General features: G+C 35.5%; 2 protein-coding genes and 1 non-coding gene across 4 annotated transcripts; 1 reads left to right on the top strand and 2 right to left on the bottom strand.

Moving 5' to 3' along the window:
- Positions 1-884: 884 nt before the first annotated feature.
- ATF2 (activating transcription factor 2) lies at positions 885-74,608 on the bottom strand. Of its 2 annotated transcripts, XM_033111963.1 has the most exons (14): positions 74,455-74,608; positions 63,815-63,916; positions 56,413-56,487; positions 54,871-54,940; positions 44,149-44,245; positions 40,962-41,080; positions 40,688-40,816; positions 38,484-38,662; positions 37,731-37,845; positions 35,827-35,913; positions 22,635-22,784; positions 19,046-19,252; positions 9,451-9,556; positions 885-4,549 (listed from the first exon to the last, which is right to left on the bottom strand). In XM_033111963.1, exons 3-14 carry the CDS (start codon positions 56,442-56,444, stop codon positions 4,323-4,325), a joined length of 1,518 nt encoding a protein of 505 aa, XP_032967854.1. In that variant the 5' UTR covers positions 56,445-56,487; positions 63,815-63,916; positions 74,455-74,608; the 3' UTR covers positions 885-4,322. The 2 variants fall into 2 exon arrangements, with proteins under 2 accessions (XP_032967854.1, XP_032967855.1); XM_033111964.1 differs by lacking the exon at positions 44,149-44,245 and having other exon boundaries at positions 1,954-4,549.
- Positions 74,609-85,578: 10,970 nt separating this feature from the next.
- Positions 85,579-89,190, bottom strand: ATP5MC3 (ATP synthase membrane subunit c locus 3). The gene is made up of 5 exons (XM_033112984.1): positions 89,048-89,190; positions 88,738-88,849; positions 87,464-87,541; positions 86,730-86,923; positions 85,579-86,053 (listed from the first exon to the last, which is right to left on the bottom strand). Exons 2-5 carry the CDS (start codon positions 88,774-88,776, stop codon positions 85,939-85,941), a joined length of 426 nt encoding a protein of 141 aa, XP_032968875.1. The 5' UTR covers positions 88,777-88,849; positions 89,048-89,190; the 3' UTR covers positions 85,579-85,938.
- A 4,980-nt stretch (positions 89,191-94,170) lies between these two features.
- Positions 94,171-94,276, top strand: LOC117026400 (U6 spliceosomal RNA). Its single transcript, XR_004423753.1, has one exon. It is a non-coding gene; the product is annotated as a U6 spliceosomal RNA (small nuclear RNA).
- The last annotated feature ends 27,620 nt before the right edge of the window (positions 94,277-121,896 follow it).

Raw genomic sequence — 121,896 nt, 5'->3', positions numbered from 1 at the left:
ACTATACATATTTCCTCCTTTATTGTAGGTTCCAATGTCACATGGCCTTTATTTCAAAATTAATAGATCTTTTAACTTTGGAAACATTTTCACTGATCACTTTTTATATTGCAATGTGTAACTGATAACTCACCATTTACTTAAATGATAGGACTATTTCTTCAGAAAAATCTTTATTCTACATTTTTTTCCCTCCACATAGCATGCTAGCTCTCTAGAATCTTAAACATAATATATTTGCCTCAGTGAACACCCAAGTCTCAATCTATAGTTACAGATAGTTAAAAATAAAAGTGCAGGCCTTTCCAAACTATGTGACAGAATTACAGAAAAAAGTTATTTGTATTTATTAAAAGTTTAAAGAAATAACTTTTCACAATGACCTTAAACAAAAATTAGTGTAACTCTACTTGTTTCAAAAGTAACTATTATCTTGTGGTCAAGATAATCTTGAAATGTCAGATTAAAATTATTTCTCCTAAATTTCTTTTATAACTGCTTTTGTAACTCAGTGTTCTCTAGATGTTTGTGTGTCTGTGCATGTGTATATTTATATAAAATGAAGGCCTAGGAATAAGTAGGTTTCTTGTCTAATCACATTCTCAAAAATAAATTCATAGTGTCAAGCATAAATCTCTAGACTCAAAGATGTAAAATTAGCAAAACTATATTTAACAGTAAGTACACGCCAGATCAAGAGATTATCTTTCCTGTCCTCTGAAATAAGTCAAAGGAAACATGCGTTTGATCTTTTAATACATCAGTTGCCAAACTTTGTTACAGAAATACATTAGCTTGTCTTCATGAAATCTTTTCTCTAGTATCACATAATCGAGGTTAAGAACATTTGTTCGAATGTGTACCTTAAAATAAAAAATAGCCATGTAATTGTTTGCATCTCTTCAGACTGATTCAATCTAAGACTGAAACATCCATGTCTTTCTCTTCACTTAGCACTAACCACTTCTAACATATACAATGTACTTATTTATTAATGTGTTTCCCAATCACCCCCAACCCCCGCCCTGTAGAATGGAAGTTCCACCAGGGGATTTCTGTGTTCTGGCAATTGGTGCCTTCCACGTACCTAGAACAGTGACTGACACCTCGTCGCACTCAAACATTCACTGAATAAAACAGTAGGAGGAGGTAAGGCCAGAGATGAAGGGGATGGGGAAGAGATCATCTAGGCCTCAGAGGCCATTATAAGGACTCCAGCTCTGAGTGCAACATGGAGCCACTCCAGGATTTGGAGCAGAGGGCCGAACCTGACTTCTCTTTGAAAAGCATCACGCTAGCTGCTGTATTTGAGGATGGGCTTTAGTAAGCAGGGCAGAAACAGGGAGAGAGTTATGAGGCAGACACAGGAAATCTGGGTGAGAAATGATGAGGGCACAGGTCAGGGTGACAGGAGTATAAATGGTGAGATGTGGTGGAATTATGGTTTATCTTAAAGGTAAAGCACACAGCATTTTCTGATGGGTTGGATGTGGGATGTGAGAAAAAGAGAGGAAATCAAGAATGGCAACAAGGTTGTTCTGGCTTAAGCAACTGGAAGGATGGAGTGTCATCAGCTGCCTTACGAAGGACTGTGCGAGGAGTACATCGGAGGGGAGGGGAGTGTTGGACATGCTATGTCTAAGATGTTTTGTTAGGCACCAAGACACCAAAGGCTGGTGGATCTGTGTGGCTCAAGTTGAAGGAATGTTTCAGGCCAGGGACATAAATAAAAGGTTCGTTGTACATGAACGGAGCTAAACGTGAATGCAGAGAAGAGGAGTAAGGCCTGAGCTCCCTGAAGTTAAAAGGTCTTTGAGAAGGAATAAATTTTATCATAGAAATTGAAAGAATGTCAGGTTCTTCTCAGGTAATGAATGCCCTGAAGGAAAAAAATTATCGTTATCAGGTGATGTTAGTTTATGAAAGGTAAAAACAAGCAAATTATGAACATAATTTAAAGATAGAATTTATTCTCTGATGGTTTACTCATGCAAACTGCACATAAAAGAAAACAGTACAGTTTGTGTAACATTGCAAATATAAGGACTCAAAATGCTAGGTACAGAAGTAGTGTGACACCCTGAAAATCAAAATGAAATTTATGTTTATACAACTAATAATTTTTATTTGCTGAGTACAGACTGCTTTACAATGAAAATTTTGCTAACGTTGGTAAGCTCATTAACCGTTTACATGACTTCTTACATCTATGTGGTTTTATTTTACAGTTGCAAGAATTCCTGTTATCAAAGAACTTTAACTTGCATAAATAATAAAATGAAAGGAAAATGCACTGAAGGACTTAAGAGAGAAAAATTGAGGCTTTTCCTAACCCGTCCAAACTACAGTAAAAAATAGATAGCCTTCTTGCAGAATTCATATTTTGTGCCTTTGAGATCAACTCCTTCGCATAACTATGAGAAAATCACGATTAGAAATTACTTTAAAATTATAAATCAGTTAAACATAAAATTTTAGACGTAGAATTACCAACTAAAAATGCTCTTGTTTTCAATAAGCCAAACAATAAAATTCCTATTATCTTCTTAACTTAAAAGTCCTGAAATGTCATTTGTATAATTTGAATGTTTCCCAGTTTGGAACTTAGGCAGGTGGGATATTTCCTTGCATTATCAAGGATTTTCCATATAGGCTTTTAAATGTCAGTCTCATTAGGAGATGGCACTGAGACTTAAGCAAATAGTGTAGTATGGATACAGAACAAACTACACAACTTATTATAAATGCATTACAGATATTTACATAATGGAATCCTGCTTGAATGCCAGAAGTTGCTACTGGGTAGGACTCATAACTATTTTACAAAGTTTTCTTACACACATCTACTACTTCTTAATTTTTAACAATTTAGTCTATTTTAAAATAGTGTACTGTATTTTGAACATAAGTGCAGAATAAAAATAGATAATGGCACATTAGAAAACTCAGTATCCCACAGATGAATGGATAATGAGAAAAGTGTACCTACAATCATCTCATCAGAAACAAACTACATCATGGAATGTTAGTTATCCAAGCCTGCACAGTAATGACGTTTTAAATTGCAATCATCTATTGGCCAGCATCACACTGAAGGCATCGTTAAACATTCAAGCAAAGATTGCTGGCAGAAACTATTGAAAGACGCGCACGTGCGCACACATACACACACACGCACACGCACACACACACACTCCTCTATACACATACACACACTGTCTCGCACTCACTCTTGCTTCCCACATTATAATTACATTGTTCTAAAGACAGATACTGATTTTTTCCCACGAGAAACATTATCAAAATTTGCTACTAAAAGATGACAGTGCTTTCACAAGAATAAGTACAAGTTAGCTTGCAAGTACAAGACAATGGGGGTAGACAGTCTTAAATGTTCTAAGTAGTAATTTTTAGGCTTTTCTGGCAATCATACCATACTTGATTATGCATAACCTTCTCAGTTTGTAACCTGAAATCTGCAAAACAAAACCAAGAACAACCTAATTTCAAAAAATTATTAGATATCTGATAACCCTGTATTGTACATTGTATAAATTCATATTAGCCTCAAAACATAGGGTTTAAAATAATACTGAATTTAAGCCTTGAAAAATAGTCATTTTTGAAATGATTCCAAAATTCATGTCTACTTAAAATCTTTAAAAAGGAATTTGCACTATTAATAATCTTGATTTAGTTTCAGATTAAGAGTGCATAAAAGCACTGTATGTCTTTTACCATGTTTTCACTCACTTAAAAAGTGTTCTCTAATGTTCTTCCTTTTGCATAATGTGCAAAATAAAAGGCAAAAAGATTAAAAGCAAATTTCTATCTTTCTCTTGCTAGTGCTTTATGACTTTGTTAACCTTACAAAGTCAATAGGGACTTAAGCAGAACTTTGGTATAAATGATGTAACAATATTACCATCACAGTTGAAGATTAAGAGGTGGTCAAAAGAAATGGAAGTGGGAAGAGACTCAGCAACACCCCCATTTATTAAAATACCACCAAATTAAAAGTGAAGTAAACCACGATGAATTATAATACAATTTACACATAGAGCACAGAAAAATTAATAAATCTAACAATATTTATAAAAAAAGCAAAATCAGTCTTTTTCCAGAGACTAAAAACTGTTGTTCAGTCTGATCATCAACTGCTGCTACACGAACTTTAGAGCCAAATTTAATTTCAAGTAAAAAAAAAAAAAAAAAAAAAAATTTACAACCACAGATTTCACATACATGGAAACCGGTCTTTCCTTGATTTCCCTTTGAAGTCACTAATGAGTATCTAAAACTGCTGCACTGCAGGTTTCTAATCAACTTCCTGAGGGCTGTGACTGGGAGGAAGGAGCCAGAACAATCTGTGAAAGTGCAGGCTCTGTACTCTGGTCCGCCATCTGGGTGAGGACTGAAGTGGCGACAGCTTCTGCCTTGGAGGTTGAACTGACTCCATTGGATGTGCTGACAGAACTATGCTGTATAGCTTCAGTATGTGGACTACTCGGCACTGACAGGTCTTCTGAACTATCATCTTTATCAGCAGCTGAGTGGAAAAAAGATATTACTCGGTTTCTTAAAATATCTATAAGAATGTACCAGTAGGTTGAGTCAATACACAGAGTAAATAGAAGGTATTTTACAAAATCAGTTATTTAGATACATCAGTATGGGGGGGTGTGGGGGTACTGAGTAACTGAAAGATAGCTATAAGTCATGAAGCAGACAATTTTATCTGCAACAGGTCAAACGAAGGCACAACCATGCACATAGAAACAACAGGTGCCCGGTGCCTCAGAGAATGGAGCTGAAGAAATATTTGCTAAACAGTGTTAAGAAAATGAGGTAGGAATTTGGGAGCTAGCCTCCTATAGCTCCTATAATCAAACACTTAAACCAAACAACGCATTTAACAAAACCAGTCTGTTTGCCTAACATCCCATTCTTATTAAAAGATTTATAAAAAAATGTATAACCACATGCACAAAATAAATTCTTAAATATAAATTACATCTTCAAATTATTCCCTCTGCATTCTCCAAAACTATATTTATTCTGGCTGACTTTCCATCTATTGCAGCAATGGATGATTACAACACCTGATTCTAATGATGCATACACATGAGAATAAGCAATATTTAGAATCTAAATGCCAACCAGCTGTTACAGTTGCATGAATTGAGAGTCAAATAAAAATCTATATAAAACTCCAGATACTGCAAAGTGAAAATCAGATATCCAGGAAAGGGCATTTAAATATTTATGGAAATAAATCTATCAATTTTTAGGCTTAAATAATGAATCTCCTGTATCTTTCTTATTTGAACAGAACAGAATCCAATCATTTCACTTAGTGAAAAAATTGATATGCACAACATGCAGTTATACTTCATGTAAGTTCTGAGACACAGTAACATGAATACCTGTGAACCCAACCCCTAACCTAAGAGAGACCATTGCCAGTAACACTGATGCTTCCTTGCTGGAAGCTTCTCTCCTTACCAAAGGGACTGACCGCTCTGATATTTCGTTAACCGTCCCCTTGTTTTTTCTTTGAAGTTTTGACAAATAGGTATGTATACCTAAACAATACTATCATGAAAATAAGACCAGCTGGACAATCAACTTTAATGCGTCTTTTGGAGCAAAAATTAATACAAGACCCGGTCTTGTATTATAGTATATAAGACCCGGTTTATATTATATTATTATTATTATTATATTATATTACACCTGGTCTTATATTATATATAAGACCCAGTCTTATATTATATTACATTATATAAGACCCAGTCTTATTTTACTATAAATATTATTTAGTAAAAAAAATTTAGTAAAAATTATTTATAAATATTATATAGTAAAATCTTATTTTACTGTAAGACTGGGTCTTATATAAATTTTTACTGTAAGACTGGGTCTTATATAAATTTTTGCTCCAAAAGACTCCTTAGAGCTGATTGTCCAGCTAGGTCTTATTTTTGGGGAAACACGGTATTTAGCTTTATTACTGAACATTCTATATCATACTGGATATACTGTTTTGCACCTTGCTTCTTTCACTTGGCATTAAAATAATATGTAGTGTTCAGAAGTGACAATACACATGCTTCTATCAAACCTGAAAACGCATACTGGCCTGCTTACCGAAGGCAAAGTCCCTCTTCTGAAAGTCAATTATTAAAAGACTATGGACCCTATGAAGCAGGACTTATCCTATGATTTACATGCAGGAGGAGGAATCTAGCAAGCACAACTTTTATTCAAATAAAATTCCTTATTTTGAGGGTTTTCTGAAATATAGTAGTTCTTACAGAATTTTGACACAGTGGCCCCAAATTCATGCATTTTTGAAGAGCAGGTTTTAAAACATGTAAGTGAAATAGAATCCCCCATCTTCTCTATAATGTGCAATGAATGCAAAACCACACCCCTGGATAAAAATTTGACCTCAAGATATTAAGAAAAATCACAATCAGTAATGGTTTTAAAATTATATAAAGAAGAAAGGATACTTTCTGATCAAGCAATAATGAATGTTATAAATATTTACAATTCAGTTAAATAACCAATACAACAGTTATGCGCCTGAAGAAAACACTAGCAACGACAGCTGAACTGGAGAGAATACTTTTTAAAAAGCCCTCTGTGTTTATTTTACCACTATTCAACAGGACAACAAACCGACCTTCCCCCCGATGGTAAGTTCTAGGGATACACCAGCTTTCAAAACTAGAGGCTAATCTGTGATGAGTGGAACAAGGAAATGTAAATATACAGTAGAGACAATGACTCAAAATTAAACAGTAAATTCTAAAGGACAAGTGATTATCTCCAGTCTTTATCTCCAGATTTAGGTAAAACAAATCTTTAGTTTGTACAAAGAATCAGGTACTCACTTATAAATTCTCTAATTATAAATTTAATATATACCTTTATAATGTGATATATCTGCTTCTATGTCCACTGCTAGAAGGTGAGGGGAAAAAAATTACCAGTGTAATCACAAGCACTCGAAAGATACAAGAGATCTTAGGGCCATTTTCAGCCCCTCACTCTCTCTGAAAGTTCTCTACCTATGTTCATACATATTTTCAGTCCTGAAAACATAAGCTCTCAATTACTTTCAGGGCCCAAGAAACTTTCCTTCCCACTTATGATTATGGAAACAATTATAATACAATTTTAATTATGCCCAGAGATCTGGAGAATACGAATTAATGGCAATAAGATCGTTCTTGTGCTTTATTCTTCATGAAACCCAAACATTTGGAGTGTATTCATATTTTCATTCATGTTTTATACTATTTGACTGTTAAGGTGCCAATTGCCAAGGTTTTTCCATGACTGAGGGGTTTCCTAGGATGCAGGACTTTCAGTGTTAAAATTGAGACCCTATGACAGTGTGACTTTATACTGTCACCATGGCAAGATTTTGTAATACTCCTTAATTTCTACTAACCCTTAGTTTTCTTTCACAAATGTTTTGAAAGAGTTAACTAGTACCACAGCTCACCACACCACTATGTGCAACATGATGAATAATGTTAGGTATTTGTGATTTCCCCATATTTTCTACAAGATTTAAATATTTACTTAGCCAACCCCTATATTTACCTTGACCATTAAACAACAGAGAAGTCAGATTTTCCCCCAAAGACTTCAAATTTGAGAATAGAAATTACTTTAAAATTTCTACAAAATCTATCTCCCAAGAGCCGAAAAAGAACTAGCTGTATTCTAGAACTACATTTTAGTTAATTTTGATTATCTGGATAACTAGACAGGAAACAAAGGTAGGAATAGTTCCAAAAACCAAAAATGTCTTATTCAAAATATCCTGCATTCTTACAACCTGGTATAATATATGTTCACTAAAAACTTATTAATCTAGATTTTCAGTCAGTTTATTTAAGGATATAGTACATAAACCCATACATCTATACACTTAAAAATATCTTTATATATTATTGCTTACAATGAAAAATTGGCTTGCATTTGCTGAACATATATTGCCTGAGTAACAGAAACAAAATTGTTAGGATTATCCAATAAATTATCTAAGATTAAAAAATTGCAGATAATTTTGAATTGAATGCAATTGAAGAGTTAATTTTCTTACTAATTTTATAGAATCATTTGTATATTTCCTTTTGAACTATCCAAATTCAAGAGAGCTCTGTTGGTTAAGAAAATCATGTACGCGTAATGCTGAATTCAGTAGCTATAGGAAATTATGTTAAGTCAGATGGGAGCCATAATGGCCTCATCCCTGCAGCAATCATTGTTAATACAAACTCCAAACATATTTCTATATGGTTCCAATTTACTCTACAATGTGTTTCACCACCCTGTCAAAACGACTAGATATCAAAGGACTGATTTACTTGCTCAAAACTGACAAAAATCAATGTTCTAAATATATATGGCAATAAGAGAGTTGCTAAATCTACTGAATCTTTTAAATTAAAAAATATTGCCCATTCTGATGAAACTGCTTACAATGACTACAAGTAAAGATGGTGGCCATTAAGTTTTATCGTGAGCACCTGAGGAACTGTTTGCATCCAATACAAAATGTTTCTTTCTTTTGAATTACTGACACTGGCAAATTAAAATAAAGTGGATGCATATGGTTGAAACAATCTTCACATTTACAAATATCCTGAAATATCACTAAATCATAAAAAACGAAAGCTGTGGGTTATATATTATGAATGTTGCCTAATGCATTCCCAGCTCTGTTATTTGTTACAAATTTGTGTACGATGGACAAAATTGGCCATTTATTCAAGAGTAACAGCTGTTTCCAACATTGTGTATCTTATCAAAAAGAAGGGTATTACAAGTAGGAAAAAGCACAACTAACCTCTAAAATGCTGAAAACAGAAGAATCTCATTTTAGGGGAAACCATTTAAAAGGAAACTTACAAGCAGATATTTTAAATATTGGTCTATTTTAGCATTTTTATGACTAGCTGGAAGACTCAACATAAAGGTTCACAATAAAAAAAACTGCACAATGCTGATATCTAAGAAAGAACAATAGGGTCTGATACTATGAATGGATACTAAATTTAAGTAATTTTTAAAAAATATATCATTATGAAACAGAGGTTGGAAAAAAAGTAGTGTTTCAGTCTGTCAATCGAAGACAAAGACACTGGGAAGATAAACTAATCATCAGTACTTACAGTATATTTTAAATTATGAATTAACCCATTTTGTTGATCTATAGCAAACCCTAGAAAAAAGCTAGAATAGGAAAATTCAAAAAATCTAGATTCTAAGAGATATACCCCCATTCCACAATAACCTTGTAGAAGTTCTGATATTTAATATGAAATATTAGCACTGCAGTCTCTGGCTTTTTAATGGTAGCTCGGTTCACTCTGGCAGTGTTTCCCTGATGGAGCCTAGGGCTATAGGTAATGGAACATTACTCACTATGATAGCCAGATTTCTTCTGCATGGCGGTTACAGGGCAATCTTTATGAGCCAGAAGAAGCTGTTTCAGCTGTGCCACTTCATTTCTCAGCAGGGTGACTTCACTCTGGAGAAGAAACAACTTATGTACTTTACCAGCATCAGATTAAATATTTCTTACTGTTCAAAACAAGTGAAGATTAAGATATGAAAATCACACATCTTTAACAGAATATCAGGGAATAAGCAAAATATGCTGCTTAAATGTTTAATCAGCACACATTTTTTATATTTTAGCATTTGTACAAAAACTGCAACTTTGATAAAAATTTATAGACGTTAATACCACCACTGAACAGCATATTTCAAAGTTTTTACATTTCCAGTTGCCTTGTGACTGCTTATACTATATTGCAAGTTATCTGTTCAAGGTATCTTTATTTTACATACTTTACATGCTCTTTTGAATATCTGAAAAATTAGTAACAGCAAGGCAGTAAGGATAAATTTTCATTTACTCTATTCAGTTGAAAATGAAAAATTTATCCTGAAAACTGAATTAAGCAAGTTTCTAGTTTTCTAGACACTAGGAAAGGCTCTGTATGGGACACCAAAATAACCAAACAGTCATGGATATCTAAAATGCATTGCCAGCCACTGTGTTGGACACAAAATCAATGGAAGCAGATGTAATACGTAAATGGCTTAGTTGCCTGTGAAGTAGGCAATATGTACACATCTACATTTAAATCTGATGAATCAAGGGTGACTTGTCTTATTCCTCATTACAGAATGGGCACTTTAGCTTTTGTTTTGGATGCATTCATCTGGAAGATTCTATGTAAAAGTCCCAAATTGAGGGAGCCCAGTGAATTCCTTTGGGTCATGCCCAAATAGTAAATACACATAAATTAGTGAGAATTACCAATATTCAAGAGTTTTTCTAGTATGAACTTAATAAATTGATTTAAAAATCCTAATTTACAAATACCTCTACTTATTTGGACTTTTATTAACCTTAACTATTCAGATTTCATCTGTGAACCCCAAATTAAATAAGTATAGCAAACGGGTGTACATCAAAGTTCAGACATCTCATTTTCCACCCCTCAGTCTCCTAACCAGAAAGCTGAATATAAAATAATTTAGCAGGTTAGACACATTAGGCCTCCTGACGTGGTTAATGACAAACATAAAAATAAAAGAATAAAAGTTAAGCAATCTAAAGGCAAGTCTGTTGGATCAAATAGTTCCTCATACTCCAATAATAGTGAACTGAAACACTGTATTGAAGCCCAGAACAAAAACTGATGCTCATAATAACTTTGAACCATTAACAGAAAGGTTAAGTTATGTTTAGAATATTGTATTTGAGACAAGAATGGGTTTGTACCTATCAAAGCACAAAAGGGAAAATTTTAAAGTTTTGCTTTGAAAAATAAGCTGTTATTTAGTAAACTCATTTCTATGAAATACTGCAGTCATTAGTTCAATACTGCTAATTATAGATCTTTATTAATGACACTATTGATGAGAAACTATGTTATGAATAATCCAATATATAACATCCAAAGTTTCTCTGGCTGTCTGCTGTGTCAGCTTGATTTTGACACTCTCTTATATAAGTTTCTCTCAATTTCTGTAATATAAAATAGGCCTGGATATGTATTTTTAGTAGTCAAACGTATAGATACAATCATTTATAATCTGTTACCTGTGAACACATTTATAATCTGTTACGGTGAACACCCTTCACATTAGTTTGAACCTATGAAATAATCAATATTTAATCATTTTTACCTATAAAAATAGAAATTTCATATGGCTAAATACATACTGTTGTTTCTACCTAGAAAATCTTTCTCCTTTTTGCCTTGCTAATTATATTTCACTCACCTTTAAAAATCAACTCAGTACAGTACAAATTTGCATAGGAAAAGAAGTTAGGTCCATTTCTGTGTTCCCACAGCCATATATACGTGTGTGTGTGTGTATGTGTGTGTGTGTGTGTGTGTGTGTGTGTGTGTGTGTGTGTGTGTGTGTGTGTGTGTGTGTGTGTGTGTATTTACATAGTACTTAACACACTGGATTGTAATTTTTTGGTTTACTTGTTTGCCACCTCTGCCAGATTGGGTTTTTCTCAAGGGAAGGGATTACCTTGCTCTTTGTATTTTTAGAGCATAGCACAGCCTGGTATAGACTGAGTACATAGTTGTATTAAGAGAGGACCATGGTAATTCTATGTCTAAGGGGTAAAAATACCAAAGAGGGTGAAATGAAATGAAATAGCTTAATATAAAACTGGTCAGAGGTCCCAATTTCATTATTTATGCCAACAACCTCAACAACAGAGCTACACTGTTAATTTTCTGTCAGGAAATGAAAATTGGCATATTTTACAGCATCATTTCAATTACAGAATTTTAAATATCAAAAGTGTCTTCTTTCCTAAGTACTCTATATAGACATTCACCATAAACTGCATTATGAACCAAATGCTGTATTAGATAAAATTCCAGAAAGCAGTTATGAGTTGACTAAATTGATACAAAATAGTTGACATAAATAACTCTGAGGATAAACAATTAATATCCCCATGCACTCAACACTGAATACAGATTTAAAATGTCTCTTTAAATAGGCAGATTTGAAACTGATGAATGGACCATCAATTTCTGTATTTGAAACTTAACAGTTGGTGGTGTTATAGCTGTTCATCTAATTAGACTACCTGCTCCATTAACAAATGAACAAATATGAAGATGCCACCAGCTAACAAATATGAAGATGCCACCAGCTAATAGGTAATAAACGTAAGGACTAAGGAGTTACGGTACACGGTTCCTGTTACAACAATGCATTTTTGTCTTAACTGAATTTTAACTGGAGTCACACTTAACAGAGCAAACAACTGAAAAGACCAGGAAAAGGGGGAAGAAACTAAAAATAAAATCTTTTGAACATTTTAATATAATTTACATCTACCTAAAAGATACAATATAAAAGTATGCTGCTGTTCTTTATCCCGAATTCAAATAATTGAATTTTACTCCCTTCACTTTTGAAATGACAGAAAGGCTAAGAAAAAAACTCCAACAAATTCAAGGTATGCTCAATACAAATTCAGCCCAATCTTTTACGTCATTCTGATCTAAAATGTTTTACTATGATAAAAAGGTGTTCTAAATGATCTTGAATCTCAAAATAACTTTTGATTGAAAGATTAAATAGTTTATAGTATTATTGACATTAGGTTGTTACAAAAGTAATTGCAGTTTAAAGGTTAAAAATAATTGCAAAAACCACAACTGCTTTTGCACCAACCTAATAACTTTATCAATATTTGATATCTTTAAAAGTTGGTACCATAACAAAAATGAAAGCAGCAAATGGAACATTGAAACTAGCAAGAAATTGGGACTGAGAGAAATACTGTAAAGCAAACACAGAGGGAGTGCTGATTTGGAATAAGAAAGAGTGGGCCAACCCCTGAAGGAAGTGGATTTACTTGAGCTATAGAACCCTAAGTGTAAGCATTTGCTAGTGGTTAAGATCAAGCCAAGCAGAGGTTGAAAACAGGAGGATCATGCAGGTAAAGGTTATATAACTGAATTAGACAGGAGAGGCTTAAGCCTGGAAGTTTTTAAGTCATTTGTGATAAATGTAGTAAAATTGGATAATTAATCCAAACATTCATGAATTGTAGTCTCATACCCATAAGTATAAAGGAAAAGATTTAAACATTTAGGTATGATGATATTAACAACATTTAGATAAAGTGGGTGTATAAATCATGATGTTAATTCTGAAACTTTTCTATGAAGAAATATCAGAAGACAGGTAGAATCAGAGAGAAAGGCCTACCTACACATGAGAAAAATGCCTGAAGATTCTAGAGAGACCTTATTATTCAAAAAAAAAAAAAAAAAAGGAAAGCAATAACAGATATATATGTATATATATATATTTGCACTGATTTTATATAATCAGTGTTTATATAAATATATAAAACCAGCTTGCTTAAGCCAAAGTGACTCTCTAAATGGGTAAATGTTAGCCCATAAACAGATTTTTATTATTAAATGAAAAAAGGAGTGTTTACACTTCTACTACCTATTCTGGATTATTTTAGACGGGATTTTAATTGGATTCAGCTTGCAGAGCCCATCTTGTAGTATTATCTACTATTAATTAGTATATTTGCAAAATATGTTAATTATCTTCTGGGTCATTTTGAAGATGAAATAAGGGACATGAAAACATTTGGAAAACGTCAAAGTCTTATTCAAATGTGAGCAATTATTGATTTTCTTTTTAATTAAAGGAAAACATTTGGTATGATAAAGCAGATGCTAAAAAAATTATTATCCTGGTCTAAAATAAAATGTAAATTATTTTGGCATTGTCTTACCATTGCTCCACTCTGTTTGCTGCTACTCAAAAAATTAATTAAATATTAATGAACAAATTTTTTTTAGAGTTTACCTTCAGCAGATCAGACTGATGAAATCATGACAAGACAGCCAACTGATTAATCAAATCAGAACTTTTCATTGATATCTGGCCATAGATTTATGACCAGGTTTTTCATAAATTTATGATCTTTGACTTTCTATTTCTAGTTCAGCCACTACCACCTCCCAAATTAAAGTAATAATGTTTGATAGTTTCTTCTTTGAGGAATTTTTCATTACTGAAAGGTACAATTTTTTTTTTCATGTTTAGTCTTCAGAAAAACTGAAGTGATTTAAGTACCATGATTCCAACCACACAGTTGCAAGGGTTGTTGTCATTGATACAAAATTTTACCCTTGAGAACAAAATAATTCTTTAATTTATGTCTACCACAATAGAAATAAAGATGACAAGATTCTTAATATTTTGAAAATACTTTGTAAAATGAATGGTAATGACCCTTCTCCTATTTTCATAGTTTACTTGTTTCATGTCTGTTTCCTCTGCTAGACCACAAATTCTGTCAGTGCAAGGACAATGTCTTTTTTACTATTATATCCCATATCTAATGACATAAACCCTGTATACAATAGATGCTTAATGACAGGATAACAAGTAACTAGTATTTATTTGCGTAGTATGCTAGTTACAATATACTTTTCTAAGTCCTCTGTCAATTGATCTTTATAAGAGTATTCTATGACTTCAACTGATGGGAAATTAGTCTTAGATTTTTAGTAAAGGCTAGTGAAAAGAAGTGCTAGGTCTCAAACTCTTAATAAAATGCACGAGATAGAGGTGGCATCACTATTACCCTCCCCCCACCTCTATAAACAATTAAAAACTCATGAGGAAAAAAAGGAAGACAGTTATATCATAATATTTCTTCCCCCAGGAATTAAAACAGGCATTGTATAGCATTTTGAACGCTTGCTATTTTAAGCGATAAATACTTAAGAATTTGATCCTATTCCCTTTAAGTCAATGGACCAATAAACAAAACTTTTCCATATTAACTTATGAGTGAACACTCCTCATGTATTCAGCTATCAAAGAATGTTTCTATTAATTTATTGAGCTTCTACCCCACATACATTTTACAATACCTAAGCTTTAAAAGCAAAATCCACAATAAAATCCCGTTTTATCCACAGAGTAATTGTTTAAGGAGCTACTGTTAATAAAGAGAAGACTGATTTTTGTTCATAAAGAAAACATGCTGGAATTTTAAACTGAAAGCTAACCACCGAAAAGAATAAAACTGAAAGACAAAGCTATAAAGAGGTTAAAAACCACTTCAAGTAAAAGACAACAAAATCATACCGTGTTTCCCCGAAAACCAGACCAGGTCTTATGTTTGCTCCAAAAGACGCATTAGGGCTTATGTTCAGGGGATGTCATTCTGAAAAATTATGCTAGGGCTTATTTTCTGGTTAGGTCTTATTTTCAGGGAAACGCGGTATATTACCTTAAAAATATAATATTAATAATTTAAAGCCAGTATCCAATTCTTGGTCTAGATTACCATAATTGTCTCAATACAATTTGATGAAATTGCTTTTTTAGCAATGATTTTAGAAAGCTAAAACAATTAAATTCAGTGACTGGGGCAGTAAGATTCAATTAATAATTTATTTAAAACCTAATTTATATTTGGTAAAAATATGAACAGTCATATCTCAACATTTGTTAAATGTTTTACTGTACACAATATATAAGTAACCATGGGTCATTTCTTCCCACTACACTGGTCAGCTAAGCCTGTATGTCACGTGAAGGATTATTAAAAAAAGGTAGAATTGATGAATGTTTTCACATAAAGTAGAGTTTAATTATTTCTTTGACATTCAATTTTCTTTATAAGTCATTCTGTTCTTCACAGTTAGCGGTTTTGCTGCTGGAAGACTGAAATTTTTACTCCCTGAATCTACTCTAAGCAGTTTAACTCTTCACACTCTGAAAGCTATAACCTGACACTTAACTATTTTAAAACTTTTTATTTTATTTGACAAATAACTAGAGAACAATAAAAAATAAAAATCATACATCCATTTGAAACAACAGAGAAAGTTATGTGTCATTCCTAAAATCTTGGTATGTGTCATTCCTAAAATTTTACCTGTATGAGAGATTCATTTCTATACCGATTTCTGTACCTGTATTTATCCATCCAACTTAAATATAAATGTTTCATTAATGAAAAACATTTATGGTATACATTTTAGTATGCAACTAAGTTTTCATTAAGTAATGTCCTGAAGGGAAATTCACATCATAGAGAATTAACCATTGTAAAGTGAACAATTCAGTGGCGTTTAGTACAAATACAATGCCATGCAACCAACCACCTCCCTCTACTTATAAACACTTCTGTCACTCCAAAACTAAACCCCTTACCCAGTAACTGGTTTCTCCCCCTTTCTTCTTCCCCCAGTCCCCGGCAATGACCAATTTGCATTTTGCCTCTATGGATTTATCTGTTCTAGATATTTCGTATAAATGGAGTCATGTAATATGTGACTTTGTGTCTGGCTTCTTTCATTTAAGCATGTTCTGAGGTTTATCTACATTGTAGTTTGGACATTCCATTCCTTTTATGGCTAAGTAATATTCCATTGTATGTATGTACCACAATTTATTTATCCATTCATCCATTGATGGACATTTGGGCTATTTCCAGCAACTTTCTTTTTGCCCACAACAAAATATTACATACATTTTCCCAGGTTAATACATACAGATAGACCTTATTCTTTTTCATTTTTTGCAGAAGTATTTTAAATAAAATCCCTGACAATACATAATTTCACCTATCTTCATATTTTGGTATGCACCTCTAAAATTGAGAATACTTTATCTAACTATCATGCCATTATCACTGTTTTTAATGATTAAAAATACTGATTTTACTTGTTCTGTTTGTAATTTGAGGTATTAACCTCTACAGTTAAATATAACTTTAGTTAGTTTAGTGATTTCTTAAATTTGACTTCTACTTAAGTTTTATGCTTTGAAAATGATGTGTTGGCTAACTTTTACCTAGATAATAAATCTTGCCCTTATTCTTCCAATCAAGAAATTTTTGCCTCACTTAGGAAATATAAAAATGTGACACATTTTACGATGACATTTCAATCATAGTTTGTATGGTGAAAAAAACCTGAGATTAATGAAGATCACATTTATTTTGAATACTGAATTTTCCAAGGTTCTCTCAAATAATAAAGCACCACTGCTATTAATAATGATGACCAGCTCTGCAGAACTAAGGAAATAGTAATATCTCATTAAAAGCTGTTAATACTGCTGTAACTTTGGTCAAATAGAAAAACTGGCCCAACCTAAAGTCCAAGTATACCCTGTAACTTGAGACTATGTATTTACATACCATTTATAGTTTTCGAATATTTTTACTTATTAAAAAGGCACAATAAGCCAAACTACAAAAGAAAATACTGATAAATTTATCTGACTACAATTAAATGTATGTATGTAAAATACTTGCATTCATTCCAATTCAACTGATTTATGCAAAAGCCCTGAGAAGTAGACTAGCAGGTACTATGTCTATTCTATGGGTAAGACAACGGAGGCTCACAAAAAAATGATGTTTAATGTCACAGAACTATAAAATAACTAAGTCATTCAGAAGAATATTTTAAGAACAGAAAAGAAAAAGATAGATAAACCTAAGTCACTTTGTTAATATATGAATACTATTTGAAAGTTTAATAGTTAAAATAGTTTTTAAAAAGTTAGCATTTTAACAGAGAGACCTGGTAAAGAATAGCCATTATTATAGTATATAAATAAATTGGTACCTATAATCTGTTTCATTTTATTTAAGAGGAAAAAATTCATGTTTTCTTCTAAAAATTTATAAAAATAGTTCTTAAATAAGAATTCATTTATCAGATGATAATATAATAATTTCTTAACATACTCTAGTATATAAGTATATATTTGAAGTTTTGTGATGTGGTAAATCATGTTTACAGTCTCTCAAAATGGTTAAAATAAATGGTTCAAGATATGTTTTGTAAGATAATGTGTCCCAAAGGTAACATGTCAATATTCAAAGCACAACAGTTTTAAAAAATGTCTGCCTCACATATGAAAAAATTTAAGTTATAAAATTTACATTTGGCTGATACTAAAAACTTTTTCCTAAGCTTTCATTTAAACACAGATGTCACATCTATATTGTGACAATATAGATGTCACATCTATATTGGTGACATCTTTAAAGAAAGATTTAAGAAAGGAGCAGGTCTCATCATCAATTATGATTTATATAGAAAGATTTGTTTTTAACTGGGAATGAATTAACTCAGAAGGCTGACCAATAACAACTACAATTCATTAACATCAATTTTCTCGTTGATGCTCATCAATTGCTGGTTTATAAGATTTTACTGGAGAAGATTCACAACAGTTGGGGGAAAAAAAAGGAAAGAAGAAAAACACAGAAGGAAGGAAATAAGACTTGGTACTGCCCCATATTATTATTGGAAATCTTACCAAAGACTGAACGGGAAGGAGCCTTAAAACCTTTATACCCCATAAGGTTCCTAAGAAATGTTATCTGAGGCACACTGGCAGGGCAGTATGAAATGATTCCTACTGCCACTGGCCATATTGTACCTGTTCTGTGGATAATTAGAGTCCTTCAGTTTCCAAAGCTGTCAATCTGGCACCTCTCTTGAGCACTATATTCACTTTGAATAAAACAAACAAAACAAAATTTATAATTCAAAGAACAAAAGAACTTAAAAACAAAACTGTACTGAAGCAACTTTATAGCTGTGATATAAACCAAAAAGATGAACATAAAAAGTGAAACACCAGGGATATTTTTAATTTTAACATTTTGTTTGATTTTATATCACAACTTGATAAAGTTTAAGCCAGATAGTTTAAGTACTTTTGTACTACACAATTAAACACTTAAATTTAAAATTCTTCATTGTATCAGTATTGAAAGCTTTATATTACTTCATCTCAGTATTCAAATAGGTTTATAAAACTATGCTTTACTGTAAGGTCCATACACACTCAATGCTATGTCCTAAAATGTTTAGATGGCTAACTAGAAAAAACAGGCAAGAACTATGTTCATGATTATTAAAAATAAAATAAAATTTACATATATGCACCATACCTGCAGTTGACCATTTAATGAACTCAAGTCTTCTGCTTTCTTCTCTAAAGACTGAACCCAGACTTTCCTTTTTTGTCGGCATCTTGAAGCTGCTGCTCTATTTCGCTCCAGAAACTTCCTCCTTTTTTCATCAGGATCTTCGTTAGCTGCTCTTCTTCGACGACCACTTGTATTTTGGGTCTGTGGAGTTGTGTGAGCTGGAGAAGCCTATAGTAAATACACATGGAAGCTTTTCATATTTGTATCTAATGTGTGAATTAACACAGGCAGTAAAGAGTGGCAGAAGGGGAGAGCTGCTAATTTTCTTTTCCAAGTCTCATTGTACATGTCAATATTTTGGGGTAATGTGAAAATCACCCTGTGGTTTAATAAATTCCTTGAAATAACTGAGCATTGCTAAGACAAGAGTCTCACTAAGTCACTATTGTATTAAATATATTTTTTAAAGTTTCTATAATATTTTCATTTAATATAGAAATAATATGATGCTGTCGAAAATGCTACACAAATGACCATGTATATATAGATCTTATATTTTCCCAAGTGCACTCTTAAAAGTATATTATGGTTTTGTTCAATACATTATGGTATTATTCAACCCTTTTAAAACTAATAAGGTACTAAAGCAAAACGCTTAATAACTTATTTAAATTAACTATGGGAAGCCATGTTTCCTATGCTATTTTTGAAGTAAAAAAGTGTTAAATCTGTAAATTTTCTATAAAAATTGGTTTCTCTAAAATTCAGGAGAGAAGTACGCGTATATACATACTTTGGTATACCGTCAGGGGCCACTTAACAATGGGGATACATTCTGAGGAACGCATTGTTAGGTGATTTTGTCATTGTGACACCATCATATTTGTACTTACACAAACCTAGAGGGTGGAGCCTGCTACACACCTAGGCTGTATGATACAACCTGTTGCTCCCAGGCTTGCTACACAAGCCTGTATAGCATGTTACTATACTGAATACTGTAGGAAACTGTAACACAATGGTAAGTATGCGTGTATCTAAACATATCTAAACAGAGAAAAGGTACATTAAAATTACAGTATAAAAGATAAAAAGTTGTGCACCTGTACAGGGCACTTACCATGAATGGAAGTTGCTCTGGGTGAGTGAGTGGCGAGTGAACGTGAAGACCTAGGACATTGCTGTACACTGTAGACTTTATAACATTGTACACTTAGGCTACACTAACTTTATAAAAAAATTTTCTTCAACAATAAATTAACTTCAGCTTACTGTAACTTTACTTCATAAAACTTTTAAAGAACTTTTTGACTCTTTATAACACTTAGCTTAAAACTTAAAACACAATGTACAGCTGTACAAAAATTTTTTCTTTGTATTTCTTATTCTATAAACTTTTTTCTATGTAAAAAATTTTTATAGTTTTACTTTTGAAACTTTTTTATTAAAAACTAAGGTGCACACACACACACACAGTAGCACAGGCCTATACAGGGCCAGGATCATCAATATCTCTGCCATCCACCTCCACATCTTGCCCACAGAAAGGTCTTCAGGGACTATAACACGAATGGAGCTGTCATGTCCTCTAAGAATGCTTTCTTCTATAATACTTCCTGAAGGACCTGCCTGAGGCTTTTCTTCAGGTGTCATTCTTTCCAGAAATATGTCCATGGTGGCTTGCTTGGTTTGCTTCTTTTTTTTTTTGTCACAGATTTGCTTGTAAGTAGAGACTGATCTCATAGAACCACCATTGCATATGTAGTCTGTCCTTGACGGACACTCATTATGTGGCGCATGACTCGATTCAGCTTGTCTTCAGTTTTTCAAACTTAGGGTCAGTCTTTTTCTAAGGATCAGGTTCATGGAATTATCAACGCTCATTTTCCTGGTGGGTAGAATCCCACAGGAGTCCAGATTTTCATTTTAATTTGTCCCCCATCATTCAGTGAATCGGCCTAGTTATCTAAGCTCAGCCAGAAACAGAATCTTCACTCACTAGTGATATTGTCTAGCGCCTAGGAATACAAAACAATAAATATCTCCAAGGCTCTCACAAATCCCCAAATTGTGCCACAGGACATCTGAATGTGGGAGTCAGGAAATGAACCCTTGGAAATAGTGCAAAGGAAACAGAATTTTGCAGCCACAGGCACATGATCCAAAGAAGAAACCTGAAAACAATCTTTTACCTATAAAATTACACTTTAAAATGGTATGAACAAACAAAACTTCTATCTTCTCCTAATCTATATATTAATCTTTTCAAAAAACATATTTCTGACTTCAAGAATGGCATCCTTGAAATATTTTCTTCAACCTCTGAACTTACTGATAACAGCAGGTTTTTTCTTTTACTCATTTGGCTGAATAGGAGAAAACAGTTGTTTTTTTTAATTGAGAGCTCAGGTATTACAGAAAGGCTAATCATACTACTATAAGTGAAAACTGTTATAGAGTGACATTTGTATATTTTTACACCTAACAAGGATTTGAGGTTAATTAGAAGCATATGTACCTCCTTCTCTCCCTCCTTCCATTGATTCATTCATTCTACTTTGTTAAAAAAAAGAAAAGAAACAAATAGGAACTATTCTAGAAACTAGAGATATAGCAGTGGCGCTTTCATCTAATACAATAAAATGTAAAGATATAAATAAAAATTGGATCCAGGGAAACTATAGTTAGTATAAGGAAATACACTATATTTCTTTCTTTTCTATGAACTTGTAAAGATGTAAAAACCATACTTAACTTGCAGACCATACAAAAAAACAGCACTGGGCTTCATCTAGCCCATGGGCCAGTTTGCTAATCCCTGACTTATGACATTGAAACACACTCGCTTACTTACTTTTCCTCTCTCAGACCCTTAGTGAAGTTGTTTAGTGGATTACAATCACTATATTTCACTTTATGCCAAGTTTTGTAAAGATAAAATATAATTATCTAAATGCCTATGCTTAGGAGGCATTCTAAAACTTGCTGTTTACCTGTGTTTCTTTAAATGGAAAGTTCTGCTTATTAATGTCAATGCTAACATTCTTTAAACATTCTTTAAATAGAGAAGATAAAAGATCTAGAGTTCTGAAACATTTAACAGAAATATAGTAATGCTTTACTGCGAAATACACCGTAGACATATAGAAATAACAATCATCTAACAGGCAGTCACAAACTAGAGATAAGTGAAAAGAGCCTCTAGTACACATGGCTGCCATAAGACGTATCTTTTCCTTCGGTGATGTTTCGCAAATTTAATTAAAGAATCACTTATGTTAGTAACATAATACACATACACATTACTTGTTGAATACAATCAACAGAAAAAAATGTTTCCTTTATAAAGTACTGATGGCCATGTTAGACCAACATACATACAGGGTGTCGTACACAGTAATAATTGCTCAACGGCTTGATGCACTAGACTGACTATATTTAATACCAATACTTTTACATTGAACTACCTTTTCCTAAGGCTTCTGACACATTTTCGGAATATGACCAAAAATATTTTTTTTCGAAGTATACAAAGTTGTCATTTAAGTTTCATTGTATTTGCTCTTTTAAAGATGGTAAGAGTGCTGAATGATAAAAACCACACACATACCGGAGTTTCTGTAGTGGAAGTGGCTGGCTGTTGTAACGACTGTGGTCGAGATTCCTCCGACTGAGTCCTAACCAACCCGCTACCATGACCTTTGACAGTATCACCATTGGTAACAGGAGGATGTTGCTGGGTCAAAGCAGCTTTTAATCTCTGAAATGCAAACACCAATTTAAAACAAAATTCTCTGCTTTCCACCCAAATCCAACTCCTACATACTCTTTGGCTAACCAAAAAAGGTATTTGTTAAGAAAGCTATAATTCACTCAGCTTTAAAATTAGTTTTGATTTGTCATAATTCACTGCATTCCTAAGACCATTATAAATACTCTTATAGATAAGGTAAACAAAAGGACCTTTGGAAAGCTTCCCTGAGTGTTTTCATCTAGTACTACTAGAGGATTCTATACTTTTCTGTTCCTAATCAGTTTTGAAAAAAGAGTGAAAAAACACCACTGACCAAAAATAACTAGCTTTGTCCCACTCAAACAAGCAACACAGGTTAATTATTTACACTTTCGCCTATTTTTTCCCACCCCATTCCTGTATCCTATAGCCCAATATTCTCAGACTCTTAGATTCTTCGAACTAAATCTTTTTTCCAGGTTTGGGCCCATCTGATCTCTGTTTACAGGTCTGATGTCAGTATTTACTTCGACAATGACCTGATGCTGCATTTTTTTAGGCCACTGCACTGTCTGTCACATTAAACCTCCTCTGAGAACCTACAGCTGCTTTTGCTTCCCTTAGGTCAGGGGTGTCCAAACTTTTTTCAACGTTTTTCACCAAGGGCCATATGCGGTAAAATACACAAACAGCCGGGCCACTCACTCGAGGTGAAGGACGTATTGCCTCACCTGGTTTATTTAAGTAAACTAAATATATTTTTGGAATTTGCTGCAGGCCAATTAACAATGAATCTCGGGCCGCCGGCGGGCCGCAGTTTGGACACCCGTCTTAGGTCTTCACTGTCTCCAGTAAGCAGATCTAATTCTAAGTCTATCCCTTCCACTATGTTCCATTTTGCCAATTAACTGAATTGTACCTGACCCAATCTCTGAGTGTAACAGATCTAGTGTTAGAAGGAGGCCCTAGATATTCATGGTTACCTCTTTATAAAGACACAATTTGAATAAAGCTTATTTTTCTATTAGTAAAAACAAGTCATATATGAATATATTATCTCCCTAACCAGACAATAAGCTTTTTAAGAACAGTGATTGCCATGTATTTCTTTGCTCCCTTTTAGCAACTAGGTACACTGATTTGCTACATAAGTGAACAACTAATATATTTGCTAATAAACAGAAATTGGTTTCTTTGGTGAAAATGTCACGTGTGATTTTTGGGGTGGTTTTATTGTTATGATCTGTAAACTTGAAATAATTAGCACAAGATAATCAATCATACTATAGTATTTTAGCTACGAAAGAGACCTTGGAGACCTGAGAAACCTGGAACTATTATTGCTGATATTGTTTCTTAATAAATGAGATGTAGTCCTTGAGCCCAAAATAAATTTTTCTGACAAAATTTGATGCAGAAATATATCCATTACATTTTCCTAAGATCCACACACAGGAGCATATTTGGGGGAGAGAGGCTACAAACATTAGTCTGAGAACTGTGCTGTAGTCTATCCAGTGCTTCCCAAACTTTCTAGAAATAAATAATTGTCAGAATGTTGCATGTTAAAAACAGATTCTTGGCAACCTTTTCTTTCTCCCTTTCCTAGATACAGCAGAAAGGGGTGGGTAAGAGAGAAGAGCTTTTGAAAAACACCCACAAAAGATTCTAATACAATTGCTTTCATTCACACCAACTAAGAACAATTTAGAAAATTTTACAACTATGTAAAAATTTGTAGTTTCTTTATTTCTATCTATGGATATCCTCTTACCTTCTATAAGTGATCCAGATCCCTTAAAAACTGAAGCATATATGAAAAGATCACCAAGATTTCCACTGAGGCAATAATTATACCTGGACAATTGTTAGTGGACATTTTCTCCTTACTGCTAATCATTGTAGATTCTGGATATGATTTTAAAAACAAAGTCAGTAGTTTAAAAAAAGTTTTATTGAAGTGTAAGTTACAAACAGTAAAATGAACTCGTTTTAGTGTACAGTTCTATACGCTTTAACAAGCACATACAGTCATGGAACCACCCCTACAACCAGGGTACAGTACAATTCTATTACCCCCCCCCCCACCCCATGCTCCTTTCCAGTCATTCTCTCTTCACACAACCAGCCCCTGGAAACCACAAATCTGTTTTCTGATCCCAAAAGTTTTGCCTTTTCTAGAATGCCATATAAATGGAATCATACAGTATAAAGCCTTTTGAATCTGGCTTCTTTCCTTTAGCACAATGTACTTGAAATCCATTTGTATTGTGTTACCAATGAATTTCTAATAGGACACTATCCCTATTTTACAGATTAGGAAACCAGAGATCATTTGCCCATGGTCAAACAACCATTAAGCTAGTTCAAATTTTGGGTTTGTTCAAAAAACACAAAGAAAGATCAAGAAATATAATCTGAGGCTGGGTGGCTTAATGATTCAAAAGACACCCACAAAGGATTAGGAATGCCAAATCTGATACTGCAACTGCTAAAGCGACACCATCCCAGGATCAGGTATGTTTTTTCCTTCTTTTCTTACAGAGTACTACTTCATGAATTGCAAAGAGCACCATATTATGTCCTAGAATCTTCACTGGCTGGTATACATAATGTGTGCTATATACATATTTGTGTACAGAATATATACAGCTGAGAAGACACTTTATGTTCAGAATTTAACTCTGCCTCAAATTATCTGTGTGACTGAACAAATCATTTAACATTTTAGTCTCAGTTTCCTTATCTGTAAAACTGGAAATACAACAAATTCCTTGCAGGGTTAAGGTAAAGATTAAATATAACATGCAAAACTACCTGACTCATAAAAAGGATTCTCAAATGTCAGCTTCCTTATTTCTTCAAAAATAGCGATCGAGGCCTCTATTTTCTTAGCATGGGTGTGGGGGTGGAGATGCCAAAGAATCAGGAGAGTTCCTACACTTTTGTATTTTCAAAATGTACTAAGGAAAATAAATGTACTTGGGGAGTCATCTTAAGCACTGGATTAGCCTCAGACATTTTTATTATGTAAAATATATTCTCAAGACCACATCATACACTACATCTTTCAGAATTCAGATAAAACAAGATTCCTGGTTCCTTCCTCATTTTTCTTTCTTTCTTTCTTTTTTTTTTTAAACAAGCAGAAATAACCACATTAGTGGCCAAGACTCAGGAAACTGGGATACTCGTAACTAACTGATGGGATAATGTGTTAAGTAGATTTTTTTTTTTTTAAATTAGGTAAGTGACCAAAGTGGTAGTTGGCTATAATCAGGTAGGGATCCTTAGATTAAATGGTCAAAGAACAATTAAAAATTTGAAAGATAGGAGTTTGAAAGTGTGGGTCATATAAACAGAACAAAGGAGGAGAATCTGGGGAGGTGGTCACTCTGCGTAATTATATCTTTATAAAACAGAATGTTAGACATCAAAATATAATGAATGGTACCCAGCCTCTACTGTTAGATTTGAGTTTTTATTTCTGTATATAAAAATGTGCATAAATATAAGTAGCGGTTGAGATGCGAAGCTTGGCAAATTGTGTTGGTAAAACATTTTTAAGTCCTTTGCTGGAAAACATCATAGAAGTGAAGAACATTTAAAGTTTTATAGTGAAGAGCTTTACTCTTAGAATTAATGAAATACAGTAACTGCACATAGGGGAGTCTGAAGTACATAAACATCACTCTCTTGAATAATCTTTAGTAGGGCAAGTTACTACCTTATAGAGCACTTAAAAGCAACATCAGTATTCATTCATTATCCTCTCTTGACTGCCCTAGGGTATACAGTACTCATCCAGTGAGGAAACGCTAATGTTTGTTTCATGCTGTTACATTAATTACAATGGGTCTGACTTGGAAAGTGTGCCACTGGGTACAAAATTTAAGAAAAAGATTCTCAAGGGTTAATTAACTGCTCTGAAATGCAAATTTTTTTAAAAAAAGGAATAAATATACAAGTATGCTAAAAAAAACTTAAATAGATTAGGTGAAAAAGTTATCACTAAATATTATTCATATAAATTTTACAATTAATATAAGGATATCTACAATCCACCTGTATATATTTGCTAGACACATTTTAAAGAAGGAAAAATACTTTGGTTCACAAAAAAATTAATGAAAACACATAAGTACAATGGGAATTTATTTTACAATATAATTTTTGAGCTAGCGGAGATACTGGAAATCAATAGTCCAATCACCATCTTACGAATAAACTAAGGCCCAAAGAGTAAGTTACGTTCCAGAATCACAGAGTGAGTGAGAAGCAGAGTTAGGACAAGAAATCCTGTCTGTTGACTCCAAGTTCATTGAACATGTTTTAAACAAAAGTTTTGCCAAACTAGAGCTTTTGTCTAATATTAAGTATTCTAAGTATATTAGTAATTGATAGGGGTATTAGACATTGGTCAATACATTACTAAGATCAAAATTTCTCTCAACAGAGAAATTTAATAAGTAAAAGAAGATTTGAGTACTTAACAGAATTAAGATTTAAAAGGTCTATATTCTCCAACATGTACATAAAACGTAGGCATAATTTTAAACTAAAATAGGAACATTGCCTGAAAGAAAACTAAATTATTGTATTTCTAAGCAGACTAGTGTTTTTTTAATGTTTAGAATTTTTAGCGATGTAACATTGAACTATCCTATTGAAAACGTTTTTCTTAGAGTGATATGGACTGAAATAATTAAAGGGTGAATAGTTTGTTGTGATCAATTTGACCTATTCATTTAAGAGCTGATGTGCTAAAAATAATTTGCTATTCAAATTCTATGTTGTATCTATGTTGATAAAACAAATTTTACCACATCTGTCAGAACTTAGTAGGAACAAACTATTCCATCAGAGTTCAAAGAAAAAATATAATGTTCTCTAGAAACAATTTATGAAAAAGTCAGATCCATATTTCATATGTGCCACAAAAGCTCATCAGAGTAATAACCCTCCTTCTCCTGGGTGTTATCCTACCATCTGCTGCTCTATTACTTATCTTTATTTTGCAACTAATTAACAGCATAATCTTCTAAATTCAGCAAGTTAATTATCATTATTGTGGTCTTTGCAGCATCATCAGTCCTTATGAAGTCTTGTCTCTCCACCCCTAGAGAACATATGAAAATGAAGGAGGTTGGGAGAGAGTCTGTTTCTTTGGAGTGGGCTCATTAGGTGTTTGCTGATTAGCTTGGCATGCAGAGGCAGGTCAAAAGAATTCTGCTGAACATGAGGTTCCATGCAGGGCCCAACTAAGTTAATGTAGGTTTCTGAACATTTGCCAAGATGCCCTCTGTCAGCTCTCAGTAGAAACCCCCTGCAGAAAACCTACTGGCTACCCACTGTGTGCAAAGATATTTCTCAGTTTGTCACACAAGTCTTAAAGGAATGATTCTGGAGAATGCTACTAAGTACTTTACTAAATCTTCTTAAACAAAACTCCTAGATGATTAACATTCAGAAGATTTACTTTTTGATTACAAATATTACATAACAAAATTGTTTTCTTAGAAGAATAACACTGACAGTAAATACCCATGGTTTATGTGCTTAATGACAAACAAAACCTCTAAACTTAAATTTGGTGAGATCCAGTGCAATTTTGTAGAAAATAGTGCCTACGAATTTTTCTGTAGTATTAAAAAGTACTGGATAATTATATAAAGGTCTAACCACTATTCTGTACTCCTGAAATTAATACAAAATAATATTGAATATCACCATAATTGAAACATTTAAAAGGGGGTGAAGGGGAATAAGAGGTTCAAAATTCCAGGTATGGGGGCCAGCCCGGTGGCTCAGGCGGTTAGAGCTCCGTGCTCCTAACTCCGAAGGCTGCCGGTTCGATTCCCACATGGGCCAGTGGGCTCTCAACCACAAGGCTGCCAGTTCGATTCCTCGAATCCCTCAATGGATGATGGGCAGTGCTCCCTGCAACTAAGATTGAACACGGAACCTTGAGCTGAGCTGCCGCTGAGCTCCCAGATAGCTCAGTTGGTTGGAGCGCGTCCTCTCAACCACAAGGTTGCCGGTTCGATTACCACAAGGGATGGTGGGCTGCGCCCCTGCAACTAGCAATGGCAAGTGGACCTGGAGCTGAGCTGCACCCTCCACAACTAAGATTGAAAGGGCAACAACTTGACTTGGGAAAAAAAAAAAGTCCTGGAAGTACACACTGTTCCCCAATAAAGTCCTGTTCCCCTTCCCCATAAAATCTTTAAAAAAAAAAAAAAATTTCCAGTTATGAAACAAACAAGTCATGCGGATATAATGTACAGCATAGAGAATATAGTCAATAATATTGTGATTGTATAGTATGGTGTCAGATGGTTGCTGGATTTATCATTGTGATCACTTCTTTAGGTATAAAAATATTGAATAACTATGGTGTACACCTGAAACTAATAAATACTGTATATTAGCTATATTTTAATAAAAATCTTAAAAACAAATAAGAGTTTTCTCTGAAAAAAAAAAAACTAGATAATCTTCTAAAAACTTTTTGGCACACTTTTACTTTTCCAAAGACTTATTTTAAAGTTCTTAAAATTAAAAAAAAAAAAAAAAAAGAAGAAAAAGAAAAAGAAGAACCTTGCTTTGAAGACATTTCTTCAGCGGAAAAGGAGGATATTATTTCTGTATTTATAGGAGACATGAACACAATGTATATATATCATATTTTCCTGTAAGCTAGAAGCATCTGAAGATCAGTTTCTCTTCAATTGCAGTTTGCGACTCATTTTATGTGTTGCAAGTGCTGCCATTTCTCTCACATTATTTTTTAACCACAGGTCATTTTAGCAGAACGACCACTGCTACACTATTTAGCATGTCATTAATAGACTGACCACAAAGATCAAATAAATCCTTAAAAGAGATGCAAAACCAAACAGGGAGGATGTTTTAAATATTTTCAGAGAGCCGAAAACAACAACAAAGCAAAATCCAATGGGAACACTGAAAGAAGAAATTATAAGTTTCATTGAAGGGCTGCACACTGATGAACAGTCAGAAAAATTATTTAAAGTTTAATGTGAATCTAGATATGAGCTGGGAACTACTCATTTGAAGAGCATGGATGTGGAGTTCTATCACTGATGGAGAAGAGAATAAAGTCCTGTGATCACTTGTCTGGTCACTAAGAAACTTCTGTATATTGGGATATGAACTTTCTTCACTTGGGATGATACAATTATTTCTTCATTTGTAAGTCTTTTTAAGTTTAGCCACCTTGAAGCTTAAAAAAGTAAATCAATGACAATAACATTTTAATTCAAATTTAGACGTAATCTGTACCTATTTGGTACTTTATGTTCTAAAAGCACCATGTTTCCCCCAAAATAAGACCTAGCCGGACAGTCAGCTCTAATGCGTCTTCTGGAGCAAAAATTAATATAAGACCCGGTATTATATTATATATAAAACCCAGTCTTATAGTAAAAAAAGACAGGGTCTTATATTAATTTTTGCTCTAAAAGACGCATTAGAGCTGACTGTCCGGCTAGGTCTTATTTTTGGGGAAACATGGTACCTAAAATAACTTGCCACATAGAATAATAGTAGATTACCCTTGGATTTCAATTTAAAATATTTAAGAGACTGATTTATTCCTGTGATTTTCATTGAAGAGCTAAGATAACCTTACTTAGCCTCTAAATCATACAGGAATGTTAAAGAAAACCAAGCCTCATTATATCTACAATTTAATTAAATTCAAGTGTTATTAAAGTACTTGGGAAATTTTCTTAGATAACTGAGGTACCATAGAGAAAACAGGATATATTACATTTAAAATGAAGTTTAAGATGTTTAATATTAATTATATTTTAAGTCCTTTAAAAGTGTTAATTATGGTGCCAGCCAGGTGGCTCAGACGGTTAGAGCTCCATGCTCCTAACTCCGAAGGCTGCCGGTTCGATTCCCACATGGGCCAGTGGGCTCTCAACCACAAGGTTGCCAGTTCAATTCCTCGAGTCCAGCAAGGGATGGTGGGCTCCACCCCCTGCAACTAAGATTGAACCGGGCACCTTGAGCTGAGCTGCCTCCCGGATGGCTCAGTTGGTTGGAGTACATCCTCTCAACCACAAGGTTGCCAGTTCGACTCCTGCAAGAGATGGTGGGCTGCGCCCCCTGCAACTAGCAACGGCAACTGGACCTGGAGCTGAGCTGCGCTCTCCACAACTAAGACTGAAAGGACAACAACTTGAAAGCTGAATGGCACCCTCCACAACTAAGATTGAAAGGAAACAACTTGACTTGGAAAAAAGTCCTGGAAGTACACACTGTTCCCCAATAAAGTCCTGTTCCCCATCCCCAATAAAATCTTTATAAAAAAAAAAGTGTTAATTATGTAGTTAGATTTGTAAATTGACCTTGAGAACTAGGGAAGAATGAACTTTTTAAATCTGTAACTTAAAAAAAAGGCTAGTATTATTTTTAAAAAGTAGTCCCTCAATAATAGTTTTGTACATAAATCACCATATCAAAGATACCAAAAAACCGAAAACAAAAATCAAACACTTCATTAATATTGTTGGTATATGTTGGAAAATAATCAATAATGGCCTTCTTAAAGGTAAGACTTTTTTTACTCTTTTGATGATCACTGGAACACATGCCAAAAATGAATAAATCTCAGAATTTAATATCACATGTGCCAAATTTCTTGGTATCCAAGATATGTTTGTTAAATAACAATCAATAGAAATAATTGTTAAATGAGACTGAGGCAAAACATATAAACATGAATTAAACTACAAAAACCAAACTCTTTCTGGTTATTCCCTAAGGTTGATAATTTGTTTTGAACTTCTAACAATGTATCAGTATAGTTGATGCTGATGAGAATGACATGCAAGCACTGAAAATTCTTGAATCAAACAAATACTAAAATAAGGTTCATTCTACACAACTTACTAAGACAGTGAAAACAGACTAATAATACTTGATGAAAATATAAAACCAATAGTGAAGTGTGAAATAAAATAATTTCTGTACAACAAAAAATATCCCAATTAATCAGAATTCCCTCAGCGTACCATGCAATTGGTATTTTGTTACCAGTTCATGTTACCTGAATAGCATGGCACCATCTATTGTTTTCACAAATGAGCCAAACAGCTATGATATATTAGAAAAAGGAAACACAGGACAATCAAATATATCAAAGATGGTATGTTACCAAACCACAATGTAATTAAAATAGAAATCAGTAAGAAAAAGTCTTAAAATATTTGGAAATTATACACTTTTAAATATCCCATAGTTCAAAGAAATCATGAGCAATATTAGAAAATGAATGATAATGAAAATATAGCATATTAAAATTTGTGCAGAAAGAAAAATACAGTTTTAAATCCCTATATTAGGAAGGTAAAAAGATTTAAATCAATAATCTAAGCTTCCACTTTAATAAGCTAAAAAAAAGATAAGCAAATTAAATGCAATTAGGTGGGAGACAGGAAATATTAAATTTAACAGTAGCAATCAATGATAGTACAAATATACCTTTAACAAAAATCAACGAAAGTTACAGACTAAGAAAAAATATTTGTAATATATATGTAACAAAAAATTTGTATCTAGCATATATGGAAAAAAAATCATATAACACCATAGTAAAAGACAAGTAACTGAAATTACAAATGCGCAAAAGATATCACAAAACTGTCGGGCCAAATTGGAAATGCAAATTAAAACCACAAGATACTGCTACACACTCCTAAAATGTCTACAAGGAAAACGATAAAACCAAATGCTGACAAAAATGTGGGTACAACTGGACTTCCCATGCACTACTTGTGGGAATGTAAACCTTTGGAAAAAGCTCTTGCCGTTTCTTATAAAGTTAAATGTATGCCTGCACTCTAAGAAAGTCTACTCGTTGGTAGATGGACCAAATGAAAATATATGTCCACAAAAAGTTATATAAAAATGTGCATAGTAGCGTTAGTCACAATAGCTAAACACTAAATAAAAGCCACTAACTGTAAATCAACAGGAGAATGGATGAAGAAATTATGGTATATTCTATTCACACAATGGAATACTACTCAGCAATAAAAAGAAGCAAACTATGATACCCTCAACAACTGGAATAAATCTCACAGACATATGCTTAGCTGGACACAAGAGCATACATATAGAACCCAGTTATATGAAGTTCTAGAACTAACTGCTGGTGACAAATATCAGAACAGTTGGGGGAAGTGAACTGATTGGGAAGGAAAATACAGACACTTTCTGGGTAGATGTTAATGTTCTACACCATAATAGGGGTGGTGAGTGCATAAGTGTACTTATTTATCAAAACTGTACAGTTACAGTCAGTCCATTTCAATGTATGTAAATTTTACAATAAAGAAAAAGAGCCTATTACAAAATAATTGAGTGGGAGTAGGGAGTGAGGTGAGATATAGATAAAATAAGAATGGCAGTTATATTGCTAATATTTGGAGCTGGGTGATGGGTACATGGGGATTCACTGTAGTATACTGTTTACTTTGTATATGTTTGAAATTTTCCATAATGAAATGTTAAAAAAAGGAAATAGACTAATTTCCAACTCTTTTATCTAATTAAAAATAGGACAATCTTATTTACTATCCCAATAAAAATAGGCATTCATCTAAATATAGCTATTTCACATTAGCAAAATTCTAATAAGAAATTTATTTGGAGTATTAAATTTAAGTGGGGCAATCTGTGACTCCCCATGCTATTTTGAGGCCTTCAACCAACGATTGCTTTCCATATATAAATTTGTGCAAGTTATAGCTTTGACATTTTTTAATATACAAGCACACAAAACACTTTTATTCTTATTAATTTCCTGGTGACTTAGAAAATGTTATTTAGTGAAGTGCTCTCTCTCTATATATAATAATTCCTACTAATATGGCGTACTCTTGTAAGGCAAAAGTATTTCTTTAAATCTGATTTGTTCATTTTGAATTAATTTGTGAGGAAAAAAGTCCACTGAATTTGTAAAAATATTTTTAGATGCAGTGTACAACAATACGATCTCTTTACCTCCTATTTCTACTCAATTCTCACTACTTGAAGTTTTCATTAATACAATATGTTTAAAGTTAAAAGTGTAAAAAACATTCCCAGCGAAGCTCTTTGGCTATCAAATGAAGAAGGTTCATCTTAGTATATCCAAAATTTTGACCTAAACATGACGTTATGTGAAAAATTTCCCTCTCAGGTTTCCAAGATCTCCCACAACCAATAACCAGCTAATTTGTATACTCCTTCAGCAACTACTGTTTATTCAGATATGTAAGTTTTATTGTTAGAAAGTTATCACATGCCAATTTCAGACTGATTATTTGCACTAATGGACAATATTAATTAGAATACTAATAGAAATTTTAAAGACTTGCAATATATAATGATATTTATGTGTACAAATTTATATTGCTAGTCTAGTACCTAGCATAGAACTGACGCACGTAATAGGTACCTAATGACTATCTGTTGATTTCCTCAGGAGACATTCATTAGTTGCTGTTAAGAATTTGCCCTGGAGTATGTTAGACTAGAAGAATTACACTGATTGAAAAAAGATGATGATGCACAGAAGAGGCATCATATTGTGGACAGCTTTGTGGAAAACCAGTCCAGCTGCTGGCTGCCCTGCAAGTTGGTTGTGGAGGGAAAGATCCTGCATTCCCATTCTGTAATTCCACAGAGGCCCATGGCATCATGTAAGGGACCTCTGCTGGCATTCATTCTGGGATATTCTGTTCCCTTCTTTTTGGCATATGGGCCCTCTGAGGTCTCTTCCCAAAGCTGTGATAGATACTCACACCCACTGTGTGCAAGCTCAGCATAAAAAAACGGCTGTCCTCACCCTCACCCCACAAACCACAGAGAGCTTCTCCAAGGGAGTTTACCATAGTCCTGAGGCCTGGGGGCAAGGAGTGGGGAGGCTAACAAAATAAACCATGCACTGAGTTAGCTCAGTGATGTCCTTGAGCACACATAACAACTGCAGAATGATCCCAACAAATATTCGTGGGGACTCCATCTGAAAGAGCATCATGAATTAACATGCATTAAAGGCTTTCTCAGGTCCTACCATCCTTTGCTTCAAAGGTTCACAACTCAAGTAAGAAGACTAAACAGTGCTTTCCGTCTAAAGTCACGATTCAAAATTGTGGTTTTGTTATCCTTCAGGATGGGATTAATTATCACAAGGCCTCTTAGGGGTTCATTTATAAATGGTAATGGAGTTTACTGTCATTTTAAATAAAGACACTAGATGAAATTTAAGACATATGAAGGGTAGAGAGAATGCTTTTCAAAAAAGCAGCAGCTTCAGGTCTTCTGCTAAGAAAATTAGCAAATTTACAGGATTTGGGGCTAAGAGAAACCCAAAATCTAAATTTAATCCCTTTATTTTACAGATGAGGAAACTGAGTCTCAGAAAAGTTAAAGTGGCTTAGTTAAGGGTGGTGAATAGCAGAGTTAGGATTAAAATTAAAATACATGTCTCCTGACTCTTAATCTATAACTCATCCCTTGGTGTTATCAGCTGAGCTCACTGGCCACCCCCTAGAGTTCACCCCTTACCATCAATTTCTTAGTGTTCTAAAGAAAATAAAAATTGTATTTATATATTAGGTGCAATGTTTATTAACTTGTAAACTATTTCAGCATTCTTGTCAATACTGTTCTACAAATTTATATCACTGTTTAAAACCGTTACTCATGTCAGCACTACCTTCAGATTCCAGCTAGTTTCAGCTGTAATATTCCCAGCCTCCACCAGGAGGAGAGTTTGTTTAAAAAGCCACAGCCAAAAACCAGACAAGCCAATGACAAGAATTAGAAATTTACTCCCAATGCGATCATTTATTTTAAAGCATCACCAACTAGTCACCAAGCTACTGGAAGCTTTCCTTTTCCAAATTTTCTGGTTCTTCTAATAGTGTAATGCAGTCCATAATTTTACAAAATGGGGTCTAAACTATGTCTTTGAAGTGGTCTTTAATGGAAAATACTAATGCAAAACAGGCTCAAGAAATATACAGAACGAATAAATCTTGTTTACCATCTTTGCTTCTGACTGTACTGGTTGAGGAGATGAAGGACCTGGAATTCCTGGAACACTAGGCACCATGGTGACTGGTCGGACAAGCTATGCAAAAGGTAGTAAAAACAATTGCTAGACAATATATTCAAAATGAGATTTGTACTTTATTTGCAAAATGGCTACTATAATAATTTGAGACTTCAGAATCAGAAAACTGTATCTATACTCTAAACCCATATGGATCTTACATTCTGATTTATCCTTCAAAATTGTCAATTTCTCTGAGACATTTGCTTCCCTAAACTTTAATTTCAGTTTCTTTTTTTCAAATGTTTTCTCCTTATAGAAACTCAATATTCAAAGTGATTGATGCAAAACTTCTCACAGATCTGTCACACTTCCATTTCGAATGTGAAAGGAATGAATGTCAAAACTTGTGACAGCCAGGAATAAAAAATAATTTCAACAATGAACAGTGCTAAAATATATATAAACTTTTTGTCTTGCTTTTTTCTTTTAAACCTAGTATCAACACTATGTGATTAGCTACTGTATAAAATATACCTCTTTTTTAATATCAGTTTCTTTCATCAAAGTTACATTTAACAGGATAACCATATAATCTCAAGTACAGGGCAAGAATGCTTCTCCCTCAAAAATATCCTCAGAAAAGAGAAAGCTTTCAACTTATATTTGAGTCCTTATAATGTCTCTCAAATAATGTATTTTGAACAGCGAAGTTGTTTCAAGATCATATAATCCTGAACTTATTTCAATCAATGCTAATTCTGGATACTTAGAAAGGTCACTTGGAAGAATTCATTAATAAAAAAATATTTAACATTAATTTTAGTAATTCCTCAGGGTATAATCTCACCAAAAGTGTTGGATGTTACTGTAAGTAGGCTTTTAAAAGTAATTTTTAAAAGCTATAAATGATTACATTATCCTGATCAGAAATCTCTATCTACAAGGTTAAAGAAGAAATTATCTTTTTATTATATAAATGAGTTTTAGGGCTTGGAGTAAAATTTCAAGGAAGACAATAATAATAGATTCAAAAAGTGTTATATTTAAATTACTAAGGTAAAAATGAAAACAGTGCATTTTGGAAAACTGTGCCAGACGTCTTAAAAAGTGGTTCTAATGATGAAAACTTTAATGTCGAAGACACATTCGAATAAAATTGTTTTATAAAATAAAATTATTTCTATCTTACATTATTCCAAAGAATGTGCTTTTAAATATTTATTAAATTATTAAATATCGTAAGTAGACATTAAACTACTGCCAATGTCTTTCAAAATTCATGTAACTTAACATGCCCCTCAAAACACTTTTCTTTTGGATTTTCTCATTAGGAAAGTGGGGGACTAATTATTGTTTTATACTGTTTAGATTTTCACATTCTTGGACCAGCAAAAAAATTACATAAACCGAACTTGATCATAAAAATTCACGGGAAGTGTTTTTATAAACAATTTCTACACTGTTTATATACAATGTTTTTATAAACAATTTCTACACATGGTATTTCTACATCGAATTACCATGGAATTACCTGACAAGTGTTCTAGTATAAATATCTTCTTAAACAAATAGAAATCTGTGTTAATATTTGAATTCTACAAATCTAGTCAAGTTGAAATGAGATGAATAGGAATAAAGTTCTTAATGTTGAAAATACAAGAAAAACAAGATTTTTAGAGGACGAAAAAATATTTTCCATCCAATTATGTTTGCCTTGAACGGTATATATTATCATTATAATTATCAATGAGTAAAAAATACTACTTGCCACTTATACTTTGTTGAATTCAGTTTCATAAACCAATCAAAAGCACCCCCATGTGTACTTTCTGATTACAAAGATCAGTTTTGCTCTAAAGAAAAGATTTAAATAGTCTAAATTTCAAACTTACTGGGACTGCAGCTGGAACATGCACATTAGAACTTGTAATTGATGCAGGAATTGCAACAGGCATGGTTTGTCCATTGGGAAGGTGTAACAGAAGAGGAAATGGGCCTGGTACAGGACTAAGAAAAACAAAAGAAGGGAAATTAAAGAGAAGAAATCTGTATCAATTGTCTCAAAAAAATACAAGAGTATAATATTTTTATTCCTATTACTGTATCATTAAAAACAAATTTTCTAACCAATGCAAATTACAAAATTTAATTATTTTAAATTATATCTAAAATGCGTAACGTATGTATCAGCATGGGAAAAAATGGAAAAAGTTACAGATTTACTTTGGACAATCTCCAATATGTTAGGTGAGAAAAATTGTTACCAGCAAGCTTTTGAGACCTACTTGTCTGAAAGAAATGTCATCTGGTGACAGAGTAATTTTGTGTTTTGTGTGAAACACATGAAAATAAGAGACCATCTTAAAATCACATTCTATGTTGTTTTGTTTTTAAAATGAAGTTTTAAATATTTATTTTCTAATCTATTAGATTATATTTATATTTAACAAAGACCACCCAAGTACTTTATCCAAAAATCAAAGCATGAAGAATACGATTCACAGACACACACACACACACACACACACACACACACACAAAACTAAGGTCACAATTTTTGAATAATCAACTGTCTTAGAAAAATATCATGACAACAAAAATGTAACAAGTCATAAATAGTTCAATGTTTGGCCCAAATCACTTACACGATTGGCCTGTTGGAGGACGGTGCCTGGGTGATTACAGTACTTGAGGTTGGTGAAGGTACTGCTTGCTGAATAATTACACTTGAGTCAGAACTTGTAAGCAGCACATTGGGAACCTGTAATGATGCCGGACGAACAATAGCTGATGTGGGCTGTGCAGTTTGTGCCAATGGTACTTCCTATTTAATAATGAGATAAAGAATGGAATTTAAAAATGCAAGTCAATTCATGTACCTTAATGAACAGAATATATAACATACTTCCAAAAGCATCCACAAGACAATACTTAATACCCCCCAAAGTAAAATAATAGCTAAAGGTAATTAAAAAAAATTTTAGAAGCAGCTTAAGGTTTCAAATGCAATGTTCATATTTTAATTTTAAAACATCTGAACGGTTTTTCTCAGTACAATTTATTTTCTTATTAATCCAGAAATAAGCTATGCTGAGCAATGTGGTTGATTCCATGAGAATTTTCGTAAAAAAATAAAAAGCAATCCATTCTCATGGAATCAAAAAACTTAAAATCCAGAAGGGGTTGCCTAATCACTCCATCATTATACTGTAAAAACAGAAAAGAGGTCAAGGAGACTGTGTTATGGCTGATACAAGTCCAGTAATAGAAACGTTTAATAAATTTTTTAAAGCAGTACAAATGTTTGCTTTTGGTAGCTACCTCTCCATTACCAGTAATTTCTCAGTATCAAAAGGCCAAGTAATATTGGTATCTCGAATATAAAATAAATAATTATTGCACTGAGATCTTTCCAAATTAAAGAAAAAACAGAATTTTTGAGTTAGCCAGGACCTTACAAATGGTCTTTTCCCCAGTTTTACAGGTTATGTAACAAAGAGATTAAGGGTACCCACAACTCCTTAAGTAGTTAGTACAAAAATTGGGTCTACTGTGCACTCTGAATTATGCTGCCACTTATTATCAAAATCTTATTAAGCTACACAGGAATAAAGATAAACTAGTACTACTGAACTTCATCTATTCAACACGTTTGAGAATTTAACATTCCCTCAAGGCCTAGTGGACAGAGAGAGACAACAAACAAGTAAAACAAATTAAGAAAATTGCAGATTGAAATGTGTTACAAAGTAACAGTACAACATAATAAATCATGAAAGATTAATGGAGAGAAGGTTGGAGTTGGCTATTTAGCACAGTGAAGTAAGGTAAGCTTATTTGAAAAATGGCATTTGAACTGATACTGAAAGGATAAGGAGAACATTCTACAGAGAAGGAAGCAACACCAAGAGTAATGTAATGTCTTTGAGGCAGGAAAAAGCTTGAAATATTTGATGCACACACCAGAGAGGCTGGGTAGGTAGACAAACCCAAATCAATCAGGGTTTATGGAAGGAGTATAAGTTACTCTAAGTGAAATGGTAAACCACAGAAGGGTTTTAAGCAGGTTAGTAACAATGGATTATGATGGCTAAAGTGACACTGAAGACAAAAGAGGATAAATTAAGGATATACTCCAGAAGTAGGTCTGGTAAGATTTGCTGTTGGTTTCAGTATGAAGAAAAAGAAGGAATTAAGGATTCTTGGTTTGAGAAACTAGATGGATGGGGAAAAAATTTACTAGATAGGGAAAATTGTGGAAAGAATCAAAGGCTCTGATTTAGACATATTAAGGTGAGAGCCCAGGTGGTCCCAAGTTACGAGGCTATTCAAGCAAGATCCAGGAATGAGGCCCTAAACCATACACCTACAAAAGGCCTGTACTAAGACATCATCTTAGTTGCTGCTACCAAAGATCCACTGCTGAGAATAAGTAACTATGTCCTTACCCCTTTAAAAGCCTAAATAACCTTTGTTCACAGAATTTTTAGTTGTAAAGATTCTTAATTAAGCTGTCACTATAAAAGCAGTGAAAAATAAACTAGCAAAACCCTGAAAAATTAAATTTATATATCCTTTTAAAAATAGGTTTTATCTAAAATGACTGCTGTTTTCTCCCCTATCATTTTCCTGTGTAACAAAAAGCTAATTGTCTATAAAGGCAGATTCTTCTTCCCTGATTATTTCTGTGAGTATTCACAGGCTTTCACATATAAGACTGTTACAACCTGACACTGAATTATGCACAATTTATTATCTTAACATTTTATATAGATCAAATATCAAACTTTACGCAGGGTGCTGATTTTTTCCACTTGATGTGTTTCTACCATAAATATAAATTTCTAACCTTTTCATCACTGGTAGTAGACTCTGGGTGAGGTAAAGGACTATCCTGGTGAGTTGTTTCTACAACAGAAGGCTCCTCAATTTTGCTTCTTATGATGGGTGTTGCAAGAGGGGATAAATCTAGAGGCATCTAAGATAAATGCAAACATCAAAGAAAATGTTAGGAGTTAAAAAATAGCCAATCAGTATATCTAAAATAAGAAAGCAGGAAATGTAAACTATAATTATCGTTCTGTCAGAAGTACTCTTTTTTAATTTCATGGTTAAAAACATACTTTTTTAATGTCGTCTTCTGAGGCTTTCTTGAATTCATTCTCAAATGGACTTGCCAACTCATTAAACAAACCCACTTCTTCACAGTTTTTCAAGAATCTTGTTGGTGTTGGGGTCTGATCTGAAATAAATGTCAAGATGCAATCACACAGATTTTAAATATCATACAGGACCCTAAAATATAGCTAGTAAATTAACAAATTAAATTAGCAGGACTGGTTCAGTCAGCTGTTAATTCTCTCTTTGGAAAGACCTTTTCCTTTAAAGCAAACAAAATTTGGTTAAGTTTTTGTTGCAGTTCAAGATATTTCCTCCCAGTTTATGAACCACAAAAGTATGAAAGAAGTCCTTCTTGCTCCTTAGTCCACAACTTCTCCCTGAGTAGAGTGACATAAGCATCCTCTACTCATAGATCAACTATTATCATTATTTAACACAATAAAAATTTTTAAAAATTTACATTAAAAATTGTATTTAAAATATATGCAATTTGGGGAAAACGAGGACAAGAGCATGTATATTCACTCTAAGTGGGCCCTCCACTAATGTTCGTGCTCTATTATGAAAGCAAGCTTAAGATAAAACAGAATCTTTAGTAAGTAAATCAAAAGACTACAAGGACGAAAAAGGTTAAAACAAGAGCCCTAAAACAAAAGCAAAACAAAATCCTCCTTACTACCATCTACTGAAGCTAATTTCCCATTTTAATGCATTTTTCAAGAATGTACAAGTTTCATATCTATGGAATGTTCTATAATAGCTTAACTGCTAGCCATCAGAGGAATAGTCAGCTCTACATTCTCACAACTTGAAATATTTTAACTATACTTGAATATATACTCATGCTATGTGCATTAACACATGTACTGAATGTGTATTTTGTACATGTGTTGGTTACAGAACAAGTAACATCCATACTGAATGAAAAATAGTAAATTTATGAATTTTGCCTGTTAAGTCTTATTATTTTCAAGACTATTTATTCTTACTGACCAGAGTTGGTAGCACATTCAAATTCTAGTCACATTTTATAGATTTGAGGGCATCAATTTTACAGGTTATATCAGGGATCTAGCCTAAGCTAAATAAAAGTATAAGGATGACTCCTAGTTTAAGATAAAATACTCATAAAATCTGTGAATTTAAAATTCACATATTTGTTAACTACTGTGTCCCGAAAATGGGCATTACTAACTCTTTTATCTTCACCCCACATGTATACTAATGATATTATATTGGAGTACTAGCATATTTACTACATGTAAACACGATAATGCCACTTGTCAACACGTATTAGACATAATGTAGGCCTATCTCAGACACCATAGCATTATCAGAATTACTGAAAGGGCTCTACTGTGTCATCATTTTACCTATTAGATAGTCTGCAACTTATATACCCTCTACCCCACAAAAGACTTCCAAAATCGTATTATGGTAAGGGACCAAGGTGCATGCATCAGCTTAGGTCCAGCATGACTGAATTAGTAAACTGAACATAAATTTGACTCTTCTGCTGTTCACTCTTAAAGGGTTTATCTATCTGAGCTCAACAGAAAGCTCCTAATTTGTGTTAAAGAGACACAAAAGTCTTAAAAATAAAATGCATATGTATAAATCACTTTTATCAGATTACTGGAATGATCAGGCTTGAGAAAAGTCAACACAGGCACAGTGAACCATGCAAATGGCTTATGGCTGTTGATCATCAAATAGATATCACACACATCATGTACTATATTTATACAGTAACGCTAAACTATTCACCTCAACATGTTAGTAAAAAAATGGTCAACTGCTGTGTCTGAATGTGTTCTATTTTTCTATTGTATTAAATGTAAACAGAAAAGTAATTTCTAGAAAGCAATCACAAAATTTGAGTTAAAAAGTTAGAGAGTGATATTGCTCTAAGGCAATCAGTTTCAGAGAAGCAAAAAACTTCGTGCCTAGGAAACTGAATCTTCTAGGCTGTTAGGTTACTTGTTTGACTTTTTTTGGTTCTAGCTTTTAATATCTGACGTACAATATTCTAAAGAAATACACACCTCACCCTTTTCTGCCCCTTTCACGTATGGAACTGAAGATATGTTGGACATTCCCCTACATTTTTCATAAGTAAATAATTTTTGATAAATTACCAATTTTTTGTTACCTCCAATTTTTTCATTACAAAAATTCTAATGCTGAAAGAACAGGCAGAACCATTTAATATTTCCCTCCTTATCTCTCCAAAGATTACATATGACAATTTGATCTCTGGGTAATAATTTAAAAGTATTAATAACATTCAGTATTCCAGTATAATTACAGACTTACAAATAGTATAACCTAAGCTTCATAAGATAAGAGAATTTATGGTTAATGTGAATATTTATGATATGTGAATCTGTGATTATGACACGAAAAAGTCTGAAATTTATATATTAAAATTATATAAACTTTTTATAATACTTACAAAATATATAAAATGCAGTGAAATTATACATATATGTATAATTACATATACATATATGTAATGTACATATACATAGATGTGTGCTAATATATATTCAAATACCAAAAAAGGGGCAACTAATTAATACAGCATGGAGGACAATAAACCAATACATGAATTAGGTTTCTCTTTTCACGTATTATGAAAGATAATCATCTGCTCAGGTGATACTGTGTATTCATAGAATCATACAAAAAAAAGCTCTGACTGAATTTAGGAGAGTATTAAGAGTATTTTACTAACACAGTTGTTTAGCCCAAAAAAGAAATATAAACAAAATCTTAATGAACAACTCGCTAAGTGCTCTTTCTCAACAGGAGGAGCTTGATCACTTTCTATCTTCGCACATCATTATAGACCAGATGTAAACAGCTAAAAAAAAAAATAACTAAACATCACATTAGTTCAATTGTCAGTTAAATGTAAACTTTGGAGATGATATGAATGTTCCTAGTGTTCTAATTAATTTCCACAAAATTGACATTAAAATCTACATTTGAAAACCATACAAAAAAGTGAAATGAATGATCAGAAGGAAACATGGAGATGTAATGGGTAAAATACATGTTGCCAACATTTATTTAAATGAAGTTATTGGAATATCACCAGACTATATTATTTACAGAGAATACACAAAATTGTGCACATTCCAGGTGAAATATGTATATAAGCTATTAATAAAAGCATATACTAACCAGCCACAATGACACTGTCATTACGTGCTGGACCAAATTTCAGTGTCATCTCATGTTTATGTTTATGGACAGCCAAATGATCCTCGTTGGTAAAACGCTGTGGCAAAAAGTTTTAAAATATAGTTAAGATTTTCAATTTGATCAAATAAGTAAAATAAGGAAATTCATTTCCACAACATGTAAAACCACCATTAACAATGAAATAGCAGTTTGTTAATTATAAAGGAATCTATTATTAGTATAAACATACTAGATTTCAATCATAGTGAAACCCATTACCAAGAATAAGCAACACTGATATATTACTAGGTCACATAACTCATTTGAGAGCATATAATAACAAAACCTGAGGCAAAGAAACTTTATATAAATTTCATTTGGACACTAAGAACAGACCGCTTTTAATTTTTTGCCATTATCACAGTAGAAATATATGCTTCATGGTGTACTAACTTTTGAAAGAAGTACTGTATTCACCTAGACTTCAGGTTACTTACCACTTTTAAAATGAGAATTTTCTTATAAAAATATTATTCCTGGATGAATTAATAAATAAACTAGGTTCTTTATGCTACCACACCAAAAAGGAAAAAGAATACCTCTGTCATAATTCAGTGAATAAACAGCAACCAATACAATAATAAAACAATTACAATTAAAATTTTAACTTAATAAAGTGATTTTTTTCATCACTTTGTTTCGTCAGTTCTTATATTTTTAAAAATGAAGCAAAATTATTTTTAAAACTACACTTAACTTGGATAGGTCTTGCATTAAAGGTAACATTTATGATTACAACATAATAAATTCATTATTTAAGTATCTCCTGTGTTCGGATTCAACCTTTATGAAGATGCTTTTTATTGAACAACATTTATAACTGAAAATAGGGAACACTCACTTTTTATTTCACAGCAGAATTGTAAAATGCCAAAGAGATCTAAACTCACTCTCTAGACTATACCCTTATAACTGGGGATGTTAAAATTATATATATTTGAACTTGGTTGCCCTAAACCATCAAAATGGATTCCTTCTCTTGTGGTCCATCCCCCCCGTCCTGCTATGGAATTCACTACATCCTTTCATGCGACTAATAATAGTAGCTTTAGGGTTACTATTAAGTAGTAACATTAAAATAGTTATTATTAAATAGTTAACATTAAAATAATGTAAAAGAATGAAACAGGTCTTTTCATTACGCTTTTTATTCTAAAAGTTTAAATTATTCTAAAAGTACGACACTGAGCATATCATCCTTAGCCCAGCCCACCAGATCTTCAACCTGTAGAAGTTAATCCCTCTCATTTATGCCCCATTATGCTCTGCACAGTGCCTTGGTTATAGCACCTATCAAGATTATATTGATATTTTTTATGTCTGTCCTTTTAAGCAGGCTGAGCTCCTACTGTTTGAGATTCCCCCAAAGTTAGCATATAGTAAGTATTCAATAAATGTTAATAGAAAGAATCAACTCCCTAAAATCAGTTGAATCTTCAAGCCCAGTCGAAAAGAAAAACAAAAAACCCACCCAAACCATAGACTATTCAGTAAGGTGAATTAAGCTTTCATATAATTTGGCTATATTTTGCTATCATAGTAAGAATGGTTTACCACTAAGTCCTTAGGTTACTGTACACACCAATGGAAAACTATCTATTATTATGACCCCTCTTCAGAACCTGCTTCTAGTTTCATTGAAGGTGAGTGTTCAGATGCAACAGTACCTCTATTCCTTGACTTATTTACCCATTCACTCTTCAAAGATTTATTGAGCACCAACTATAGGCACTGGGACCATATCCAGCTCTTCCCCACTCAAGTGCTATTTTCCTATTGCTTTATCATTATAAGAATCCCTCCCAATTTTGGAGGAATAAAGAGTAGTCATCCTTTGATAGATTGTTGAATATGAAAATGAACATATCTGTAGAGTTTACCGGCATTATTTTATTGCTTTTTACTTTGCATTATCGTTTTAAATGTACATCTTAATTCCACACTAAATGTATCTTAAAGCAAAATTCACTTCATGTTCCAAATAACCTAACAATGTGGATTCTTCACAGAAGACAAAAATTTTAAAATGGCAAAGTTAGCAAAATGAACAGACAAAAACAACTTGGAAAGTTATCTCCTAGGAATTTTATTCTACCAGCATCCTCTGCTTGGACTGGCTTGACCACAAATTTCCAAATCAAAGAGCAACCACATACAGAATAAATAACATTGTTTTGTGCAAAACGTGAAAATGTCACCAAGATGGTACAAAGTAAAAAGGAGCAGCTAAAAAGGACCCTAAAAAACATTTAGGGTTATTTTAATATTAAAAGGGCGAATGCAGGAAATATGAATTTACAAACGCTCATGTAAGAGCTACACATCAAATTCACCTAAATGCTATTTATAAAGGGACTGTTGATCATATAATGATATTTATATACATGGATAAAATACACTGAAATTTGCATTTGATACAGGTGAGTTTAACCTTGGCTGTCATGTAAGAAACTTCATTTACCTCTAACAAGAAACTTAAAGACCATGTCAAAAGACAATCTTATCGAAAGAGTAAGAGATAGACACACACACACACACACACACACACACACAGCCAAAAAAATGTATACACATCTTAAGAAAGGAAAACTGTATTAAAATTGTAATAGTATATACCTGTAACAAAAGATGAATACAAGTCACGTTTGACTTCTGCAATTACAGGAGGTGCTCAAAGCAGTTACCATCAGTGTCCAGACACTTCTGATTACAGCGAACTACTACTTGAGCAATGTTGACCGGAAGTGTTCACTTGTATACTTTTTGGCACCCCCGGGATATATGAATGAAAAGCATTTTTTCAACAAACACAAGTAGCTAAGATATGCTAAGATAAAATTTTTGCAGAATCTATTTGAATTGCTTTCCCAGCCAAATTAAAAAATTTATTTTAACACTAACTTTTGTAGAAATTTATGATACTGCTAGTAACAACAACATTGAATTCATGTAATTTTTCGTTTCGGCAACTGAGCAGAAATGCAAAATATTGTAGATATGCACAGTATTTTGTTAAAAAAGACTGAGCATATAGCTGAACAAACAATGGGAAAGGCAGTCACGAAAGGTAGAACAGGACAACCATCTCTCTTAAAAGGTTGAGAAAGACGGGTAACCTGACAAACTGATATAAGCTCTGATATCTGTGAAATCTGTGTTTCCAGCGCTTGAACATACTCACAAGAATTAGCTTCCTAAGAAATCAGTCATTCTGCATTTAACACATGCATTCATATACATGATACACAGTATTATTCCTTTTTAACAGATAAATAGGTACAACTAAGTTATAAAGCCATCAGGACAAGACTAGTTGAAGGATTCTGTTCAACATCAGGAAGTTACTGATTAACACAATTTCTCTCTTTCTCTCTCTCTCCCCCCCCCCTTCTCCCTCCCTCCTTCTCTCTCGCGCACACACACTTCCACTGAAACTAAACTAAATAAAATGAATCTTAACCTCCTTTGTAAAACAACTTATGTACATATTCTATCAAAAAGCAATTTTCAACGAGTGTCACAAAAAGCAAAGATATTATCAATAAAATAGAAAAGTTCCAATGTTAAATGAATCTTTCACTAAATTATCTCTTTGTCTCTTTCACTGAATTCAATGGAACACCCCTTTAAAACAAATGAAATTAAATTGAACTCTTTTTGTGAAATACCCAACAGTGAATGAGCATATAAAAAAAGATTTAATAGCAAGTCAACCGTTAAAATTCTTTGCATTGACTTCTATGCAAAGAATTTCTATCTCTCTGTAATGATATTATCAAAATCTATTTAAAAATTTAAAAATCTATTTAAAAATTTAAGTTTAATGAAGTCTATTAAGTGTGTTAAAGATAAAATTCAAATTTGGAATAAAGTCATCATTAGTTGTGACAAAAAATAATTTGCACTACTACAACTGAATTGATGCTTCTATAATCAATTATTAGAACTTTTGATTTTCTAGGGAATACTGCTTCAATCTAAAGAGAGACTATATGATTACTGTTACAGAAATATATAATAAGTGGATGATGCTGACATTAGCCAGGTTACTATTTTGTCAGTAATAGTTACAAGATAGTACAACAGAGATTAGAGATAAATAAAATAGAGATTATTTTAAGTCCCTTAGGGAATATAGGCCAAAAAGTAGTAATAATACCCCAAATTGGAGTGCTCATGATGAAAACAGTGCTTAAACTATTAGAATAAAAACTTGGTTTCAGCTTTTAAAAAAAATGACAAAATGTATGCAGAACCTCAAATATGTGTATACATTTTGACCAATTCTATTTCTAAAAATGTATTTTAAGGGATTAATTAGATACATAAAAAGGATTATGTAGAAGGATATTCATCACAACATTGCTTATAATACTGGAATTGTAGAATTATATGATTATAAAATAGTATAAGTTATATTATACATTTTTATATAATTTATGATATAATGGTATAATAAAATTAAATATCATAAAAATTTTATAAATTTTTATAAAAGCCCATAATAGATGAATAGATAAATTATGGGACATGCTCTGGCAATAAAATACTACATAGCAACTTAAACTCATGTTTTCAATTAACACACAAAATGCATGAAATGTTAACAGAAGTCCTCTCTGGATTGTATTTTGTCCTTTTAAACCTGTCAACATTTTCTATCATACTTTCATAATTAAGAGGAAATAAAACTTTTTAATGTCAACTGAAAAGGTAACATATACAAACCCTGTATTTAAATATCCCTTAAAGTGTGAACGTTCTATGGAGGGATGTTTCACTATACCAGGGGTGCCAAAAAAATGTATACAAGTGGACACATTGGTCAACGCTGCCCAAGCAGTAGTTCGCAGTAATCAGAAGTGTCTGGACGCTGATGGTAACCACTCTGAGCACCTCTTTCAATTGCAGAAGCCAAACATGACGTGTATTCATCTTTTGTTGTCAGTATATACTGAGGATTACAATTTTAATACAGTTTTCCTTTCTTAAAATGTGTATACATTTTTTTGGCACCCTCTGCATGTGTAATGCAAGAGTAGGCTTGGGTACAAACTTAGGTAACTGTGTGTGTGTGTGTGTGTGTGTGTGTGTGTGTGTGTGTGTGTGAGTTTCTGGGGTAGAGTTTTTGTTATTGTCTTAAATAAACTACTTTGTTTTGGAAAACTTTTAAGTTTACAAAACACTTGCAAGGATAGTACAAGAGTTCCTATACAGGCCTTATCCAGTTTCAGTTCCCGTTAATGTCCTTATCTTACCTCACTGTGGTACATTTATCAAAACCAAGAAATCGACACTGATAAAGTACTGATAACTAAACTCCAAGCTTCAGTAACTTAGCTTTAAACTTTAAAAGTATCACAGCAGGTCCTTAAATAACATGTTTTGTTGTCTCGTTACAACGCTGATAAAATGCTGTAGGAACTTAACTCTTATTTATACCAATTAGCCTACAGTACAACTGCTTTTGTTATCCATCATTAGGCCTGAAATCAGACACCCTATTGACAACATTGATGACTTGCTGATGTTTTATGTCCATAAATTCAAAATCATCTCTGAAAACTATGGCAAGGACTGCCAACTGTTCAAGATCCATTACTTTTTTTTCTTCAATAAAGAACTTCTGAATTTTAGTTGAGTACTTCGCTGTCCAGAACAAAAACTACATTTTCTAGTTTTTGTTTTATTTTCCAATTGGGTGGCCATGTGACTGAGTTCTCGCCAAAAGGAATAAGTGAAAATTACTGGCATTCCTTCCAGTTAATGCCCTAAAAGGGCTGGTGTGTGTGTGTGCTCTGCTTCCCCTTCTCTGTCCTTTATCGCTGGGATGTGGACTTGATGGCAGGAGCTGCAACAGTCATCTTGGATATAAAAATGAAAGTCACATGGTGAAGACAGCAGAGAGCGAGCCAGCCCTGGAACTCCTACTTCTGGGTTGTTATATAAAAAAACAAACTGTTCAAGCTATTGTTATGTTGAGTCTTCATCTTAACCTGCAGCCTAGTAATACAAGGGGATAAAAATGTGCCATCCCTAAGACAATTTAAAATAACGTGCCATAGCCTCCATTTCTTTTGTGCTATGGAATAAAAGAAATGTAGTTTTTTTTTGTATGGTGATTATATGGAAGGAAATTATGTCTATATGCTTTCTTTTTCCTATTCAAACCTTCCACACCTCATCTCCCCTTTATTTTATGCTCTCAGTTACTATGGATTAATTGTCTGCAGTACTACCTAAGGCCAGTCCCTCTACTTGAGCACTGGACCCCATCGTCTTACCTACATAAGAAACCCCAACCTGCAATAGTCCCCTCTCTCTGCAGTGTCAGATATGCTGTGATAGTCCCCCTTTAAAATGCAAAACAAACAAAAAAGCTCCATCTTTAATCCTCCTCCAGCTATATTTTACTGTTCCCTTTAAGCCAACTGCCAAGAAATAGCGGTCTTATGTCTCCACTTCTGGTTCTCCCCATTTTCTCTTCAACCTACTCCAATCACATTGTTGTCATTGCCACTTCACTGAAACTACTCTTATCAAGGAATCTAATAACCGCCATATTTCTAAGTCCAATAATAAATAGTGAATTCTCACTTAATCCTATCAACTATGACTACATTGTTCACTCCCCACCTTGAAACACTTTTTCTACTTGACTTCCAGGACACAATTTTCTTCACTATCTGTGGCTTCTCAGCCTCCTGCTACATCCATCCCCTCTTTCTGATTTCTAAACACTGGAGTGCCTTAAGGCTTACTTCTCCCCCTTCTTCTCTATCTATACTATTTAAATACAGAAGCAAACTAAGAAAATAAGGGAATTATAGGTTATCAGACAAAATATAAACCTTGACAATGTAAAAATAGAATAATTATCAGACATCAAGAAATGGGAAAGGAGAGGTAGGAGGAAGTGTGAATGTTAACTCCTTTCATAATACGGAGTCTAAAAACAATTCTAACTTAATGTGTTCCTTTTTTTAATATTAGAAAGCTCTTTTAAGAAACAATCTCTTATGACACATGTATACAACATATTTTTATATTCAGCAATGTTTCTTTTTGTTAAATTTAAGTTAATTTAAATGTAATGCTTTTTATTTAAAAATGGCATGTGTATTGGTAAAAAGTCAATCACATGATAACAAACAGTTCTTACTATTTTAAGAAAACAGAAGAAGGAATTAGGGGCTTGTTTGAGACTGACTTTCTATGAATAGTTCCTAAAACAACATAACAAAACTGGTCGTTATCCAAAGACTGGCTCTAAAAACATATTATATTCGCTGTAATCCTTTGTTTACAGAATCATGTTTTGTCTATTCAAGTCACTCCAGTAAAAGGAATGACTTGGGTAATACCACCTCTCTCTCCATTCAACTAGTACCAAATCCAAGGCGTTAAATGCGATTTACCAGAATGAATAAAACTGGTTGGTGGAAGCTCAAATTATAGCCAGAATTCTACTTGCAAAGCATTCTGGCAACTGTAGTTTTTAGCTTTCCTGACTTTTTAGAAAAATGGATGTCAACTATATCTCCAAAATGTAAGTCAAATCAGTATATTCCTCCCTAAGCCCACCTAGTCAAAGCCAGTGTTATTTCTCATGTGACTGCTGCCCGTCTATATTCTACCTGCTTCCACTCTTAGCTCAGCAATGGCTTTTCATAGCTCCGTGAATAAAATCCAACACCTTATCACAGAGTACAAAGCCCTACAGGGCATGGACCTTTTTCGTCCTACCTTTCCGACCTCATTTTTACCCTTGTCCTCCTTGATCACTATATGCTCCAGCCACAACAGTCATCTTTCTGTTCTTCAACACACCAAGCCCATTCCCTCCTCAGGGCCTTTATTTGCGTTCCTTCAGCCTGGAAAACTCTAAGTATGTGTGAGATTTGCTCCCACATTTTTATGTCTTTATTCTCATGTCACTTTATCAGAGAGGCATTCCCTGATCAACCAATCTAAAACAGCACCAACCGCAGTAACTACTATCTTTCCCCTGATCAACATCATTAGACACCATGTACATTACAACCAAAACAAGATACCACTACACTCTCACCAGAATGACTAAAATTAAAAGACTATCCAAGACAATCTTGAAAAAGGAAAACTAAATTGAAGAACCTACCCTACCTCCCTGGGAGAATTACTGTAAAGCTAAAGTAATCAGGACAGAGTGTACTGGCAAAAAAACTTGACAGACTGATGAAAGGAACAGAATGGAAAGCTCAGAAACAGACCCACATTTATAGTCTTCTGATTTTCAATAAAGGAGCTGAAGCAATTTAATGAAGAAAAAAATCTTTTTAGTAAATAATGCTGGAATACATGAAAAACCGCATAGAAAAAAAGTAAGCTTCAACTCCTACCTCACACCATATGCAAAAATTAATTTAAGATGGAACAAAGACCTAAATAAAAAACCAAGCTTTCAGAGGAAAACAAAGAATATCTCTGTGACTTAAGGTAGGCAAAGGTTTCTTAGACAAGTTGCAAAAAGCAACACAGAAGAGAAAAATTAATACTTAGACTTCATTAAAATTAGAAATAACTGTTCATCAAAAAATATTATTATGAAAATTAAGATGTAAACCAGACTTGGAGATACTATTTGACAGTGAACTGGTATTCAGGATATATAAAGAACTCATATAACTCAGTAACAAAATGACAGACAACTGAATTTTTAAAAAACAGGCAAAAGATTTCAAAAGATATTACCCAAAATACATGGTATACAAATGGCCAATAGCATATGAAAAAGTGCTCCTCTTTTCATTAGTCATCAAATAAATGCAAATTAAAACCACATGATATATCAGTATACACACAGTGAAAAACATTAAAAGACTGACAACACCAAATTTGGCAAAGATATGGAACAAGATCTCTTATACACTGTTGATGGGAATGTAAAGTGGTATATCTGTTTTGGAAAGCAGTCTGGCAATTTCCTAAAAAAATATACGTACATCTATCATTTGATCTCACACTTATACTCCTAGGTATTTACTCAAAAGAAAAGAAAGCATGTGTCCAAAGACAAATACTCACACAAGCTTTATTTGAAATGCCTAAAAACTAGAAATAGCCTTAATATCCACAAACATTTGGATAAACTAATCAGTAGTTATGAAACACTACTCCTCAATGACAAGAAATTAACTACCGTGTTATAGTAAAATAAGTCCGGATCTTATATTAATTTTTGCTCCAAAAGACACATTAGAGCTGATTGTCCGGCTAGGTCTTATTTTCGGGGAAACAGGGTCTGATACATAATATGGAGAAATTATAAATTAATTAGTCAGAATGAAAGAAGCCAGACAAAAGTACCTACTGTGTGATTCCATTTATAAAAAATTCTAGAAAATGCAAAACTAATCTATAGTGACAGAGGTAGGGTCAGTGTTTGACAGGTGGAAGTGATAATAAATGGGCATGAAGAAACTTTGGGGGTAATAAATATGTTCACTACATTAATTGTGGTTTTGTTTTTATGGGTGTATATACATGTTAAAATGTATCAAATTGGGCTGGCCCAGTGGCTCAGGTGGTTGGAGCTCCGTACTCCTAACGCTGAGGTTGCCAGTTTGATTCCCACATGGGCCAGTGAGCTGTGCCCTTTACAACTAAGATTGTGAATGGCTCTCCCTGAAGCTGGGCTGCCGTGAGCAGCTGGAGGTTGATGTGAGTGGCCAGCAGCCATCATGAGAGGATGGCTGCCAGCGAGAACTGCCATGAGCGGCCAACCAAATACAACCAACTGCTTCAGCCGGGGGAGCGCAAAGCTCATAATACCAGCATGGGCCAGGGAGCTGTGTCCTACACAACTAGACTGAGAAACAATGGCTTGACCCGGAGTGGGGGGCGGGGGGGAGGCGGAAAAAGGGGGGGAAAATGTATCAAATTGTACTGTAAGCATGTGAAGTTTTCAATTATACCTCAATTTAGAATATAAACTAAAGGAAACAAGAGCCAGTAAGACACTTTAATGCTTATTTAATGATTTACAGTTTTTGTTACTCTGTAACTTCACTACACATAAATTTATTCTTTCATTCCTTAGCGTCTAGTTATTTTAAGATTAGAATAATTATAATAGCAATATATTAATAATTGAATAGCCTGTTAAAAATACACTGAAATGTTCTTTTCTTAAACAACTCTGAATACTATTATCTAAAAATGTTTCCACACATGCTCTGTATTAAAGATGTTAGACTTAAGAACATTAATATATTAGTAATACTCTCAAGTAAATATTAATTTCATAAGAGTTTAGCCAGTGAAATAATTTTTATATAAGATAATGTACATCTGATTTCCAATTAGGCAGGTTACAATGATTTTTCGACCAATAATGGTCAAATGAAAATATTTTTAAACCCTGGATTTTGTCCAGGTTTTTCACCTTTCCATTATAAGACTTAACTTTTCTTCCCTATTGCACTGAACTTTTTAAAACTTAAGATAATGCTACTGAGGAAAAAGAAGAATGTCTTCCCTAAATTTTTCTGGGTTATTTTCATTTAGCTCCAAAATTGTACAAAACATTGTACGAGAATCCTTTTAATGACAACATATACTGTCATCAGTGTTTTAACAAATGTGAATATACATAATGATTTAAAGTAATTTATATATTACCTGGCCACATCCAGGGGCAGTGCATAGAAAGGGTTTGTCATCACTCATATTCCACAGGTCCTTGTATTGCCTATAATAAAACATTGAGATGGCTAAATGTTTTACAGTATAGATTTTTAAATAAAGAATAATTTAAAATGTAATATTATTTGATTTTCCACTAAGTTTATTGCTTTTTCTATTTGAATGTGAAATAAAACACTTTTACTGACATTTTAACCCTGTCTTCCATCTTCTTATTATGAGTTAACAAATACGCATATATGTAACACGCACATTTTATACTGTAGAAAAAAAGGTTAAGGATCCTGGTTTACCAGGCTAAATCTTTCCGGTTCAACAGAAAGAATGAAATACTGTAGTTACAAAGTCACCACTTTAACCTCCAATGAAATAATGGATCTAGCCAACTATCATCAACGTCTGACAAAATCATTAGGAGAAAAGGTAATGGGAACATTATAATGGCTGGATGGAGCTGACAGCACCTGACCTCAAAGGACAGTCTTAAATTAACATCACTTAAAAGTGGGACAAATAGACATTACATACCTCTTGATATGATGCAATAGAAAGCACATGAAGTATTCTTGGGGGCAAAAAGTCAAACCTGAATCTAATCAAGGTTCTCTAGATTCAACTACAGAAAATACAGGAGACAGGAAAACATGTCAAACAACACTACCAGGTTGCAACCAACTAAATTAGGATAGGACAGCTAATATAGGATAAAAGACCTGGTCTCTCCAATACATAAATATCATGGGGGAACAAAAGAAGAGAGGAGGTGGGGGATCCAGTTTTAGATTAAAAGAGATTTAATAAACATACTAACCAAATGCAATATGGCGACCTTTTTGGATCCTGATTTGAAAAAAACAACTACAAAAAGACATTTTTGAGTCAAGATTATTTTCCTTCTTTTCTATTTAGACTTCAAGTTCTCAATTACTCCTTCTACCAACTTGTAGATTTTTATTTTGTTTTGGCTTTCTTTCTAGAAATTCTATACAACTGTATTTGACTCAACTGAAAATTCTGCAACACTTACTTTTCAACACTATCTTGTTAACTCTTCAGAGCAGTGTTTCCCAAAACATTTTAAATAGGGATGACAATAGCAACTACAGAAAAAAGGTATGTGGCCAAACAAATTCGGAAAATGCTGGAATACTTTGTTTTTGGGTAGGACTTTTCAGAGCCATTAACATGTTCAAATGAAATGTCTAGAGGAGCAACTAGAATATGGCATTTCTGCCACATCCATTTGCTATTTGAACCCTTTTTCTTTTTCACAGAACATCTCATGGGACTATTATTACCTGGACTTCATTTTAGGAGATACTAAAACCCTAAAACGTGTTTGTCATAGTTAAGGGTATTTTGTTGCTCTATTTGATAATTTAAAAACACAGTATCAGCTAAACTACATACTAGATAAGTGTTATCTTAGTAACGAAAAAAACCCAAATATTTACGTAGAAAATAAAAATTGTTATAATTTAAAATATTAGCTAAAAATACCAAATATTGCATACATACCTGGCAGAATTCACACGTAACTTGAATTTCATAAGTTGAACAACTTATCACGTCCTTTTTTTCATGGCAATGATACTGCAAAACAAAGTGGTTTCCCACTGTTAATAATAGTTTTGAAACATTTCTTGAAACACTGTAGAAAGTAAAAACACTCAAATTATTACACTCCCTATAACGTGACTGTCATCCAAAAACCCAGTCACTATTAAAAGTCTTTGTAATACTGTAGTGCTTCTGAAATATGAACACCCATGTAAAATGCCTTAAACCCAGGTTTATATTAATATATCCAACTCCATTATTAAGAGGGTGAAATATTTAATTTAGCCTTTACAGCTGTAGTTGAAGAGTAACCAATAAAAGGGTGAAAAGCCTGACTTCTGAAGTCAGATGAGAAGGAAGAGATCTAGTATTTCAAAATATCTATTTAAAATGCTTTTAATTTTTTGAAATGTAGTTGGTGGTAGTCAGGTTTTCAGCCTAATTCATCAAAATCTATTATATTTGTCCTATAATGTAGTTGATCTATATAAGCAGCTATTGCTTCCATAACTTTATAACTTACTCATGAGGTACCAGTTTAAAGACAAGTACAATATACTAAAACTATCCAGGTCAGTAGCCCTCCCATTTTTAAAACTCGGCTAACACTACTTCATCTTACATTCACCGAAATCCCATCTAGTGGTGAACACAGTAATTATATATGCATATTCAAATAAGCTAAGATAAAAATTTTATTTTGTATATTTTTGCTTATAAATGTAATGTCAAGGATGTCTTGCTTAGAAAAAGTGTCTAAATTATGTAGGGAAGTGTGTAAATAAACAGCCACAGTTCCGAGTCCTGGAGTTAAAAGAGTGATATGGTATAGCAGATAGGAAGAAGAAAGTTTTTCCCCTGGAGCCAGGCAAAATTTGTATCTAGTGGGATTCCATTTCTTCATTCACATCCAACTTGACCATGCTGTCTGTGAGAAGAGGGAACAAAACACTAGAATAATCCAAAGGAAACCTATAAAGGTTATGTTTCTATCACTGCCAGTAGAATGTGGGCTTCTCTTTGATAAGGAACTTATCCTTGGGGTAACTACCTAAAACAGTGCCTCCTGGCTTATAGCATTTACCTATTAAATATTAAGGAATGATAAATAACTGTACGACATGAACAAGTCAAATAAGTTTAGTTCACTTTAACTCAAAAAACTCTTCTAAAACTAATAAGGAAATGCAGATAAAATTGCTCTGAAAAACCAAAGCAATATTTAAACTTAACTAGTTAAGTTTCAGAAATATTTAAACACTAAATATACACCAAGAGATCCAAGCATCCAGCTCACAACCTCTTTCCAGTTTTCTAAGACAATTTCACATCTAAACACATGTGTTCTTTTATATTTTCTCTATTTCATTGCTTAAGGCATTTTATTTTAGAATCCCAAACGTGGTTAAAGGTATACTTTAAATTTTGTTTGTTACTGCATACCCAGAGCAATTTCCACTAGTATTAAGTATCCCACATAATCAATCTTACATAAGTATAAAAAAACCTTTAAAGATTAAGTTTTAAATAGGGTTCAGAACTAAATTACACCTTTAACTAAGATGTTGTAAGGAACTTTAAATTTTGCTCCCACAAAAATATAGAACAAAAATAAATAAAAGCCACCCCAAAAAGACCACAATTCAGATATAACTACTGTGTGACATTCCAGTCTCATCAATGTATACAGATACATAACTTTAAAAACTGTAAAAACAGTATAACTTCCTTTAAAACGTAATTATCTACATTCTGCCACATGATTAAATAGTGGTATCATTAAATATTAGATGTCATTTTTAATAGCTACATAGTCTTCCATCATACAGACAAGACATTTATAACTAATTCTCTATTAGTGGATTTTTATCCTCAATGAATATTTTTGTGGATAAATTTTTGCGCAATACCTTTAATTTCTACAGAATGAATTTCTGGACGTGAAATTACTATGTCAAAGTGAAGGCATATTTTTAAGGCTTTTGATTTACATTGCTGAACTGCCCGCAAATATAGTGTTGACTTCTACTTTACAAATAGAGTCTAGTAGGAACTCATTTCTCAATACCCACACAAATACGTGATATTATTTTTTAACATTTTAGTCAGATTAGTGAAAAAACTAATTTTAAAGTTGCGTATCTTGACACACTAATAAGGTTGAACTTTTTCATATATATAAAATGGTCCTTTACAGTTATCTGTGTAATGCTCCCTTTGCTGATTCTTAAAAAATCGAATGTTAGTCCAGCATTCTCTCAAATATAGATCACTGGCTCTTTCTTATGATACGGATTTGTGATCATGTACCTCACTGTGTTCCTGGTCTGGTCCTAACTACTCCACCTACAAATGCGGTTCCAGAGAACGAAATGACTTATTCAAAGTAAAAAAACAAAAAACAAAACAACCCATGGGACAAGAACCTTTCTACTGCTACACTACGCTTGCCAAATGGTATGCCTTGCTCTACTAAACATATTACACTTTGCTATTCTGTGCCTACCAACTATGCAGTTCTTATGTAAATCGCCTTTAAAAAAAATAGTACAGAAAGTGTCTTTTGGGACTTGTAGAGTTAATCCACTGACCCATTATCAAAGAAAAATCACACATAATATAAAATGCCAATAAGAAAATAGTAGAGAAGAACACTTTAATGAAAGATGAATAGAAGAAAATGGGAGAACCTGGCAAACCATTTCGTGTAACTTAAAATTAATATAAAAGCCAAGCCTCCAGAAAAAAACATATATAAGGGTGTCTTCATCGGAGGCAGCTGAGGGAGGGCATTGGGAGACAGCGCAGTGCAGAATGTCAGAACCCGGACAGGGTGAGAAAGGAGTCCATGGGGGGTGCGGAGAAGATGGAGGGGAGTCTGAATTGGGCGAGGAAATATGTGGAAGGGTACAGAGCCTGATGTAGGGTATCAATGCCCAAGCAGGTTAAGAAGGTATCCACGACGTAGGGAATAGGGTTGGCACCAGTCCAGCAAAGGATATCAGGGCCAAGCAGGAGGACATCTACTTGATCAAAAGCAGAGGACATGGGGACAGCAGGTAATTCATTACACACACACACAGTGACTGACTGAACAAGTAAATATAAATACATCAAGCCTGTGGTGGATAAAGGCAAATTCACACTATGAGTGGAGGTAATTATACAGAATGAGCCTTTGTATTAGATGAGATTTGGCCATTGGTGTAAACTCATGAGTTTCAATATAGATATAATACACAGAAATACAGATGATAGTGTGTACATACATACGTGCATATATATTCATATAGTTCCCTAGCTGTGTCCACTGAGAGGGCCTGGGAACACTGATACCCCAGTAGGAATAAGACCACTCAGCACGCAGATCTTGCTGTCGAAATATCATTCTCCACCAAAAGGAACTTGGGCTCCTTGAAGATTTGGCTGATTCCAGGACTGGAGCAGGGAAAGCACAGGATGAGCCTTAAATATCTTGTGCCAGAAAGTAAAGACTTACATACATGTATATTTGGCTGGAAAGTGGCCAAATCCAGGACAATTTGAGAATCAAAATAAAAAATGATAGTAATGGATCATACGGTGAATAAAAACAGGATTCCATTAATCCATACTGATATAAAAGAATAAACTGAAAGTTTGATAAGACAGGATATTTACATACTCTCAAAGTATCTCCCTATAAAATACATTTTAACTACTAAAGGCGAAAGAGTAATTTATAGCACAAAAGCCTGGCAAGTATCATCTTAGTCAGCTGATCCACGTTAACAACACTAGATATACGGGAAATCACTGTCACATGCCCCCAACAGGATGTAAGGCGGACGTATCATCACTTCCACTATAGCCATGCAAAAGATAACATTACCTGAATTTAATCATGAAGAAGTATTATACAACCCCAATTGAAGCAAAATAAATGACCTATAATCTCCAAGTGTTTAAGTCATCACAGTCAAGGAAAGACTGAGGAACTGTTTCAGCTTTAAAAAGACCAACGACACAACAACTAACTGCAATGTAAGATTCTAGACTGAATCTTTTTGCTATAAATATAAAAGACATTATTGGAATAATTGACAAAACTTAAATGTGATGTGCAAGTTAGATGGTAGTAATATATTAATGTTAATTTCTTGAGTTTCATGGTTGTATGGTGGTTTTGAAGAACGTCTTATTGTAGAAAACAGTATCTAGGGATAATAGGACATCATGCTGGCAACTTAGTCTTAAAAGATTCTGAACATAAAAAAAATTTTTTAAGGAATTTAAAGATTTTTTAAAGTTAAATTTAAAAAACATACAAGAGTTTAAGTTTTATATAAATAGTATGCACTGTAATCCACTATATAACCATTATATAATTAGTATGTAGTTTGTAACAGTAGTTGTATGAGAAAAATGCTACAAAACATACAGATTCTCTAATAATTCTCGATTTGTTTCTGGTTTATAGCTTTCATGTTATGAGATGTCAAAGAGCAGAAAAACTATGTTCTGTACTGCAAGGTTAAGAGCAAACAGAATCATATTATACTAGAACAATTTCCAGACCTGAATAGAGAATTGAAGAGTGATAGTGATACCAGACAATTATTTGTCCAACTAGATAGTTTCCTTTTTTAAAAAATATGAAATGTGGGTCAAATTTGTTAAGCGAGATAAGATGATCCTGTGGACTGTAGTATCAATATGCCCATGCCATTTTGAATTCTATCATTCAAATGATTCAGTGGATAGAAGTATTTGCTTGACTTACATTTCTATCAAAAATAAATAAGAGGTAACTCACTTCATAGAAAATAGCACGGGTAAACGAATCTTAACAAATGGGAGATAATAAATTTCTGATGACTAGCTTCATAAATTTCTAAAATGTGAATTTGACTGATCTAGTTAATTGGTTACAGACCTATAAATGTTGTAACCTCTTACCTTTAAAGCATATTTCAAAACAGATTTTAAATCAGGGTAATACTAAGTGTTTACTACAATGTACAGCATTCCCAAACATTTCTAATACAATTTATTTTATGAAATTGATTTGGAAAACATCTGACTGCCTATTGTACCCAATACCATATTAAGAAATATGGTCCATGTCCTCCAAGTCAGCTTAGTAAGGAGGAGAAACAAATAAAACTACTACTACTAATTCTGTGATGTACGTACAATACCAAAGACATTCCCAGACTCTATGGGAACCTGGGAGATAAGGAGCATACCGGAGCAGTCACCTCTCCTCAGCATCCATACTCCTGTCATAGAGTCTGAGTACCAACAAAGGGCAATCCCATATATCCAGTACCCTGACATACCTGGTTCAAGTGAACCAGGGGACACATCTGACCAAGTTAAGCCAATGAGATTACTACTGTAGCAAATTTGTAAAAAGGAAAAAAAAAATCAGCCAAACCGAGGTGAGCACCAGAGATCCAAAAATCATACTTAGGACTGATGGGTATTTTCTGTCATGTTCATACTATTAAGAAATTAATGAAAGCCAGACTGGAGTAGGCACAGGAAAACAGCCAAGATGACAGAACGTAGTTTGTGATGCCTGACTATGCTTCTATGACTGGGTGACGTGAGAGTCCTCTGTACCCTGAGTGTGGGGCGGGGGGAGTGGAGAGAGGGAAGAAGAATAAATAACAGAGACCATATGTGGCCCCCATGAAGCCTAAAATATTTACTGTTTGGCCCTTTAAAGAAAATGTTTTCCTAACCCTACTAGAAAACATGGAAAGATTTTAAGTACGTGAACTAGATAATCACAGGGGCGTGTTGGTAAGAACACTAATTGGAGTGAGGAGGATGGATTAGATAGGGCAACACTATGCATAAGAAAACCAGTACAAATTACTGCTGAATTCAGGAAAGACAATGACGGTCTGAACTCAAGTAGTACCAGTTGAAATGAGAGGAAAGGACCAGCTTATGAAAAAAATGCTCTTAGGATAAGGCCTCATATCCTTAACATTGTTTCCGGACCCTTGCATGGATTGACTCCTGCCTCCCACTCCAGTCTTATGCTACCTTTTCATCTCTTGGCTCTAGTTATACAGCCTTTTAATCAGCTCCCTCTCTCAGCTCTTACTTCCCACTCATCTACCCCTTTCTTAGATAACACCACTCACCTCTGCTATCCCTCCATCCACTATCCCCCTCTACCCTGAAATTCAGATCTCTCACTCAGTCCCTCAGTCAATAAATACTTACTGAGTATGTGCAAGATGGTAGGAACTGTGCTAGACTCCAGACAGACACAGTCCCTGCCTTCATGGAATTTACATTTTATGGAAACTACTTCTAACCAAATCAGTAGACTTGAACATTTAAGTCGGACAAGTAGCTCAAAATTATTTAATGTAGGTATCAGTGGGAATAATGCAGGAAAAAAATTATCAAGTGTTGCCACCTTTTCTTCCTTATACCAGCTTAAAATTTTTTACTTTTTCAAAAATATATATGTACATTCACATTATTTTCCAAATTTTTGTCAAAATTAAAGTAACTGTATTTACACATACAGGTAGTTTCTTTTGTTCTAAACCTCCAGATTCAGATACAACAGCATAGGCCAATTTGCTTGTGTATCAATACATCTGACAAAGTCTATCACCAGACCACCCTGTTTTGAAAGATTTTTTATGCCAGGCCACATTTATTAAATCAATATTTTCCTTCCATCTTTAGAAGCTACATCTCCAAGCTATAAATGGCTTGAGACCAGAAACCATTGCACTTTATAACTTTTAACATCAGCACATCGTAGCAGCCACATACTAGATGTTTAATAAAGGTATGTATTAAGCACTATATAACTTCCTATTAATGTTTCTGATCAGCATGAAATAATCATGGTACTAAACTTAGCTGATATAATTCAATCCAAAAGCAAACAACTCTGACATTTTAGTTAGCTTGTACAGCCTTAGAGTGGGTAATACTTTTTGTCCAAAATATTTTTGAAATACAGAAAATACCTCCTGGAATCACTCCTGTTATCATCTTTATAAAATCCTAGGAGAATTGAGACTTTCATATTGCGACCCTTTGCTATAGAGAAGGCTCCCTAGTCAGGTAAGTTTAGGAGCCTCTAGGTTAAACTAAATCAAACACTTAATATTAAGTCTTCAGTGTACTATTATGTGCTGCTATACACAGTAGCTCCAAAAGGACATTTTCAAATTTACTGAACCTCAAAATTTCTTTTTTTTATTAAACACTATCAGTATGGTAGGACACTAGCATTCCGAGGACTACTGTCTGAAAATATCTGTTGAATTCAGTAACATTTGAGACAATCATAAAATAAAATACCATTTTTTTGCATTAAAAGCTTAAAATCTCTTACCTTTCTAGCTGGTGGGCCATGAGCTTTATTCACTTTGCTGCCAGGAATTCCCTCGGCTCTAATCAAGCAAGCAGTGTTTCTCAGGTTTCCTTCTAAGTATCCCTACAGCAGAAAAAAGTGAACTCATTACTCTGCACGATCTAAAGAAATAGCCTCATGCTGTCCAACTCCACTATAGCATTTTAAAAATGTTGATTTTATACTTAAAATGCATGTGAATTCTGCCTTCCATTCTATTATTTTTTAAATAAAAATTAAGATTCCCTCCAAAGTCTTCAGTGCTCCAGGAAGATGCTTATCCTGTGGCCTCCCATAACTTCTAGCACATTGCCACCTATCAGAGGTATGCTTTGAGGATGGACTACAACAATGGAAATTGGTGAAAGGAGAAAACTGAAGCTTTTTATTATCACAGCATCGGCAGTGCTGGCTTTGAGCATCACACTGTTTACTGTGGAGATTAGTAGTGTTTCTTATGTCAGTGCTGCACCGCAACACCCATGGGACCCACTATGTGCTTCTTACTAGGAAACAGCTTGACTTTTTTATACCTGAATCAGTTAGGATTATGTTCATGTGAGTGACAGAAAACTCAAAATAACAATGGCTGAAATCAGAAGTTTATTTCTGTCATATAAACACAGGCAGTCCAGAACCATAATCATTAGGAGCCGAGGCTCTTTCTACTTTGTTGTTTAGCCATCCTTAACATGTGGCATCCTCTTCATGGTTTAAAATAACCGCTCAAGGTCTAGCCATTACATCTGCTGATCAGACAGCAAGAAGAGGGGAATGGGGGGGATAAGTAATAGCCTCTCTGGGGAAACTTTTCAAAAATCTCACAGGGAACTTCTATTGACATTGCATAGGCCAGAACTTAGGTCACATGGCCAGAGCTAGCAAGAAAGCTGGAAAAAAATTCTTTATTTTGCCACATGCTCAGTTACAAATTGAAGCCACTTACAATAAAGAAAAATAGGAGAATGAATATTGGTGGACATTTTAGTAGTTTCTACCATCATACTCATCTCATTCTAAAATGTAAGATGGTTGATACCTTGTAGAGATGCCTTGGCAGTCTACTGAAGAAAGCTTTCAAAAGCAGAAAGTCCTGCCAAGTGGCCAAGGAGCAAGACCAATGTTCATAAGGACTTGTCTACATAAGCAAGGCCAAGGTGTAGGTGAAGAAGGTAAAGAATCTGAAGACCAGAATAACAATGCAAGAGTAAAGAAACAAGCTAAATGATTGTATTCGTATAAGCAGTCCATGGAACACAGAAATCATTACATGGGACTGTTATGTGGTAATGGGAGTGACCAAGGTGAGAGTGGGTAAGAACTTGGAAGAAAGTTCAGTTAGCAAATGCATTAGGAAAAGGCAGTGAACAGAGAAGCAAGATGTAAAAGGGAAAGTAGACTTTCCTACACATTATTTGAGGCCTCAGCTCCCATAATTAGGCTATGTATGAACTTTGGAGATTTCCCTGTTGTACAGACTGTTGCAAAGAAGGTTGCACTTTATCTTGAATAAGGTTGGCTGAAACAGCCTTAATATGTTTAAAAATTTAATGTGAATACCGGAAGCTAAAAAGACTATTTCAAAGCTGGCAACAAAATTCTGCTCTATATACAGACTATTCCTTAAAGGGAAAGGAACCCAAACAGGATATACCACTATACAAATGTAAAATGGGGACTATAAATGAAGCAACAATTCAAAGGACAAATGGCGCTGTGGGATGGTGTTGTAGGTAAATTACTGCCATGCTACCCTACCTACTGTACATGTATTTCTTATGTTTGGATATAATTAACCTGTGGGTAAAGGGTCGGATCTCTGCTGAAGGGGCAAACACTGCTAATAGAAGTATTCTAAAAAGCAGCAGTTACTGTGACAGGAAACAGGACCCAAGGTAGACATCAACCTGAGAAAGAAATGAACTCTCTTGGACGTGGAGTCAGAAGACTCTAACACACTCAAGGGCAATGCTGGGTAGGAAAGAGAAGTTGGCTTCTGGCCTTGTGGGAAGACAAGAGCTAGCAAAAGAGAGACGGGCCTTTCAAGGCAGCAGTGTTCAAACAGGTTTATGTATTACTGAAGGCTAACTAAGACTTTCCAAAGGACATCTGAACAGGATTTAGTTTTAACGAAATCAATTTCCATCTCTTCAACTTCCCTATATTTGCCTTCCTAAAAATGATCTGCCTACTTTCTTTAAATCATCATTCTTCCACATTTGAAAACTCATCTCTCTCACCCAGACCAAATCTTATTATAATCCATTACTCCAGGTTGTAAAAACCTCCATAGAACAAAACAAGGGGATAATTTTATAGCATCTTAAAGCTTCCAGTAATCAAGGCACCATTAAACCTCAGACTTGTGTCTTTCCCTGGTTTGTAAATATTTCTGTTACAGCAAAGCATGGCTTGAAGAATAGTGTTTTGCCCTGTGTTTAGGAATGCTCTGAATTCAGATATATTGTACAGTGTGATGACAGGAACAATAAAAACTTTCATTTAATGATTCGCTCTTCCATCCTCAAAATATTGTCCATAAATGCACTGTCCTGACAGAGAGCTCCATGAAAATAAAGCAAAGAGGAAATAATAAGAAACTTTGAAAAGTTTAATTCATATTTGTTGCAGAGATAAGGTGATTAATACTGTAAAACATTAAAATATACTGGATCCAAATAAAATGTTAGAGACATGGAGATTAAATAAAACTTCAATAATAAACAGGAACAATGAAAGTTTCCAACTGTTAAAGATGAATTAATTCAAGTTTGTTTTTTAAAACCAATGATAACATCACATCACCACGGAAATTAGGTACTTACAAAATGGTGTCAATATCTACAAAAGCCAGAAATGTTATTTTTTTCCAACTACTTAAATTTATGATGAAAACTTTAGGAATCAATTTAGAAATGTGCAAGGGTACAGTTTATCAAAGTTTGTTTCAGGCTCATGTGAGTGGAGTAGGCAGAATAGCCTTCCAATGATGTCCTGGAACCTGTGAATAGGTTATGTTACATGGAAAAATGGACTTCACAGATGTAGAAAGATTACAGAGCCTAAAACAGGAAGATTATCCTGGGTTACCCAGGTGGCCCAATCTAATTACATGAGCAGAGAACGTTCTCCCTTTGGAGTCAGAGAGAGCCAGCTGCAGCAGCAGTCACAGAGGTTAGAAGCATGGGAGAGACTTGACCTGCCATTACTGGAAGAAAGCAGCATTGAAAGCATTTCAGCTTCTAGAAACAGTCAGAAGAGGGACCTCGGTCCTACAACTGCAGTCAGCCTACAGTCTCTGCATGAACCTAGAAGTGGATTCTGCCCCACACCCTCCAAAAAAGAAATGCAGCTCTGCCAACATACTGATTTTGGCTTTATAAGACCAGAAGCAGAGGGCCCAGACTTCTGACCTACAAAAACTGTGAGACAAATTTGTGTTGTTTTAAGATGTAGAGTATGTGGTAATCTGTGATGCAGAATTAGATAATAGAATGAGCAAAAACGTTGAAGGACCCAGGAGGACAGGCTGCGTCCCAGTCTTCAAGGGCAGCAACACCTCAGACACAGAGTTTTGTCTGTGCTATAAATTCCTTCTTATATCTTGGTCAAGTGCCACGAAATGCAAGGACTGATCCTAAGGCTCAACGTGGGAATAGCAAACTGGGCCTAATAACAAACTTAAATCTCAGAGTTTGAAAACCTGTAGCTATGAGCTGGTAAGGTAACAGCTGAGTGTTTATACTAGAAAAATTTTAAATGGTATGATTTCACTAAGATTCGCTCTGGTAAGAAATAGTATACCAGTTACAGGGTTGTCAAAAAGAATAAATGAAAATAATATATGAAAAATACATATTATAGTAAATGGTATTCACACAGTATCTATTAAGTTTATTAGCAGTTTTACTGTATTTTATTTTGACTTTAAAATGTATTCTCCTAATGCTTAATTAATCCTAATCTTACTACCTTCTTTATTTCTAAACCAGTAACTGAGAAAGACATGTTTAATTCTTAGAAGATTTTTACATTAGTCTTTAACCCATGAATTTGATGTCATCCCATAAGGCTATTTGGTACATAACGCTTAGTTCATCAATGTAAGAAAATCAAACTCCTCAAATGTGAGAAAAATATAAGCCCAGCTTTAATGAGGAAAGCAGCAGTTTTTAATTCTGCCCCACTCAGAGCAGGCATGACAGTCCTTCACACATATCCGACTCCCACGAGTATACTACGGTTTTGATGAAACTCCTCAAAGTCCATGGAATACATAAAGAACTTCACAGACTTTTCTCAAATATCGTATTCATAAAAGTATATTATTAGTAATGTGAATAGTGATATCAGCCTAACATCTCAAAATATACTTTAATAAAAATATCAGTAGCCCAATTTTTAAGTTAAACTTCCTTTTTTAAGTGAGTCTTGATTACTCCCAGACCTTTATTCTGTAAGTGATATAAGATAAGCAAATTCTTGTTTTAAAGTTTAAAATTACAACAGAACACTAAAGATATATAAATACAAAGAACTTACAGATTAATGGTTATGAATATGAACAGTGCCAATGCAAGCTTTTATTAGTAACATCACTTCAGATTTGGTAATCATCTCTGTTATATAAATAATGTCTAGGCAGTGTGGAAGTTCCTCAAAAAATTACGAATAGAATTACCATATGACCCAGCAATCCCTCTCCTGGGTATCTACCCAAATAATCTGAAAACATCTACACATAAAGACACGTGTGCTCCAATGTTCATTGCAGCTTTGTTTACGGTGGCCAAGACATGGAAACAACCAAAATGTCCTTCGATAGATGAATGGATAAAGAAGTTGTGGTATATATACACAATGGAATATTATTTGGCGGTAAGAAAAGATGATATAGGAACATTTGTGACAACATGGATGGATCTTGAGAGTATAATGCTAAGCGAAATAAGTCAGAAAAAGCAGAGAACCATATGATTTCACTGATATGTGGTATATAAACCAAAAACAACAAAAGAACAAGACAAACAAATGAGAAACAAGAACTCATAGACACAGACAATAGTTCAGTGGTTACCAGAGGGTAAGGGGGTGGGGGGTGGGAGATGAGGGTAAGGGGGATCAAATATATGGTGATGGAAGGAGAACTGACTCTGGGTGGTGAACACACAATGGGATTTATAGATGATGTATTACAGAATTGTAAACCTGAAATCTATGTAATTTTACTAACAATTGTCACCCCAATAAATTAAAAAATAATAATAATAATAATGTCCACAACATTATTTTTGCTCAAGGTAGATATATAAAATGTATTTATCAATGCTTTTGTCTTACTAAAAACTTATCTTTTGTAAAAGTAAAAATAGAAATTCCTACCTACCCAAATATATTACAATAATTCACAATCTTAATCACTATTAAGAGTACATGAATAGTAAATTCTCATTATTAAGAGAACACAGTAAGATAGGGTCTGGGTTAAGTACAATTCCCATCACAACACTGGTAAGCTCCCCTCTCCTCTCCTCAAAGTATGTCAACATTCAAGTAAGTGAGAGAGATGTACAGGAAACCCTCAATTCATCATCTATATTTCAACAATTATTAAAAACCTTCCTTACAAATGATAAAAGACACCAGTGACTCTCGACATTGGTTGAGAACCAATGATGCAGTTATGTCAGTTGAATAATTAGTAACAAATTCAAAAGAACAAGGATTAGAAATGTGGTACACATTTTAATTTAATCATCTCTTCCACAATGGAGAGGAAGAATGAAAGTTCTCAATGAAATGTTTATAAAGTGGGATTGGTGGAAAAGAAAATAATAATTGGGTTTTATGGAAATCATAATATCACAATTTATCATCTCAAAATACGGATATGCTATACTGCATGAGCTTTATACAGAAAAAGTCTAACTCAGGGAGAAGGCGGGTATGTGAACAAAAAATATAAGATATTCTCTCACATGGATTTACGAAAATTCTAGGAAAACCGACCTATATTGCCAAAGCTACCAAACAGATGGTTGATATACTACCTTCAAGCCACATCACACACATGCCTGGAGGAGCTGTGATAAATTATTGTTCTGAATGAACTTTAACAATAATAATTACCACATCATATACTCCGTACTCATTAAGTTCCTAATGCTGTTTTAAGCATTGTATATACATTATTTGAATTATCACAAGCTAGGAGTTAAATATTATTCTCAAAGATAAGGAAACTGAGGCACAGAGAAGTTATATTATTTGCTCAAGGTGACACAGATAAGTGGTAGAACCATGACAATCTGGCTCCTAATAATTACCCTAAAACATTGATTATATACTTACTATGTACCAGAAAATGATATTGAGGAAACGACAACTCCAGTTAGCTATAACATGCACATTCTTTATTTCAAGGTTTACCTATATGGAAATGTTATTGTGAATTTTTATAACTCATAGATCTATAGTTCAAAAAGTAACTCATATTAAAAGAAACTGGCATAAGACCCAACATGTAAACTATGTAAAACTGCATAAAATTTATGTACTATTAGATTGTCAAAAAATGTCAGTAATCTTTTAAGAGAAACAAAGTGAAATGTCAGAAAATATGCAATATACAGTATCTGTTCCAGCACATAGATAGATCACTGGTAGACAATACAGATTGGTATGGTCAACTAAATAATACTGCTAAAGAAATGCAACTTATTCCCATTAATAATTCCTCATTAAGTAATCGTACTTTATTAATAAACACAACTCCAAAGGTGGTAAAATTACGACAAAGATGGTGCATTCATATTCTGATTATGGTGTAAACTTGATCAACTGTTTGGGAGGCAAAAATGTGGCAACCGTAAAAACATTTATATCATTTGACCTAGTAATCTCATTTGAAATTAGTACCCTATGGAAACAATTCAAAATAAGAAAAAAGATATGTACAGAGATGTTCAATTCAGTGTTAAAACAGGCAGAAACTGAAGATAATTATTTTCCTGTTGTTCATTTAAAATTAAGGAAATTTTAAGTCATTTGGTAAATATCATGTTTACTATTAAATATTACAAAGGTATTACAAAAATGCTAATGCTATAAAAAGTGAAATAAAACTATATAATATTATAATTCTGTAAAAACTATAATGTATATGCACAAATTAGAAAGCAACAAAAATAATGAAAACAATTATCTGTTAGTAGGGCAAAATTGGAGTTGATTTCTGGTAACACTATTCTAACAAGTGTTCAATAAATAAAAGGAAACACACAAGCCCAAACAGTGGAATTAGAAAAACAAAGCTATAAAATTGGGATAACAAAGGTTTAGGATGAATTAGGCAAACTAAAGAGCATTTAAGAGACATATTTATAAACTTAATTATAGATGGTGGTAACCATATACTACCAAAATAAGCAAAATACACTTGGTATTTTGCCAAAATGGCTTTTGCTAATTACAATCATTCCCACTCTGTCTTTCCCCACTAATCTTGTTGAGAATCGCTGTGGTAATAAGCTATTACTACTGTAGGGAGTGCTTTCTATTCCTTGGGTATTAAGACAGAGAAAATGGTTGAGAACCTCTCTATCTTTAAGATACAGAATACAGACATGGGTGAATGGGACTTGCCCCAAAAGTATTGTTTATTTACATCCCTTCTTACTGCAAAAAAGAAAAGTTTTTAATCACTTTACTACCACTGTCCAAAATGTCAAGGAAAAAAAGCATCACTAAATGTACTTAAAAATGTAAACGAATATACCAGTTTCAAGGTTAACAGAATAAATGAAAATAGTATATATAATATACAGAGGATGCCAAAAAAATGTATACAGAAAGGAAAAAACTGTACTAAAATTACACTGACGGTAACCACTTTGAGCACCTCTTGTAACTGCGGAAGTCAAATGTGACTTGTATTCATCTTTTGTTATCGGTATATATTGAGTATTACAATTTTAATACAGTATTTTTCTTTCTTAAAATGTGTATAATTTTTGGAACCCTCTGTATATGTATTTATAATTATTAATTATAACATATGACATATTTATAATAATATATGTAAAATAATTCCAATTATTGTTGGCCTTAAAGATCCACAAACTTTCTTAAATGCCCATGAAACTATACCTTATACTAACTTTTTAACCGTTAGCTCAAGAAAGAGAACAAAAGAAATAACATGTTTTGTGGTGTTTTTCCCTAGAAATAGGTAAATACTATCACTATTACCTCACCAATAAAAACTACATTAAGAGAACATGTAGCATCTTAGGTAAATTAGTTAGCCTCAAGGAATAGGTGTGAGTATAGGATAAACACAGAAATACTAAGTTAAACTACTGAGTATAGCAATGCAAATTTATAGCTTCTTTTTTTAAAGTACATTTTAATTACAGAGAATAGATAACAAGTACTACATGCATTGATTTCTATAAGGATGAACTGAATTTCCAATTGTTGTTATTGGGTTTTAAACGAGGTTTGATTATTTGCCTAAGCTGATACAGATAATAAGATCCAGAGTTGATCTAACATGATCTAACAATTTTAATACCAGCAGAGAACATATAAATCATTAAAACCCAACTTTTCCAAATTACAAAAATTTAGGTAGAAAAAATGTAATGATTTCTTGAGACGTAATACTAGTTACAAGTAGCAGACATTCGATGCATAGCATATAATTTTTTGATATTCATAGCTTCAAAATAGTGAATATCAAAAACAATCATCCCTGCATGTTATTTGTTAAAAGAGCTGACATAATAACCATTTCTACTTTTACCTTAGTTGAAAAATATGAAACAAAAACTCCAACTAAAAAAAGTAAATACAGGGATTTCTGGAATACATATTTAATAGAACAGAACATAGTGCCCCAAATATGAAATATTCTAATAAGGTATTTATAAAAGAACTTTCAGGAAATGCAATCAGATCTACAGAAGGCATTATGTACCTTAAAAACACACAAAAAAGTCCCTGAAAGCTCCTTTCTTACTGACAATTCAAACACAAACAACCAAATTCTAAATTACCACATTATATTTCAAATAATTTAAAACGTAATGGCAGTAGCATCTTCTCAAAGATTAAACATGTTTCAGGAAAGCAGCATACACACCACTGTAAATTTGCAAGATTCCTATAAATTACAAAGACTAGGATTGTTAATTGTTAATGATTGATGGCCTTAAAGATCTATGAACTTCCTTTATTCTGTTACTTGATCTTCAGAAAGACATCTTTTTTTATAATACATACTTTATATCAATATTCCTGCAATTTTGAAAAGTGTACAGTGGATTCCTCAAGTCAGTGTAGCAAATTGAATTAGGAGACATAACTGCTACTATATGTGTCATTAGGGCACTTAATCCTGTAGGGTTGACTTTTTAACAAGCTACTCACCTTCATAGCTTTGTTACAATGGACTAAGAATACATGGTTATTTAAAGATTATGCCTAGAAAGGCTATTACTGACAATGCCAGTGGTTATGAATTTCTTCACATAGGACAAAAAGTGTGCTCAGAGAACAGTTTTGTTCTGATTTCAAATACATACATTAAATTTATGCATTGTTACCGGTTCCATAATTTAAAATTCCTAAGAAATTGTAGCTTTCACATTATAATTTAGGGATTACTCAATAGGCCTAAGGTCCATCAGGAGTTATCACTTTTATGCCATCGTATTCACTGTAGTTTTGTTCTTGGCCTCACCAGTTTTAAGACTCCCCATTAAGCAAAGACAGTTTTATACTACCTAAGGGCACAAAAGTAGTCCCAGGTCTTTCACCCTCACCCGCCTTCCAGCGTCGGTTCAATGAGCGAACACAGAACTCTCTCTCTCTGGCCCTTCGGGCATTGATAAAAAGCACAGGTTATTTCCCACCAGCAGCTCTGCAGTGCACCCAAGGAGGTAAAATATGGGGGAAAACACAAGAATCAATCTGCACCCACACTCAGCCCCGCCCCAGCGGGAAAAAGTGGGGGGTGGCGGGGGCAGCAGGGACAGGAAAGGCCGAGACTTCCAAGTCCCAGGTTCTCCATACCATTTGTTCTATCGTTTCACCGCAGCCAGAGAGACCCTGACCCTATTTTCAGCCGCGCCTCCCTACCCACCTGCCCGCCACCATCACAAACACAGTCCCCAACCACTGAGTCCTGGGTGGGGAGACCAGAGCCAGCCCTCTTCCAGGGTAGAAGCGGTCTCCCCGAGCCCTGGGCGCATCCGACGTGTGGCCCAGGGCCCTCTAAACTGACCAGAGAAGATAAACCGGGGGGAGGGGTCTCAGAGCCGTTATTCCTTTTTCCTCTTCGTTAGGAAAGCGTGCGAGCGGGGAGGGGCCGGAACAACGAACACCGGTTACCTAACGGTCCGGCCCGGCCGGTCGGGCTCGGGCAGCAGACGCCGCGCGGCGGCCGAGGCGGCAGCACAGCCACAGTGGCCGGGAGGCTAGGAACCGAGGCAGGAGCGCCCGAGGTGATGGGGAGCGGGGGGTGGAGACTATGGTGAGCAACGTCGCCATGTTAGTGCCTTCTTTCTCCGTATCCCTACAGTGTCTAGTCCTGTGGCCCTCTCCCCATCATTACTCACCTTTCCAGGTCACTCATTCATGCTTCTTTCGGTCGCCAGCGAGGCCTGAGCTCAACCGTGTTTACAAACTACCCCTGGAGGAAAGGGCTGAACGGCACTTTAAAGGCCACGGGCTCCCACAGGCTTCCGTCCTCTCTCGCGAGATCGGATTGACAAGCCTTCTCCCCGCCCCACTCCCGGCATTCCCCCCCTTTCTTCTCGTGCCCCTCCCCTCCACGCTCACGCCCCTTCTTCTCTTCTTTCAGACCGAGCGCCTCGGGGTCAGGTGATGCCGTCAGACCTGAGGGGAAGGAGGCGGGACTTCAGGAAGGCGGGGATGGAGGAGGCGGAACCAAAGACACTCAGTAGCTGATGATTGGACAAAGCGCCCGGAGGGCGGGCAGCAGTTCTGGAGGGGGCGAGACCACAGAGCCAATGGAGGTGTCTCGGTAGCCCGGCCCTGCGGAAGCCTGTGATTGGCAGCCGGCTGGGTGTGGGACATTGGGGCAGGTGGAGGGTGAGGTCACGGGAAGAGTTTGACGGTGTGCAGAGAGGCAAGGTGAACTCTGGAAAGGCTGTGAGTGGCAGAGAGAGCGCGGGCTGAGTCCCCCGAGCCCAGCCCCGGGAGCCCGGTATTTCCGTTGCTGTCACTTCCTGGCCCTGGGTGGGAAGAAGGTAAAGCATAGGGAGGCGCGCGCCTAAACCCGTCTTCCGGTACCCTGAAGCCTGAGAGGGGGAGTCAGGATTACGCTGAGGTTTGGGAGGGGCGGAGTTTGCCGGGAAAAAACCCGCAAACCAGCTACAAGCTTGAAGCGGGAAAGCAAGTATGTCAGTTCTAGAAAGAAAAGAAAAAAACCTTTACTCTGAATGGCGTTCGAATTTCCCTAAGCTATAACTCTAGAAGTGATTCTTTCAGCTCCTAAGCACCTACAGCCTTTCCCTGAAAATAAGACCTAGCTGGACATTCAGCTCTAATGCGTCTTTTGGAGCAAAAATTAATATAAGACCGGGGTCTTATGTTAGATAGGACAGGGTCTTATGTTAGATAAGACTGGGTCACATAGTAAAATAAGACCGGGTTTTATATTAATTTTTGCTCCAAAAGACGCATTTAGAGCTGATTGTCCGGCTAGGTCTTATTTTCGGGGAAATGTGGTAGTAGTGTAGTGTATGTATGATGTTAGCATATAATTATGTTCGAAGTAATTTACCAAAAGGAAATAGAATGCCTTTTACTGTACCACTAATTTAAAACAGTGCAAGAACTTGTTTATAAGAAAAGTCTCCCATATTACGGTGTATCCCATTTTATTAATTTCCTTTACTTAGCAGATATAGATAAAATTTATCAATTTAGTAGAGATAATTTCAGATCTTTAAAACATCAACAACTCTATTTTAGAGAGACCCAAAGGACACCAAATTAGAATATGGCATAGAGATGGCACTCTTTCCACAATACTATCCCACTGCTTAATAGGTGGCTGCAATGCCAAAGAAATGTCTGTCAAGCTTTGAAAGTAGCTGTTTAAGAAGAGGAGAGGGGCAGATCACTTGATTAATTTAACGTGAGAGACAAAAGAGACCATATTTACTTCTCTGCCATCACTGTCACAGATAAACTCCTAAAAACACAGAAGTACAATGCTGAAAATATTTCTTAATGTTCTATGATTCTCTATACAACTTAAATATTTAAATGTTAACTTTAGGGATATTGATTGTTCAATAAATGCATACTGGCACAAATTGAAAAATATGACCAGGGCCCCTGTGAAATTTCCATTAACTACTTTTTAAAAAAGCAAGTTATTTTCACTTTCTTGTTTTCCATTGGTAGGTGCTGATTTCTAGTCTTCAAAAAAATTATGAGTAAATTTTAAGTATTAACATAAAATGCACTCACAAACATCTCTAAACCAAAGTGAAACCGAAATTGTTGGAAGATTGTGGGAGATAGTATTTGAGAGTTAATGAACCTGCAGTTCCGTAATGGTATTTGGCATAAAAGTGAAATTGTAACGGCACTGGGTCTTTAACAGGTTTCTGGCCTGTATACATGTACAAGAGCCAACTCACTTTTAAAACTAATTTCATTAAAAGAGACCAGAAAGAAGCCAGGTTATTAACACTGTTTACTTCTCAAATTAAATGAAAGTACCCTCCCTATATAGTAGCAATAACATTGTAGTAGAGTTAGTGTGTAGTGTAATACTGATGATGAACATCTAATGGACAAAATGTGCAACTAACAAATCACAACTTCTTACGTCTAGAATACATTATTACCTAATGTGTTGCTACTTCTCTCCATCTCCCAAATTGTCTAATGTGAGAAGAAAAAAACTATAAATGCTACGGCATTTTTTTTTTATGCTATGGCATTTTAAAAGAAGTTTGCATCGATTAGAGTAGTTTTTTAAACTATTATTTTTCATTCACATATCAAAAATTTGAAATTCTTTTCTCCAATTTTGATTTGTTTTCAGTTGACAGGTTCGGTTTTAAATTTTTCTTTGTCCCTATTTCTCCAGTCTAAGTAATTATCTACATAATGCACTAGAGCAGGGGTGTCCAAACTGTGGCCCGCAGGCCAACTGCAGCCCACGATCCATTTTTTATTGTCCCGCAGCAAATTCCAAAAATATGTTTAGTTTACTTAAATAAACCAGGTGAGGCAACACGTACTTCACCTCGAGTGAGTGGCCCGGCTGTTTGTGTATTTTACCGCATATGGCCCTGGGTGAAAAACGTTTAAAAAAGGTTGGATACCCCTGTACTAGAGGTACATGTTATTTTAAAGAAAGTCTTTCAGGAGTCCTCTTAGACAAGAGAAGAATCATTTAGTAATACAAATAGTACTCTTATTTGCTGTGAGAATGCCATTTTAAGCTAATTTTCTAAAGAGAAGGTATAAAGTGAGATAAAATTAAAGGAGATCAGGGAGAAAACGGGTGGGAAGGATGCAAATCTGTTCTGTATGCATGTTGACAGCCTGGCGGTTAGCAAAGGCTCTCACTTTACCAGCTCCACAGCAGTTCATTTACTATAGCTTTTCTATAAGTGGAGAACATTGGTGTAGACAAAATGAATATAATTATTTTTGGTTCTGGTCCTGTGAATGTGTAAGTCTCATATTTATCCATATCCTTATAAAATACTTTCTTTATATTTCAGTTTTTTTCACACTTCCTCATTCCTCAGTATTCCCCAAAAGCCCTAATGGTCTTTCCAATCTTTTCTTTACGAATGCAGGAAGCTTCTTCTGGACCCATTTTTTGCCTGCCTTATTATTCCATGCATGCGTCTACCCAGCTTACTCCTAGGAAAATTAGTAAGGATCTGGTAAACCTCCTTTAAGAACTCAGGATAAAACTGGCATCCTTTATTACAAGAACAGGTTATGAGAAGAAAACTTGTTTCTATTGCAAAATACCCATTACTAAATACCACACAAATAAAATAGTGGCCTCTAAATGCTCTCAAAACTTTCCAAGTGCTACATATGTGTATTTCCACCTCGTTTAGAAGTATTATGTGGTTGTTAAGCCATTTTATAGTATTGCTTATAAGAATTCTACTAAAACCTTGCTCAAATTAGATAGATAAGGAGGGAAGATTTAATTTATAAAACATAGCTTCTGTTTGTCTATAGCTAAACAAAACATAACATACTCCAGGATATCCCTTATATCTGCCTTGGACTCAGGGAAAGAGCCTCTGCATTTTCCCAGGTATCCACAAGACGCTGCCCAGGACAGTGCATTAGCTGGGATTTTGCCAGTGAACTCACTAGGGTGTGTGGTGTGTGATGTGTGTGTGTGTGTGTGTGTGTGTTACAAAAGGCGTGGAAGAAGCAGAGCATGATTATCCACCTACCTGATACCAGAGAGAGGAGGACAGCATGGCCTTAGACATTTTAGTTGATTTTTAGGGTAGCTTCTATCTCATGGCAGGTCTTCTTTCCCCATCTCTGACAGCCCAGGGTGCACGTTGCCGCAATGACCTGTTATAGTTACCTGCCAGGGCCTATCCTCACTATGGAAATGTCGATTCAGAACATTTCACTGCAGGGAGGACCATGTCCACCTCCCACCTCCAATCTTTGGTTTCTCAAAATAATGTATTTATTGTGTGTGGCATTGTGGGGAAATAAATGAGAGGGCTGTGTTTATCTTCAAATCATACCAATTAGTTTATACCAGCTTCAGTGAGACCAGCCCAAGGACAGAGAATGCAATTTAAGGGCCTTATTTTCATCTTTCATACCAATACCTTCAACCAATCTTTCATCCCACTCACTAGAAAGAAGGCTTTTCATTATATTCTGCTTTCCAATAAAAGTAGATAGAATCTCTCCTAGGGTAAATAATTTTGTCTGGCATTCCAGTATCTACCCTTCACGGCTAATCTGTTTGTCAACCTGAGGCCCACATAATACAAAAGCCATGAATTCCTAATGCCAGAAACCAAGGAGGATCTCGGCACGTGGACCCTTCTGGGCCTTTAGACTAATACCTTGCTCTTTCCAGTTACCTTCTTACCTTGGACACAGGCTTCTTGGGTTAACTGTCAACCGAATGCTCTATCTCTATAGTTCATTACTCATAAAGCTGAGATTTATTGAGCATGAAAATGTCAGGCACTGTTTCTGGCTCTGAGGCTACAACTATAAGCAAGACAAAGTCCCTAAAGGAGAATCTCATTGGAGAGAGGAGACACAATACATGTATAGACAGTGAGATAATTTAAAAAATGGCAAGTGCTATTCAGAAAATACAGCAAGGGTATGAAAACATGCAGTATTGTAAGCTTACTTCTTTTATATGACTTTAGAGGACTTGAGAGCTACAGACATTTTAGATACCTCGAGAGATGGATAAATGCTTTGAGCTCTCCTTTAGATACAAGTCTTGAGGGAACAATACTGAGCTGTCCAGGGACTGAAAGACTCAGCCAACCTATGTAGCTATTTGAGGAGGCAAACCTTGGGACTCTCCTATAAGAGGAGCAGATTCTGGAGTCTCCGTGGCTGGGAAGTGCTGACTAAAAGCTGTTGTTTAATGGCAGCCACTGCCAAGAACCAGGATCCTCTTAGGAGTCTGCCAAGAATATTGTAGTACGTTAGCTCCCGCTAATAGGTGAAACAATCCGAAGCCCTTGGATTTACGAGTCCCTGTTGATCTCCGGTCAATTCCTCTCTTCAATATTTAAGCTCTCTTGAGAATGGAGCTCTAAGGTACTAAATTTCTAAGAGGAGATTATTGCATCATTCAAGAGAAATAAATACAGATTCTGACTAGGAACCTGGGCCAATTTTTAGAGATTATAAACAGATGGATAACTGAAAGGATGTGATCTAGGGAGATAGAAGATACAGGCATACCTCAGAGATACTGTGGGTTCAATTCCAGACCATCATAATAAAGCGAGTATTGCAATAAAGTCAGTCATAATCTTTTTTTGCTGGTGGAGGGTCTTGCCTTCACTTTATTAAAAAATGCATCACCTGTGAACTGCAATAAAGTGAAGTTCAATAAAAGGAGGTATGCCTATGGTTGTATTATTGTGTCTGCTTCTGCATTTGATCTGTTGCAATGTGTTGTTTTGGTTGAAGTATATGATGAAAATCTAGCCCCACACAGCTATGTAAATGGAAAAGGGAGGACCTCATGAAGCCCTGAAAGGGTCTTGGGGCCCTCAGAAGTCCTCAGACCACACTTTGATAATCACTGGATCAGCAGTACATTCCAATGCGGGGGGGGGGGGGGGGGGGGGGGGGGGAGGGGGGAGGGTAATCTCCCAATGAATGAAAAGCAGTCTGAATCAATGAAAGATAAGCAGTCTGAATCATGGTGTGCTGGAAATTGCAGTGTTCTAGTACAGTGCTTCTCAAAGTTTAATGTATATACGAATCACCTGGAATCCTTGCTAAAATTCAGGTTCTGATTCAGAAGTTCTGGGGTGAGGCTCTAGAACAGGGGTGTCCAAACTGCGGCCCATGGGCCAACTGCGGCCCGCAATCCATTTTTAATTGGCCCGCAGCAAATTCCAAAAATATATTTAGTTTACTTAAATAACCCAGGTGAGGCAATACGTACTTCACCTCGAGTGAGTGGCCCGGCTGTTTGTGTATTTTACCGCATATGGCCCTTGGTGAAAACCGTTGAAAAAAGTTTGGACACCCCTGCTCTAGAACCTGTATTTCTGACAAGCTCCCAGGTGAAGCCAATGCTGCTGACCATTGAGTAGCAATGCTCTGGTATGTTATGTTACACGCATCACCAGGAAGCCTATAAGAGCATGCGCAAGTGAGCTCAAGTGTTGGGGGTGGTGGGGTACGGGGGAGGGTAAGGTAGGGATGGGCAGAGGGAAGAGAGGAGTATAAATAAGCTCGTGGTCTTTTTTTTTTTAAATATAAAAATATATTTTCTTATAAATCCTACACTATGACAAGAAATGTAGAAAAAAAGAGATTCTATTATAAATCCTACACTGCTACTTTGTAACTATCTCTACATCAAAGCAAGCTAAGGCACAAAGTTGCTATTGACAGAGACAGAATCCAACTGCCATGCTTGTTGAGGCACAGGAGGATGGCATTAGATCTGAAAAAATAATTTTTGCCCCTAATGTGAAAAATTGGGCAGCTAATTGATGGACTCGGTGTTTGGGACTTAAGTCCATAATATTCTCAGTAGACCTATACCATGATATTACTATTATATGCTCAGCATGTAGAAAATTCAACTAATTAATAATTTTATAGAAACACTGTGTAGAAATCACAGTGTTTTAAAAGGCTTTGCAGAGGCTAGTACTGCAGTCAATACAAACTCTTCCTCTCCCAAACACTCAACACCCAAATCAAACCATGTTGGCTAAAATTACTTAGTAGAATTTAAAACTTACAGCAGAAGTATGAGTATAGTTTATTTGGTTCTCAAATGTTACTTCCTGTTTGTCTACAATCCTTCCTTAAACTTAACTTCAATGGCATTCATTTCTACCCACCTTTAGCCATCAGCAACTTGATCATAAATTGCAGGTTCACTACAAATTCATGTTATCTACCTGGAGCTGTGTCCTTACTGCTGCTCTGCACTTATTCACATCCACTTCATACCGTACACCATACCTTTCCTCTTTTCAAGCCCACGAGTCTCTCTGTAAGATTATACTTCAATTTTGTTTTCAAAATTCTATATAACAAAACAAAAATGATCACTTCTCCCAAGTTAGCCTTTTCCTTGCCGTCCCTAACATAATCATTCTAAAAATCAAAGCATGGATGTCATGGATGGTGTCAGGTGGGGGTCTCTGGTCCCGCTTCCCGCACAAGAATGCAAGGGTATGGTGAGGCCAAAAAGGAACACCCACAAGAGCCATAGATAGGGGAGTCATACCACTATATTCTTGCTGGCGGTGGGTTGGAGACAGAGGAAGCAGGCACCACACGATCTGCAACCTGCCGTCTGCTTTCCTGCCAACCAACCTCACTTGCTAACGGCAATCTGCCCTGTTAACTGCAATCCGCTCTTGCTAGCTCAGCCACCATCTCCTTGCTAGCCCCCATTTTCTGCTAGCGTACCCACGGCAGTTATATTAGTGGCCAATGGCTCACTGGTTACAGCTGACGGCCAACTAGCCACAGCTGATGGCCATCCAATCACAGTTGATGGCCATTTACTACCTGAGCCAGCACCTTTCCACGTGAGGCCGAGAGCCTGGAAACTGCTCTCTTGGCTCTGTCCCCACAATGGACTTTGGAATCAAGGAAGATCTGAATCTGGATCCTTTGCCACTTAATGGCTATGTAATTTTGGGAGTTGTTTAACCCGAGTCTCTTTTTTCCTGCCTCTTGGAAAGTAATCCCAGTGACGTAGCATATGTGAAGTCCCTAGCACAGGGAGTGGCACTTAAATTTGATGCATACACCCTCTCCTCTCCTAACTGGTTCCCAAGGTCTCGATACCAATTCCGACTGATAAAACTTAGTAGGCTTTTTAAAAACTCATTGCCAGCATCCTAGACTAGGCCCTCATTACCTCAGCAAAGCTCCTATAGAAGGGCCGGCCGGGTGGCTCAAGGCGGTTAGAGCTCCACGCTCCTAACTCCGAAGGCTGCCGGTTTGATTCCCACATGGGCCAGTGGGCTCTCAACCAAAAGGTCGCCAGTTCAATTCCTCTAGTCCCACAAGGGATGGTGGGCTCTGCCCCCTGCAACTAAGATTGAACACGGCACCTTGAGCTGAGGTGCCTCCAGAATGGCTCAGTTGGTTGGAGGGCGTCCTCTCAACCACAAGGTTGCCGGTTCGACTCCTGCAAGGGATGGTGGGCTGCGCCCCCTGCAACTAGCAACGGCAACTGGACCTGGAGCTGAGCTGCACCCTCCACAACTAAGACTGAAAGGACAACAACTTGAAGCTGAACAGCACCCTCCACAACTAAGATAGAAAGGACAACAACTTGACTTGGAAAAAACTCCTGGAAGTACACACTGTTCCCCCATAAAGTCCTATTCCCCTTCCCCAATAAAAATCTTTAAAAAAAAAGAAAAAAGAAAAAAAAACTCCTATAGAAACACTGATCACTATTGGCTCTAGTCCATTCTGCACACGGGTCTTGTATTAATCTTTCTAAAACACAGCTCTAAATCTTCAATGGCTGGCTGTGGTCACATGAATAAAATCCACATTGTTACATCTGCCAGTTTACATAATCTGGCCCCAGCCTACCTTTGCAGCCTGATCTCACACTATTTCCCTTCCATACCCATGCAGCTTTTTTTCTCACATACCTTTCCTGATGCTATTCACCAGCCAAGATACCCTCTTCTTCTGGCCTGTCTTCATTCTACCAATTCCTTAAGGTTTATCCTCATTTGTAGATGAACAACACTTCATGTGATTCCATCGCTGGAAATTCTACCTGCTCCGAACATCTTAATACTTACTGCCATTCTTCTGGAACTCACCATTCTACTTTGCTTTAGTTATTTCCATATAAACCTAGTGTTTGTGGCTAGACGACAAATTTCTCTTTAGTTCAAACACACGTTTCATACTCAAACCTGTATTTTGAGTTAATCCCAAAGGCATTAAAACTGTCACATTTCTGCATTGAGGAAAGGTAACAATACCAAAAAAAAAAAAGCATACTGGAAAACTGAAGCTTTAGGGAACTATATTCTGAACAAACATAGTTGAATGGGGACTCCACCTCTCTCAAGTGCTCTTGCCTATTGGATTTTATAAACAGGCCAAACTCTTTATCAAAATGAATTCATTTGGTATTTGATGGAAAATAATTTGGTATTTGATGGAAAATAATCTTATTGGCCTGTTCAGAAACTAAGTTAGTGAAAAGCATTTACCATTAATATTTGTAAGGCTCATGAACTAAGGGAGGTGGTACTTCCTGTAAAAAAGGTGCAAAATAAACATTTCTGCTGTCAGATGTATTCCAGTGATGTACTTCAATGTCTGAAACTTGTTACTGGAGATAAAAATGCAGTAGAGGGATACACTCCAGGATGTTGATCTTTCAACGCAATGTATCTTTTTCCCTTCTAGGTAAGTCTGTCGTTGTACCTCTCAGTTATACTGATTTTCTAGAGACTATTTTTTTCTTTTTGCTCAGTAACATGGCAGTCAGGCAGCCACAGTCCAGATACTTCCTTTCCATTTTCAGATTTCCTCAGCTGGAGCATCTCTTGCAAGAAACCTTGTTCCAGAATCAATGTTTCAGGCCCCTTCAACCAACCACCAAACCAGCACTAAAAGTTTTGCTTTTTAAAAAACAAAACAAAACCAAAGTTGATTTTATTCAAATGAACTTGGAACAGAGGACTAGTTAATCTAAGTATTTCCCCAGGATTTAAAAAATTTGGTATGATTTATACTATGTACTTTGTGTTAATAGTACAGTACTTAATAATTATATACCGTGTTTCCCCGAAAACAAAACCTAGCTGGACAATCAGCTCTAATGCATCTTTTGGAGCAAAACTTAATATAAGATCCGGACTTAAGACCGGGTTTTATATTAAGTTTTGCTCCAAAAGACGCATTAGAGCTGATTGTCCGGCTAGGTGTTATATTCAGGGTAACATAGTAATACTGTACTTTTTATTTACATTGCCAAGTTCAAATACTGAAGGCTCCAGGAATTTGTTATATAGACTAGATGATTAACCAACCAAAAAACAATAGTAACTTTTTAGCTCATTAGCTTTTTCATGGCCTCGTTTCACTTTATAGACAGTGGGCAGTACGCACGTAAGTTAGTGATTCTCTAACAGTGTGTACAAAAATTAGCTGGGAAATCTTTTTAAAAATGCAGACAGCTGAGTGTCATGACCCAAGATTCAAACTCAGTGGGTCAACAGCCCAGGGATTTGTATTTTAAACAGATATCTTAGGTGATTTTGATGGAGGTGGTCTTTCCTCTGCACTCTGAGAAACCCTGGTAATTGATGGCTCTTTCTCAATTTAAATCATATTAGGCATTAAAGAAGTAAAATGCAGGTTTCCTAATTATCATCCTAACCTTCACAGAAACCCTAAAACTGAGATGAGAAATGACAGAGTGGTATTATATTTGCTAGGGGGAAAATTCAGTCTTTCTGAAGCAACACCACTTTCTTCCTTTTCATAGGAAAGATTTGACCAAGAAGCAACATATACTGTTAGTAATAAAATACTGTTGAACCAACTATCATTCCCAAGACTCCTACTATAAACATCTGTGTCAATGATAAGCAATGCTTTAGCAACTGTTGGCTTTAAAAATGTAGCCAATTCAGTTTACTTATTGATACCTGGCTTTTAATGAGCTTTGTGTAGGCAAGAAACTAGCTGCTAGATTGAGTTTCTTCTTAGAAGACAGATAAGATTCATTATAGACACACAACTGCTTAATGTAAGACTTACTGAAAAGCAAAAATTGCCTCCCACCCCCATTTAATAAGGTTTCAAATCCTAAAAAGCTGACGTGATTTTTAGATCCAGCTGTGAAAGACCAGCCAAGTTAGTCTTGGAAAGTGATCCTGCTTCCAATACTGAATTCGTGTTGGCACTTAAAAACACAAAATCATCTTAAGCAATTAACTATCTTGGTTTAATTAATCATATCTCATAGAAGCTCAAAGCACTCAAATATTTCTCATTTAATGAACAAAAAGCCCTATAATTTACAATGTGCAGAACACTATATAAAAGAATTCCCATAAAAATTACATTAGGATCTTTTTCATCAGTGAGGCAACTGCTGTAGTTCCCTTTGACTTGAACAGCATCTGCTGAATGCACGTCCTTCTTTATGAGGATCTAAATTTCGTTAAGTACAAATCACAGCAAAAATTAAAGTTTTCATCTTTAATGAAATGACTTTGGAAATAACGTATATTTCCATGACACCAATACTATAGTTTTCGGAGTCACAGTAAGATACACAATTAATCCGTAATTAAGATGAATGCCAACATTTCAAGCAGTAATTTCTGTTACATGGCAAACAAAATCAAGAAAGCAACCATCAAACAAAAGAGACCCATAGCTTCAGACAACGCAAATCCCAGGATAGCATATGAGAACAGCTGCTGCTTCAGCGAAGGGTTTCTGAAAGAGACACAACACAATTGTTACTTTGAGATATTATTTGAATTTCAATTGTTTGGTAAATGTTAAAGAATCAGATTACTAATGTGGCGATCTTTGTAAACTGGAAAGCACTGGAAAAGCATTTGCCTGTATCTTTTGCTTTGGCTTTTGACATTCCTGTCTCCTCAAACCTAATCACATGGGGGAAAGGGAGAAAGCTGTCTTTGTATGTCAATATAAATGGTTAGTTTTCATCCATTTTGGAGGGTTCTGACATTTTCTTATCCCTGTGAAAGTATGCTCTATACCTTTTAAGATCTGATAGTTTAGAAATAAGATCTTAAATGACAAAATGGAAATTGATACTTTTAAAGAATTGCTCTAGTATATTCCTAGTATAGTTTAACAATTGAGAATGCAGACTGTAAATCCAAATGGAGTTACAATTTATTTTCTGACACTTACTAGCTATGACCTTTAGAGACCTGTGTCTCTAGTCCTTCACAGGTAAGCTGTAGTGTATCTGGTCTTAAGGGGAGTTAAGTGAGATAATGCATGTAAAGCCCTCAAAATATAATGCAAGACATAGAGGAGGTACTTAATACAAAGTAGCTATTATTATTTCACTAGTTTTCTAAATTTCCAACTATTTCAAGCATGCTCTTAAACTAGCTTATCTGACAATGGAAATTACCTGGCGTAGCCAATGATAAGGCTACCAAAGACTGTTCCAATACCAGCACCAGAACCAGCCACTCCTACTGTTGCAGCACCTGCACCAATAAATTTGGCAGCAGTATCAATGTCTCTGCTGATTGCACTGGTCTGAAACTCCCTTTGGATTAGCTGAGACACACCATTCTGGGCCCCATTAAATACCGTAGAGCCCTAGAGAACAGGAAATAAAGGCAAAGGTCAAATCAGTCATCACAGATAGCTATTTTAATTACTGTATTGCCAAAATGATAACTAGTTCTCTATTTTATAGCCAAGTTTGAATGTGTGTGGTGTGGCACAATAGAAAAATATCAAGGGCTTAGAATAATTCCAATCTTGTAGGAATAACAGTATCTACATCCTGTAAGTTTGTAGAAAATTAAGAAACAGTGTATGTGCATATGCTTTTTCACAGAGTAGGCTTTTCAATCACTGTAGCTATTATAATCTTAAATATAGGCAACCCAAGAATAAATACTTAAATATACATACTGACTATATTTCTTAGTCAACTCGGGTGGATATATTTTGGATACAGAAATTTATTTTACTGGTTCATCTTCTGCACATTTTTTGGGGTAAAAGGACAAAAAGGATTCCACTCAAACCATTAATTAATGAGGATCTGTGTTGTTGTTTTTTGTCTTCATTTTAATCAAAACCATTAAGACTTACTTGGGAGTGTCACTTAAATTCTATTATTACTATTACCTCTCCAGTCCTAGCCTCTGGTCGGGATAACACTGATGCAGAAATTGGTCTGTATGTAACTCTGGATCCAGCTCGGATCTATTAAGGAAAAAAGATTCCACGTAATAAGAAAACAGATAAGACTTCAAAGACCCTTCTTGCAGCATGAGTTCTAAAAAGCAAGCAGCAAAAATGAATCAGAAAGTTCAATATTTTTCTGTATTGGCACATATCTTGGCTCTTATGTCATTTTCAATACGTGAAGCAATTTCAATAGTTTTAAAGTTGCCAATGAAATTTTAAAGCTTGCCTCATAAGCTACTTGTAATACACTAAACAAAATTTCTCACAACAATTACTTAAAAAGAATAGGTATTGCTTTTAAAATTTCCATTATTGTGGTGCTACAATTCAGATCAGAAAAACGACAATAAACACCCCACATTCTTTGGTAAGTTTAAGAGGACCAACAAGTGTCATTATAAAAGACTGTCATTGAAAATAGCTCGGCAGTTAATATGGGCTCTCACCATTTGCAAGGTATTCCTGTATGTCCATTATTCATGAAATTAAAAAGCAGTTTAAGCAATTCTACATCAGAGTAAGAATAATCGGTGAGATACTCTGACCATAAGGCCATACTCCAGTCCAGCTGTCTGCCTGTCCTTGAATGTCCACTAAAGTAAGGTCACAGAAAATCCCTTCAGAACCAAGATCTGATTCTCTAGGACAAATCTCCCAGATCTTCACTTCACCTAAAGCCTCCAAAAAGGTTATGGAAATAACATTTCAGGAGCAGGAAGAAAGGCTTTAGGCTCCTCCGCCACCTTCCTCCACCCACACAGGGTGAGGCAAAGTCCCTCTCTCTGCAGCAGCGAGTTTGACCTACAGATACGTAGGCAATGGAGCGCTGCTGCGCTGAAGTAGGCCTCAGTGGCCCCCATCATCCTTCACAGCACCCCAACCTTCGTGTAGGCACCAACCCCCCAGAGTGACCGAGGAGGTGGGGGAGGGGGACGCCCCAGGCCTGGGGGCAAGGAGGGCTTGACCTACACCGCGTGGGGCCTGACAGCTAGGCCTCGGCTGCCCTCCACCGCCGCGGTGGGGGGAAGGAGCAGAGGGAGATGCCCCAGGATTAGGAGGAAAGGGAGAAAAGGACACAAAGGTTAAGAGGTGAGGGTTGAGCTGTCGCAAGCGGGCGATGTGCGCCGCCCGGAGGCGCCCCATTCAACAACGTGGACGCTCCAGGCCAAGAGGTCCGGCCCTCCGTCCCCGGCCCAGCCTGGGCTACGCACCAGAGCGGGGGTGCAGGCAAGCTTGGCGCAGGAGAACATCTTACACTCCTCGGGGCGGCGCGGCTGGAGGACTTGGGTGACAGGCGACGTGGGCTCCTCTCCCGCTTCCTCTCTGAGGAGGCAAAGAGGCTTAAGGTCAAGTGCCCTCCGAGGGCCTGTCCTCTCTCCCCCACCCACCCTCAGGTCCCGCGGGCTTCTGTGCACGCCGTCAGCTTGGGCCCCGCGCCCAGCGACACGCCAGCAGAATGAATGGGTCCCCAAGGGCGCTGCTCGGCCCCGGCCAGGCCCTGCTCCCGCGTCCTGGGCTTACCGTCCCGGGAGGTGGCGGCGGCGGCGGCGGCGGCGGCAGAGGTCGAAGGAGTGGCGCTGGGCGCGCAGGCGCGGTGCGGCTCTTATGCGCGCCGCGGCACCCGGATGGAAAAGGCGGGGAATCGGGTGCAGTAGGGAAGACGCTCAAGGTCACTTTGTATCAACTTTATTGGTAACCGGTTGGGAAGGAGTCCGACAGCCATCCAATGACGGGCTGGTGGACAGTGGGTGGTAAAGGAGCGACAAAAAGAAGAAATTGAAAACCAGCCCCGACAAAGAAGGCTGACCAGGTTTTGCTCTGAGCTGGCTGGAGGAAACTGCTCCTTTTTCTTTCATTTGATACCTTGTGAAATTTGCATTTTATCTGTTGCTTTTTAGTAGAGGGTTCCTCTTCCAGGTCATTCTCTGAAATAGGAGTGTGTGTGTGTGTGTGTGTGTGTGTGTGTGTGTGTGTGTATGTATAGAAGGGGTTCATTCACTATTTGACAGAAGATATTAGGGTCCCCAGCAGAGTGAATACATTTCTCTAAAGGAACCTGGAAAGGATTCCAGATGTATGGCTCATCCTTGGGTGAAAGAGGGCCTGACCTAGAAGTCCTGGGACAAAGAAATTAGCAAATGAATAGATCTAAGAGTTTTGTGAATTTGGGCACAAAGTTGGCTCCTGTAAAGTGAGGGAGGTCGGTTTTTCTTCCTGCTCTATGATTGGAAGAATTAAGGGATTGTAACATACTTCATGTAGGGCCTGGGACTAAAGAAAGTCTGAGTATTTTCAAAGCCTACCCAACTTTAACACCGGTTTTTGGTAACTTTGGACAAATCATTTTCTTCAGATGAGTACAGAAATGTCTCAGAAAAATGGCTTTTACTGAACTTCTGGTAGGTCCTTGAAGTCCGTACATTTCACTTAGTAATGCTAACAAATAGAAGTGATGCAAGTCAACATAAAAGATTAAACATCTAGTATGCCCAGCTGAAGGGGTGACTGGGAACAGAAATTCAGCTTTCCACCTACAGCCCAGGCACAGATGACATTGGCCCACAGGACTCATCTTGTTCTCCTTAGCACAGAGGTGCAGTATCGCCTAGCAGCATGCCTGGGGAGAAGTCCTGAGAATTAAAACTTGAAGAATAAATAAGACTTTGTCACTAATCCAATTTCAAATGCAAATGGTTCAACATTACATGAAAGTTAGTCATTTAGGCTCAATCTTTAGCCCAAAAAAGAGATAATTCACGTTACTTCACATGTGCACGTCAAAGATAACTACCGTAGTATATTTTCTCCAAGTTCTCAGTTCTTACCTGAAGTATATGGTGTCCTGTGATTATATTAGTCAGTGTTTTCCAGAGAAACTGAATCAGTAGGACGGACACACACACACACACACACACGTAAAAGAAGATTTAGGAGATTTATTATGAGGAATTGGCTCATTTGATTACGAAAAGCTGAGAAGTCACATGATCTGCCATTGCCACGTTGGAGACCCAAGAAAGCCAGTGGAGTAATTCAGAATCTGAAGGCTTGAAAATCAGGGAGGCCAGTGGTGCAATTCCCAGTATGAGGGCCAGAGAAAATGAGATGTTCTAGTTCAACAGTGAGACAGGAAAAAAAATGGGTAAATGCTTTCTTCCTCTGTCTTCTGTTCTATTCAGGTCCCCAATGCCCATCCACATTGGAGACTAAAGAAAGTCTGAGTGTTTTCAAAACCTACCCAACTTTAACACTCATCTTTGGTAACTTTGGACAAATCAGTTTCTTCAGACAAATACAGAAACGTCTCAGAAAAATGGCTCTTACTGAACATATGCACAGACTCAAATGCTAATCTCATCCAGAAGCACCTTCACAGACACACCCAGGAATCATGTTTAATGTAGGCACCCTCGTGGCCATTCATGTTGATATATAAAATTAAGCATCATGTCAACGAAAAGACATCCAGCCTAAGAGAAAGCTGATAAGAGTTTATTTGAGCCAAACTGACAATTGCCGGGAAGCAAAGTCTCAACGGATTGAGAAAATGCTCTGGAAAATGACCGTTTTGCAACTTATTTTATATATCAGAATCCAAGGAAGAAGGTTACATGAAATCCATTGGTTGCACATTAAGGGGGTGGGAGAAAGCAAAGCAGGTAAATCTCTGGGATTGGATAAAAAGCAAAATGGAGAGACACACACTTCTTTTACATTGGTGGGTACAGGATAGTCAATAGCATTTTACAGCACATAGAGATGGTATTTGGAGAACAAGTTAACAATGAGAGATTTTGTAGTTTCTTGCTCTGGTGTGGTGGGATGTGCCCCTTGGGGGGGTCCGGAAAAAGGGATTACTCTGACATTCCAAAGGGTATTTTATCTTAGATGCAAAAAGACAACAGACAAGCTCACTTAAGGTAAAGACTGACCTTTGTCAAGGAAGCTATAGGCCAAGGGTGTGACGACATCCTGCCATGGCCTACTTGAGTTAGGAATTTTTATGTTCATGTCATCATATGTGGTTATTTTCAGTCTCCTGAGCTTGTCAGGTTTAACATGTGGTCCTTTTTCCATCCGCAATCATATGTCTTATATTTCAATAATAGATCCTCTTAAGGGAAAATTTATTCTGAATGGATTTGTGTATGGAATTGGTTTACAGGAGGCTCCTATCCCTTCAACCATAAATCGGTTAGTAACTGTTAAGGAAGAGGAGGAGGAGGAGGCAGGAGAGAAGCCAGGATTCCTAACAGAATCTCTTCCAGAGTACACACGGGCAGATGCCTATGGCAGGGAGAGGTGAAATCTTAAGTTCAGGCCCTGTGCTGTCAACATGTCAATAAGCAGTTGAACTGGTCTAGAAGAGGAGAGAATAGGTCCTTTGCAGATTCTATTATTTAGAGTTTAAACATTTATGAAGAATATTAGCTGTTCAAAGAGCAGATGTTGTATCTTTAAGTGTGTGTGTGTGTGTGTGTGTGTGTGTGTGTAACAGAGAAAGAGAATCACAGACATACAGAAAGAGAAAAGATCCAATAATTATTTGCTGGAGGAAAAAAGACTTTAAAGAATGAGAAAGCATATCTACCTCACATGTCCTCTGAGAGAGCCAGAGGGTTTAGGCTAAAATTTATATTAAAGAGTTACAAGAAAACAATATACTTAATAAATATTATTCCATACTTTTTTTTTGGTAAGATATGCTAGTTATTGAAGAAAACCAATTTTATGTCATGGCCAATAATTAATATAGAAAGACTACTTACATTAAAAGAAAATGAATAAGTACATAAGGATATGTGATTTAGTCTCTCTGCTGACTCTTGCTCATCTCAAAAATTTACTCCTTTTTCAATTAATTTGTGACATTCACAGCTAGTGGTCTATCCAATATCCATTCTCCCCTTTTTCCTTATTTACAGAACCCTGTTCATAGTTAAGAAACACTGAGCTTCCCAGGTTCCTTTACAATTAGGAATGATCAGTGATATGTGAGTTGAGGTTACTTGGCATTGCCTCCAAGAATGTTTAGAAAGGGGCTAGATTCAGCTGGCTCATTTCTTTTTTTCCTTTTCCCTTTCTTTTTCCTGCCTGGAATACAGACCCAGTGTGTGGAGGTGAAGCAACAATCTTGTACCCATGAGTACAGAAGCCACACATTAAGGATGGAGAAGCTGAAAACTAAAAGGAACTTGAGTTCTTAACTTTTTATTTTTGAATAGCTACGGCAGCTCTCAAATGCCTATTTATGGACTTCATGTTACATGAGAAAATAAATCTCTATTTGGTGAAGCCACTAAAGTTAGATTTGTGTTCTATGCAGCTCAATACAACCCAAACCGATATGTAATTCTATAGATCTCTGAAGCTGTTTGATCTTTGGGCTGTGATGATAGCAGAAATGGCCTTTCTCCCACAGAATTTACTAACTTACATTTGTCTTTCCCTCCCTTTTTCCATGGTATATCTGCCAGGGACCAACCAGGATACAGAAACCATATCAGTAATTTGAACAAGGAAACCTTAATATACAGATTGTTAACTAGTAAAAGGTGTCTAAGAAAGATAGAGTGGACTCTAAGGGATGCAGAAACAGCAACTGTAGGAATAGCTACTACTCTTGTCTGAGGAAGAACTTAGAAATATAGACGGTGTGTGGCTGCCATAGGAAAGTACCTTCCACCTGTACGGGCCACAAGTGAACCGCGAGGACTGCTGAAGTGAACATAACCAGTCACCTCCTGCAAACCAATCTACTGGCTCCATGTGAACAGCACACTGAAGGAAGTCCTTTTCCTCTTGCTCTAGCCTCACAGTGTCTTTCCATCGCCCTCTATTGGCAAAGCCTAACATTTTGCTAGTTATCAGAGCAGAAAAACCTATAGTGCCCAGCTCTAGAATAAGGAAGCAAGACAGAGGATGGATTTGTAGCCGAGAAGTCATAAATTAATAACTAGCACAGATGGTAAAATTCTCAAGGGCAGGGATTGGATCTAATTCATATTTATTTCTTCTATAGCAGCTAACAGAGTGTTAGACATAGTAGTCACTCAATATATTTTTGCTCAATAATAAATAAGCTTAGTATGTACAGAGTAATTTGCAAAAATTTATTCTTCTCTTTTTAACTAAGATTTTAGTTTTTAGTCAGTTTGGACAAATTATAATGACATCTAGAATGTCTTTTCCTTTCTAATATTGCAAAATTCAAACTTAGAGAACCCAAGGAACATTTTTTGGTATGTGGCATGAATTTGTTCAAACAAACATTTTTGTGTGTCTATGAAGGATTCTGTGTTTACAATCTCATGGGCCTGAAAAATTTAATTAAAAAAACGAAAACATTAAAGCACTTCATTGATCCATTTTTGATGCAACAGAATATTGGCAGGAATTGGCCCTAAGCTGAAGCAGAGCTAGGCCCTAGGCTGAGCTGTGAGGTAGGCAATGTCCGTCTGCATTTACCCTTTCACTTCTTTTTTCAATGCCTTTGGTCCACCCCCAGGCAATTTACTCTCTCTGCAGGCGCCTGGTATCTTCATGGTATCTCCAGACTATATAAGGCTCTCTGTGGTGAGCTATCTCTCTTCAGGCAGTGTCCACGTTCTGAACTCTTATCCGTGTAAAATCTTAATCTCTTAGTGCTTGCTTCAGCAGCATATACACAAAATTATAATGATACAGAGAAGATTTGCATGGTACCTGTGCAAGGATGACACACAAATTCTTCAAGTGTCCTGTGTTTTTATAGTATGCTACCATTTACCTCCATAGAAAAAGTGGAGAGAATTGTATTTCCTATATGTAAAAACTAGAAGGTTCATAGATGGTTACTAATGGGGGAAAGAATAGGTTGGAGGAAACAGGAATAGAAACTAGACTTCTTTGAAACTAGACTTCTATTATACTGTATTTTGTAGACTTGAATTTGGAACCATGCAAACCATTTATAAAAGTAAATTTTAAATTTACTTTTAAAGTTTACTTTTTTAAAATTAAATTTTTAAAAATTTTAACTTTTTTAATTTAAATAAAATCCCTAAAAATTGAAAGTAAATGAAATGAATGAATTTAACAGTATCTAGTTGGTAGCATAACTATACAGGGTAAATGCATAGAGTTTCTATAAATGGATAAAAAGATAACTCCTTAATCACTCTGCTTTGGGTGCTCTAGCCCTTTTGCTATTCCTCCAACATGCCAACAATATTCCACCTCACGGAACTGCATGTTTTGTTTTGTTGGCTTAGAACACCTTTCCCCTGGATATTCACTTGGCTTACACCTCCACTTCATTCAACTCTTTGCTCCAGTCACCTCTTAAGCAAGGCCTTCTTGAATCCCTTACATTTCTTTATTTTTCTTCATAGCACTTATTGCGACCTGGCGTTATTTAGTGTTTGTTTGTTTAACTCTCACATTAGACTGTAAGTCCACGAGGGCAGGAACTTGGTTTTGTTCCTTGCTGTCTCCACACAGTCTAGAATATACTTGGCCCATTCATAGGCACTCTATTGAGCAAGGGGGTTGGAGAAAGAAGAGAGTAACTGTTAACTTTTCTTCACATACCTCTCTCTGTATTATTTGGTATGTTTATCATAAGCATGAATTACTTTAAAAATGTAAATGCCAATATGTTAGGAAAGTTTTAATAATTCGCAATAATCGATCAAATTTATTACATTATCCCCACTATGGTGCTTGTGTTAATTAAATCAAAAGGAAAAAAGTGTTCTTAAATGTTGAATTTCAGTTCTTGTTGATGGTCTTGGGCGTAGTTTTAGGCCCAATACTTTTCAAATTATACCAGTATTCAAACTCTAATCTATTTATGGCAAAGCTATCCTTGTTTTAAAGTAGTGTGTGTTGTGTGTGTGTGTGTGTGTGTGTGTTGTGTGTGTGTGTACCTCCTTATCTCTACATTGTCTGGAGTTTTTTGTATGTGATAGAAAGGTGTTATGTCAATTTCAGCTATTTTTTTAAAAGATAATCAGTTAAAAATATAAATCCTTAATCTCCTTCAAGAAATTAAATCCATCTGTATTCAGTGGACCCAGATATTCAACTTCTTATGGTTAAGAAATTTTACAATGCTAACAAAATGTTTGAGAGGACTCGTATTTATCAAATGTTTCTGCTACTCTAGCCCCAGTGAGGTTTGTAAGGGTCATATTCCTAGTCCTGGTGCCACATGATATATGAGGGTCTTATGTCAATTTAGGGAATTATAGGGTTTCTATATGGTGCAAATGCATCATGCCAAGTAGTGCTTTATTTTCTTTCCACTTTTGGATTATCATGACTTTATGGAGGAGGAACATGGTTACACAGCACAAATCACTCTTTCCTTGGCCATCTATTATATCACTGATTTTAGTCAATTATTCAATTATACACTTTGTTCAAATAGTCCCAGACTTTTCTTTACTCTTTTCACCTTTCTAAGAATTTCTAAATTATGAGCTTTGATACTAAAGTTAATTTCCTATGTCATGTCCCCAAGCCAGGGGACTTGACTTAAAGTAGTGATGGCTGGCTATCTAATAATTTTAAGGGAAGTGTGATTTTCAGAGGCAAAACTTCAAGAAGATACATTCTACAAAGTGGGGTCTGTAAGTGGAAGCCTCGAGGTTCATTTAAGCCTCAAGGATTAAATTAGAGTGCTTGCTGAAATTGCCTTTCTTGATTTGGGCTAGAGGAAAGCATAAGCAAAATGTGCAAGTTTCAAATGAAAAACTTGTATTTGAAGTTGAAGTAGAAAACATGGTCAGAGAAACACGCATGATCAACACCTACAGGAAAGGAAAGCAAAGTTCATAGTAGATAAAGGCTTTAATTTAGAGGGTTGCATTCCTGACTGATGGGAATATTTCAGTTTGGAAAGCCACACATGGTAAAGCATTTGTTTTATCTCATTATATTTTTGTTTAGTCTTGTACAATCTTACAGGGCAGGTCAATCATTTCAGGAGAATGGTCATATATTCATGGTACCACAGTTATTTAATTGCAAATTCTATCAGTTGTTTCAGGTTGTTCTTGGACCACATTCCATCTGCCTTTCTTGGCCATTTAAGGGAGTCCTCTAAACTTGTTCTACCAGAGAACTCATACCAGCAGAGAGGCATAAACCAATCCCCTACAGAAGTATAGCCTTAAAGGACCAGTGAAAGTTTTTAAAAGGTCCTTGTTCTACTTTATCTCTAAAATGCCATGCAGTGTTTATATCATACTCTATTGTAAAGACTGAGATAACTTAAAATGCTTTAACTCACCTGTTAAATTATTTAATTCTTCTCCTTATTATTCTTCAGTAAAACAGATATACCAGGTGCTAGGTATGCTTTTCTGTGGTTTTGCTCACTTCTTACCCCACTATTAAACCAATAATACAAGGACCTAGCTTTAGTTGGGGGGATTTATTGTCAGAGCTTCTCTTCTTTGGTCTGCTCATCCCATGGCCTCTGGCTAATAGACGGTATATTAATATATAACAATATGGACAGCAGGTAGATAGTCCAACTTTCTGAAAACTTACTGGACTACAGTAAATTATATACAAATTCTTTTCTAAAGATCTTAATAATTTTAATTTCTCAAGAGTTAACTTTAATCAAATCTGTAACCCCACCCCACTCCATTTCCTCACTATCTTTCAATCTCTTGGCTCAAACATCCCATTCATATTTTTTACACCATACCCTTATATCTGATCGGCATCAGTTAACTTCATTTGATTACATAGCAAGCTGAGAGCTCTGGGGAATGAACTGGAAAGGGGGACGACCAGGTATGAGGAATTCAGATTAAATGCAGGGCCTGAAGTGATAGATTCTTTCCCCATAGAAAGCCTGTGACTTCTTTAGATAAGTTTTAGAGTTTATTTTTGGGCAGAATTATGCCATTTCCTAAAGATGTCCATGTCCTAATCCAAAGAACCTGTGACTATGTTACCTTACACGGCCAAAGGGACTTTGCAGATGTGATTAAGCTAAGGATTTTGAGACGAGAGATTATCCTGGATTATCTGGGTGAGCTCACTTTAATCACGAGGGTCCTTATATGTGAAAGAGGGAGGCTAGAGGGTCAGAGTCAGAGAAGGAGATGTAATGATGTAAACAGAATCCGCTTGATGCAGCATGAGAAAGACTCTGCAGGCTATTACTGGATTGGAAAATGTGGAAGGAGGCCACTAGCTAAGGAATGCAGGCATCCTTCAGAATCTGGAAAGGCAAGGTAATGGATTCTCTCATAGAGCCTGCAGAATGAATACCGCTCTGTCAATACCTTGGTTTTAGATCAGTGATACTTATTTCAGGTTACTGTCCTCCAAAATGTAAAGTAATAAATTTACATTGTTTGAAGCCACCCAATTTGAGGTAATTTGTTAACAGCAGCCGTAGGAAATTAATACAGCAGTCAAACTCTTGTCTTGTTCCAGGCATGGGTCATTAATTTGGAAGTACAAATCAAGGAAAGGGATGGGGCCTTAATTTTGGAATTCAGGCAGCTCAGTTGCCCAGTGTTGTATGGGATGGATCATACATTATGGATCTTAGTTTAGTACAAGGCCAGGGAGATAAGTAGCAGCGGTGTGCTCTGACAAATGATGACATAAATTCCAAGAGCCTAGTAGGTATACTAGCCAGCTGACGAGGTCATAGGACCATGCCCGTCTTTGGGAGGACAAAGAAAAAGTCAGGTACCCAAGAAACTGCCTAGAGGGTATCAGAAGATAAGATTGATATCTCTAGGGAGGCAGATACAGGAAGCTGATATATAATCATGTTGTTAAAATGCTCTTGAGCATAAAGCAACAGAATACTTTCTGAAGCACACTGACTTCTAGACAAAGAGCTAGAAATATCTTTCCAGGTTCACCTCCAACATGCTCATAGGGTAGAAAACCCCTGCAGGAAGAGGGCAGCTAGAGGAGAGTCATCAATGACAGGGTGTTGGCCGGAAAGGGAATAGAATGAGGGCCTCTGATGATGAATTGGTTTTAGTCATAGCTTACTGGAGGGTAAAAGTCACAGACTTCTGGATTTACACTTCTTGATTATTCAGGGGACTTACGCAAGTGGCAATGAATGGGCAGTAAGTCTAGACACATTCCTTTGTGTTCTTCCCCCACTGAAACCACTCTGTTTAGACCAATATCTTACCAGTATTAGTCTCTCGTACTTAGTCTACCTGTCTTTATCTCTTCTCCTTCAGAGTCAGATGTCATTCATTTATTCATTCAGCAAGTATTTTATTGATTTATCACATACAATTGTAAGACTGCTTTCCAAAGATATTTCTTTAGTGAAAACTCTAGAATAAAATGTATTCTAACTAATGTGAAATTAAAAGCCTTTCCTTTTTCCTGTCCCTGTGCTACTCAGCTATTAAAACACTCTGGTCTGGCCAAAATAGTCTGAGTTCTACCCTCCGAACAACCATTGCATAAAACTATCTTTGTAACTCTGGCTGCTTTGCTCTGGCAAAGCTCACAGGGACCCCTGAGTCTTCAGTTACCTCTTATATCAACAAAACATATGCTATCCAAATATATCTGAAGATTAAAAACCAAATAAATCAAGGGGGTAGGTGAAAGGTTAAGAATTAAGACCAAGTCTTCTTAACTGTCTCTATTTGCTATCGTTGTTACCAGATTATCTGGACAAACAGCATTACCCTTGAGATCTGCTAATTCCTTCCCACGCTATAGTTCTCCAGCTTCAGAGTTTTTAATTGAACTTGGATCTCTAAACTGCCAAAATATTGACCTTTAGCCTACTCGTCCCATGCTTTAACATCCAACCAACTTTATCTTAAAAACAAACAGGAAAAAAAATACACCACAACTATCTGTTAAAAATTATATATGTAATGTATGAATATGGGTTTATAAATAATGTAAAAAATATAATATATATAGAGCAAAAACTGTACCTCTTGTATATTTTCCTCTCCAATATTGTTTTTCTTCCCAGAAGTAATCACTATTTACAGTGTAGTGTGTATCTTTCCAAATCTTTCACTATGTTTTTACATAGAAATATATAAATACAGTTTTTAATTTTCTTAAATAAAAACTCGTATCTTCTTTTTAACATATAGTGCTGGGAAAATTGGATATCTACATGCAAAACAGTTGGACCCTTACCTAATACCATATACAAAAATTAACTCAAGATGGATCAAAGACCTAAATGTAAGATTTAAAACTATAAAACTCTTATGAGAAAACACAGGGGAAAATCTTCATGATATTGGATTTGGTGATTTCTTGGCTATGACACCAAAAGCACAGGCAACAAAAGAAAAAATAGATAAATTGGACTTTATCAAAATTAAAAATTTTGTATATCAAAAGACACTATCAAGAAAGTGAAAAGACAACCCACAGAATGGGAAAAAATACTTACAAATTATATTTTCTAAGGAATTAATATCCGGAATATGTAAAGAACTCCTACAACTAAACAACACAAAGTCCAAACAACTCAATTTAAAAATGGGAAAAAGTATTGAATAGATCTTTCTCTAAACAAGATATACAAATGGCCAATAAGCACACAAAAAGATGCACATAACTACTCACTGAGGAAAAGCAAACCAAAACCACAATGAGATCCCACTTCACACTCATTAGAATGGCTATTATCAAAAAAAAAAAAAAAAAGGAAAATAACAACTGTTGGTGAAGATGTAGAGAAATTGGAATCCTTGTGCACTGTGCGTTGGAATGTAAAATGGTGTAGCTGCTATTGAAAACTGTGTGATTATTCCTCAAAAAGTTAAAAATAGAGTTACCATATGATCCAGCAATTTCACTTATAGGTATATACTCAAAATAATTAAAGCAGAAACTCAAACAGATACTTATACACCAATGTTCATAGCAGCATTATTCACAATAGCCAAAATACGGAAATGACACAAATATCCATCAACAAATGAATGTATAAGCAAAATATGTTATATACATACAATGGAATATTTTTCAGTGTTTAAAAGGAATAAAATTATGACACATGCTACAACATGGATGAACCTTGAGTACATTATGCTTTAGTGGTGACCAGAGGGTAAGTGGAGAGGGAGGATGGTAGAAGAAGATGAAGGAGGTCAAATATATAATGATGGAAAGAAAACTGACTCTTGATGGTGAGCACACAATATGATATATAGATAATGTGTTACAGAATTGTACACTTGAAACATATGTAATTTTACTAACCATTGTCACCCCTATAAATGTAATTTTATAAAATTTCGGAAAAAAAATCATTATGCTAAGTGAAAGAAGCCAGATGCAAAAGGATAAATATCCTACTTATATGAACTACTTAGAATAGGCAAATTCATAAAGACAGGAAACAGAAGCTACTAGGGGTTGAGGGGAGGGGAAATGAGGATGTATTGTTTAATGGCTATAGATATTCTGTTTGAAATGCTGAGAAAGTTCTGGAAAGGGATAGAGGTGATGGTTGTACAACATGTCAATGTACTTAATGCCACCGAACTGTACACTTAAAAATGATTAAAACAGTAAATTTTATTTTATGTATATTTTGCCATAATAAAAACCCAAAAAATTGTATCTTGATTTTTCAGTGAATGTGTATTAGTAGTAATTCAATTTCAGTAAACACATACTACCACAATCTGGTAAAAATAATGTTTAAAATTTTATAATGGAAATTTCAAACATATTAAAAAGGGAAATAATATATTAAATTCTCACCCACCACCCAGCTTCAATAGTTATCAACAGTCAATCTTATGTCTTCTATTCTCCCTCTCATCTACTTCTTTACCTTTCTACCCCATGTTATTTTGAAACAAATTCCAGAAGTCATAATATTTAAACTATGAATGTTTAAGTATGAATCTCTATAAAGATTTCTGAAAAACATACCACATACCATTATCATACTTAAAATAATTAACAAGAAATTCCTTAATATCATTAAATGTGTAGCCAGTGATCAGATATTCCTGATTGTTTCATAACATTATTTTAAGTTTGTTGAAATTAAGAATCTACACAAATTCTATATATTGTAATTAGTTATTAGTTATATTAGTTGAAGAAACTCAGTTGTTTGTCATGTAGTTTCCCACTTTCTGGATTTTGCTAATTTTATCTTCATGATGTCTTTTAACATGTGCATCTGAACAATTTCCTGTAAATTGGTAAATAGATCTAGAGGCTTGGTCAGTTTTTTTTTCGTTTTCTTTTTAAAATATCCTTTACAGGTGGTATTTATACTTCCCATGTGCACCATTTAGGAGGCATATAATGTCTGGTTGTCTTTTTTCTGATATTAAAATTGATCAATGAAGTCAACTTGATTATCCATTATAAAGTTCCCTATCAGCTTTTTACTTAATGATTTTAGTGGTCACTGATGATTATTTCCTAGATCCATTATTTCATTAGGATTGAAATATGGTGATATTCTTTTTCTATCATTTCTTCTTGATTTATTAGCTGGAATTATTCTACAAAGGAGAACTTTCCAATACCAACTATTTTTGTTACCCTGTCCAATTAGGACAGAAAAGGCAAGATAAATTGTTGGTTCTTTCTCTTTATTTACCAATTTTCAGAATAAAGAGTCATATATAATTTTAAAACATCAGGAAATGAGTACAGAGTGATTTTTCCTGCATATTACGTGGGTGATATGATATATCTTTAAGGAAATTTGCATGATTTTCTGTCTTTGAAAGAAGCCTGGACTAGGTGATCTCTAAGGTCCCTTTGATCTCTTATAACTCATAATTTTTCTTGCTCATGAAAAACATTTATGCTTTAATCCTCAGTTTCAAAAAGAATTAGTTAATATATTCCAATGTTCTTTAGAGAGTAGACTTTCTTTTAACATAAAGCCAAATAATTCGCAATAATTTTGTGGGTTTGTCTCAAAGTCCTGGACAGTTACCTAATATTTTTTGGGGTACTATTTCACTATATTTAAAATTTTTTATATAAAACATTTTAAATCTAAATTTTTAAAAATGGTTTATTTATTTGCCTATTTTGTTCTTTAGATTCCGCACATAAGAAAAATCACATTTCATCTATCTTTCTCTATCTGACATAGTCCACTCAGGTATATAAAATACACTCCAGGTCCATCCATGCTGCAGCAGATGGCAAGAACTCATTCCCTTTCATCGTCGAGCAATATTCCGTTGTATATACATACTACCTCTTCTTAATCTACTCATACATCGATGGACACCCAGGTTGCCTCCATACTTGGCCATTGTAAATAATGCTGCAATGAACACATGGATGTACATGTGTTGAAGTTGAATTTTGGGTTTCTTCAGATAAATACCCAGAAGTGGGATTACTGGGTCCTTCTTAGTCTCTTGTTATAGCCTTTGTTTTAAAGTCTATTTTGTCTGGTGTAAATATTGCTACTCCAGTTTTTGTTTGTTTCCATTTCCAAGAAATATCCTTTAGATCCCTTTACTTTCAGTCTATGTGCGTCTTTCTATCTGAAGTGAGTCTGTCGTAGGCAGCATATGTAAGAGTCTTATTTTTGTATCCATTCAGCCACCTTATCTTTTGATTAGAGCATTTAATCCATTTACATTGAAAGTAATTGTTGATAGATATATATTGTCTCTCTCTCTCTCTCTCTCTCTCTCTCTCTCTCTCTCTCTATATATATATATATATATATATATATATATATATATTTTTTTTTTTTTTTTTCCATTTAAAGAAGGCCTTTTAAGATTTTCTTATCTGGGAAGTTCTTTATCTGTCCTTCTATTGTAAATGATAGCTTTGCTGGGTAGAGTAATCTAGGTCCTTGCTTTTCATCACTTTGAATATTTCCTGCCAATCCCTTCTGGCCTGTAAAGTTTCTGTTGACAAATCAGCTGACAGTCTTATAGGAGCTCCCTTGTAAGTAACTAACTGCTTTTCTCTTGCTGCTTTTAAGAGTCTCTCTTGTATTTGATTTTTGGCATTTTAATTATGATGTGTCTTGGTGTGGGCCTCTTTGGGTTCATCTTGTTTAGTACTCTCTGTGTTTCCTGGGCTTGTATATATATTTCCGTCTCAAGGTTAGGGATGTTTTCCATCATTATTTCTTCAAATAGGTTTTCAATTCCTTGCACTCTCTTTTCTCCTTCTGGCACCCATATAATGTGAATGTTAGTATGCTTGAGGTTGTCCCAGAGGCCCTTCTTTGTCTCTCATGACATTGACATTTTTGAGGAATACAGATAGGTTGACCTCGTTCTTTTCCACTGCCATAATCATATACATTGCTCAGTTTTCAGTCATAAACAACAGAAATTGCCTATGGTTTATTTAATCAGGGAAGGAATTAATTTTTTGTTAAATTATTTTTTTTTTCAATTACAGTGGATATACAATATTATATCAGTTTCAGGTGTACAACATAGTGATTAGACATTTATATACTTTATGAAGTGATCACCTAGATAAGTCTAGTACCCACCTGGCACTATACATAGTTATTAAAATATTATTGACTATATTCCCTGTGTTGTACTTTACATCCCTGTCATAGAAAAGGAATTTATTGAAAAGGTATTAAGGAGCTCCTAGAACTTTGATGTATCTCAATAAATATATTTATTTTGTGTATGTATCAAACAATATTGTTTATAAACAAAACTAATAAATGATATTTATTGAGCATTTATAATGTGCTGGACACTGTCCCTATTACATGTATTGTCTTGTCAAAACATAACCCTATGAGGTAAATATTCCTAAATCCCATTTTTAAAATAAGACAATTGTGGATTAAGGAGGTTAAGTGGATTGCCTAAGGTTACACAAGTAATAAGGGACTGAGAATTCAAAGTCAAGTTTTGTTTGACACTAAAGTCCATCCATTTTCTATTCCACTTATATGGTAGCATAACTTGAAAAGTTTACTGCAAGATATTTGCAGAAAATAAATGACCTGTGGTAACCTGAAACATTAAATATGGTTTCAGTTGATACTATATAATAAGAGATGTATGTTAAAAAAAATACACACTTTTGTAGCTTTTTTTCATTTTTAAAAAACACTTCACAGTCATGACCTAATGCTAGAGAAGCTGGCCAGAAAATGCACCGTGTGCACATCAAAATGTACCCACTTGGGGGCACCCACAATGCAGCTTTTCTGCCTGTTTTCTTGCCCAGAAGCTTCAAGCCCTGCAGAACTGGAGTTGAGCCAGCTGATGAATTCAGTCTGTTCTACAGGACTCAGACAGCCAGATCTGATGTCTCAAAGAATAGCCTCCTACATCTCTAAGTTTGGGGAATAACTTACTTACCCTGCTTTCCCTAAAATAAGACCTAGCCAGACAATCAGCTCTAATGAGTCTTTTGGAGCAAAAATTAATATGAGAGCTAGATCTTATTTTTGGGGAAACACGGTAGCATGTTGTTTGCACAAAAAAACCTATTATGTGCTATTTAAAACATTAATGATTAGTGCATTTTCTATGGGCCAAACATCCTAGATATATTATTAGGATTTAATGATCAAGAACTAAAAATAATTTGCTGATTAAAAATGATATATTTGACCAAAAGAGTTTTTGGATTTATGCTATGTCAAAATTAAGAACATAATTAACCAGCAGGGATAAAAATATGCCATAAAATCAAGGTAAGTGTTTTAAATTGATCTTACATGTGCTCATACCAGAGACATGCTCTCTGATATTGGTGTGTGTGTGAGTGTGTGTGTGTGTGTGTGTGTGTGTGTGTGTGTGTATTTTCCCCACAGCAAGGAGAACTTCTGCAGGTACTGCTGCTGACATCATCGCTAGGTCAGTCATTTGGTCTCCAGTACCATCAGACAGTAGACATGCTCCTGAGATATACTGATCTCAAACATGTCATTGACCCAGATGTAGTTGCTGTGACTCTTCCTAGAAACGGTTATTATTCCAGAGCATAAGGAGTGAAGATATTGAAAATGAGGTTGTCCCAGACAGGGCTATCACAGTGTCTTTTATACCTACGGTCTTTGCTAAACAGGCGGATAAAGGCAGCTATGTTTTGCAACTTATAAATCCACCTTTCATATGGCTGATTGCAGCAGAGCGAGCCAACATATAGACTGGAGAGCCGCTTATGGCGTGGCCTGGCTCAAAAAACTCTACTCAAAGAGGGACAACCAGACTAATCATGTGCTCACTCATGGGAACTTGATTTGGGAAACAGAATATGAGGTGAGCAACAGTAGGAACTGATATAAGAGGATGTATAGAGAGGGGATAATGTAGAAAAGAGGCCAAGATCGCAACTGGGTTATAAGGAAGCCAAACTGTGAAGAAGGTGAGACAATAAGTAAACAGAACCCATGAGAAGGAGAAAAGATAGAGTAGAGGGATCCAGTCTTTAGTGGGAGGAGTAGCAAGAAGACATGATGAGAAGCAGAGACAGGGAGAGGCTGAGTCCTGGTTGTGATGGAGCACTTGAGAGAAGAGTCACAACTCTGGCTTCTGATGGCCTTTGGGTACAGTTCCAGTTTCTGTTCCAGTCTGGTCCCTGTTCATTAACTGAAATGTGATCCCAGCTCCATCTTGAGTCTTACAATCAACAGCCATTACTTGTGGAAACTTGAGTGAATATCTTTCCCTGCTCCAACCAAAGAAACTAACTAAAATAGGAGACTTTTTAGAAGTCTCTCCAAAGTCTTCCTTAAAAAAAAATCGTGGTAAAATATACATAACATAAAATTCACCACTGCAACTTTTTAAACGTACAAAATAGGGGCATTAAGTATATTCACATTGTTGTGCAATGGTCACTTCTATCTGTCTGCAGAACTTTATCATCATTCCAAACTATAACCATGAAACTATAACTCCCCCGCCCATTCTCTGTAGCCCCTGGCAACCAATATTTTACCTTTTGTCTCTATGAATTTGTACGAGTCCTTTTTGAATGAATAATATTGGCATTAAATGGTTAAGATATTATCTGTACAGTAAACCTATAAGTGACAAAGCCACTACCCAGAGTTTTGGGGGAGCTGGAGTTATCCCAAATAGCCTGGAAAGTGTAGACTATTTATTGCGTGCAGTCAATCAACTGCAGGTGGAATGCAAACCAGACAGGAAACCAGACCTGAGTGGGAGGCCCCAAGGGAGTCTGAAACGTTGAGCTATGGTCTTTTGACATGTTCTAGCAAAGGGGTTGGTATGTTCAGGGGAACACTTCCTTGTTGTATGAAGTAAAATGGACCTATCTGTGGGAGGAAAGACTAAGATCTGGGAAGAAGGAAGCGAAAGAAATTGTTGGTTAAGGTCTGCCATCTCTATTTGGCCAGTATAGAATGATTACAACAACATGACTCCTGAAGCCTGTACTTTGGAAACACTTTCCTAAGGGGTTTCAAAGTGTCATAGAATATATATTTTGCTAGTGGTCATCCTGGACCCTGAACTGTGGGTCTATGAGAAGATGAGAGTAAGCTTAAGCTGCACGAGGCAAGGGTTTTGGGAACTGACCTGACCAGTTTTCAAGGAAGCTGGATGAAATCCAAATCACAAAAGCCAGATTAAGGTATCAGAGAAGGTGAGCTGGGATCGTATAGCAAGATTGTCTGAGCAGTAGCTATGCTGGTGATACTGAATGATGATATCATTTTGGTTTGGATGAAAACAAGATTCCAGGTAGCATGTGGGGATCAGGGATGTGGTCCAGATGCTGGGAAAATAGATTGACCAGGACTAGGTGGGCTGATAGATTTTCAACCAAGCAAACACATTCAAGGCAGGGCTGGCCCATTACATAAAGCAGAACTGGTGTCAAAAGCCCACTGTTAGCAACTGAATTTCTATGTAATTCATGTAAAAGGCTGCTATTTGTCTCTTTCAGGCAGGATTGATGGAAGGAGAGAGAAGCAAATATAGCCATGTTTGGTTCTCTTTAGCATACTAACGGGGTGGGACTGAGCTGGAAGACTGAACATGTTAACTGCCTACTTCTGGGCTTGAGTGCGCAAGAACAGAGTGTGTGACAACCAGTGTCTTGCTATTGAATCTAGAGAAGTTCCATGGCTTTATTGACCAATTTCCTCTTTCAGACCATTTCATGAAAGGCTAAGTGGGCATTGTCTTGAGAACATGCAACTTTCCTATTTCAGAGACCAAACTTTGGACATGGAACTGATGTGTTTGATCAGGGCGTTAATGACGTGGGAGATGGTGGGGCACTGACCACCGGGATTCCATGTTATTCTACACACTTTGTCCATCCTTATTATATGTCATTCAGATCCTCCTTCAATGAGTCTTATTAACCCAGCTGTTCGGAGTGTTGTTAGCAGATAACCTTCCATTGTCAGACACTTCAGGAATTAACTAACCAAGAAGAATGGCCTTGCCCACGATCACACCCCTTCCAGGGTAACCCATATCCAGTGATTGATCAGTGGGGAATATAAAGGCACTGACATCTAAGCCCAACTTGAGACAACACTGACAGGCCATTCCAGCTTCAATACGTCCTATCGATTCAGCTGAGGCAGCTTGATTTTCCCCTCTGACCAATTTTGCTTCTGTCCCTGCTATCATCTGAATGTTTGTGTCTCCCCCAAATTTATATGTTGAAATCCTAATCCCCAAAGGTGATGGTATTAGTGGGTGAGGGCTTCAGAAGGTGACTAGGTCATGAGGGTGGTACCCTCAGGAATGGGATCAGTGATTTTAAAAGAGACATCACAGAGCTCCCTGCCCCTTCCACCATGTCAGGACACACGGCAAGAAGATGTCAGCTATGAACCAGGAAGAGGGCTCTCACGAGCAAATGCGACCATGCGGGCGCCTTGATCTTGGACGTCCAGCCTCCAGAACTATGAGAAATAAATTTCTTTTGTTTGTAAGCTACTCAGTTGGTGGTGTTTTTTATAGTAGCCCACACTAAGATAGTCCCCTTCCTTCCACAGCTGTTCATCTTAAGGGTATTTCTTTATAGTAAACATCCTTGCCACAGGCCTCAGTTTACACTTTGGTGTTCATTCTTAGTTTCTGTTCTCAAGTCCCTGTTCTGGTGACCTGTCGTATAGCCCAGTCATCACACGGGGGCCTGGTCCTGCTCTGACTGATCTCAACGTGGGTGCTATTGCCATTTGGTTTCCATTCATTTGAGGAAATTCAGTCACAGTGGCTAAATACCAGTAGCATTCCTTAGCCGTGTACAGCCAGAAATATTTTCAAACATTTCCACAGACTCCCTAGCTTGTCAGGCTACCCTGATTGAAAACCACCAAGGCAGCACACCCGCCTAGGACCCCGGGGCTCTGCGCTGAATCCAGCCTGGAACCTCGTTGCCTGAAGGCAGAGCGTGCCTCACCATGTCCCCAGAATTTGCTGTGTCCTGTGCTGTTCATAGGTTAGAATGGTTGAATGGTCACTACTTCAGTAGGTCCGCATGTCAGAGCCAGAGGGGACTGAGACAAGGGAAATGAGAGCTAGTAATAGATCCACAAAATATAATCAGTAATAAGAATAGTAACCACTTACTCAAGGCTTACTATGTGCTTCCACACATCAGCTCATTTAATTTTCATAACAACCCTATGAGAAGTAATGGTACCTATGGGTACTAACAGTCACTTTTATTTTTCCATTTTATAGGGAGGGAAATTGAGGTCCAACACAATTAAGTTACTTGCCTGAGTCACACAGCTGGTAGGTGACAGAGCTGACATTCCACTGCAGAAAGCGAAGTCCAGTCATCATCTTAAAAGAGATCTGCTGAGAAATTGAAGGGACACCAAATATTAGTTTAACACGTCTCATTTTCCATAGAATTATATTAATATTTCATCCATGAATCTGAGTTTCATCAATTCAGAGCTTCCCAACAATGAATTGTGTGTGTGTGAGATCCTGATGTCTTGCCCTCAGAGCGGCCAGATGGTCCACATCCTCTCCCATTCACTCTAGGGGACGTGCAAATATTATCATGTCTACATGAGCCTTGCTGTGAAATGGGTAGTGGAAACACAGCCAATGATGGGTATTTCAAGTTTTCCTGCTTTTGCTTTCTTAGTCAAATACTTATACTAAATATGTTGGGTAAGTTTGAGGCTTACAGGGGCTTTTTTTTCCTGCTTCTTCTTTTTATTAGCTCAATTTAGACTGTCTGAAGTTTAAATTTTCTGTTTTCAGAACTCTTTCTGTCTGGGAAGAAGGCAACGTTTCAGTATTTGAGACACACAAAGGAGTGAGAAATCGGTAGAATACAGTTTTGGGATATTACATTAGAAGATGTCAAGTTCATGGAGATTAAAAGTACACTGAAATCGGGAGTAAACTTAAATGTGGTGCTGCGTGCGAGAGAGGGTGTTCTTAAATGTAAGTGACTCACTGAGCACACAGGATTTTGCCAACAGCCACAGACTACATAAATTTTATCTTATCTAAGGGTTTTGAAAAAACTGATTGACCAATCAAAGAATTATTTAAGCAAAGTTCCATACAAATGGTCCTCCAATAAAGACATCTGCATTTGCAAAGGTCTGAAGTATTTCTCCTCCAAGTTGGTGTGAGGTAATCTGAGTAGTTAGAACAGTGCTGCTTCTCAAACTTTGCTGCACGTTAGAACCATTTAAAACCAGGGGGGATTTTAAAACCAGGCCCTGGCTGCACCCTCTACCAATTAAATCAGAATCTCTGGGCCTGAGACTTAGGCATCCATATTTTTAAAAATTTCTCAAGTAATTTGAACATTTGAGAACGTGGTTTAAGGCAGCTGTTGTCAAACCTGAGCTGCGTTAGAAACACCTAGAGGGCTTGTTAAAGTACAGATCTCTGGGTCCCACCCCCAGGCTTTCTAATTCACTAGGTCTGATGTGGGGCCTGAAGATATGCATTTCCAGCAATCAAACAAGTGGTGCCAATGCAGCTGGTCCTGGGAACGCCCACCTTGAGAACAACTGATTTGGAGAATTATTTATATATTCATTAATGCCATTTGAAGACATAAGCATAAATTCTTTTTCTGGGCCGCTTAAGTAGATGCAACATCTTTGGAAAGGAATCTAACCACAGTTGTGAGTTCACTGCACACACAGATTCTTTGGCAGGGTTATATTTGTGCCCATCTGTTAGGCTGGCAGCATGCCCATGGAGAACGTGCTATGCCAATTTCAGCAGGGCATAGGTGCTAACCAAACACGGTTGTAGAGGGGCAGCTTTCATCACACAGCAAGTGCCATTTCTTGGGCCAGGCAATCCTGCTGTTTGTAAACAGCTCCAGTCTGAGGCCACATGCTTCCTTACATCTGTAGATGCTTGAGGACATGATTAAAAAATAAATAATCAACAAATGGTTGATTATATTTCTCCCTCAATCTGCCTTACTGTTGTAATTTGGCACGTAGAGAAACACTCTCTTCGGTGAGCTGGAAGCCATTCCTAAGGATTTTACATATGTAATGCTTTAAAACTGCAAAATTTGTATCAGCTGCACTTATTCACTTGTAGATATAATTCTTTTTTCTTTTTTGCTTTCTTTATATTTCTTTATTTCAAATTATTTCTCTTTATGATTTAAAATGTTTTAATTTAGGTTCTCACTGTTTCTGAGCTAGATTCCCCCCCCTCCATTTTATCTCCAGTTTTCTGGATGTCTCTGATTTGATTTTTAAAATACAGAAGAGTCCTATTATAAATTTAGACTGGGAGTGGGGAGATTTTGCTACAGAATTCCAATTACTTTATAACTCAATCACATTGATTATAAATCAAAGGATATATATTATTTTATTTGCCCCATAATCAAACCTGGGCTATAAGGAGAACTTTGAACACTTTTAGATTAAAATTTTCAGTTTATAAATTTTTTTAGCACTTTAAAATAAATAAGTAATTAAACAGTAAAAAGAAATCAATTTATTTATAAGAAAAAATCTATTCATTTACAAGGACTGCAATAATGTTGTTTTCTTTTAAGAAAGCATATTGATTGTGCTGGGATTGTACAAGGGAACCTACTAGGGCTGGGAGAATGAATGGGCGAGGAAAAATGAGAAGAGACAGACTTCTTCCTTTACTATAGTTGGATTTTATATTGGGTTAAAGGGGCTTAAAAGGGAGAGGTCTGAAGCATTACGTACCCCAAATTCTGGTGTAAGGAATCTCTGGCTATAAGATCTAAAGCAAAGCTAAAGAACAAATTGTGACTATGGAAAACAATTTTTATCAATTATCCCCACTTGTTTGAATGAAGAAAGTCATAGTTAAAAGTGGATTTAGAAATGATAGATAACCAGCTAACTTTCCTTATTAGACTCTAAAGCCCTTGACAGTGTCTAGAAGCCTCCTTTGGAATTTCTACAGAAGTCGCCATTGGCCATTTCTCCAACTTCTCTACACAATTACTTTTTCTCTTGAGGGCAAGTTTTGGAGTTAAATAAAGGGGAAAAACCATAATTAAATGCTATTTTCTTTATTAGTAACAATTATTTTTCAAGAAAAGTTTTTTATTTCTTTTTATTTTCAAGGTTGGATTTATGGCTATACTAAAATAGGATTTGGGGAATGAGCCTATGGATTCATCTAGAATTTACAACATCACTCCATTGACAAAACATGATCCAAGAGTAGAGCACAAAGCTTAGAAATGGACAAAGAGCTTGGGAAGACAACTTATTAAAAAAATGAGAATTATCTGCAAACAAGAGTTTTATGAGTAGAAAATCAACATATTAAGTATACTTTTCATATACTTTTCAGTTGGGATATTATGTAGTTTATAGACTAAATTACTATTCCATTGCAACCTTAGGGAAACACTCCCTTGGAACAATTTGTAATTACGTGAATAAATTGACCTCTGTATAGAAAAAGGAAGAAATGGAAAAAGCCAAATATATCAAACATCTAAAACATAAATTTAAAACATTTTACGTAGCATTCTAGTAAAACTTTTGAAGTTTCAAAAGGTGGACATTATTTAAATTTGCAAAGTCTAAAGGCAAATTGGTGGCTTTAAAAAACATCTTTATTGAGGTATAATTGACACACAATAAACTGCAGATATTTAAAGTGTATAATCTGATAGGTTTTGACAAATGTATAATTTAAGTCCATCATCACAATCAAGATAGTGAACACATCCATCATCCCCAAAGTTTCTTTGTTGTCCTCTGTACTCCCTCCCGGTCCAACAGCTGTATCCCCCACCCCAAGGGACGACTGAACTGCTTTCTGTTACTATTGATTAGATTGTGTTTTCTGGAGTTTAATACAAATGGAATCACACAGTCTGTACTCATTTTTGTCTGAATTCTTTCACTCAGCATAATTATCTTGAGAAATTAAAAATCAATAACTGAAGGAAATTTGGGAAATTTAAAAATATATGGAAATTTAAATTATACACTCCTAAGTAAGCAATGGCTCAAAAAAGAAATAAAAAAGAAAATAGAAAATAGTTGAGATTAATGAGAATAAAAGCGCAAATACCAAAAAGAAAATGTATGGGATGCAGCTAAACTGACGCTTAGTAGGAAATTTACAGCTATCAATGCCTATATTAAAAAAGAAGAAATATCTCAATAAATAACCTAACTTTAAGGCACTGGAAAAGAAGAGGAAACCAAACCCAAAGCAAGGAGAAGAAAAGAAATAATAAAGATTGGGCAGAAAGAAATGAAATAGAGAATAGAAAAATAATAGAGAATGAAGATACTGAAAGGTCATTTAAAATGATCAACAAAATTGACAATCGTTTAGCTAAACTAACCAAGAAAACAGAAAGAAAGAAAGAAAGAGAAAGGAAAAGACTCAGCTTACTAAAATCAGGAATGAAAGAGGAAAAATAACTACTGACCTTAAAAAAAATCAAAAGGGGGTGGCCAGATTGCTCAATTGGTTAGAACGTGGTATTCTTAACAACAAGGTTGCTGGTTTGATCCCCACATGGACCACTGTGTCCTCCACAACTAGATTGAAACAACTTGACTTGGAGCTGATGGGTCCTGGAAAAACATGGCTAAAAAAAAAAAAAATCAAAAGGATTATAGGAAAATGCCTCGAACGATTATATGTCAATAAATTATATAACCTAAATCAAATGGACAAATTCCTACAGAGACACAAGCTATTAAAACAGACTCAAGAAGAAATAAAAATTTTGAATAGACCTATAACAAGTAAAGAGACTGAATCAGTAATCAAAAAAATCTTCCTACAAAGAAAAGCCCAGGACCAGATATTTTCACTGATGAATTCTATCAAATGTTTAAAGAAGAATTAACACCAATCCTTCAAAAACTCTTTAAAAAAACAGAAATGGAGAGAACCCTTCCCAATTTTTTCCTTGAGGCCAGTATTACCCATATACCAGAACCAGACAAAGATATCACAAGAAAACAAAATTGCTGCCCAATATCCCTTATGGATATAGATGTAAAATTCCTGAACAAAAAAAAACTAGTACATTTAATCCAACAACATAAAAAGGGAATTGGATGTACACCATGACCAAACGGTATACATCACAGGAATGCAAGGTTTTTAACATATAAAAAGTCAATAAACATGATACACTACATTAATAGAATAAAGGACAAAAACCAGAGGATTATCTCAATAGTCACAGAAAAAGAATTTGACAAAATCCAACATTTCATGACAAAAGCACTTAACAAGCTAGGAGTAGAAGGAAACTTCTTCAACCTGATAAAGGAAATCTATGAAAAACCCACAGCTACATCATACTTAGTGGTGAAAGAATAAATGCTTTTCCCCTAAGATCAGAAAGAACAAAGATGTCTACTCTCACCACTTCTATTTAACTTTGTATTAGAGGCTCTAACTGAGGCAATTAGGCGAGACAAAGAAATAAAAGGCAGCTGGATTGGAAAGAAAGAAGTAAAAGTATCTCAATTTGCAGGTGACATGAGCTTGTAAAAAGAAAATCCTATGGGATCCACTGAAAAGCTATTAAGCTAATAAATGAATTCAGCAAGTTACAAGGTACAATATCAATATACAAAATCAGTTTTATTTCATATACTAGCAATGAACAATCTGAAAATGAAATTAAGAAAACAATTTCATTTGTAATAGCATCAAAAAATAAAATATTTAAAGTCAATTTAACAAAAGAAATGTCATATTTGCACATTGAAACCACAAAACATTGTTGAAAGAAATTAAAGAATATTTAAATAGAAAGACATTCACGCACATAGATTGGAAGACTTACAATAGACAAGATGACAATACTTCCCTAATTGATTCTCAGATTCAACACAATCCCTATAAAAATTCCAGCCAGAATTTTTTAGTAATCGATAGTCTGATCCTAAGATTCATATGAAAATACAAGAGCCTCAGAACGACCAAAACTTTTAAAAACCAAAAATTTTAAAAAATAGGAATGAAATTGGAGGTTTCACTATTTCTGTTTCAAAGCTACAGTAATCAAGACAGTGAGTGGTGTGCCAACATAAGGATAGATATATAGATCAATGGAATATAATTGAGAGTCCAGAAACAAATCTGTATATTTATGGTCAATTCATATTTTGACAAGGGTGCCCAGACAATTCAATGAAGGAAGAATATTATTTTCAACAAATGGTGCTGGGATAACTGAATATTCACATGCAAAAGAATCATTTGGATCCAAGACATCTTGCACTATACACAAAATTTAACTCAAATAGGTCAAAAACATAAAAGTAAGAAATAAAACTATAAAACTCTTAGAAGAAACCATAAGTATAAATCTTCATGATCTTGAATGAGTCAACAGTTTCTTAGATAGTACACTCAAACCCAAGTAACAAAAGGAAAAAATAAATAAATTGGACTTCATCAAAATTAAAACATTTTTGTTTCAAAGAGAACTATCAAAAAGTGAAGAAACAGCCCACAGAATGGAAGAACATATTTGCAAATTGTATATGTGGTAAGGGTCCAGAATATATACAGAACACTTATAACTCAAGAATAAAATGACATATAGCTTAATTAAAAATGGACAAAGGATTTGACTAGACAGTTCTCCAAAGAAGATACACAGATGGCCAATAAACATACGAAAAGATGCTAAATATCATTAGCTATTAGGGAAATATGAATCAAAACCACAATGAAACACCACTTCTTGTGGCGTGAGTTGTGTTCCCCCAAAAGATATGTTGACGTCCTAACTCTGGTACCTGTGAGTCTGATCTTATTTGGAAATAGAGTCTTTGCAGACATAGTCAAGATGGGTGGGTCCTAATCTAATATGATCAGAAAAGAGACACAGAGGTACAAGGGAGAACTCCATGTTACAACAGAGTCAGAGATTGAAGTGTTGCATCTATAAGCCAAGGAATGCTAAAGATTACTGGCAACACAAGAAACTCAGAGAAAGGTATGGAACAGCGTTTCCCTTAGAACCTTTAGAGAGATCATGACCTTGCTGACACTATCATTTTAGACTTGTAGTCCCCAGAATGTGAAAGAATAAATTCCTGTTGTGTTAAGGCGTCCATTTTGTGGTAATCTGTTATGGCAGCCCTAGAAAGCTAATACACCACTCCATTCCCACTAGAAGGGCAATAATAAATAAAAAAAAACAATAACAAGTGTTGTGGAGTTGTGGAGACATTCGGACCCTCATATATTGCTGGTGGGAATGTAAAATGGTGCAGCCACTTATAATATAAAATGTCCAGAATAGGCAAATCTGTGGAGGCAGAAAGTAGATTTGATCGGTGGTTGCTTAGGGATGGGGGTGGGGAACGGGAAATTGAGTGCTAAAGGGTATGGTATTTCATTTGGGAGCCAATGAAATGTCCTCAAGTTAGACAGTGATGATGGTTGTGCAACTTTGTGACTATACTAAAAAGCACTGAAGTGTACCTTTTAAAGGAGTGAATTTTATGCTATGTGAATTATATCCCAATAAAGCTATTAAGAAAGAAATTCACCATTGGGTACCTTTCATTTTAGCTGTGCTGCACTCACTTGCTGTTTCCCACCTCTAAGATCTTACACGTTCTGTGCCAAGAATGTTCTTCCCAGTTTTGTCTACTGGTAAATTCCTATTTAGTTTTCACAACCCAGTTTATACATCACCCCTTCCATGAAGGTTCTGTCCTCCTGGGAAAGTAAGCACTTTTCTGTGCTGCCTATTCTTTTTTATCATTGAGATGTAATTGACATATAACATTATACTAGCTTCAGGTGGACAACATAATGATTCAATATTTGTATATGTTTCAAAATGATCACTGCAGTAAGTCTAGTTAACATCTATTACCACACTGTTGCAAATTTATTTTTCTTGTGATGAGAACTTTTGAGATCTATTTTCTTCGTAACTTTCAAACATACAAAACAGTATTATTAACTAGAGTCACCTTCTATACATTACATTCCACAGGACTTATTTATTTTATAACTGGGAGTTTGTACCTTTTGACCCCCTTCACCCATTTTTTTGTCCACCTCCCACCACCACCTCTGGCAACTACCAATCTATTTTTTGATGTATGAGTTGTTCTTTTTTTTGTTCCAGACTCCTCATTTAAGCGAGATCATGTGGTATTTGTCCAGCTTATTTCACAGCATAAAACCCTCAGGTATTGCCTCTTGATTTGGTACTTGTAGGAACAGTGGCACATTTCTCACTGAATTGCCACTCTTCGTTTTCTTTTTACTTCAGTTTCCCCTGTAGAATATGCTCCTCTGTGAGGATGAGGAACATATCTTACCACATTTGCATCTATGCCCAGTGCTCATCACGGTGTCTGGCACATAGTAGGTAGCAGGCGCTCAGTAAGTGCTTGCTAAATCCAACTGAATAATTTGAAAACATATGGACAAAGCTCAGGAAGAAACAGCGAAGAAAGGATTATATACATAACATTGGGGTCATGACCAGCATTTCCTAATTAGACTGCTAAGAATGGGGTAATAACGTGGCATTCGAGGCCTCTATGGTTATAAAAGCTATCATTTTTTTTCCTTTTATTTCCCTAGCTGTACTTCCAAAAGCCAGCTAGCTTTTAGCTTTTGTCCTCTTTATTCCTACTCTCCCTCTCTCCTTCCCTCCTTTCCTTCCTTCTGTCCTCCCACCCTTCCTTGCTTTTTATTCATGAATCAACATATAAATGTGTTTCTCCTATTAACTTTTTTTAACTTTCAGGCTTACAAAAAATTAATTGCAAAAATCATTCAAAGAATTCTCATATGCCCTTCACCACCAGTTTCCCAAAAGTTAACATTTTAGAAAACCATAGTAACAATGATCAAAATCAGGAACTTAATATTTATACAATGCTATTAACTAACCTACCAACCTTATTCAAATTTTGCCAGTTGTCACATTAATGTTCTTTTTCTGGTCCAGGATCCAATACAGGATCAGAGTCATGGGATAGTTTCTTAGTCTTTCATGACCTTGACACTTTTATGGAGTATAGGGCAATTGTTTTGAAGAATGTCCCTTAATTTAACAAATGCATGCAGATACTTACGTTTTGTAGGTACTGTGCTAGTCTCTGGGGTACTTTAGTCTCGGTTCAGCTTTGCCCACAGGAAGCTTGTCCTTTAGTGAAGAGAATCAGAGATGCACAAATTAATAGGTAATTACAACACAGTGTAATAAATGCAATAATGGAAGTAAACTGAGTATGGAGAGGATATTGGAAGGGACAATTGGATATATCTTGGGGAATCTGGAAAGACTTCTTAAACCAAGAGCAGAAGGACAAGGAAGTGAACATGGCATAAATTGGGGACCCTAGAGAGAAGAGTGTTCCAGGCAAAATTTAATCCATCAAGTATAGCAGAATACTGTAGTCATTTTCAGAAATAACCTAAATACTCCTTGTAAAGATCTTTATAATCAGGACCATATTTGAAAGTGTTGAAGAAATCTGCTTTGACCTTTTCTGTCTTCTCAGAATTCATTTAAAAACCTTTGACACTCTGATATTCATCCTTGTACTTTGGCAATTTCAGAAGTTCCGATGATAAAATTGACTTCAAGAAGCGTGAAAAATGTGAAGCTAAAGAAAAAAGATTCTTTTACTGAGGTGCATTCATACAAGTAAATTCTGAAGTATATGAATGATTAAAGGTGGTATCAAAAGAAATTAACTTATCAGAGGGACTCTGGCCTTGGTCATTGCCAAGAAGCAATCATATAAATGTCATCATAAAGTTAGACAAAAGCATGCAATCATGTAACCTTTTTGTATCTTGTAATACCCAACAGGAATAGTCCTCATTTGAAAACCAGAGTTATTATAGGTTCATGCAAGGTATAGCTAGCCAGACTCATTTAAAGCTGGGCATCCACAGGTTGACTTATGAACCGGAGCCTATCATCACTCAGGTTCAAGTGTTTTTGGTTAGGAACCTCCCCCTCCCGCACCCCGTCTTCCTCCTTCTTCTCTTTTTCTTCCTCCTTTTCCTTGTCCTCTTCCTCTTCTATCTTCTTTTTTGTTCTCTCCTTTCTGGTAACAGCCTTTCTCCACCTTACCCCAGCTGCCAAAACTTGACCAATCATAATCTTTCATCTCTTTGGCCACTGTGATTGGCTTGAAGAGTGGGAACAATACTTTAGCAGGGCCAATCAGAGCCTTTTACTGGCATATTTCAAACTCGATCCAGAAAGAGAAGCCCCATTCCTCTCTAGGTGTGGAGTTAAACAGGTGCGAGTCTGGAAGCCATGAATAGCTTTGAATCCTCTTGATGCTGAAAAAGATCTGCAGCAGATATGTGAGAAAAACAGAGAAAAGAGGCTGAGAAAGAGCTCTAATGGCATTGGCTCCAACCATCCTTTGTTTTTTGAATTTCTTTTTCCTTTGTTTCATCTATTTCTTAACAGCTTTAATGGGATTTAATTCACATAACATACAATTCACTCATTCAAAGTATACACTTTGATAGTTTTTACTGTTGTCAGAGTTGTATTACCGTCACTACAGGCAATTTTAATATAAGAGTTTATCTCTGGACTCTCAATTCTATTCCATTTGATTTATAAGTCTATCCTTATGTGTATGTCTTTTAATTCACTATTCTCCTTTCTCGGCTCACATAGAATTTATACCATCTATTTATATTGGTTATCCTCAAAATTTTATTGCACATATTTAACTGAACAAAGCCTAAAATTACACAATTCTTATCTTAATTTCCTTTAGAAGAATACAAGTCCTTAGAACTACTTAATTGAGTCACAGCTTTTCCCCCTTCTAACTTACAGGCAATTGTCTAATATCTTACTTTTGTCCTTTTCTTTTTCTAATTTCACAATTTAGATATTATTATCATTATTTAAATAGAGAGTAACTATACACATCATTGCTACTTAGTTCCTTACTATTTCTTCTCATATCTCAGATCATCATTCTAGAGTCATTTTTATTGTTTTTGAAGTACCTCTTTCAGAAGTTCATTTAGGGCAGGTCTATAGGTAGTAAATGCTCCCAGGTTTTGTTTAAATGAAATTGTCATTATTTCAGTCTCATTCTTGAAAGATAGTTTTGTAAGGTACATGATTCTTGATAGGATTTTTTGTTTTCTCTCACCCAGTATTTGGGAGAAATACTGGTTCTTTTATTTCATTATGGAGACTGGTAAATCTACTATCAGTTTAATTGTCATTCCTTCGTAACTTATTTCTCTTTACTCTCGGAATGATTTTAAGATCTTTGTCTTTGCTGGTTTGCATTTTTACATGATACGTCCAAGCATTAATTTCTTTTTATTTATACTTTGATTCCAGAAAAATTCCATCCACTACTTTCCCAAAGATTTCTTTTCTGATTCTCTTTAATCTTTCCTGCTAGAACTTCAATTAAACATTGAAACATACCTCACACTATACACAAAAATAGTTTGGATTAAGACTTCAATGTGAAAGTCAGTTGTTTCTAAATTTTAGGAGACTATTTTTATGACTTAAGGGTAAGGAAAGATTTCTTAAACAAGATATAATAAAGTACAAACTTAAAGGAAAATGTGAATGAATCTGACTACATTCAGGTTAAAAAACATCTGGACAAAAAAGAACACCATTAGAAATATAAAGAGTTTTTTTGTTTGGAGTCATTATGAACGTATGAATTTTAACATATAAGTTGTATTTTAATCCTTTACTTATTATTCTTCCAAATGCTTAAATTGCCCTGTCTTTGGTCAGTGGAAACCTCTTCAAGTTGGCTCTTGAGCACTACTGATGCAACACTAGCAGACTTTTTAGCTTCATCTCTTTCATTTGTGATGTGTAGACTCACCCTGTACATTTCCTGTTTCAGATCAGGAGGTAGCCATTTCTCCAAGGACCCTTGGTTTGCTTAGTGGAAAACAGTATTTGGAGTCCACAACCTGTTCCCCTTTGTAGGATTATAGGGCACTAACTGCAGACTGTTAAAAGGGAAAATAGCATTTATCTTGCCTTTTCTATATGAACTGTATCTCAGGGTATCAATAGTTCATAAGGGAAATTTTTGTTCGTTCTAATTTCTGTGTTTTAAAAGAAGTATTCCAGCTAACAAATTAAGATGGACTGGATCATTAGAATATCACCATTTTGCAACCCCTAGTAAATTAATGGATCTGGGCAAAGATCACTAATGGCTGCTAGAACCTCAAAAAAAGAGACAGCTAGATGTTGTGTACCTCTTGATGGAGTTACATGACATCATCAGTGAAGTAATCTTGCCAAAAAAAAATTGCAGTTGAGCCTGTTCAAGTGTCTCAATCTAACTACCAATTTATAGAAAACACAATGGACAGAGGAACATGTTACACTATACTATATAGATCTGACCATCAAAATTCCAACCTTAGGAACTCTACAAGACAAAAACCTGGGCTCTTCAACAATAACGAAAACATTTCCAAAAAATAAAAAAGAGAGATGGATTGGTAACCTATAGATTAAAATGTACTTAAGAAATATATCAACCAATTCAAAAGTTATTGACTATTGGATATTATTGTAATTGGTTATTTGAATATTGACTCAAACAAATAAACTGTAAAAACATTTAGGATGCAATTGGAGAAATGGAAACATTGACTGGATAATTTGATGATATGAAAGTATTGTATTTTTTTTACATGTTATTATGTTGATGCTGGTATTATCGTTCTGGCTTTACAAAGAACTCTTTTCCTCAGAGATTCACACTGAAATGTCTATGTATGAAGTAAGATGATAGCTGGGAATTTCTCTCTAAATAAACTAGTGGTGGAGAGTGCAGGGTGGTGGTGTAGATGAAACAAGATTGACGAGTTGGGTGATGGGTACTTTGGGGTTCACGATATTTTCTTTCTGTCTTGTATATGCTTGAAGATTTCCATAAGAAGACATTTTTTAAAATTGAAAAGACAATC

The sequence above is a fragment of the Rhinolophus ferrumequinum genome, chromosome 8 (genome assembly GCF_004115265.2).
Source record: "Rhinolophus ferrumequinum isolate MPI-CBG mRhiFer1 chromosome 8, mRhiFer1_v1.p, whole genome shotgun sequence".
Lineage (NCBI taxonomy): Eukaryota > Metazoa > Chordata > Mammalia > Chiroptera > Rhinolophidae > Rhinolophus > Rhinolophus ferrumequinum.
Note: the sequence above shows the minus strand (reverse complement) of the source record. Positions and strands in the feature narration are given on the sequence as shown.

Coding starts and splice junctions, on each gene's coding strand:
- ATF2 (XM_033111963.1), bottom strand. CDS start 56,444: ATGAAATTCAAGTTACGTGTGAATTCTGCCAG. Junction 40,817..40,961: donor CAGAAGACGACATTAAAAAA/GTATGTTTTTAA, acceptor CATTTATCTTAG/ATGCCTCTAGATTTATCCCC. Junction 35,914..37,730: donor ATGTTCCAGCTGCAGTCCCA/GTAAGTTTGAAA, acceptor CCTTTTGCATAG/CTTGTCCGACCAGTCACCAT.
- ATP5MC3 (XM_033112984.1), bottom strand. CDS start 88,776: ATGTTCTCCTGCGCCAAGCTTGCCTGCACCCCCGCTCTG. Junction 87,542..88,737: donor TTGCCTGCACCCCCGCTCTG/GTGCGTAGCCCA, acceptor TTTCCTTAATAG/ATCCGAGCTGGATCCAGAGT. Junction 86,924..87,463: donor CAGAGGCTAGGACTGGAGAG/GTAATAGTAATA, acceptor CCTGTTCTCTAG/GGCTCTACGGTATTTAATGG.